The sequence below is a fragment of the Notamacropus eugenii genome, chromosome 4 (assembly GCF_028372415.1).
Source record: "Notamacropus eugenii isolate mMacEug1 chromosome 4, mMacEug1.pri_v2, whole genome shotgun sequence".
Lineage (NCBI taxonomy): Eukaryota > Metazoa > Chordata > Mammalia > Diprotodontia > Macropodidae > Notamacropus > Notamacropus eugenii.
In genome coordinates this window covers 19806869-19949452 of record NC_092875.1, presented here as the reverse complement: position 1 = coordinate 19949452, position 142584 = coordinate 19806869, and the positions used below count along the sequence as shown (strand labels likewise).

At 44.8% G+C, this 142584-nt stretch overlaps 5 protein-coding genes across 12 annotated transcripts in view; 3 read left to right on the top strand and 2 right to left on the bottom strand.

Moving 5' to 3' along the window:
• Positions 1-28605, top strand: part of SEZ6L (seizure related 6 homolog like) — a 239932-nt gene extending 211327 nt beyond the window's left edge. Inside the window, exons 13-17 of the mRNA XM_072600100.1 lie at positions 6025-6219; positions 12634-12666; positions 17025-17139; positions 18309-18411; positions 20142-28605. Of these exons, the coding sequence (XP_072456201.1) occupies positions 6025-6219; positions 12634-12666; positions 17025-17139; positions 18309-18411; positions 20142-20171 (476 nt within the window). The 3' untranslated portion in view covers positions 20172-28605. The remainder of the gene's footprint in view (positions 1-6024; positions 6220-12633; positions 12667-17024; positions 17140-18308; positions 18412-20141) is intronic.
• Positions 28606-56945: 28340 nt separating this feature from the next.
• Positions 56946-74219, top strand: ASPHD2 (aspartate beta-hydroxylase domain containing 2). The gene is made up of 4 exons (XM_072600096.1): positions 56946-57166; positions 63292-64418; positions 71350-71463; positions 72348-74219. Exons 2-4 carry the CDS (start codon positions 63533-63535, stop codon positions 72455-72457), a joined length of 1110 nt encoding a protein of 369 aa, XP_072456197.1. The 5' UTR covers positions 56946-57166; positions 63292-63532; the 3' UTR covers positions 72458-74219.
• Positions 74220-76985: 2766 nt separating this feature from the next.
• HPS4 (HPS4 biogenesis of lysosomal organelles complex 3 subunit 2) lies at positions 76986-110430 on the bottom strand. Of its 6 annotated transcripts, XR_011965276.1 has the most exons (15): positions 109945-110314; positions 108067-108594; positions 105114-105204; positions 104237-104380; positions 102717-102824; positions 102139-102255; positions 99998-100092; positions 90618-90690; positions 88481-88517; positions 87687-87783; positions 86138-87020; positions 82431-82563; positions 81835-81943; positions 79705-79852; positions 76986-78394 (listed from the first exon to the last, which is right to left on the bottom strand). XR_011965276.1 is itself a non-coding variant. In XM_072600092.1 (14 exons), exons 2-14 carry the CDS (start codon positions 108105-108107, stop codon positions 78223-78225), a joined length of 2100 nt encoding a protein of 699 aa, XP_072456193.1. In that variant the 5' UTR covers positions 108108-108594; positions 110357-110430; the 3' UTR covers positions 76986-78222. The 6 variants fall into 6 exon arrangements, 5 of the variants coding, with proteins under 5 accessions (XP_072456193.1, XP_072456192.1, XP_072456194.1 ...); XM_072600092.1 differs by lacking the exons at positions 79705-79852; positions 109945-110314 and adding an exon at positions 110357-110430; XM_072600091.1 differs by lacking the exon at positions 79705-79852 and having other exon boundaries at positions 109945-110308.
• A 37-nt stretch (positions 110431-110467) lies between these two features.
• Positions 110468-119851, top strand: SRRD (SRR1 domain containing). Of its 3 annotated transcripts, none has more exons than XM_072600099.1 (7): positions 110468-110647; positions 111880-111920; positions 114116-114372; positions 114460-114558; positions 115116-115270; positions 116069-116114; positions 116667-117192. In XM_072600099.1, the coding sequence occupies exons 1-7, from the start codon at positions 110502-110504 to the stop codon at positions 116787-116789; spliced, it is 867 nt and encodes a 288-aa protein (XP_072456200.1). In that variant the 5' UTR covers positions 110468-110501; the 3' UTR covers positions 116790-117192. The 3 variants fall into 3 exon arrangements, 2 of the variants coding, with proteins under 2 accessions (XP_072456200.1, XP_072456199.1); XR_011965277.1 differs by adding an exon at positions 119194-119851 and having other exon boundaries at positions 110469-110647; positions 114116-114558; positions 116571-117067; XM_072600098.1 differs by having other exon boundaries at positions 110471-110647; positions 116571-117192.
• Positions 113434-136623, bottom strand: TFIP11 (tuftelin interacting protein 11). The gene is made up of 13 exons (XM_072600090.1): positions 136479-136623; positions 135170-135388; positions 133658-133808; positions 133164-133320; positions 130712-130839; positions 130045-130197; positions 128435-128956; positions 128177-128283; positions 125899-126067; positions 124587-124830; positions 119959-120101; positions 119466-119631; positions 113434-118078 (listed from the first exon to the last, which is right to left on the bottom strand). Exons 2-13 carry the CDS (start codon positions 135376-135378, stop codon positions 117723-117725), a joined length of 2505 nt encoding a protein of 834 aa, XP_072456191.1. The 5' UTR covers positions 135379-135388; positions 136479-136623; the 3' UTR covers positions 113434-117722.
• Positions 136624-142584: the final 5961 nt, after the last annotated feature.

Here is a 142584-nt window from a genome sequence, read left to right as displayed (position 1 = left end):
AAAACCTGTAAGTGAACTCTGTGGCTGGAGAAGGCCTCTTCCAGGTCCAGTTGTCTGGTCCAAGAAAGGAATCACAGAACTTGAGAGTTGGGAGGGACTCCAATGATCATCTAGCCCAATCCTTTCCCATACTCGGCATATCATCATTCTGGGGCAGCATCAGGCCTGGAGTCAGGAAAACATCTTCCAGAATTCAAATCTGGCCTCAGACATATGCTAGCTATATGACCCCAGGCAAGTCACTTAACCTTGTCTGCCTCAGTTTCCTCATCTTTAAAATGCCAGAGAAGGAAATGGCAAACCACTCTAGAATCTATGCCAAGAAAATGCCAGAAAGGGGTTACAAAGAGTCGGACACAACTGAACAATGAACAATATTGTCATCCACTTTCTTCCTGAAGATCTCTGAGGAGAAGAGATTCCACCTCCTCTCAGGAGAGGCTATTCTGTTTCTGGACAGCCTTCATTCTTAGGAAGACTTTCTTAACATTAATCCCCAACTAGCTTCTTTGGGATTCCTACCCATTGCTCCTTGTTCTTTTCTCCAGAGCCAAACAAATCTAATCCCTCCTCCATGTGACAGCCCTTCATATACTTGAAGAGAGGTTTATCATGCCCCCCTCCAGCTTCTCCTCTCCAAGCTGAGCATGCCCAGTTCTATTCATTGACTCTCATATGATAACAGACTCAAAGCCCTTCGCTGCCCTGGTTGCCTCCTCTGGGCATTTGCTAACTTATCAATATATTTCTTACCCGATGGCACCCACATAAGACACCTGATGAGATCTGATGAGGGCAAAAAGCAATGGTACTCTTGGCACCCTATTCTTAGAACCTCTGACTTTCTGAATGTGGCCCAAAATTGCATTAGCCTAGAGCTCAAAGTTTTTGACAAACTATTAAGTTAGTGATATGCTATGTAGGTGACCATATCACCAAATGACCATCCTGACAAGAGGGAGGGGGACGGGACCCTGAAATGAATCCTAGCTGGCTGAGGACATTTCCCAGATCACTTATCTACTCACTGAGGTTTGTAAACTCCAAAGAGTGCCCCAACCATTCAGCTCCTACTTTATTGATTGATCTCTGCAATTTTCCCTTTCCTAGCATCATGGGGCCTATAGAACCCTCCAGGGGCCAGTTATGAGATATTTCTGACTCCAGGAAACACTATATCCATCAGTCATGAAGTGAATCACAGTGATCATAAGAAATAATGAAAGGGAAAAAGACATTTATTAATAACTTAGTATGCACAAAGCATCGTACTAAGTGCTGGCTAAACAGTTTGAAAAATCAGACAGTTGCTGCTTCCAAGGAGCTCACATTCTAATGGAGGAGACAGCACATACAAGAGGCTTTAGCTCCAGGACAGATGGAAAGGTTGAGCTGTCCACAGAGTAAAGCAGCAGGGCAGAGAATAATATCATGATCCTAATGGCAATCACAGAGAGAGCGAGCCTGATGCTTCAGATTTCGCTCTCTGTCCTCTTTCCACTCCTTCCTTGGTTGCCTATGGGGTTTGTACCCATAGGGAATCTAAGGAAATCTGTCTCAGATAAATGCATGTCTGCTCTAATTCTGGCAGGAAACTAGACATCCCAACAACAAACACTGGCAGAAAAATGGAGGCATCCCATCAATGACACATATTTGAATATTAATATCCAGAATAATTCATATTAACCTTTATATGATTGTGTAGAATTTTCATTGTACATTTTGACATTATGTGGTCTCATTTACCTGACCATACACACACACACACACACACACACACACACACACACACATGCACATGCATATGCACACACACATGCACGTACACAAACATACAATGTTAGAGTTAGAAGAGGCTTTAGAAATTATGCAGGTCAAGTCCATTATTTTACAAATGAGCAAATTTGAAATCAGAGAAAAGATTTCTTTCCCCAGTTCACACAGCTAATGCATTAGTTGCTGCAGAACTTGAGCACCAGACTGGTATAATTCTCACTATACAATACTGGTCTTTTTGACAAATAAACGCTTAATGTGTAGAGTATGTGTGTATGGATGTCTATATGTATGTATGGCATAGAGATTACAAAAGAGATAAAAACCCCAAGCCTGCCCTCTGGAACTTCCTAGTCCAATTGGAAAATCACAGAATTGCAAAGTTGGAAGGGATGTCAGAAGCCATGGAGACCAGCATATGTGAAAAGCAATCCCACCTCCAAGGTGCTTAGGTAGTCACTAAAACTTTGTTTAACACCTTGGGCAACCCACCAGATCCTCCTGGTGCAATCCAGTCTAATTCTGGATAGCTTTGATTGTTTGGAAATTTTATTTTGTTTTATTCCCTTGTCACCTAGGTTAAACTGACTTACTTGAAATATTCATCCACTGCTCATGGTTTTACCCCTGGATCCCAATAGATGCTTTTACCATCTTACAGCCCTTTAAATACTTGGAGCAGCTCTCACATCCCATCTAAGCTTTTTCATCTTCAGTCTAACCATTCCCATTCCTTCTCCTGATCTTAATCGTGGCAGGCATGAACTCAAGGTCCTTCCTCAACCTACTTGTTCTCCTCTGGCTGCTCTTCAGATTATCAATGTCCTTCCTAGATAACTGTGCAGATAGGAACAGATCTAGGAAGACTCCAGAGGAACTATACCTTAGGATTGCTATACTCACTGCTGTCTCTCTTACTGGAGCCCAATATCACCTTCATTTGAGGGGAGGGGAAACAAGTAAAACAACAAAGTTAATAGTTCAGCCTGAACACAATCAGACTCCGTTGAGAAAGCAGAACTCTTATGCCAAGGGCCATGTTACTGGCATAGACAATAAGTTTTGTAAGGGTTAGGAGTGAGCAGAGATGAATGTGGCAAGCCATGACCAAAAAAGCAGTGTAACCAAGGAAAGGGTATGATAGGCAGAAGGAAGAGAAAACAGCATTTGTGGAGGGTCAGGGACAAGAACGATGTCTACAAAGAGACATGGAGCAATGAACTGTAAAAGGGAACAATTAATAAAGAGGCTTGCTCAGCTAAAGCAGGGGGATTATTTTAAGTAGGATAAAAACGTGAAAGATTGGTGGAACAGTACTTTACAGCTTTCAAATAATTTTCATAACAACCATAGTGTATCCTAATTTAAAGGGATTCCAGAGATCATCTAGCCCAATATATGTCTGAACAAGAATTTTCTCTACTAGACACAGCTGGTGGCACAATGGATAGAGTGCTGGGATTGACTTCAGGAAGACCCAAGTTCAAATATGGCCTTAGATACTGGCTGTATGACCTTGTGCAAGTCACTTAACCTTTTTTTGCCTCATTTGTCTTACCTGTAAAATGAGGATAATAACAGCACCTGCCTCCCAGGGCTGTTGTGAGGATTCAATAAGCTAATATTGGTAAAAAGCTCTTAGCTTAATGCATGGCACATGGTAGGTTTTGTTCCCTCCAGGAAGAAGGCACATACATCATCTCATTTGTTCTTCATAACACCACTGTTTGAAAGAGAAGAAAAAGAGTATTGTCTTTGTGGGCCAGAGAGATGAAATCAATTGCCCAAGGTCAAACAGTCAGTACATATTAGAACCAGAACAAAAACTCAGGTCTCTTACTAATAAATCCAATACTCTTTCTGCCACAGTTCAATTCAATAAGCTATTAATGACTTACTAAGTACCAATATCCATTCTAGATATTAAGGAAATAAAGGGAAAAAATGAAATGAAATCATCCCTACCCAACTCCAGACTCTGACTCTCTCTCTCTCTCTCTCTCTCTCTCTCTCTCTCTCTCTCTCTCTCTCTCTCTCTCTCTCTCTCTTTCTCTCTCTCTCTTTCTCTCTCTCTCTCTCTCTCTCTCTCTCTCTCTCTCTCTCTCTCTCTCTCTCTCTCTCTCCCTCCCCTTCCCTTCTCTGTCTATCTATCTCTCTCCCCCTCCCTCCCTCTATCTATCTATCTATTTCTTTCCCTTCTTGGCTTCTCAAGCTTTCTTCAAGTTATAATTCAAATCCTACCTTCTATAAGAAGCATTTCTTGATCCCCCTTAATGCTAATGCCTTCTCTCTGTTAATCATTTACAGTTTATTCTGAATATATCTTGTCCGTAGATGGCTGTTTACATACTATCTTCTCCATTACAGTGTGAGTTTCTTGAGAGCAGGGACTGTTTTTTTGTCTTTCTTTGTATCCTCAGCACTTAGCACGGTGCCTGGCACTGAGCAGGGGCTTAATAAATACTTGTTGACTTGTCATTCTACTGGAGGGATATAATACGTACACAAGTAAGAAAATGCCAAGTAATTTAAGTAGGGAAAAAGAACTGCTACCTGAGGGTTTCCAGAAAGACCTCAAGGAGGAAGTGGCATACGAGCCATGCTTTGAAGAAAGGTAATACGTTCCAGGCACTGTACAAAAGCATAGAGGTGGGAGGTAAGAAACTGCACTGTTGCCCTCTTCAGTGATCTTCAGTGTTCAGGAGATCAGCATCACCTGTCCATTGTCTGTATTTCTACCTCACGTTGCTACTACCTTAAGGCAGGTACCTGCTACATGCTACAAGATTTGCTGTGTGACCCTGAGCAAGTCACTTAAACCTGTTTGCCTCAATTCCTCATCTGTAAAAATTGAATTGGAGGAGAAAATGGCAAGCCACTGCATTATCTTTGCCAAGAAAACCTCAAAAGAAGTCACAAAGAGTAGGACATGACTGAAACCTGAAACAATGGAACACAAAAACAATGTTTGTTAGAATGTAAGTTCCTTATGGTCAGGGGATGTTGTGGTTTTCTTCTCTGTATCCCCCATACCTATAGCAGTTCTTGGCATACGGTAGGTGCTTAATAAAAGCTTATTGAGTGGCTGAATGGTTGATTTCGTGCTTTGGAGTTGATCTTTTATACAGCTAAAGTAAGGGCTGACAAGAACTCATGTGCCTGTTTGAAGCTCATTCATCCTTGGTGCAGAGAGGTCTTTGCTAGCTATTAGGTTTGGTTGTTATTTTTAGCTTAGTTTGGAGTGAGGCTTCCCTGTTGCAGCAGCAAGCACCCTGACATACAGAGAAACACCTGCTGTGCAGGTTCTTAGATCTGCTTTTCTAAAAGGAAAGCAACTTTTGAGGGGTTAACAATACACTTTAATTACATTCACTAACAGAGAAAATACAAGCAGAGAAATTAAAACCAACAGACAGGGCTTCTAACTGTCTGATCATAACAACCGAAAGATCCAACTGTCTGACCATTACATACACACTTCCATAGTTACCAGAGAGAGATGCACCAACATCTGGGTTTTCAAAGTGGGGAAGGGAGGGGGGTCAGCTCCTTAATGACTACCCAAAATCTCATCTGGCACATGAACCTTCTTTCAAGCCCCCAAAGCAAAACCTCATCTCAGAGTATGTATACACTTTTCAGAGGTAGAGGGCATCATGACCCTCCTGACTCAGCGCCTCCTTGAAATTAACAAAAGCTTCCCTTAATGGTTTTCAGGTGAGGCCTATTCATGGGTAGGGAAGATCTTTAACTCTAATTAACATTATACCTGTATAGAGTCCCAGATCTGACATTTATTCACTTTGTGACCTTGAGTAAGTCACTTCCCCTTTCTAAGCCTGTTCTTCTCATCTGTAAAATATGGATAAAAGGCAATCGATAACAATTACTTACCCTTGCTTCTTCAAAAGGCTACTCCAAGGAAAGTACATCACTAATTTTTTCTTCCCTCCAGATCCTCCCCACCCATTGAGAAGGCAAGGAATATGGTACCCCACGTACATGTGAAGTCAGGCAATACATAGTTTAAGGAGAGTTCTTCATAAATTATAAGATCCTGTATAAATGGGCAGGCATTTCAGTCTGAAAGTGTCTTGTTCTGAGGTTGTATAGACCTTGGGTCTACTGTCAAGGTTAATTGCCACCAGCCATAGGTTGTCTCCTCAGGATGACAAGTCTCTAGGTCCCTGAACCCTATCTCTACAATGTTACTTAATCAACTGTCACATTCTACTTTCATTGCAGCCGAAGAGACTCTCGCATGTGATAACCCTGGGCTGCCTGAAAATGGCTACCAGATATTATACAAACGGCTCTACCTGCCAGGTGAATCCCTCACATTCATGTGCTATGAAGGTTTTGAGCTGATGGGAGAAGTGACTATCAAATGTATCTTGGGTCAGCCTTCCCACTGGAGTGGACCACTGCCTGTCTGTAAAGGTAAAGATCCATCTCATCATTCATCATGGCCACACTGAAGGGACACTCATACATGAAAAAGACATGTACTTCTCAGCTTCCTCAGACAATATTGGTTATGATTGTTATTACAGAAATGCCAAAGCCGGGAAGGAACCAAGAATGAATGAATGAAACACATTTACAATGCCTACTGTGTACCAAGAACAATATTAACCTGCTGATCATACACAGTAGTAGCTTAATAAATGCTTATTGACTGTCTAGCTAACTGCTGGATTATAAATAGGAAAGTAAGCCCATTTCTACCTCAAAGAGCTTCTATTAGGGGAAGACACATATAAGGAGTATGACCAGAGAGGAATTTTGGTGTGGGAGATCAAAAAGATGGTGAACATTACAATAAAGTGGTCCATTGCCATATCCTTTTCCAAACACCACAGTTGCTGGTTTAATGGTAGTTGATTTAATTATAATTCTGAGAAAAAGTCAAAAGGAGAGTGTTGAGGGTGGGAAGGAATGATGTGAAGCATCAGGGTGGCAAATGTGACACATAGTACCAGGGAGCCCAGAATTGAGCAGCAGAACATAGAACACATACTATGGCAGCAGACTGATACCTTAGAACACAGAACAGAGAATTTTTAAAGCCAGATAAAGCCTTGGAACATAGATTGTCAGTGATCTTAGAAACTGTCTAGTCTTAACTCCTCATTTTACAGGGGAAGGAAATAAGGCCCAGAAAGGGAAAATAATTTCCCTGAGGTTACACAGCAAATCAGCGGCAGAGCTAGGGCTTAAACTTAGGTCTTCTGACTCTGCCCCCAATACTTTTTCCCCACACAATGCCACCTCTGCATGAAGGTATTCTGAACTTGATTCTAAAAAGGCAGGGTATACTTTGTTGTAATTCCTAGAACAGGAAGGGACCCCAGAGGTCCTCTAGTCCAACCCCCTCAAAAAAACTGAGACCCATGGAAATTGTGACATGCCCAAGGGTTATTCAGGTAGCAGGCTCCAGAAGCTGGATTTAAAATTAGGTCCTCTTGATTCCAGAGCTATATGACTCTTTCTCATATACCACACAATATTCCTTTAAGTAAAGACACACAAATATAAAAAGGATGTGCATGGGTGGAGTAATCCAAGAGGTGGTGGATAAGTCGCTCTCTAGCCCCCATCCCTGAAAGAAAGTATTTACTCCTGCTGCATATTGATTCTCAGAATTACACTATTAGAAACTCATTTGTTTGGCTATAAAAGGCAAGTATCTTCAGGAAAGTAATGAAGGCATACTTATCAAGTCATTTATGACTTGATGTCGATGATTTTTTTCTAATCCCCTTATCTGAATACCATCTTTCATAGAGGCAGAAAGTAGGGGTAGAGAACATATAAAAGGTAGGCTGAGAAACATTGCAAACCTCTCAGTTTTGTTGAAGGAAGGCCAACCCTAATGTGCGTGTTTCTCCTTAATGGTTTGAAGATTCTAATTCTCAGGATGAAAAGGGTTGAGTTTCAAAGACAAAAGTAACCTGTATCTTCTATATTGTTACAAAGTATCCTGTGAGTACCTTTGTTATCAATGAGATTTCAATGTAACTTTTCCTCTTGCAAAGTATCTATCTATAATTTTATATACATAAAAAACCATATATTTTAACAAAGTAGCCTATGATTCCTACACTATTGCAACTATCCTCTAAGGGCCTTTATTTAGAAGAAGCATCGTCTCTAACCCTTGCTATTATAAAATATCTTCTAACTCCCATGTTGTTACTATGATACATAGTGCTTTACTGATATAAAGTATCCCCTTATGTCATTACAAACCTGGCTCTATCACATATATTGTTACAAAGTATTCTATTATTCCTCAAAGATCACTGAACTCCACCTTGGTAGAACTTAATCTATGACTCAGTCTTCTTAGAAAATATTTTATCATAGGAAGGGTTGATCTCTAAAAAATAAAATTAACTGTTAAGAGGAATGTCCTGGGAGAAAGAGAAAAGGAGAGATAGAATGTCATAAATCATCTCACATAAAAGAGGCAAGAAAGAGCTTTTATGGAGAGGAAGAGGGGGGAAAGTGAGAGGGAATAAGTGAGCCTTACTCTCATTGGATTTGGCTTAAGGAGGGAATAACATACACATTCAACTGGGTATGGAAATCTATCTTACCCTACAGGAAAACAGGAGGGAAAGGGATAGGAAGGAGGGATAATAGAAAGGATGGCAGATGAGGGGAAAGGGTAATCAGAAGCAAATACTTTTGTGGAGGAACAGGTCAAAGGAGAGAACAATAAATGGAGGGCAGGACAGGATACAGGGAAATATAACTAATCTTTCACAACATGACTGTTATGTGTTTTGCATGACTACACATGTATAACTTATATCGAATTCCTTGTCTTCTCAATGAGGGTGATTGGAGAAGGAGAAAGGGAAAGAATGTGGAATTCAAAGCTTTACAAATGAATGTTAAAAATTGTTTTTACATGCAACTGGGAAATAAGATATATGGGTAATAGGATATAGAAATCTATCTTGCCCTACAAGAAAATAGAAAAGAAGGGGACAAGGGGGGGGGGGTGTGATAGAAGGGAGGGCAGATTGGAGGAAGGGATAATGAGAATGCACACTGTCCTGGAGGTAGGGAGAGGGGAGAAAATTTAAAATTCAAAATGTTAAAAACTGAAAATAAATAAATTTAAAGATGAAAAAAGAAAGACAATATTTTATCATTCACAAAGGGATACATTTACCCTAGAGTCTTAAGATGAATCCTATAACTCCCCTACTTAGAGGGCAAATAGTTAAGTTTTAATATTAAATTCACTGTAAGGAGAAAATTAATAGAGTCTTTTCTGGATACAAGAGACACTACAAGAAAAGATATTGATTTTGACCTTTTGCTAGACTCATGGTTCTTGAACTGTTAGGGCTGAAAGGGGCATTTTGAGTCTTCCAGTCCAGTAAAAAAAAAAAATGAATTGATCAGTTAAGGGTCACTTAAACTGCCAAGCTGGCCCAGTCTTGAATTCTAGCCTTTTTGCCCCACATCCTGTGCCCTCTCCACTCCATCAAGCTTCAAGGAGTCTGGCTTAGAATCACATCACACCATGAATATTCTTTGGTCTCTGACCACTAACCCATAGGTCTCCAGAGGATGCCATCTGATCTCTTAGGTAGCTCTTCCTGTGGTTTTTGATAAACAGTCAGTTCTATCATAGTGATTTTGGAAATAGACTGTTTAAATCCCTGTCCACTTCCTGGCAATTACTGTGAACTGGGGGGAAGGAACTGGTTATTGATGCACAAGAAAATGTGTGCCCTCACTTTATGTCTCTTGGTTCTCCAAAAATGGGTAAATAAAAATAGCTTTCCAATGAATGAGCTAAAAATAAAAAAAAATTTAGGAGAGAAGGTTAAATCAGAAAAAGCCAATCCACATGGATTCTACAACAGAGAAACACTTAGCAAGTTTCACAGAGCAGTTCTACATGACACTGAACAACACTGCCTTCTAATACCTTAATACAATGAACAATGAGTGGCTCTGGTCCCTCTCATGACTAGCTCATCTCCCTAGTATAAGCCACTCACACTCAGCTTCAATTGTCTTCAAACAACATGCATTAAACATCTACTGTGTGTAGAGTTCTTTATTTATTTCTTAGGGGGACAGAGAGAGGGAGATGAAAAGATTAATAGAGTGTCTGTACCCTGAGCCTGAGACTTGAGATGAGCTCTCCTGGCCTGAATATAAGCCACCCTCCAAAGTCAATTTCTTTGAAAGAAGGAAATGAAGCAAAAGGAGAAAGGAGAGAAGAGGAGAGGAGAGGGGAAGAGAGGAGGGAAGAGAAGGGGAGGGGAGGGAAGAGAGGGGAGGACAGTAGAGAAGAGGAAAAGGGAGGGAAGGGGAGGATGGGAGAGGAGATGAGTAAGGAGAGAAACAGAGAAGAAAGGAGGGAAGGGGAAGGAAGGGGTGGAGAGGAGAGCAGAGGAATGTGAGGAGAGGAGAGACAAGGATGGGAGAGGAAGAAAGGCGAAGAAAGGAAAAGAGATGAATAAAGGAAAAAAACATAAAGTCCATATCTGTGAGATCCCCAATCCATTTCAGTATAAAAGTCCTTGTAAGAACTATGCTGAATTACCTCCCTTTTACCTGATCATTTAAGCTTATCTAAATAGGTGTATTTTCAAATATGAATGTGCATACTCATATATGTATGTATACAATATGTGTGTCATATACATGCATATATACATATATGTGTATATACATGTGTGTATATGTATAGAGAGAGAGAGTCTCTAAGGTTTCTATCACTATAGGAAACTCTCTCTGCCAATGCAGATGTACACATGCTCAGTGATTTATAGTTTTAGAGAATTATCAGGGAACATTTAGAGTTTCACATAGCTAGTATTTGCCCAAGTTCAGGTCTTGAAGCCATGTCTCCCTGACCCTAAAACTGAGAGAGACAGAGAGAGAGAGACAGACAGAGACAGACAGAGACAGAGACAGAGAGACAGAGAGAGAGAGAGACAGAAAGAGACAGAGAGACAGAGAGAGATGTGTGCATGCATGTACGTACATAGAATATATAGCACACATATATAGTACTACTAATACAGGGTGCTGCTATACTATATGTGTATATGCACATGCATATACATATATATGCTTATACACATGTCTGTATACATACATATGTGTTGTGTAATATGTGCATACATATACACACATTAATTAGGGACTGGACCTTTTATTTCATTGATAGAGGGAACGCCTAGGACAGAAAGTTTCTGCTACTATCCACCTATCTATATCTATAGATAGTATCAAGGTTAGATAAAATATTGTTCAGGCTCTATCTGTTCATGCTCTTGTTGGGGGCACTGAAGTAAGGATTTCTTTATTCATTGGTCAGACTGGATGACTTTTGGGTCCCTTCCAGTTCACAAATTCTGTGGATCTGTAGTCATTGAATCCTTAAGAAAATGTGTGTTTTCCATAACTTGTGGTACATATGACAGACATTATTGTATAAAGAAGGGGGAGAGAGAGGGAGGAATGGGGAGTTGGAGGCTGCTCAAAATCAGGAACACCTGAGTCCAGATCTGTCTTCTGGCACATACTGGCTAAGCATACTTTAAGCACTAGACAGATAATGCTGGCAAATCACTTAAACTCTCAGCGCCCCTAGGCATTTTTAGATCCAAAGGAGACTCAATAGGCAGGGTGCCCAGGAAGCTTGTCCTCATGGACAGGGCACTGTTCTCCTCTCCCCCCTTCCCCTCCTCTCTCCTGTCCTATCCTCCCCTCTCCATTTCAATTCCCCCTTGGCCTGTTTTCACCTAGATGACCTTAACCTCCCTCAGCCTCAAGCAACTTCCTAGGATTTGTCATAGATGCTTTGGTGGCCCTCCCTTTGCTGACAAAATCCCCAATAATTCTCATTTGCTATTTATATATGTACCAGGCTCTGTGCTAAGCACAAAAGTGAAAAATCAGGCCCTTCCTTCACAGAGCTTGAATTCTACCGGGAGGGAGGCACAGGGATGGAAGTAGGAGCTACATCATGGAAACTGATTCTTTAATACAAAGTAATTTGAAGAGAGAGAGAACCCTGACAATTAAAGGGGAATCAGAACCAGCTTCCTGAAGGAGGCGGCACCTTAGTAAGTGTTCAAGAAAGACAGTCAATCAGGGTGCATGTATTAAGCACATTAATGTCACATTAAGTGACATTCCTGTCACTGTGAAAAGTGCTGAGAATATGAAGATTACAGGGAAAAACAGTCCCTCAGCTCAAGGAATTTACATGCTAATGAGCATGATGACTTGTACGCAGCTAAGTCTGCACAAAATCCAAGCCAAGTCCATACAAGGTAATTTTGAGGGAGGAGACACCAGAGGAGAGGAGGCGGGAGGACATTCCAGGTATGGGCTATGGTTTATGCCATTATGTATCATGATGGGAGATAGAAGGTAGCTTCAGAGAAAGCCTAGCAGTATGATTTTGGCTGGAAGGGAAATAATATGAAATAAAACTGACATGAATGATTGGGGCCATTCCAGGCTGAGAAATTTCTACTTTATCCTAGAGGTAATAGGTAGCCCCTGAAGATTTTTGAGCAGGTGACGGGCATAGTCAGACCTGTGCTTCAAGACAATGATTTGGGTGGCTTTGGGGAATTTCCCTTCATTGAAGTATAGAGGAGGAAAATTGTTTCCTTTAATGGAAAGACTTCATGTCTTTGCTGCCATGGGGCACATTGTATTGGGATCAGATACCCAGCAAAATGGCTGGCTCTGTGAAGGTGCCTGGTAGGAAGGGTTTTGACTGTTATTTTCTTTTCATGTTTTACCAGACTAGGATGAATGCATTTTCCAAGTCCCAATATTTTCCACTTTCTCTTTCAGTTAATCAAGACAGCTTCGAGCATGCTTTAGAAGGTGAGTTGCACAATGAAAATTCCCCCAACACAACTTAACAATGGGAAAGATGGGGCAGGTCACTGAGCATCTTTATCAAACTATTGCAAAGCCCATTTCTTTCTCTGCCAACAGCTGCATGGGCAGTGCCATTGTGAAAAATAATTGGATATTCACTTCAGATACCTAAATACACCAGGATAGCAATGGCACCAATTCCCTGCACAGGAAGATATAAAAGAAACTGACATTTCATATGTTGGAGAAGCAGTTTATTCAAATAAGCCAGTTGTAAGATTTTTCAGCCAATTAAGCAATTTGCCTCAGCACATCAGGGACTGCATTAAGCTTCCTGATGATAAGTAGCACACCTGGAAATGGGGACTAGGTTAAGTCAACTCCATCTGATGTAATTGATAGCACTTTTATATGGACCCAGGGACAGAGCCAGTTAAGGAGGAGGAAGGGAAAGGTAGCAGCAGGGGGCAGCCATTTTTTACTCCATTTGATAAGTTGGAGGAGGATGCTCTCTTGGTAGGCCATATGGTGAAGGTGAAAGGGTACCAAATTGGGTATATTAGACTTAGAGTGATGGAACCTTCGCCCAATCCATGTACTTGCTGCGTACCCTTGGTCAAGCACTTCCCCTACTCAAGGCTCAGTTTCCTTGTCTGCAAAGGGTTGAATTAGATGACCTCACAGGTCCCTTCCTGCTCTAGCTCTATGGTCCATGATTGTTTTCCTGCTAAAACTCCCCCTTTTTGTGCCTTTATTGGGGGGGAGGGGTGAACTATGGGAACTTCCGACGTGCCTTAGCTGCTTGGTAACAGTGAAAATCACAAAGGCACGTTAGGCATTTATCATGAACACTTGATAGAAGGGTTCTTTTCAAATGGCTCTTTACAAGTGATCCCTCTACCTAGTTCCTGTTCTTAGCTTCACAGAAATAATGCCATACTGGGGACCTTGGAGTCATCCAAGGGACAAAGTCTGGTTTTGCCAGCTCTGGGAAGTGGCTTGGAAAGATGACCTTCAGAATCTCCAATGCCTGGAGATATAAAAGACCAAAAACACATTCAGCACACAAATCACCCTGCCTGGAACCATAACTAAGATGGGGCAATCAGAGCTTTGTCCCAAGGCAAGAGACAGAGCATGCAAACAACACTTACCAGCCTTTTGCAGTACAAACCAGCAAAAGTTAGTAGCTCTTCATCAAGAACAGTCAGCCAAGATGGCTGGAGTGAGACCTCTGCCACTTCTGCACACTACCTTTCCCTCTCCCCCAGTGTACCATCCTTGTGTCAGAGACCCAGAATGTCACTCTCTATCCTTACCATGGAATAGCATTCTCCCCTCAATAGAGGTAATACTTTATTCGGCCTGGACTAGGTAAGTGGTTCCTTCTCTGAGTCCGGAATTGACCCCCATCCTTCGTTCCCTTCACCTTTCCCTAAAACAAAACCCTTTCCCTTCCTTTCACGTCAAGGAGGTAGTCTGGTACAGTGGAAATGATGTTTCATTTTGAGTCAGAGAGCTGTGCTTCAAATGTCTAACTGCTATGCCTTGTTTTAGCTTTTGAGTCATTCAGTCATGCCTGACTCTTCGTGACCCCATGGTCTTATCCATAGGGTTTTCTAGGCAAAGACGCTGGAGTGGTTAGTCATTTCTTTTTCCAGTGTGTTCCCATTTTGCAGATAAAAAACTGAGGTAAATGTGGTGAAGTGATTTGTCAGAATCACACAGCTAGTGTCTGAAACTGAATTTGAATTTAGATCTTCCTGACTCCAGATCTGGTGCTCGATTCACTGCACCACCTAGCTGCCCCCACTTGCTAAGTCTGTGGCCTTGGACAAATCATCCCATTTTTCTGGGCCTCAGTTTTCTCATCTGTAAAAATGATGAGATTGGACTAGATGGCCTCCAACATTCTTTCCAGCTCTAATGCTATTATCCTATGACCTTTTCTGATTTCAGAGCTGGCACAGAATCTTGAAGGTCTGTGGCATCTGAAAAATCATTGAGTCCCACCCAGTGGTAGGAAACTGAGGTAGCTTGATGAAATACGATTTGCCCAAGGTCACACTGAAAGTTAATGATAAAACCAAAACTAGAACTCACAGTTCCCACTGCCTAGTCCTGGGCCTCTTCTGCTGTCACATTAATTTTATATATGGTTATGGTATTTTTTACCCACATTCCCTCCTCTGGGCCCTGCCTCATCTTCCTCTTCGAGATGATCATCTGGCACTTAAGACATTCAGGTCTTTCTACTTCTGAGGGAATATTGATTGGCTGGGTTTCTAGAGTCCCTAGGGTGGGCAGAGGAATCAATAACTAAGTTGTAGAGTTGGAAGGGACCTTAGAAGCCACTTAACCCAGCCTTATCAGAATGAAAGCCCCTAGCAAGAGGTCACCCCAAGAAACATCTCCGGGGAGGTGTCAGATTTCTTGAGACAGTCCATTCAATTTTGGGGCAGTCCTACTTGTTGGAAGGTTTGTTATTGTTACTGATGTCTCCCCATGAAATCAGGCCTGGCTATCACTCTAAGAACACGGTCACTGCTCCTGATAGGACCTTCTGGGGTCAAGACTCCTCCCTCTTCCAAGTGATGGCCCTTTGAACAGCCACCATGAGTCACCTGAGGCTGCTTTCCTCCAAGCTAACTCTTTCTAGTTCCTTGGGTTTTGGCATGTTTGCAGGGCAGGAATATCAAGAAGCCAAACGTGAGTTCCTATAAGGATGGAAAACTCTTTTACGTATGTCATAGGAGCATAGACTCAGCGTTGGAAGGAACCTTAGCAGCTATGTAAGCCATGATGTGAGGGGGCACGTAGGTTAGAGGCTATTCAGAAGAAGGTAAGCGGGGTGGTGGGGTGATCGAGCATGTCATATGAGGATCAGGGGAAGGAACTGTATGAGCAGAGGAAGAGAAGACAGAGTGGGGAAGGTGAGGAGCGTGAAGGACTCTCCTAGAGAAGAGGGATTGTATTTAGTCCATCTGACCCCAGAAGGCAGAGCCGGGAGCCCCTGGAAGTTTGTGGAAGTTGCAACGAGGCAAATTTGGGCTTAAGATCAGGAAAATGTTCCTAATAATGAGTTCTGTCCAAAGCAAGATGGCCTGCCTCAAGGGTAATGGGTTCTTCTCCTCGTAAGTCTTCAAGCAGAGGCTGAATGACCATGGGTCAGGTATATTGCAGTGGGGTTTCCTTTCAGGTACATGTTGCACTAGATGGCCATTGGGCTGTCTTCCAGTTCTCTGGTGTTCTGTGAACCCCTTCATTTTACATAAAAGGAAACTAAGGCCCATGGAAGTCAAACATCTTTTCTAGGCTCATGTAAGGTATAAGTGATTGAGTCAGTATTCAAATTCAGGTCTTCTGACTCTAAATCAATTGGGGAGCAATCATGTGAAATGCCTTCTATATGCCAAGCCATGCTCTAAACGTTAGAGGTGAAAAAGAAGTTAGTCCTTGGCCTCACAAAGTCAGGGGCAAGTAATGTCTACTGTGTGGGAGGGAAAAAGCAAAGGGAGGGGAAGGGAAGAGAAGGGAGTGGAAGGGAAGGGAAGGGAAGAGAAGGGAATGGAAAGGAAGGGAAGGGAAGAGAAGGGAATGGAAAGGAAGGGAAGGGAAGGGAAGGGAAGGGAAGGGAAGGGAAGGGAAGGGAAGGGAAAGGAAGGGAACAGAAGGGAAGGGAAGGGAAGGGAATGGAAAGAAAGGGAAGGGAAGGGAATGGAAGGGAAGGGAATGGAAGGGAAGGGAATGGAAGAGAAGGGAAGGGAAGAGAAGGGAATGGAAAGGAAGGGAAGGGAAGGGAAGGGAAGGGAAGGGAAGGGAAGGGAAGGGAAAGGAAAGGAAAGGAAGGGAAGGGAAGACAAGCAATGGGATGGGATGGGATGGGATGGGATGGGATGGGATGGGATGGGATGGGGAGTCAAAGCAAGGCAAAGAAAGGGATGAGAAGGAAAGGGAAGGAAACGTCTCATGTAGCAAGTGGCAGTTGAGCTCTGGAAGAAACTAGAGATTCCATGAAGCAGAAGTAAGGAGGAGGTACTTCCAGGCATTGTGAACAGCCTTGGAAAAGGCACAGAAATGGAAGATCAAGAGCATGTAGAAAAGCCATAAAGCCACTTTGCCTGGCCCAAAGAGTTCATGAAAGGATATCACGTATAATAAGGTTATATGAGTAGGTTAGAACAAATTATGAAAGGCTTGAAATGCCAAACAGAAGAGATTATATTTTATCTGAGAGGTTAATAGGGAGCCATTAAAATACATTGAGCAGGAGGGGTGACATGGTCAGACTTGCCACAGCTCAACTGTGCCCCCCTTGAAACCTCTAAGAAACAAGTTCCTAACAAATGTTGCCTTTTTAGTAGCAGAAGCGGCAGCAGAGACCTCCTTGGAAGGGGGAAACATGGCATTGGCCATCTTCATCCCAGTGCTCATCATTTCCCTACTGCTGGGTGGTGCCTACATCTACATCACCAGGTAAGAGCCAGCCACCATGCCAGTACATTGCATAAATCCTTTAGCCAAATGCCTCCAATCATCCTTCCAGATTTCAATTAAGCCACACAGGCCCAGGTAGAATGAGGCAGAGGTGGGTATATCCATTCTTACTGTCTCTGAGTTCTGCTTCCTGCCACTGCTGTTAGTAAATAATGATGATTAGAGTTCCTGTTAGCTAAGGGAAAAGATATTATAAGTGTCACTGGATGCTTGTCAAGATTTGTGAATTATTCAATCAATCAACAAGCATTTATTAAACTCTATGTGTTAGACACAGTGCTAAGTGCTGGGAACAAAAATGCAAAAGTGAACTTGTCCCTGCCTTCAAGGATCTTACATTCTATTAGCAGGAACAAAATCAATCCATCAGCAAACAATGATTTATTTTATAGCCTAATTATAAAAGCAATAATAGATACCATGTCTATAGTACTTTCGAATTTGCCAAGTGCTTTATAAATATTATCTTACTGTATCCTTACAACAACTCTGAGAGAGGTGATGTTATCGCTTTTTTATACATGAGAAAACTGAGGCAGCTAGAGGTTGAGTGACTTGCCCACAGTCACACAACTAATACGTATCTGAGGCTAGATTTGAACTCAGGTCTTTCTGACTTCAATCCCGTGCTCAGTCCCACTGAGTGATCTTGCTGCTTCCTTACCAAGTTTAATACTGAGAGGAAAGAGTCTCAGAATGGGACCGGATGAGATATAAAGGTGCAAGCAATTGTAAGGGTGAGGGGTGATCTGTTTGCCAATAACACTACCTTAATTCAGTCATCTGTAGTCCTCTTCAGTACCTTTCTTAAGCTCCTACTATGTGCCAGGCCCTATACTAAATTCTGGTAATATGAAAGCAAAAACAAAATCATCCTGAAAGAACTTGTAATCTAGCTAGGGCGGACAATATGTGCACAGAGAGATACCAAAAAAAATCACACAAGATAGAGCCAGGATAATTTGGGGAGAAGAAACTCAAAGCAATGGGGATCAAGAAAGGCACCATGTAGAAGGTGATGCTTTTAAGCCAAGCCCTGAAGAAAATGAGGGATTCCAAGGGCATGGGAACAAACCTGCATTCCTTCAGCGCTGTAAGATGTTTCCGTGGGAAGGTAACTTTTTTGTCCCTTTCATGTTCTCCTCCAGGTGTCGATATTACTCCAACTTGCGCCTGCCTCTAATGTACTCTCACCCATACAGTCAGATCACAGTGGAGACGGAATTTGACAACCCAATTTACGAAACGGGGGTGAGTTGATCTGTATTCTCATTCTTGTGCCTTCATTTTCTTGGTGTTGAAATGATGGAATGTTGAAACTGAAGGCTTAATTCCCCATAATTCCCGGGGTAGTTGTCAAAGGGAAGCAGCCATCAGGGCTCTCTGCATCTCCCACTGCAGGCAGTCAGGGAGACAACCATTTTGTTCTTTTGTATCTCCATTGAAAAAGACACTAGGAGAGCTTAGGAGGAGATAAGCACTTGGTTCCTTTACATCAACAGAGAGTGACCAACTGGTAGGAAGGGCTGACCCTGTAGGCTCCCCAGGAGAGGAGATTTAAATAAGCTAGAATTGTGAGAGTGGTCAACTTGAATCTAGAGGGTGAAGGAGGATAGAATCCTCTCAGGGAATGGACTAAATAAATGACAGTAACCAATGGTGTTTCAATTGTGCTTTACATACAGTTACAAAGAGCTTCAACTCCTTTGGGCAGTGAGAAGTAGTGAGGAGGGAGTCAACCTTAGAGACTCCTAAGAGGAGAAATAGTTGGCAGGCCCAAGGTCTTTATCCTTAACATAATGATGACAGATGAGATGATCTCTAAGTTCCTCCCCCAGCTCTAAATCCTATGGTGTTATATTTCAAGGAGTAAGAAAATATGTCAGAGGATGGCCAACAGACATCAATAAATACAGGGAAGTATTTTAACCCAGTTTATATAGGGTTGATTGTAAAACTGGGCATATTTAGTCTGGAGAAAAGAAAACTGGAGCAAGGAAAGAAAGCTGGAGGTGTGTGTGTGTCTTTGGGGATTTGAAGGGCTGCCACATGGAAGATGGATGCAACTGGTTCTGCCTGGAGCAGAGGACAAAACTAAGAATGATGAGGGGAAGTTGCCAAGAAGAAAATGGAAGTTTGGTGTAGAGAAAAGTTTCCCAATAAACAATTAGAGCTATCCTGAAATGAAATGAGCTGCCTCTGGATGTGGAGACAACTCTTCCATTGGAGTGAGAATTCTGGATGGCCACTCATATAGAAAATAAGAGGCTTAGAGCCATAGAGATAAGAGAGAGAGACAAGATCTGAAACTAGACCCCCAAGATTATGGATTGGGAACCAAAGGGGGATTCTGAGGTCCACAGAGTTTGAGTGATTTGCCCATGGTTACAAAGATAGTGGGCCACTAGGTGGCGCCATAGTGCAGAGTGCTGGGTCTTGAATTCACATACTAGCTGTGAGACCCTGGGCAAGTCACTGAACCCTGTTTGCCTCAGTTTCCTCATTTGTAAAGTGATATGGAGAAGGAAATGACAAAACCACTCCAATATCTTTGCCAAAAAATTCATATAGGGTCACGAAGAGTCAGAAATGGTTGAAAACAATTGAACAGTGCAAATAGAAACAGTGAGAAGTAGAACATTGGAGAAAAGATTTTGATTCCGGGATGGGTTGCACTAGATGATCTCTAAGCTCCCTCCAATTTAAATTCTGTGACTGAGATACTACTACCAGGTTACCTTTATTTAGTACTTTGCAATATATAAAAGGTTTTGCCTGCATTCACTCCTTTCATATTGTAGCTTCTTAACTCTGAAACAGGAAGTATAGGTTACGATGTCCCCATTACCATGGAAGAAACTAGTTCAGAGAAATAAAGGAGTTTGTTCCAAGGCATGAAGCCACTTCTAAAACTAAGGGCCCCAATCTTGGCACCTTGCAAAATTTAAATTACATACATTCTTTTCTTCTCTCTGTCACAGGAAACAAGAGAATATGAAGTTTCAATATAAAGACAGTTCTGCTCGAGATGTGACCTGTGATGTGAATGACAATAGGACTTCCTCAGTAACTCATCCGGAGACCACGTGGCATTCGATTGAAACCCTGGCTCTTCCATTGTCTTTCCTTTAGACTCCTTATTGAAGATTTTCTGTTTTCTTCACTGTATTTATTAAATTTAAATGGAAATAGGTGTGCACGACTGTTTGGGGTGGCTGTCCAGGCCAGGCACTTGGCACAGCTTCAGTCCCAAGGGCAGATGTGTTTGTGTGTTTGGTCGTTCAAGTTAAAGGGAAGAAGGTGGGCCATGATCTGCTGGTGAAGTCTCTCTGGATGATGGCACAAAAGAAAATGGTGCATTGGCAAGGTTGCTGCAATGTCCAGACTTGGGCCACCAGGAGTGAGGCTTTGAAGGTTTGAGGGGGAGGGGAGGTGTCTCTAGGCAGCTAGAGATATTATAGGCCAGATGGCTCAGGCTCCACAGGACCATGGTTTGGCCCTTGGAGATGACCCAGGGACTTTGGCCAGTTTGATCTCAAATATGATGCTGTGTTCTCATGCTTATCCTTTAGGTTTTAATGATACTTTGTACAGGGTACCAAATCTGGTCAGTCCCTACTCATTTCTTGCCATTTCTCTCCCTCCCTCAGGGGATATCCAAGTAGCAAAAGCTATCCTCCTCACTGTCCAACCTTTTCTGCTTTACCTGTTCATATCATTAGCTGTCTGTGGGGGTAGATGCTTATTTTCAAGGTCTCTGAAGTGAGAGATATCTTCTCTCTCCAGCTTCATGCTTGACTCAGGAAATTGGCAGAAAAGGGTCAGTGACTTCTCTGGGTCTCAGCAGGAAGAGGGAAACTTGACCCCAGGCTCACCATCTGCCTGTGTGACTTCTTTCCCTGGTGGCTGCTCAGTAAGGACAAAGAGAGAGGTGACATTTATTGTAGCTGCCAGAAATTAGCTTGCATTTAGGTAGCAAAGTCTTTCCAACTCTGCCTCCTTAGGAGCCCTGGGGGATGCTTAACTTTTTTTTTTCTTGTTGTCTGAAAACAACACCAATCTATGGATTTCAATTAGGGGAACGGTATCTTAAACTGAAAGGTTACCTGAATTGTGCTTGACCTCTCTCCCTAATCCTACCCCTGCCATATAATCCCCAAATACTCCTCCCAAATACTCAATACTCCTTCCCAAATTGAGAATACAATTAATCAACAAGCATTTTTATAAACACTCACTATATCCTGGGAAAACAACTACAAAAAAAGAAACCATCTCTGCCCTCAAGGAACTTAAAATTCCACTGAAGGAGGTGTTGACCTGAAAACTCGATTAGAGAAAAGGCAACAGGCTAAATGCATACATTTTATGATTTAATTAATTAATTAATCAATTCCCTATTAAAGAAAACGGTAACATAATGCATTATGGAGCCAGAAATGTTCTGGCTACCCAGTGCAGAAATCTTCTGGCTTATATACATTTTGCTGAGAGAAAGGAACTCTCCTAGTTGAACAAATCATAAATTTAGTAAGACAAGACAATTAACAAAGTAATGTTGGTCAGGCCTTGTGATTCCAGGCTGGGTAAACATATGTCTGGGTGATAAGGAAGGAAATCCTGCCACTAGTGAGTGGCAGGCTTCCTGCCCTAAACAGATAACTGACATAGGAAAGGGTAAACAAAGTTCAATAGAAATTACCACCTAAGATATCTATATTTTCTTTACCATTAATATGCCATAACATAGTATGTGTCTATAGATAACAAGACACAAAGGAAAGTCCCATCGCTCGAGACAGCATCCCAGGTCAAAGGTCTCCCAAGGAATGCAAAGTCAGCCTTGGCTGGCCCCCGCCGACATAGGAAGAGGCACTCTCTGAGTTTGCTTCAGAGAGAACAAAGAGATTATTCCAAAATTTTATATTAAACATTATCAGAGGATAGACTGAATCAATCCTTTAGCATTTTTAGAAAGCAGCTCTTGTGTTCAAAGACTGTGAGAAATGCTAGAGAAACAGAGATAAAAATGTTCCTGCCCTCAAGAACCTTTTAGTCTATCAGGAGAGACAACGTGCAGATATAGAAGTAGGGGTAAGATAGGGCTGAAGCAGACAGGAAGTAATATAGATAGGAAGGCCTGACCAGAAGGAGCTTCCCCAACTGATTTTTTGCAAAGCACATTCCAAGGTCTAAAGCTACAGTCCCCTTTTCTCTGAAGGCCTAAATGGACTGTGAGTGCAAAGAAATGACTGTAAAGGGCAGAATGGAAGCCAACCATGCTTCTTTCCCTTATGGGCAGTATAGTGTATGAAGCAGGGGGTGGAACCTTGATCAACTACCAGGGACAGAGTAAAGACTCAGTAAGACTGAGAATATAATGGGCTATAAGCAACCTGCTATATGTCTCCCAGGTGAGACATAGTAGATAGTGATCTGCTGTAGTTTAGGGACCCCAGCAGTCAAAGTGACAATGAATCCAACTACCATCTCTTTGTATTTTCCCCTTTTTGCTTCTCAATGCTTCTTATATTAATTGCTGTCACAGAAGAGGCCTGCATTGTCCTCCTCTCCCTTCTTGTACCTCAGGGTAATGGGAAGAATGCAGAAAGAATCATGATAGTGCATGTGTGGAAGACCAGGGGTGAAGAAAAAAAGGCATATCTCTAGGACTTCAGTCAAGTTGGTAATATTAAGTTGAGAGAAGGGAAGAAACCCCAGGACACAGAGATTAGGTGGTCATCTTCTGGCAATTAGGGCAGTCACAAATCCCCTTTAGCCACATAGTACCAGGGCCTTTTCACCATTCCCCCAACCCAAACACATAAGATGGTTATATGTGATAGAAATCAGGCCAATGTGGAACTTCTTCTCCTTTGGGGAAGTCATTCAAATAACACTGGAGGTACAGTGGAGGTTAGGGGTAGGATGGAGGGGTGGAAAAGCCCTATGCTAAACCCATTGTTCTTCTCCATCCCTAAACTAGTGCATACCTAGATCAGTGGGACCTGTACTTACAACTCCCACTTGATGTTCTCTGGCATATTGCCCCATGTCAGGGCATAGGATGATCTAGGAACTTTAGTCATCCCTTGCCTCAGAATCCAAGAATTCCAGAGTAGAAAGAGATCTCAGTAATCATTTAGTCCAAGAATGACCTCTATAACACCTCCAACCATTCCTTGAAAACTCCCAGTTAGAAGGAACCCATTGCCTCTCAAAGTAGTTGGTCTCCATTTTGGATAACTCAATTTTAGGAAATATTTTCTTGCCTCCAGTTTAAATTTATGTCTTTCCAGCTTCCCCCACCATTGTTCTTAGTTCTGTTCTGTGGGGCCAAGCAGAAACAATTCTCCCCTGCAGCAGCATCAAGATTTTATACTATTAGCTGACTCACAGTGTTAAAAGCACCTCTTTCCATATGCAGTACCCCTTGGGAATCTCAGATTGACTGATTCAAAAATCTTAGGATGAATGGGATGGCAGGTTTGTCACTTCCTCTCTGGAAATCTAGACTTATTTCTGAATGGTCTGAGGCTCAGGATTGCCCCTTCATGGGAGAAAGCCATTCCATACCCATGTCAATCAAGTTCAACTCCCCTATAACTATCAGAGAGAAACCCAAGATTTGCTATGTGAGAGCCATGTTTTTGATGGCGTTCCTCACCCCCTTTAAATATAGTCAAAATGCTTCCTGGAGATGAATGGCTGGCAGGATGTTTGGAGAAGAAAAGGTCAACTGTAAAGGAAAGTCAAGGGTTTTTTAAGGGCAAAATTCCATCTTTTATTTATATTTGATGCTTCATCTAAGACTACGCCAATTGAAATGATGGCACTCTATAAATATCCCATGATTCTGAAACATAGTGTATTGACGTGGAAAAACTAAACATTTTCCTCTTATAAAGTCTAAACTCTAACCTTGCTTCCCTAAACATATCCAGGTTGGGATGGACTTGGGCATTCCTTCAATGTTCTGATGGATGAAAAATCTGGTGGTATTTTTGGGGCCATGCCAATGTCTTTTTTTTCCAGTCTTCCTAGTGCAACATCTGTAACCACAATGGTGTTTTTAAAATCTGTTCTAGTATAGAGAAAGGTAATATGGATCCCTGGAATGTAAAATACTTTGAAGAACATAACTTTTTTCTTTTCACATATCTGATTGTATTTGTAATTTGTAAAGGCAAAACAAAACAAAAAACCAGTGCCAAGAATGCACCAGGCGTGTCATTTCAGTTTCATATACGTCTGTTTTTATAAGGATGATACTAAAATCATTGGGATTAAATATTTTTGGACATGAGACTTCCTTGGAGGAATCTGAGAACTGAGTGGACCTTTCTACCAACCATAACATGTTTAAAGAGTTGAAACTAAATTTACAATGATTGGAACTTCAGAAAAATGTTGATTCCAGCTTCTCTCTCACCAAATCTCCATCCCTTAGAAATTTGTCTGCTTAGTATTTCCCTCTTTGAATTCATGGTAATGTTGAATCAATTTATTAGCATGCTTCCCCTCCCCCCTGCCCCAACTATACCTATGATTTCACTGGCATTAGGAGCTCCCAATCAGGAAATTCCTTCTCCTAATATGGATCATCTGTCACTTTGCATCTTATAGTCTTAGAGTATTGCTTGAGACAGAGGAAGGCAAGAGACTTGCCCAGGATCACACAGCCATCAGCAGAACCATCTTCCCAACTCCAAGATGATCTCTTCATCCACTGTGTTGTGTTGCCACACAACATAAGTATTCTGATAGAAGCTAGATGGATAACCGTATGATACCTGGAAAGGAGCCTTGGATTTGGGGTTAGATAACTTGAGTCTGAATGCAGTATGACAGTATGAACAAATCACTTCCTATCTCTGGGCCTCAGTTCTCTCATATGTAAAATGATGAGAGATTGCACCCAGTGATCTCCAGGGTCCATTATATTTCTAAATCTATGACATTTGTTTACATATGTATCTATCTATTCTTGGACAGCTCCCTAAGGCTAAAATTTGCAGAGCAGATGCCTTTCTGCATGGGCTAAGAGTGCCTCACTGGGAATTCCCTACACTGATGAAATCATGTAAATGTACCTAGATGTCTACACTTGCTGCAAATAGTAGTCCTTTTGTATCAGCCTGAAGACAAAAAAAGCCCAGATTATTCTTTGAAGTGTCGGATCAACATCTTTGGACACCTCCTAACAACCTGAAAGACCCATGTTGCAGAGTAAACATGAAGTCCTGTGGAATGCTATGTCTGAAGGTTACAGACAGCAGACTTGGTCCTTCCTGGAGACTTCTCCATAGGACACAAAGAAGAGATTGGCTAGAGATAAGTGGCTTCCAGTATCTCATGGTGGACAATATCTTCTCAGGAATGACTGAGCCAGGTTTTGCCCCATGGATTTTCATCTTCCTTTTCTTCTCCAAATGAATGTGTTCTAGATTTTTAAATCCAGATTTGGGCCTCTAGAATTGGTACCTTAGAACTCTAAAATGGTGAGACTGGGCCATTGTTTCCACATCGGTCAAGTGAGGGTGCAGGACTCAAATCCTATGAGTGTCAGTTGTCCACCAGTCATTTCCTACACAATCTCTTCAGAAAAGTCCTGAATAAAATGATAATACTCTAACTTCCTTTTGTTTTTTTGGTTTTTGTTTTATTTTTTGAGCAGTGGTGGAAAGAGCATTAGATTTGGAGTCAGAGGCTTTAACTATGCTACTTAGTACCTGTGGGGCCTTGGGCAAGATCATTTAACATCTCTTGACATCAAATCGCCATCTGCAAAATGAAGGTGTTGGACTAGCTGATTTCTGGGGTCCCTTCTAGCCATAAGCCTATGATCCCCAAAATGTTGTCATTCTCCCATTTGTAAATGTCAACTCCAGTAATGTAAATGAAGTGCAGTAGGTTGTACAGGTCACCTTTATCATGTGACAGGGTAGATCATGGCCAAGTGGCAAATTCCAAAGTCTCTCTGATCTGTGATTCAATGGATCTAATGTTTATGGCAATTGGCCCTTCAAGGACATGAGGTGTACCAGGACTGGGCTATAAGATTTAATGTGATTCTAGGGCCATCTGAGAGTGCAAGTTTGGACAAGGTGGATCTGGAAGAATTGCTGTGATCCAGAGTCACCACCTCATCATGGCCCAGAAAATACAGAGGAGCAGCTGAACAGGCAGGTTTTTTCTGAGGTCCAGGCTTATGAGGTGGGTAGGGGACAGATTTCCTGTTCCCTTGGAATACTACATTGAGTATTTGCACTTTTTTGGCCTGCCTAAGTTATTTCCAGAGGTCAATCAATCAAATAATCTTGTTTACCTCCTATGTGTCCAGCACTATGCTGTCCTCATGCAATTTTATCACCTGGACAATACCCAGATAGGACACAGAACAAAACAAGGATCATGGAATCACAGGATGTCAGAGTTGGCAGGGACTCTAGAGGCCATCTCATCCAATCTTTACCTGAATAAGAGTCTCTTCTGCAATGCTTTTGCTGTCGATCCTTCATTCTCTAAGAGAACCAATGACATCATGAGGGTGATATCTTGACTTGTAAGTGAATTGGATTTAAGTGAGGCAGAGCTGTGCCTCCCTTTCTCCTCTAGAGTCATTGAAGTCAGTGGCAAAACAAAAGTCAAGAAGACTGGTGATGGCCTGGGATGCAGTGGATGACCTTGACCTTTCTAAGTTTGTCTGAGGCTACGTCCATTCAATGACTGAGGGCTAAGGAAGAATTGAAACCAGATATGGAAGAATTTCCAGTCACAAAAGTATCAGCCTATCAAGAAAGGGGCCCCCAACCTCTCTTTGAAGGATTCCAGTGAGAAGGAAATCCCTAACTTCTAGGCTGACACAGTACAAAGTGAGTCTACTTTAACCAAAACTTCCCAAATCGGTGAGATCAGTAACATTACCGATTCAGGCAATTGTACCACCACCACCACCAAGATCAACCGAGCAGTTTCACAGGTAAATAACAGTACTCAAACAGCACTATGATCTCTTTGATTCCAGAGCTCTCTTAGATAATACTAATAGTATAAGATCTTTCAACTTCACTGATCTAGTTCCAATACACGTGGCTTGAGCAATGCCAAATTTCCCCATGCCAAACAACAATCAACATCACCTTTTAAAGAAAGCTATTCACTCCTGGAGACAATGAGGTCCTGGCTTCTGATCTTGTAGACTGACTGAATCCTGCATGGTCGCACTGTTACAGCTTAAAACTTCGATGTCTGATGAGGAAGAAGTCACAGAATCACAGAATGTCAAAGTTGGAATCAACCTCAGAAGGCAACTAGTTCAACCCATACCTTCAAAACAACCCCCCCAAAACACACACATAACATACCTGACAGTCATCTGGTCTCTGCTTGAAGACCTCCAATGAAGGGGGACCTACTACCTCGTAAGGCAGCTCCTTCTACTTTTGGAGAGCTGTGCTTGATGGGAAGTGTTTCCTTAGTCAAATGCTCCAAGGAATCTGTGATTTTATGAATGTGGATACTCCCTCCAGTGATACAAATCACAATCATCCATGCCTTCTCATCCCATGTGGCACTTGTCCATGTCCTCCCATGGATTTGCCACAGGGGCTCTCCACCCAACATTCCAGGAAACCTACCTCCCTTTCTCTTGACAACATGAAATTTTCCTTCTATTGAGCCTAAATGTGCCTCTTTGCAACATCCACCCAATAAGATCATCTGGAGAAGAAATCTTCAGGATGCAAAATTAAGCCAATAGAAGTAGGAATGAAGAACCAAACTTGGACCTAAGTGTTTCTCCCAACTTAGATGAGTGTCAGCAAAAGCTGTGGGGAAAAGTTGGCAATTTTATGGACTCCATCCCATTCCAAGTTTCAGAAAATAACCTGCTAAAGAATGAATTCACCGCTACCTATAAGTCACATCTCTTGCCTGGGGGGTCATAACAAAGGACCAGTGAAATAATAGAGAAGAAATCATAGCCAACGCAAATTATCATGGCTCAAAAATCTCTCCATTTGGGAAGGGAGAATGTGTCCTGTGCCACCATTTTTCTTATGACTCAGTTTGTGACTTTTTATAAGTGGTTTGTATGTAGTATAGGGGTTTCACAGCAGCCTGATTATATAAACTACTTCCTATTTTGTTCCTGAAGTTAGGAGTTTTCTCCTTCACATGAACTAGAACCGATTTGTAGAGTAACAGAAATGTCTATTTTCATGCAGCTTTTTTTTTTCCTGAACGTACACTACGGTTTCCTATTTGCTTTTTAAATTGTCATACAACTTGAATCTTTAATCTCAATCCAGATGAACTGACTGTCCGCAGCAAAGCTTTTCCAGCCTTGATTCCCATCCCTGAAAATTAGAGTAGAGCTCATTCCCTGGCGCTCTCCATGGTACTGAACCCCTGAGTGCAATAAATCTCTCATTTTTCATCACATCTGAAGTGTGGTCATTTATCTTCACTGTCCAGTAGTGGAATTTCCAGGACATTTGGTGCAAAATAATCACATCCTCTTTTCTATCACTTATTTGAATTTCTTTGGCTATTTGATAAATGAAATAGTCATCCTAGATGTCCCCCAAAAAAGACCAGTGAAAGAATAGTGTGGGGTAGTGGAAAGAGTTTTGAACTAGGAGTATGGGAAGATTTGTGTATGAAGCCCAGATCTACATTAACTCTGTATGTTACCTTAGTTGGGTCCCTTCCCTTCCCCCATCCTCTCACCTGTAAAATGAGAGGGAGCTAACCTAGCTTTTCTAAGGTCTTTCCAGCTCTCACAGTCTATAACGAGAAAAAAAAGAACCAAATTATATGCGTCAAATAAAATTGCTGCTCTAAGGTTGCTGTAATTGAATATTTCAAGTATGGAATGTTCCGGTATAACAGGCATAAAAAAGAGACTTGGACAGGATTCTGTTCAGTGTAAACAATCCCCACCAAGGAACCAGGAACACCACAATATATCTAAAGGCCAATCTGGAGGAAGTTATCTAGAGCATCTTTTATCACTAAATCTCTTATTGTGCCTCCAATCGAGTCCTCATCCTAGGTGTCATCATATTGTGGAAGTGACTTGGAGTCCTCATAGGCTATGACAGCAAGGTATGAATTCTATCAGGGCTCAAAAAATGGGCTGCTGATGAACAGAATCCCAGAAATTTGGAGCCTTAAAGGTACCTGAGCAGCCACTGAGAATAACCCATATCCCCCCAAAAGAGTCCCCCACTATAACATCCCTGACAGGTAGATGTCTGGCCTAAGTTTGAAAGGAGGAGAAAACCATTATTTCTCCCAGCTGCCAATTCCACCTTTGGCCAGCCTCATTGGAAGAAGGTTTTCCCTGACATCAAGCTTAAATTGGCCAACCCATTACTCTGAGTTCTGTCCCTTAGAGGCAAACTGAGCAAGTCTTATCTCTTTTCCATATAACAGCCCTTCAGAAACTGGAAGACAGCAAACATGCCCTTCCCCCAACCCTCCAACCTGCATTTTGCCAGAACAAATATCCCTATTTCTATCTATGTGTCTGTTGCCTGAGGCCTGCTTAGTTAAGCTTAGACAGACAGATCACAAAGTTGGCCATAGGGAAATAGGTTTCTTAGGGCACAGCAACTCTCAAATATCATCTGAGTCATTAAAGGGAGTGTCTACCCCATTGAATTAGCAGCTCTTTCAAGGTCAGATGCTGATAATGTGAAGTACTGGATAAAAGGAAAGAAAAGAAAAAACACTTTTAAAATGCTATATCAGAGGTCCCTCCATTTGGGCAAGGCTAGGTGGCAGAGGAGATAGAGCAGATGAAGTCCTGAGTTAAAATCCAGTCTCAAACACTTCCTAGCTATATTATCCTGGACAAGTCACAACTTCTGTTTGCCTGTTTCTTTATCTGTAAAATGGGATAATAATAGCACCTGCCTCCCAGGATTGTTGTGAGGATAAAATGAGACAATATTTTTAAGTGCTTTACAAATTTAAAAATGCTAATTAGTGTTATTATTTTATTATCACCGACAATAACTATTAAGTTGATTTTATCATTATAAATTTTTTGTGATAATTATTAATAATAACAATGGTAATAATTAGATGACTTTTTAAGTCCTTCCCAGTTTCAGCATGTTCCACCTCTACATCCCTCTGGCTTGCATAACAGTCTCCTTCTCTGTGGTAAGATTCTGGTCCTGGGGACTAATTCACAAGGAGTGTGCAGAGGGCTCAAAACTCGACTCACCCTGAGATGGAAACAGGGGAAGTACCTCCCTCCACCCTTCTCCCTGATTTCCCAAGGAGTGAGACCAAGATAAACCATTGAGCCACCATGTTCCTAACTGCCTCACTGTAAAGCTTCTCTCCCCACAGAAGATGACTTACATGTGAAAAATCTAGGATCTGACAGGGGAACCAAGGATGGCAGCAGCCCAAATACTCTAGGTCTGTATCCTCCTAGATGACAGTGATGGTGGTGGCAGTGATACTAACAATAGTAATAGCCAAGCAATGCAACCAATAGAAAGCTACACCTGGAGTCAGGAAGACCTGAATTCAAATCCAGCCTCAGACACTTACTAGCTGTGTGTCTCAGTGTTATCCTGTTTGCCTCAGTCTCCTCATCTATAAAATGAGCTGGAGAAGGAAATGGCAAACCACTCCAGTACATTTGCCAAGAAAACATCAAATGGGGTGACAGAGAGTCAGATATGACTAAAATGACTAAGCAATAATTATAATATAATAATGATTAAATACAATTAAAAACCCACAGAAATATTTTAGAAACCAACAGTTATCACTTCACAGAGCCTGCTCCAGTGGGTATAGAATGTGAGGGCCCTGTTCCAAATCCTAGCTCTGCTCCTTACTAGCTGTGTGGCTATAGGTAAGTTACTTAGCCTCTCTGGTCTCATCTATAAAAATGAGATGGTTGGAGTTGATGTCCTCTAAGATCTAAATATTAATCATAAAAGAATGGTATTAATGGACTGACCTGTCCCAAGACTATTGCTGTCTGAGCTCCATTGTGTAAGATGAGAAGAATAAGATTATAATTCTCATTTAAGAGCTAGTAAGTATTGGAACTGAGGCTGAAACCTAGGTCTTCTGACATCAAAGCTAACACCAAGTCTATTACACCATGCTGCCTTCAAGGAACTTGCAGCTGACCTGGGGAAAATGATATATAGGTAACAAAATGTGGCATAAGACACCCTACAAATGGAGAATGATTGGATCACAGTTTGCAAAGTAGGTAGCACTTTAGCTGAGACTTAGGGGAAAATAAGGATTCTGAGAGGCAGAGATGAGGAAGGAGTGCCCCAGACATGAGGAATGGATTGTGAGGATGCATAGAAGTAGGAAAGAATCTTTTGGGAAGATGTATGGAGTTGGGGAATGGTCCAAAGTCTAGTTTGGCTGAAATACAGGGTTTATAAAAGGAGTTCTATAAACTAAGGCTGAAATGGGAGGTGGGAGCCAGAAAAGAGGGGCCCTTAAATGTCAGGCTAAGGAGTTTGTATTTTGTCCTGGGTGTGATGAGAGTTCATTCAGTTTAACATTCTAGTTTGTCCCATAATTCTCTGCCATGTTGCACCTTTGTAAACAATTCAACTGGCATAATTGGCCACACAATGAAGGTATCTCTTGATGAAATTCTCTGCTTTCAAGCTTTCAAGAATCTCTTTTTGCATCTCTAGAGGCAATTCCTCCCTTTTTCCCTCCCGACAGATTACAAACCTTTCACACCTGAGAAGATGGTCACCCTAAATTGCTGCAGCCAAAAAAATATCCTCTAAGGGAGTTAGTTTGATTCAGTGGAAAAATCGTTGAATTGTGAGTAGGAGGAATTGTTTTTGTGTCCTGGCTTTGCTACTTACTGTCTGTATGACACTGGGCAACTCACAAATCAGGTTAAGTTAGATGACCTCTAAGGTCCATTCCAGCTTTAAATCTACAATGCTGTCATGTGCTCGTTCACACTTTTAGGAAGCTATAATCCCCAGGAAAAGAAAATGAAGAAAATAAGCTATTTTCTTCACCCTTCCTTACTCGGCATTAAATTCTCCTTTGCCCTAGACTAAGGAAACAAAGATCAGCTATGATTTGTACTGCTGGCTGAAGAATATTAACCACACCAAGAATTCCTTTTAATAGTTAAATATAACTCAAGTCAAATGAGTGTGGTGTCCCCTCAAACCACCAGATGTCAGCCAGTGACAGCTCAGCTTCTTTCCATTCTTTTTGAAATCTAAAAGGAACATACGATTTCCTTATCTACGCTATTTTGAATATGAAAAAATCATTAGGGTATCCACTACAAGGTCAGACACTGAAGCTGAAGTTTAAATACTTTGGCCATATCATGAGAAGACAAGACTCCCTGCAAAATATCTTGATGTTGGGAAAGATTGAAGGCAAAAGGAGAAGGGGATGACAGAGGATGAGATGTAGAGGTAGCATCACAGAAACAATGAACATGAGCTTGGACAGACTTTGAGAGATAGGGGAGGATAGAAGAGCCTGGTGTGCTATATGGTCCATGGCATCATGAAGAGTCAGACACAACTGAACAACTGAGGCAACAGTATGTCATGACTAGGATAATTGGGTATAACATGCCATTACAGAATCTCAGAGATAGGACAGAACCTTGGGTTCAACCCAGACCTGAACAAGATTCCCCTCTAAACATCCCCCAAAGCAGTCATCTAGTCTTTGCTAGAAACTTCCAATGAGGGTGTCCTAACTCCTTCCCAAGGCAACTCATCATACTTTTGGACCAATCTGATTGTTCAGAAATTTATCTTGACTTTAGATCTAAATCTACCTCTTTGTAACTGCAAATTCTCTCCTCTGGGGCCAAACAGGAATGTATTCCATCTTTCACATGACAGTCCTTCAAATGCTTGAAGCTGTCATCCACCCACACCTCTGCACCACTGATCAAAGTCACCTCCAAGATGAACATGCCCACTGCGTCCTCTCGTCAGTGTACAGCTTGACTTAAAGCTTCTTTCTGAATTCTCTCCAGATAATGGTCACTGAAATATGGGCACAATACTCCAAATATGGCCTAATTAAGTGACTGAAACCAGCAACTCTCTCCTCTTCTCTCTCTCTTTCTTGCCTCTCTCTCTCTGTCTCCTCCACTTTGTCATGTACTTTCTGTACATTCTGTGGAGGTAGCCTAAAATCATATTAAGTTTTTATAGGCTGTATTATATTCCTGGTTCTAATCAAATTCACTAAAATAATTCACTAAAACTCCATGATTTTTAAAACAGGAATTGTTTTCTAGCCATGTCTCCACCATCTAATCCATGAGAAGCTGACTTTTTGAACCCAAATGTCCAACTTTCTATTTTTTCCTATTGGATTTCTTCTGACTCAACTCAATCCAATGTTTTTGCCAACCAGTTTTTGGTCAGCTCTTTCACTGAACCCTCTCCACTTCGTGCCAGCTGACAATTTAGTAAGAACACTATCTATTAAATTTCATTCAATTAAATAATCCTTTTTCAGTACTTACTGCATAGAATTCACTGACCTAGGTCCTGAAATATATAAAGACCAAATGAAAAGGAAAAAATATCTCTGCATCCAAGGAGCTCACATTCTCTTGGGGGTTGGGGGAGATACAACATTTAGGTTGATTAATAAACACAGTAAGTTTTGAGGAAGCAGACAGTGCTAAGAAGAAAGGCTTCGCAGACAAAGTGATGCCTGGATTGAGTCTTGATGGAATCTGCATCACAATGGAAGTTCATCAAAGAGATGACCATGAAGAGTGTCCCTTTACACATGTTCCAGGCACATGTTATCCTGCTGTCTATGCCTTTCATGCATGATCTCTATCAAAGTCCACTCTGCCCACTGACAATGTGTGCATTTGTGGGAAAATGTGCCCTGGATTTATGGTGAGTGAAGTTGTTCTGTTGCAACTTTTTAATGTTTGTTTCATTCTATTTAATTCAATGCTTTAGTTTTGACTTAGTACTAGCTAACTAGTATAAATTGGGGGGGGGGGGGAATGAACAATGGCTTGAAGTAAGATATGAACTAGTAGAATACCTTGAACCTATGGTACCCTTTTTGCTAATGGTTGAAAGTATCCCAGATGTTTGAATAACTAAAATCTGAGAACTAGTTCATATTCAGATGCTGATTTTTGATTCCCATGCCCACCATTTGTCTAGCGGCTCCATGAGATCAGAGGTTATATCTTATTGGTCTTTCCATCATTACCCATCTTCTCTGTCATCTCTAGGAACTAAGAGCAAGAGAATGTACAACAATCTAGGAAGAAGAGAATATACAAAAATCTGACTGTTTCCAAATGAAAGTAGATTTTGAACCTACCACTTGCAATTTTCCATTTCCTTCTCCCAAAAATAAGGAGCACTTCTAGCTCTAGACTGTTCTGTCTTAATGAGACATGAAAGGAAAACTTCATCTCATATCTCAAGGCCAGTATTGAGGCAGAGAATCAGGTCTTCCAGGTTCACAGGCTGCTAAGGACTGAGCCTGTAGGAGGAGAAAGAGTCTTACTAGAAAGAGAAGCTGCTGGTCAGTCCACCGTGACACAGATGTGGTGCACTGCGCACTGCAGGCAAAGCCAGATTTCTTCTTTCTTCTCAACAACCTCCAACTTATTCTGCATTCTCTCTCTCTCTCTCTCTCCCCCCCCCCACTTTGTCTTTCCATCCCAGCACACACACACACACACACACACACACACACACACACACACACACACACACCATAGCTTCTGTGACTTTCTCTTTCATTCTTGGTCTCCTTTTTCAATCTGTCCCTTCTCCTACTGTGATCCTCCTTCTCCTCTTTCTGTCTCCTCTTTCTCTGTCTCCCAGAGGAGGGAGGGGGCTCTCCTCCTGTGTGTGTCTTCCCTGTCTCTTTCTCTGTCTCCCCTTCTCACCTTCATTTCCTCTTCCTCTCTCACAACTCTGTCTCTCCCCCCCATACCACAGCTCTCCTCATTGTCCTCCCCACACACACTCTCCCCACCCCCAGTATCTCTGCATGATCAGGCTATCATGCAGCTCACAGTGTTGACTGCCTCATTAGACCTCAGAGTTCTGAATCTGCTAAGATGGATTCACACTCTGATAATAAGCAGAAAGTTTATATTGGCAGAGGTGCTGTTGTACTTTCTTTGCAGAGGTTCAGGTGAGTCAAAAGAAAGGACTAATATATTTAATTCTCAGTTTTACTCTGCAAGTAGCACCAAAAAGGCCCAGCCACACTCTGAATGTGGGAAGTTGCCAGGCTCTGTTTTTCTAACTGGCCATGTTCCCCAGAGGCAAGCACCCAAGAAGGACCATGTTGATTTACAGTTTGTTTGTACTCTGAGAGCCTCTCAATGCAGGCCACAGATGTGTGGGGCCAGAAAGCCTGGACAAGGCTCTTGTACTTATCCTGCCAGATGGTTTTACATAAATCTCTTGTCAGGCACTAAGTGATCTGAAACTGAGAAGTCAGTAGTGCTGACTCCAAGACAGCTGGGATGGAATCCTCTAGTCATCTGGGTCACTTACAGAAGGTGGAGCAAACCCTGAAGCCCACCCTCCTCTCAGTTTTTTTTTCTAGGCTTCAGTAGAGTCATTATGAAGATGGATGGAGGTAAATATTTGAGATATTTCTCCCTCACATTCAGTGGTGTGCTTGTAAATATTTAACAACTGGCTCTCAAAAATAAGTACGCATAGCACACTTTTAAGTTTAATCTGTACCATTATCATTTTTCCATCAATTTCGTGAGTCTAGAATGACCATCAACAAAATAATATCCTGCCCTGATTTGCAGTGTTTGCTGATTTTTGAGGTATAAATATTCACACTGAAATTTTCACAATATATTCTCACTAGCCAACACATGTGCTCACATTATTCAATTTTGCAAAAAAAAGGGGGGGGGCTATACCCTTATAGACAGAATTCTCTGATGTGACTTCCATAGATCTTTGAGAGGCAGTGTGGTACAGTGGGTAGAATACTAACCTAGAGTCAGTAAGACCTACATTTATATCTCACTTCTTGACCTTACTACACTGCAGAAGTCATTTCAACTCTTGGGCCTCAGTTTCCTTATCTATAGCAATATCCAGTTGGACTGGACACTGCTAAAGACAGTTCTGACTCTATAGCTGTGATACTATGCCTGAGTTGCAATTCCATCTCTAACATTCATTGTAGAAGCATAAATGAGTACCTTAGCTCAGGAAACCTCATTTTTGTCATTTGTAAAATGGGGGAGATGATCCTTGTGTGGTATTACCTCGTTTATAGGATTATTGTGAGGAAATCATTATATGAATGTGTTGTTATTATTACTGGAAGTGCTTGCAACAATTTCCTTCTTATTTTTGGCATTCTGATTTCCAGCCCCTGGGAGGGAAACCTTGTCAATGTGCTAGAAAAACATCTAAGATGATAACTCAGACCAGAATAAATCGTTCAGGAATATTCCACCCACAGCTGCAATCATGTTTAAATGCCTTTCACTGAATTGAGATAGATGACTAGGACATTTTCAGATATAAAATAATGCAGCAGGGATAACTGTAGAGGAGCAAATATTTTTCAACAAAACTTGTTGAACATAAGTATAAAAGAGACCTTGAAACAGAAGTGTCAAACAGGGCCTGGGCCTGGGCACTCCCCAGGGTGCACTTGAACTAGATTACAATATAATTGGGAAATAGTTAACAAAATAGAGAAACGTGATAAAACGTCGATAGTGATACATTTTAAAACTAAGTCAATAGGCAACCTGCAGATATCATTTTGTACAGATTAATACCCCCATCTTACCTCTATTTCTGTTTGAGTTTTATACCACTGGCCTGGAGAGCCATAGCTGACCACAAATTGGAGAACTGGGGTATCTCAGAGATGAAAAGCACCTCAGGGTTAGAGAAGGGATTAGGTTATCCTACAAATCCCCAATATTTAGCAGTAAATGCTTTCTAAATGAATAGCTACATGGTAAATATTGTCTCCATGTTACTTAAAGGTGAAAGCATGACCCAACAAATGCTCATGAATGTTTTGGCTAAGTTTATTAAAAGCTATCAAGTATTACAAGAGATGAATTACAGATAGTTATATTTCAGAAGAATGTTGAGTATAAGGAGCATGAATGCTACCAAATATCTCTTCATCAGGTGCTTCCAGATGGGGAAAGTGATCCATAGGACCTTTGTAAGTTTCCATTTGTCCACCAACCTTATCCACACCAGTATAAGGACCAATATCCATGACAGTCACAGGATGAGTCTACAGTAGCAATATGAATTCCTACATTATTGTTCATTTAGAGAACATTTGCTACCAAATGTTTGCAACAATAACTCCGTTATGTTTAGTAACAGTTTGTAATCCAGCAAGCCACTCTAGCTTTTTAGTTCTTCTATATTAGGGGCAGCTAGGTGGAACCTAGAGTCCTAGAGTCAGGAAGACTCATCTTCCTGAGTTCAAATCTGACCTCAGACACTTACTAGCTGTGTGACCCTGGGCAAGTCACTTCACTGTTTGCCTCAATTTCCTCATCTGTAAAATGAGCTTCAAAAGGAAATGACCAACCACTCCAGTATCTTTGACAAGAAAACCCCAAATAGGGACACAGAGAGTCAGGCACAACTGAAATGTCCAGGCAACATCTACTAGCTGGAAAGCACTCCTAGGAGGAAGCTCACTAAACCAACAGAGGTTTTTTCTATAAGAAAGATCAGGTTAGGCTGAAGAAAATACTTTCATGTGTGAGGAGAGTTTGCAGACCCTTACATGCAAACAGGTTTAGTTAATTTGTAATTGTATAATTGGGTTTTTAAAAAGTCAGAATTATAGGTTGAATTCCTTTAGGTGCCAAGTAGGTTTACAAGTAGGCAGCTAGGTGGCACAATGAATGGAGTACCAGGCATGGAGTCAAGAGAACAGGAGCTCAAATCCAGCCTCAGATACTTACTACCTGTATGACCCTGGGTAAGTCACTTAACCTTGTTTGCCTCAGTTTCCTCATTTGTAAAAGGAGCTGGGAAAAGAAATGGCAAACCATTTCAGTATCTTTGCCAAGAAAACCCCAAATGGGGTCAAGAAGAGTCAGACATGACTGAAAAACTAATGAACAACAAAAAGTCTACTTAAGTGAAAACTGACCTAAGATGCCTGATGGCAGCAATTATCTCAATTACCTCATACATGCATGTTATTGATCAAAGTTCCTCCAGTTCTCCGCTAAAACTCCACTTTCTGTAAGAAGTCATTAGTGTTTTGTGATTATCTCCAATTGACCCTATTTATATCTTATTTGTGCCTAGCTGTTTGCATCTTGTCTCCCTCATTAGACTATGAGCTCCTCAAGAGAAGAGACTTTTCTAATTTTTTTTTTTTTGCTTTTCTTTGTATCCTCAGTATTTGGCACAATGCCTGGCACATGTTGGTGTTGTTCAATCATGCCTGGCTCTAAGTGACTCCGTGGACTTTTGTCCATGGGTTTTTCTTGGCAAAGGTACAGGAGTGGTTTACCATTCCTTCTGCAGTGTGTTCCCATTTTATAGATGAGAAACTAAAGTAAATAAAGGTTAAGTGACTTGCCCAGGGTCACATAGCTAGTAAGTGTGTTAGGCCAGATTTGAACTCAGCTCTTTCTGACTTCAGGATCTATCCACTATCTGGCACATAGTAAGCATTTAATAAATGCTTAATGACTTGATGAGGAGGGCCAAGAATGTGGACACCTGTGTCTGTACAACCCACAACTGCCAGGAACTTGACATGATGGTATACAACCTTCACAGGGCGGAAACCTAACAGTCCTTTTAACGTCTTAGAAATTTCTGGTAAAATGAATCTAAGAAATGTTTTACTGCGATCTTTTATGAGGAGGGGGGATCTAAAGTACCTAGCAGCCACAGGACATGATCAAGATCGTGCAGGCAGAAAGTACCAGAATTGGGATCTAAATTCAGATCCTCAGAATGCAAACCCATTGCTCTTCCCACAATTTAACACTGCCTCAGTGAGGGTGAAGGGGCTGAACTCTATTTCCCTTTGTGAAATGGGACTAAGGCATCTAATTGTTCATTCAGTGACTGTGGATAAAGTCAATAAAGAATAATATTAAATATAGTGATACTTAATAATGCTTATTAATTTAACTAATTTATTAAGTGCCTATATTCCAGACCCTGTGTTTTATTTCATTAGAAAATAATTTCAGAATTCAAGGTATAAAGTACAACATGGTACCAGGTGACCAAGAAGATGTTGTGGTATCTTAGAGCTGAAAAGAACTTTAAGGAAATCATTTAGGGCAGAAGCAATGCTGTATAGTTAAGAGAGTACAAAGCGGGGCAGATAGAGGGAGGAACAGTGCACAGAGAACAGGGCCTGGAATCAGGAAGATTCATCTTCCTGAGTTCAAATCTGACCTCAGACACTTACTAGCTGGGAGACCCCAGGCAAGTCATTTAACCCTGTTGGTCTCAATTCCCTCATCTGTGAAATGAACTGGAGAAGGAAATGGCAAACCACTCCAGTATCTTTGCCAAGAAAACCCCAGATGGGGTCACAAAGAATTAGACATGACTGAAAATGATCCAACAGAAATAAACTGAATAATCAGGAGACCTATGTTAGGGCCTCAGCTCTGCCACTAAATACCTGTGTGACCTCAGACCAGGAAGACGCTGATAAATATTTAACAACTGGCTTTCTGTAGGCGCTACATACTTTAAAGTTTAATCTGCATTTTTACCATTTTTTCTATTGCTTCATTAAGTCTAGAAATCCACAAAATAATGTAATAAACTCTGATTTGTAGGGTTCACCAATTTTTATGTGTAAATATTCACACTGAAAATTTAAATATCTACTCTTATGAACTGGTTCAAGATGACTCCACCACATTGCCGCCTTGAGAACTTTACATATCTTCACTAAGCAGCACTTACCTTACATATAAAAGAAGTCTGTTGGATTAGTTGCTCTCTTAATGACCTTCCACATGTGCCATGCTTTCTTAAAGGTCTCTTTGAGTTCTAAAATTCTATATGCTAAGGCCCCTCCCAGCCCTGACATCCCATTCTAAGGGTTCTCCAAGCTCTAGCATTTAGTGGTCGATGGTCTCTTTGAGTTCTAACATCCATTCTAAATAGAAGATCCTTCTCTGTTCCAGTGCTCATCCTCATCCAACCCTCTCCCTGATCTGATGAGGAAACAGAGGCCACAAGCCAAAGCAAGCAAACAAACAAGCCATTAGCCAGCATAATTCTGGGCTGAGACCATATCAGGAAACAAGGCTAAGAGGCCTTGTTTTTCCAGATCAAACACCCAGCCTCCAAACCCCAGTCAAAGCAAAATCAACAGTTCCTCCTCTTACATCCTTGAAAATAACACAATGCTTTGCCGCATGTTCACAGGAGACTATCTTTTTTCACAGATGTCACACACTTCATTAGGGAGCCAAAGAGAAGGAAGGTCACTAATGGTCTCCCACTGACAGTGACTCATCATTTGTGAGTCATGTGAATAAAAGGCTTACAGATAGCAGAGAATGGGGGATCTAATCGTGAATGTTTCCAAATACCAGCAGGTGTTCACTAAAGTAGTTTCTCTGTCTCTGTCTCTGTCTCCCTCCCTCCGTCCCTCCCTCCCTCCCTCTCTCTGTCTCTCTCTCTCTCTCTTCTCTCTCTCTCTCTCTCTCTCTCTCTCTCTCTCTCTCTCTCTCTCTCTCTCTCTCTCTCTCTCTTTCTCCCCTCCCTCTCCCTCTTTCTTTCTCTCTTGTTTTCTGTCCCTTGCTTTCTGTTTATGTATATTTTCTCTTTCTTCTCCTTATGTCTTTTTTTGTGTCTCTGTATGTCTCTACCTCTGTCTCTTTCACCTACACACAAACACCATACCAGTGTGAACCCTAAATATAGGAATCAAGAAAGTAAGCAACCAGCAAGTATTTTTAAGTACCCACTATGTGCCAGGCCCTATGATAGGTACCAGGGACACAGACAAAACCAAAAATGAAATCGTCCCTACCCTCAAGGGCCTCACTTCCACTGCTGGAAACACCATGTAAATACAAAATACACGTGGGTTAAATGGGGTTGGGTGGAGGTGAGGAGTAGGGACTAAGGACTGAGAGAACTAGAACAGAACTCAAGTAGGAGGAGCCAACCGATCAACACCAAATCTTGTAGAAACTACAACATGGAGTTATTTGGTAGACCTGAAAGTCTTGGCTCTTCTGTTGATGAGCTATATACCTATCTATCTATATCATTTAATTCTCTAAGCCTCCATTTCCTCATCCATAAAATGGGTATAATTATGTTACTTCCTGTTCAGGCTCTATGAATGCTATCTGCTACTAGATTTTCTTTTCTCCTGGAGAAGCTGCAGAGTGCAATACAAAGAGCCTTGTATAGGATAGTAGCACCTGGATTTGGGTCTTGGCTCCCTCATCTGGTGTCCATATGACCTTAACCAAGTCACTTGAACTTCTTTGTGCCTCAATTTCTTCATCTGTAAAATAGATCCCCAATGGGCTTCATGAGGAAGGGATGAGTTGTTGCACAGGGAGCAGAGGAGAGAGTACTACTGATCTTGCGGCGGGAAGACTTCAGTCCAAATCCTGCCTCAGCTGGTTTGTTGGTTAATTGATTGGTTGTTATCCTTCATTCTCAAAGAGGACCAAAACAACATCGTTATGTTGGAGTCAAGGTATACTGTGTCTGAATGTGATTGACCAGACCAGTACAAGCTCAGAAGGCTCTACCATAGGTCAGGCATAAATAGTCCATGGAAACATTTGGGGTGGATATGTCTCCAAATTTGCCTTGGCTACTGACAACCTACCATTGGCACAAGTCATTTTACTACGGCTCATTTTCCTCATCTGTGAAATGGGGCATCGTTATATCTATAGCACGCTTCACAGAACTGCTGAGAGGCTCCAATGAATTAATGTGCATAAAGGAAAAAGGTTTACTAACGTAAAAGCAATCTACAAATAAATGTTTGAGAATAAGGCAGAAAGGCTTTCCCTGACCTGTGATTTTATGAGAAGACTCAGTTCCCTGGGTAGAAATTCCATCTACTTATACAAATTAGCAATTCAACAACTCATATTGTTTTCAAGAGTTTCCCAGGCTCCAGAGAGATTACTTGTCCAGTTTAATATAGCCAGTGTGTTTCAGAGGCAGGTTTCGAACTCAGGGCTTCCTGACTGCAAGATTAACTCCTGTTTCCACTAGGGCACAATGTCTCTAATAAATATAAGGCTTTTTCTATAATATTTCTATAATTTTTTTCCTATAATGTTTCCCATAAGTGCTCAGAAAACAATAAAATATCAGATAAGTATGGAATTTTTTTTCACTGTGGGGACAATGGTCTCTGGCCCCAGAGTTCAGTTTCTGTTACTCCTGAACTTAGTTAGCTAGCTTATATTAAGCTCCTGTTGTGTGCTAGACACCATAGTGAGTAGTAGGGACACAAAGAAAGGCAAAAGAAGTCCCTGACCTCAAGGAGTTTACGGGGAAGATAAATAACCATGTACAAATAAGATACGGACAAGATTAATTCAGGGGAATCTCAGAGGGAAGACGGTGAAGCGGAGGACTTGGAAAGACTTGTTGCAGAAGGTGATACATGAGCTCCAGAGGAGAAAGTGAGGCCGGACCTGGCACAGCCCTTCCTCACTTAAATCCAATTCACTTGCATGTCATGCATCATCTACCCGATGTCATGGTCTTCTTTCAGAACCAAGGATAAACAGCAGCAGAGTATTTGAGCTGAGCCTTGAAGAAAGCCAGGGAAGGCAGGCAAGGACAAGGAAAGGTGGGGTTGTAAGAACCTCCTGTAGAAGAAGACAAGCCCAGCCAACATCGGATCACCCGTCAACAGCCATTCTCACCACACCAGAGTCTTCTTTGCAAAAGCAGGTGGGCAAACCACCATGTGAGTGTGTGGAAACCACCATGACATCTGCTCTCCTCTATCTGGAACAGTGGGAGTCGGCAGGGTCTTGGCATGCAGGTGACACCATTTCACAGCTTGATGCTGAGCAGGAGGGCATTGATCTCTTGCCATTTATTTTGCTTCCCAGAGCAAGAATGGCCTTGGCTGAGAGGGACTCTGAAGTGGGCACCTTCGGCATTGACTTTAAAGGGGATGCTGATATCAACCACCAGGAGCGGCTGCTTTACACTGCACCTGTCATTGGCTCTCCAAAGCACATCTGGTTTCTATGGCAATGCAAAGTACAGACCCCTTTTTCTTTTCCTGAAAGAGGTGCTTAAAGATTCAACTCGAGATGTCTAAAATTGCCTATGAAATACTTTACAACATGGTCAGGCTATTAACTGTATCCTATTAATAATGAGTATAATATATAATGTGCTGTTGGGGTTGGGCCACTGTGCTTTGGGGGTGCAAATAAATTGAAAAGGGTCCATTTGCTCCTTCCTTCCATACATTTTTATACCCCTATTATGTATGAGTCACTGTTGAAGATTTTCAAAAAAATAATTAAGAAAGTCCCTGCCCTCAAGAGGCTAATGACCTAGTATCTTGGCCCTTGTTGAAAAATAGGGCAACCCCTAAAATAGGATTGTAGGAAAGAGGAAAAGGGAAGATGAGGGAAAATGAGGGAAGGGAAGGGAAGGGAAGGGCAGGGAAGGGAAGGGAAGGGCAAGGAAGGGAAGGGAAGGGAAGGGAAGGGAAGGGAAGGGAAGGGAAGGGAAGGGAAGGGAAGGCAAGGCAAGGCAAGGCAAGGCAAGGCAAGGCAAGGCAAGAGAGAAATAAAGAAAGGAGGATTCTTAGATCCCAATTTCTTGCTAGTCCCCTCCTTTCTTGAAAGTCAGTTCATAGGAGACACCAGGCAAGACAGATTTGCGGATTGCTGGGCTCCTGACTTCAGAGAGGCCATTGTTCCCAGACAACGAGATTGGGTTGGGGCCTCAAAGATTTTAAATCATGATATAACAACAGTAATCTGATAGTTAATAAGCTTGCTAAATGAACCCAAAATCTCTTGCATACCAATTTACCTCCTACACGCAGTTCTAAAAAGGATAAGCTCAACTTGTAAGACATGCATTTCATGGGGGAGAAAGGGAGGGCAGGAATCCTTTCCAAGGCAGTAATGTGAAATGAAAGATAACAGCTTTAGCTAACAGCTGTCAGATTCATATGGCAGAAGGTGAGATGGAAGACTCTGAAGAAAGGGAGATTTGGATTATTTTTATACACAGGTTTAAAAAATAATTCAAAGGAAATATGTATTTTTATCACTTTTCATTCATGCCACATTATAAACTTGTCATTGCTGTCCTTTTGTTCTGTTATAGAAATCTGAGCACTTCCTTGATGGATTTTTTCTCTGTTTGATAGAAAAAGTACAAAAACTCAAAATCGCTTGTTCCTGAAAAAAAATCTAATATTTGCCACTCTTAGAAGTGTCTCAAATGATAGAATTTAGACCTGGAAGGGCAACAATCAATCACAAACTTATAGGATGGAAACTCACCCTCCTTATTTTCCAAATGACAAAATGGAGACACAAGGAGAGAGAAAGGGCTTGTCAGGGGTTACGTGACAAAGCTGTGGGTCAGACTCATGTCTTGGGGCTCCCAGTCTAGCACTTTTTAGTTTCTTTGTATCCTGCTTAATTTACCAATTGCAATGAATGTCCAGAGCATAAAGGTGATGGGCACTGTCTCCTCCTTTCCCTCTTCCACACTTGATCTTATTATCAATACCAAGAGCTGAGACAAGATAGTGACCAAATTCACAAGGCAAGAGTCATCTACTCGAGACTGTACTTAAGCATAAAGAGATTCAGTCTAACAGAAGATGCAGCTCCTGAATTTTCTGGCTTGGCAAAAGTCTTCTCTTATCTTGTCCAACACAAATCTGGATAATTAAAACTGGGATGGTCCTCAGAGAGATAACTTTGTCCAACTTCCCCCACCATTTTTCACCTAGGGAGACTGAGGCTCAATGAGTTTAAGTGACTTGCCCTAGGTCACACAGGGAGTGAGTAGAGGTAGACAGATTTAGGACCCAGAGCCTCTGACTCCTGTTTTTCCCACTTCTCCATGCTATATATGACTGGACTGTCATGGAACAAGTTCATTCTTCCCCAGATTGAAATATGACATTGAGGTATAGGGAGAACAAGGAAAAGGGAGAGGGAGGAGGGAGGAAAAAGGAGCAATAAGAAAAAGTTGTAAAGGGACAAATTTGGGTTCATTGTCAGGAAAAATGTCCCACAGGTTAATGGTCTCCCCTGAGAAGTGGAAGATTTCTTCTCTTTGCAAGTTTTTAAGAAAAGGTTGGAAGGGGGGCAGCTTCCAGTGCATAGAGCATCAGTCCTTGAGTCAGAAGGACCTAAGTTCAAATCCAGCCTCAGACACTCACTAGCTGTGTGACCCTGGGCAAGTCACTGAACTCCAATTGCCTAAAAAAAGGCAAGGTTGGATGTCCACTTAGTGGGTACATTACAATGAGCCTTCCTTAAACTAGACGGCCATAGAAAATGTTTCTATGATGCATCTGTGAAAGGTGAAGGTTAATGATGTTAGATGAGCCTTGTGGTGTTTGGGCAAGTCACATCATTCATTTCTCTATGCCTCAGTTTCCTTATTTATATAAGGAAGATATCAGACTAGATGGCCTAGATACCACCTACCTTCCTAGATAAAAATTATGTAATATTTGTAAAGTATTTTATGCTATATAAATGCTTATTGGTACTAGTAGTAAAAGAAGTAGTAGTAGTAATAATAGTAGTAGTAGCAGTAGTAGAAGTAGTAGTAGTAGTAGTAGCAGCAGCAGCAGCAGTAGTAGTAGTAGTAGTAGTAGTAGTAGTAGTAGTAGTAGTAGTAGTAGTAGTATCTCTTCCCAGCTCTAAACCTTTTTGAAGACAAATGACTGTCTCAAAGTCACACAGACATAAGGGGCAAACTTGGAACTTGGAGGCAGGCTCTCTGACTCCATACTGCCACAGAGTAGAGTGAGGAGGGCTGAACATCTTATCTTGTCTGACAGCTTATGAAGAAGAAGAAGGAGGAGGAGGAGAAGGAGGTTTCTAATGCTTCAAGAGTGTATGAAAGAGTGGAAAGAACACCAGGCAGGGAGTTGAGCCCTGGATCTGAGTTCCAACTCTGTCACTAGCTTAACTATGGGACCTGGAACTAGTCCCTCCCCTCCTTTTGACCCCTTTTTTCTCCACTATAGAATAAAGGACCTGAATGAGATTCCAGTCCAGTGCGGCCAAGTGACCTTTCTCCAATGTGCTGATCATGACTGGTCAGTCAGCTCACAGCTCAGTGAGTCTCAGAGCAGAGCAGTGTTTCATTTTTAGCTAGGTCATTTATGAAATCTGCAGGCAGCCGTTTTCCAAAGAGTGAACCCTGAACTTCCTATATCAGTGGAGAGCCTGGACAGGACTCTGAGGAATTCTCAGCCTCAAGTGGCTCAGGGGTGGGAGGGGAATGAGGATGAAATAATGTGATGTTGGCACAGTTGAAATCTTGCAAAAACAATTTTCCAAAAAACCTGAAACAGGATATATCTCATCTCAATCTCATTCCCCACCCCCATCCCCCACCCTTGCAATAAATCCAAAGGGAAACTCACTCTATGTAGGTTAGCACTCCATTGTAAATTACTGCCATGTGCCTGTTTGTCAAAATGGTTCCTGAGACCAACAGATCTGGCTCGTTAGTATTGACCTTGGTACCTCTAGGAATGTTACTAAAGAGGAGCCCCGGAAGGAACAGACAAATGCTTACTCAGCGAGGCTCTTCCAGGTGATCCAGGAAACGCTGGCTACCTGCAACGCACAGAGGCAGCTGGCCAGAGCCTGGTATCAGAGAGAGAGCAGTGTGCATTTTCCTTGGGGTGACCCAGACGCTGCTCTGGTGGTAGCAGCAGAAGGAGAACGAAGTGGGAAGCTTTCGGTTCCAGGGTGATGGGCTGCAGAGGCAGCAGCATTCCCCGCCTTCCCCCACCCCCATGCCCCACTCAGTGACTCATGTCTGGAGGCAGTAGGTATTTTACAGGAGTTGCATCTGCTTGTAACAGGAGATCAGGAACTTCTCCCGTTGGGAGCTTCAATTGCTGGGTATGGCCCCCTCGTGGGCAACTCTAAGAGCAGAATCAATCCGACTGGTGTAGCACAGGCTCTGGACTTACTTCCCAACCCATACTGGCAACAGCAGGTTGGGGCTCTGGGGCTCAACTAGTATTTCACCCTCCAGGGCTCTAGAGGTATCTCCAAAGCTAGCTCCCCACCCCCACTGGTGTGTTTCTCCCAAGATTATTGGCTGATATAAATCAGTTAGCCACACTTCATTCACACTTCTGATGGAGGGAGTCAATTAGCTTACAAACAGCAAATATTTGTTAGGGTGTTATGCTTGGTACCAAACATCCCTACCCCAAAAAGTCTGTGACACACTCTCCCACAAGGACCTACATAGTCCAGAGGAAAGTCAGCTCAAGCTCAAATGGCACATGTGCCAGAACGGTAACTCATAATTCCTGGAAGTCTTATTGTTAGAGTCCTCAAGATATTCCCCTTAGGGATGATGTAGTTTTTTGTTCTGTTATGTTTTTTGTTTTTGGTTTTTGGGGGTTTTTTTGTTTGTTTGTTTGTTTTGCTGAGTGCCTTGTAGTTTTGAATTTGCCTTTCCTAATATTCATCCAGTTTGTCCTTGGCTCCCAATACAGACACTACCATCAGCCCTTGCTGTCTCATGGAAACAGAAAAGATGATGACGAGAACATTTCATATCTCAATCCTCTTTGGTCATGAGACAAAGTAGGGAGGGAGGGAAGAGAAATAGAAGGAAGAGACCCAGGTTAAGGCTAGGACTGAAGTACTTCTCCCTCCTCCCACCACCCACATTCCCCAGCGATTCCTCTTCAGGGGGTTTACTGAAGGCATCTCTCCACTGCCAGCTGTTGGAATCCTGATTCCAAACTGACTTCGCACTGAATGCACATGCTCCAAAGGGTGTAATCAAATCCCAAAGCCAACCCAAACTGACTTCCCATCACACCTAGGGAAATGATCAGGACTGCTTCACACCTAGTTCAAACCTCAGATGGATTGATTCAATCAATATGTGCTCTCATCTGATAAAAGTAGCAGGGTCTAGGCAGTTCTGGGTAAAAACAATACACGAACACACACACAAAAAACCAATCCTAACTTGTTCATCCTTCATTTTCGAAGGTAACCAGTGACATCAGGGGGTGATGTGTTGATGTGTGCATGAACTAGATTTAAGTCAGCTTCCTCTCGCCTCCAGGGTCATCAAAGCTCAGTGGTAAGACAAAAGTTGAGAGAGCTGGCAATAGTATCTTTCATATCTGACCAAGTGCTCCACAAACTAAGGTCAGGCTACCTAAATACTTAGGATAGAAATGGTGAAAAAGCTATGGCAGTTCTAAGAGTCAATGTGGTATAGGGGGAATCGTGTTGGTCTGAACTCATATTCTGGTTCTACCATTCATTACACTGGCCCCACATTAGCCCAGTGTCAATACCAGATGCCTTTCAACCTCCCCCAATCTTGATCTTTCAGATCATTGGAACAGGATTCAACCCTGTTTTGAAGCTGCATAAATGTTTGGACCCAGCAAACATTTAAGAAGCGCCTTCTATGTGCCATGGTCTGGGGATACAAAAATAAAATGAAAACCCACCCCTGCCCTCCTCCAAAACCTTACATTCCATTGTAGGGGTGGTAGGAATACAGCATGTAAACATGTGTCAGTATAGACATTGACATTTGAGAATGAAATGAACCTATTGTCAGACAACAGCTGTTCAGCACCCACTGTATGAACACATAAGCACAGGGTAAATAGCAGAGGGGAAGGGAATGTACATTGGCTCAGAAGCCAGAGAAGGTAGGTTTGAATCCCTGCTCTGTCCCAGACTCCCTAAGTGACCTTTGCTCTCTATGGTTCCTCATTGGTAAAATGAAGGAGTCGAACTCAATGGGCACTGGAACCCCTTCTAACTCTGAATCTTTCATTGATAGCAGCTCCCACCCAGGAAGATAAAAGGAAAGAGAATACCTAGTGTGCATGTGCTTAGGGGTGAGCAGGTTGTTTTCTCTGGTAGAATTCAAGTTCCTGAGGGCACATTCTGCTTTACCTTTGCATTTGTATCCCCTGTGCCAGGCACAGAGCAGGTGCTTAACAAACGCTTATGGACTGGTTTGAAAATGGGGAGAGTTTTGCTGACTGGGTCAATATGGAAAACCTTCCCATAGGAGGTGGTACTTTCTTTGAGGAAAGCTAAGGAATCCTAAGAAGGAGGTATAAGCATGGATGCCTAGGGTAAGCCACCAATTTTGTGGGAGTGTTGTTTTATGCCTTTGGCCACCTTGGTTCACAGGAGAAGGAAGGAAGGAAGGAAGGAAGGAAGGAAGGAAGGAAGGAAGGAAGGAAGGAAGGAAGGAAGGAAGGAAGGAAGGGAAGACAGAAACAAGTATTAAATGCCTCCTATGTGTCAGGCATAGTGTTAAATAATTTACACATATATCACATTAGACCCATACAACAACCCTGGGAGGTAGGTGCTATTATTCTCCCCATTTTACAAATGAGATAATTGAGGCAAATAAAGGTTAAGTGATTTTTTTTTTATTACAAGGCTTTCTCTCTCTCTCTCTCTCTTTTTACAATGGTGGGGAGAACATGAGGAAATAAAATAAAAGCTTATTAATTGGGGAAAAGAAACATTAAAAAAGATGCAAGAAAAGAAGTCATTTGTAGCATTTCCCTTCCACCAAAACAGAGGTAGTTCCAGAGACTGCCATATCAAGAGCTGCTGTATTATATTAACTTGCCCAGATCTACACAGTAGAGGGAGCTCCTGATCTGCTTAAGGATGATCAATACTGGACAGTTAACTGTAGAACACCTAAGAGCTCAGTTCTAGGGGCTCTAATCTTTAGTGAGATTCCCCCCCCCCCCCACTTGTCATGTCAAAGAGAATCTCTTCTATGGATACAGAGAAGAGTTAAATAGTAATCTCTCCCAAAGGGTATAAAGAATCTTTTCTTCCCCAATTGATAAATGGTCAAAGGATAAGAACAGGCAATTTTCAGAGGAAGAAATTAAAGATATCTATAATCATATGAAAAAATGCTCTAAATCACTATTGATTAGAGAGATGCAAATCAAAACAACTCTGAGGTACCACATCACAGCTACAAGATTGGCAAACATGACAGAACAAGAAAATGATAAATGCTGGAGAGGATGTGGGAGAGTTGGAACACTAATTCATTGTTGGTGAAGCTGCGAGCGCATCCAACCATTCTGGAGAGCAATTGGGAACTATGCCCAAAGGGCTACAAAAATGTGCATACCCTTTGACCCAGCAATATCGCTACTAGGACTATATCCCCAAGAGATCAAAAAAATGGGAAAGGGTCCCACATGTACAAAAATATTTATAGCAGCACTCTATGTAGTTGCCAAAAACTGGAAGTCAAGGGGATGTCCATCAATTGGGGAATGGCTGAATAAATTATGGTATATGAATGTAATGGAGTACTATTGTGCCATAAGAAATGATGAACAAGAAGACTTCAGAGAGGCCTGGAAGGACTTATATGACCTGATGCTGAGTGAAAGGAGCAGAACCAGGAGAACTTTGTGCACAGCAACGACCACAGTGTGCGAGAGTTTTTTCTGGTAGACTTGGAATTTTGTAATAACGCAAAAACTTCTTATAAAAAAAAAAAATCCCTATGGTGGTTCTCTAAGGCAAAATGCCTTCCACACTCAGAGAAAGAAATATGGAAGTCATTCGCAGAATGTAGCAGATCATGTTTGTGTATGTGTATGTGTTTGTGTATCATGTTCTGATTTGTTATATGATTTCTTTCATCTATTTTAGTCCGACTACATAGCATGACTGTAGTGAAAATGTACTCAATAGGAAAGTATATGTAGAACCTATACAGAATTGTATGCAGTCGTGGGGAGGGAGGGAGGGAGGTGTGGGGGGGATAAAATCTCAATTGTATGGCAGTGATTGTTAAACATTAAAAAATGATAAAAAAATAAATAAATAAAATGACATTCAAAAAAAAAAAAAAAAGAATCTTTTCCAGGGGCACAAGGTAGCTTTCAAGTGGATCTTTTCTCTGTCCCATGAGGGAAAACACAAATGTGGCCACATTGGTCTCAGTCATATATGACTCAAGTCTGAACCATCCACCTGAAAAATCCTATTGTCTCCCATGGCCAGGATGGGGCCCCAGAAAATGAGATCCTTCTTGGTGTGGACTCACATGAACCAGGCTCCATCTCAAGGGAGCCTGATCTCAAAAGGAAGGTTTGGTTTGGTTTTGAGACTTGGTCTCCCTATTTTGTCTAGGCTGGAAGTACTATGTCCATTCATGGCTGATCTCATTACTAAATGGCATGAAAGTTTTAACCTGCTCCGTTTTTCCTCCCTAAGCCGGTTCTCCCTTGGAGGTCCTGGGAGTTTCAGGTTTTTCTCAGAACTCTCTCCAGTTCATTATATTCTCATCCTGGGATTCCACGGAAGATCTCCACAGCAAAGCTTAGACATGGCTCATGTTTAGGGCTCCCCTCAAAAGGGTTAACCGGGCCCCCTCTATAAAAAGTATACATGGTACAGAGTAGATATCAGGTAAGGGGGAGTCATGTATTTCTTCTGCCACAAAAGCAATGCTTAAAACACCAAAGACCTGTTAAAACATAAAAACATTATCCCATAATCAATTATATTCTTCCAGGAGGTAAAGACAGTTTTGTGGGACTGACAACAGATACTGAGCCTTCACCTCAGCTCTGCGCTGTCCAAAAAACCTTCAAGGTCCATAACTATTGGACATCCATGGCACTGCTTGGGTTCTTTTAGTTTTTTCAGCTGAGTAACCTCCTGGCCATGGTTGTCTCTTGCTCCAAGAAGTATAGTAAGCAGAAAACATCTCCCACTGGGCAGCCTACACAGAATTAGGAATGCCAGACTCCTTAAACTCATGAGGTCACCTCTAAGGCTAGAAACAGAAGAGGTAGGCAGGAAGCTGAGGTCCAGACTTGAGATCTCCTAAGCAAGCATATATTGTTACTCCATGTGCATTCAGATTTTAGCTTACATCAGTGGAAGGAAAGAGGAGAGAAATCCTCATCTTCCCCCTTGATACATGTGCAAAAGAGAGTTGGTAAAGCCTCCAAGCAGTGTGCTTCCAAAAGAGGTGGGAAAAGCATTTCTATAGATCTCCACGGGAAGGGAGGGTTGGATGGGAGGAGAGTGTTCTTCCTGGATCAGTTATCAAGCATCGTTGACATTCTGTTTCTGACATTCGCTTATGTAATTGTGAGCAAGTCACAAGCTCCCTGGGTCTCAGTTTTCTCATCTGCAAAATACTGACTTTGGAAGAGAAAGCCTGCGAGGTTAGCTCTAGCCTGAGGATACCATGATCCAAGAAATCATTCCCAAGAGAAACAAAAGATTCAGTCCTGAGTCTGCCTTCTTGTTGCCAGGAAAGACCCAGAAAGAATGCAAGGTAGTCTAAAGAAAGATCAGCTGGACTCAGGAGCTGAGTGTGAATTCAAATTTTGCAGAAGGCTGATACATTTTTCAGTAAACATTTTAAATTTATAGAGATCAACCCAATTATTAGGATAAGTCACCAGGACTCATTAATTGGCAGAACTACTAGAGAAACTGGAAAGCAGCCTGACAGAAAACAGGTATAAACCACCATCTCATATTATACACTAAAATCAAATCCAAATGAATGTGTGACTTAGCCACCAAAAGTGACATCAAAAGCTAATGCCAAGAGCAAGGAGAAATGTTTTGCTAACCTGAGGATAAGGGAAAAGTTCATGACCAAAGAGAAGTTCACAAAAGATAAAACAGGAAGATAAGATTTTAAGTTTTTATACAAATAAAAACAATGCAGTTAAAATTGGGAAGAAAATGGGCAATTGGGGGAAAATAATCTTTGCAGCCAGTTTTTCTGATAAAAGTCTTATATCCATGATATCTAAGAAACTGATTCAAATTTATAAAAATAATAGCCATTTGTTGATTGATAAATGACCAAAAGATATAAAAGGACAGCTTTCAAGGGAAGAAATCCAAGTTAACAGCTGAATTTTTTAAAAGTTCCAATTCACTAATAGAGATATACAAATTAAATCAACTCTGGGCTTCCATGTCAGTCAATAAGCAGTTAGTAAGGACCTACTATGTGTCAGGCACTGTACTAACAAAAAGTGATGCAAAGGAAATGAAAATAAAAACACAAAAGGAAACCAAACGAGTCCCTATTTTCAAGGACTCATAGTCTAATGGAAAGACAAACAAAAGACTAAGTACAAACAAGTTATATATGAGATAAATTAGGGGTAATCAATAGAATAGAGGCACCAACTCCCATTAAGGGTAATTGGCAAAGGCTTCTTGTAGAAGGCAGGATTTTATCTGGGACTTGAAAGCCAGAGAAACCAGAAAGACAAGAAAAGAGAAAAATAACAAATGTTGGTGGAGCGGTGGGGAAAGAAACTAATGCACTGTTGGCGGAGCTGTGAATTGGTACGACTGTTCTGGAAAGTAATTAGGAACTGTGCCTCAAAGGCCAGTAAGCTGCGGCTTTGATCCAGATTTTATGTGGGCATAAAATTTCCCAAAGGGATCAAAGAAAAAAAAAGGACTGATACATACACAAAGTGTTATAGTAGCTGTTTTCATAGTCGCAAATAATCGTTGAGGAACGGCTAAACAAATGACAGTATATGAATGTAATAGAATATTATTACAACCTAAGAAACAATTTCAGAGGAAACTGAAAAGACCTCTCTGAACTGATACAGAGGCAAGTAAGACTAGGGGAACAATGTATTCAGTGACAGCAACATTAGAAAGAAAAACCAACTTTGAAAGACTTTGAAATGCTGATCAATGAAATGACAAACCATTATTCCAGAGGACCGAAGATAAAACACATTACTCACCTCCTGCCAGAAGATGGATGGACTTAAGATGCAGAATGAGACATGTTTTGGGATGTGGCCAATGAAGGGATTTGTTATGGTTTATTTAGGAAAGGGTTTCTGTTGTCCAAATGGGAATAGGGGAATGGGGGAGAGGAAGGGAGAGAAAGTAAGCGATTGTTTTAAAAACACACAGAGGCTAAGGGGAAAAAAGTTGGAGGGGAGCTGGGGGTAGTGTGGGGAGAGGAATGCCATGCTGTATTAACTTTTTGCATGACCTTGGGTAGGTTCCATAACCCCTCAGAGTCTATTTCCTCCTCCTGCAAATAACAGGGTGGCACTAAATGGTCTTAAGCTCTTAGGATACTATAAAATGATAGAATGTGGCAACTCCCACAGTATTAGGAGTGACTGCTTTGGAGGAGTGGGTCTCTTTAGAGCACCAAAGGTACAGCGACAGCAGACGAGTCTCATTCTCATCTATTAATGTAGTGAGTCCTCCCTCACCTGTCCCTTCACTTCCATAGGACAGTCCCAGAAGTCTCAGAACAGGGAATTTACCTGACTCTTAGGTAAAGCCTTTGTCAAGAGAGGGTTCGTATTGTACACTAAACTGCAATGGCTGCCTGTGCCCATCTGGGCAAAGCCACAGTGGGTTTTGATCTGTGGTTTGTGGGCTATAACAAAGTATGAACACTGCTTCTTCCCCTATCCATGTATATCTTTTATTAGAGGAGGAAACTGAGGCAATAGGATTAGAACTGAGAAGTGACAATCAGGTAGTCAATAGGCATTTACTAAGTGCTTACTGCATGTCAGGCACTGTGCTAAGCACTGGGGATACAAAGAAAGGCAAAAAATGGACAGTGCTGGAACATGGGACTTCTAATGAAGAGCCTACGTCAGGCAGCAGATAGATTAGCAATAAAAAGACCTGAGCTCTCCCCCTAACTAGCCACATAATCTAAGGCTAGTCAATTATTTCACAGACTGTCAGAGTTCATATAGTCCAAACCCAATCAGTATGAGAATGCTCTGGGTAGCATGCAAGGAGACTCACCCAGCCTCCATCTGGAGAGCTGCAAGGAGCTGTAGGCTCAAATTCTGTCTCTTGTTATTTACTAACTTACTTTGGGTCAGAGCAACCTCCTTAGACTTCAGTTTCCTCAAGTGTAAAATGATGGGGCTGGATAAATGAATGAATAAAAAAATATATTGTCAACTTTGTGCAAAGGAGGTACAGAAGATTCAGATACCAAAAAGCAAAGATACTGTCTGCCGTTAAAGAGGTTATATTCTAATGGGAGAAACACCCCACATCCTAGAGGGGTGGCCAGGGAGATACACCTCAACCAGGAACAATGGCAGGGTTGATTTCATAGCAGGTCAAGGTTCCAGAAACTGGGGCGGGGGTGGGGGGGAAGGGAAGAAAGAAAAGGGCCCCCTTGAAGAGTCAATGTCAAGGTCAAGTCAGTTAAAAAGGTCATGGAGGAGACATCCAGAAATGATCTCTAAGGGTCCAGCTCTCAATTGAATATCTTCTCACTCAACTCATTCCGCTTCTGGACAGTTTTCATTTCAAGAAAGCTTCTGATGGTCCAACCTAAATCTGCCTCTTTGTGACTTCACCCATCACTCCCAAGTCAAGCAAGCATACTTCCTCTCCCAAAAGGCAGCCCTTCAAATTCATGAGGACAGTGATGCTTCTCCACATTCCTACCCCTGAGTCTTTTCTCCTTTTGCTCAATTAAAGGATGGACTCAGTAATCTCTGAGGTCTCATCAAGCTCCCATGCTCCAAGTCCATGGTCTATGATTCATCTAACAAAAGGTTAGGACAAGAGGCTGACTGAGAGGTCCATCCTACTTAATTCACCCTTGCTTGCTAGATCTCACTCCCCCATTTATGTATAGGACTGGATGTCAGGTCTCCTATTTAGGATCCTATGGGGAGGCAGCTGGAGAAGGAAATGGCAAACCACCCCAGCATCTTTGCCAAGAAAACTGGAAGGACTGTATCGGAGTCCTGTGGTCCAAGGGGTCCCTACTGCAGGAACGAACAGGGAGGCAGCTAAGGGGTACAGAGTCCATCACCCTTCTGTTAGGGGATGGGTAGCGTGTTTTCCTCTGTCCTCTGGAATAGAGTTCCAAAGCCTTTCAAATATTTTTTTGGATTTTTTTTCTTTATAATGTTGATGGATCTGGAATCAGGAAGTCCAGGGTTCAAATCTTCGCTCAGACACTTACTAGCTGGGTGACTCTAGGCAAATTACTTCGCCTCTGTCTGCCTCAGTTTCCTCCACTGTAAAATGGGGGTAATAGCACCTGGTTGGCAGGGTTGTGATAAGGCCCAAGCGGTAAGCCTGGGGGGCATGGAAGAAGGAGGTTGGGCCTGTTCTTTCGGCCCCAGGGCAATGGGCAGGCGCTGCCAAGGTCTGGGAAAAGGTCCTCCGCTCCTTCTTCTTCCCTAAGTGGGAGGTCATGAGCTTCCCATGCTTGGAGGTATCCAAGCTGGGGGTCTGCTTGCAAGATGGTCCTGGATCTGCGATCAAGGGCGAGACCGAGGTGACCCCCGCCCACGTCCTCGAGCCCGCGGACCGAAGTGCAGCCCCACGTGCCCCTGCGCGCCCCCGCGCCTCGCAGTGAGCGCCCCCTCCCCTCACCTCCTTCCTCGGCCCCGCCCTCCGTCACCGCCTCTCCAATCGCTGTCCGGGGCCGGCGCGGCGCATTGTGGGAGTTGTGGTCCCTCCCCCGCCCGGCTCCGCGGAGCCAGCGCAGCGGCAGCAGCGGGGTCGGGGCCGGGGAGGCGGCGGCAGCGGCAGCAGCGGAGGCATCCCAGTGTAGCGGCGGAGGGGGCAGGAGGAGGAGGAGGAGGAGGAGGCGGAGGAAGAGGAGGAGGAGGGGGCGGCCAGTCACCCCCCTCCCCCAGGCTGGGCGGGCCGAGGGCGGAGGCAGCCCCCGGCCCGGGGCGCGGCCGGAGCCAGGTAAGGGAGAGAGGAGCGCCTGGGGGATGGAGCTGGGGGAGGAGGAGGAGAGGAGGGGGAGGAGGGAGAGGAGAGGAGGGGGAGGAGGAAGAGGACCCCCCCAGCCCGGCCCGAGGGGTCAGCGGCCCCCCCGCCCTCCGCTCCTCTCCCCACAGTCCTTCTCCCCATCCCTCACTATCCTTCCTCCCCATCACTATCCCTTCTCCCCATCTCCCTCCCCTTTCCCATCATCCTCCTTCCTCCCCCTCCCCATCTTCTGCCTCCCCCTCCCAACTGCCCCTCCTCTCTCCTTTCTCCCCACTCCCTTGACTCCTCATTCCCTCTTCCTCCCCTGCCCCTTCTCACTTCTCCCTTTCCCTCTCTCCTCCTTTCCCCCTTCCGCTCTTTCTTGGTTTCATTTCACCCCCTTCCCTATCTCCCCCCTTTCCCGCCTCCTCCCCTCCCACCTACTCTCTTTTCTCTATCTCTCCCTCTCTCTGCCTCCAAATGCTAGGAATGGGGGAGGGGAAAGTCGCTTTCCTCTGGAAGGGCCTCTTCTGTCCTGCCCCAGCCCTGACCGCCCCCGCCTAGGCTGCCCCTTTTGGTTAGAGCTCTCAAATGGTAGGCTTTATCACGAGATGAGAAATTAGACCTGCGCTTAAAGCCCCCACGTCCTCGAGCCTCGGAACAGCACCTAGATTTGGGGGTCTTTGGATGGGAGAAGTAAAGCAGGGGGAGACTTCAGAAGGGAGTCAGAAGGCTTGGTGTCAGATCTTGACTCCTCTTACTATCTCTGTGACCTGAGGCAAGTCACTCACCCTCTCTGGGCCTTTTTCCCATCAATAAAAATGGGAAAATGGCTTAGAGCATGACAGACCACATTGGGCTGAATCTAATACAGTGAAATTTTGTGAAGACAGATGTTCATGTTTCACTTGGGTCCAAAGAATGGATGTCGCAAGTACAAGAAGGGGGATGTAGGCAAGGTTAGGTGACAGCTTGTATTAAAAGAAAGAAACAAAGAGAAAGAAAGAAACCTGGAGATTCGACAGCTCTGCAAACTTAACTTGAGTCAGTGGTGTGATGTGGTAGCCAAAAACAAGCCAATGCAGCCTTCATCTGTATGTCATAGTCTCACTCTATTCTGTTCTGGTCTGGAAACATCAGGAATAGTGTGCTCCATTCTGGGCATCACTTTTTAGGAAGGGCATTGAAAAGCTCCCCAGTGTCCAAAGGAAGGCAACCAGCATGGCCAATGGCCTTGGATCCAAACCCTTGCAGAATCATTGGAAGGAACTGGGGATGCCTTGCCTGTAGAAGCCTTAGGGCTGTGATGCAGATGAGCTTCCATTTGTTTGGTTTGGTCCCAGAAGCCGGAACCTCGAGCAGTGATTGGAAGTTCCAGGAGACAGTTTTAGGCTTGATGGAAGGTCCAACTTCCTTACCACTGGAGTTATCCCAAAGTGTAATAGGCTGCCTCAGGAGATAGGGAGTGCTCCTTCATTGGCTAGCTTCAGGCAGAGGCTAGTTGGCCACATCTGGTATGTTATAGAGATTTCTGTTCAGATGTGAGTTAGACTGGAAGGCTACTGAGACTCCTTCCAGTCCTGAAATTCTGTGCTTCCATGACTGGATGATCTTCCTCCAGATTCTACAGTTTCTCCCCAGATGGGTCATGTAGGAGTTTCTGGTAGACACAGTATATCTACTACATCGCATCCTCTCCAAGTGCCAAATCTTTCCAGTTATTTTAGTGCCAGGCTCTGCGCATAGTAGGTGCTCAAAGAGTAGGTATATATCCCCAAGGCCTGACCCATAGGAGGCACCTCATCCATGCTTCTGGAGTAAAGCTTGCTGGTTTTAGGGGAAGACCACCCATTTCACTGAAAGCTATCCAAGTGTGTATTGGAAGGGAGGGGGTGATGGCTACAGACAGAGTGAACAAAGGTTGAAAGGGTCCAGGACTGCCACCCTGGTTAGTAGGCTTGTCTCGGCCACAAGGTGCCAGTTAGCCTCAATGGTAACCAAGCATTTATCCACACTACAAGCCTTTATTAAGCACAGAGATGCAGTGATTTGACATCAGAAACCCAGCCCTGTCCCTTGCCAGCTGGGACACTGTGGTCAAGTCCCTTAACTTTTCTGAACCTCTTTTTCTTTGTCTGTCAAAGCAGGTTAATGATCTTGTCACTCTGCCTCACAGGTTGCCAAGAACCAAGTGCTTTGTAAACCGTGAAATGCTGTGTGAATGTGAGGTGATGTTGTTGTCATGCCCAAAACACTGTAGCCCTCAGAGAGACACAGAGATTCTCCAAAGGCTCCAGGAGAGGCAGCCACGAGATTGGGTCAAACTGCAGCCTCTCTGCAGGCCTGGGCCAATGATGTTGGACTTTTTTTCCCCCAGTCTAGACTAGACAGACCAGGCCGAGACTTGATCATGGTTTGGCACTGTCAGGAAGGCTTGGGTTTGAGTGTGGGTCAAGCCGTGTGACCTTGGACAAATTATCAAATCCACTTTAAATCTAGGCTCTAGGACTCCTGTAGCTATGTGGTCTTGGGAAAATCATAACCTTCCCAACCCTCAGTTTCTCCATCTATAAAATGGGTACAGTAATAGTGCTTACCTCCCAGGACTGTTGTAAGGATCAAATGAAATACATATTTGTTTTTTGTTTTGGGTGGATTTTTTTTGCTTGTTGATTAATTTTGTTCTCAGATTTAATAAAACTCTGGCATGTTGTAAGCACTCGACCGATTCACATCTGTGAGACAGTGGAAAGAGCGCCAGAATTACAGTCAAGATGCTTGGCTTCTAGCTCTGGCACTGTCACTGATGGGATATGCTCCCAGGAAAGTGGCAAACTTTCAGGCCTCAGTTTCCTCATCAGTCCCATGAGGAGACCAGTCTAGATAATGAAATACATATTCGTAAAAATGCATAGCATCATGACTGGCACAGAGCAGATAGCTGCTTAATCCACGCTTGTTTCCTTCCAAAGGAAGGTTGGATTCTGATACTTACTTACCTACTTTCCACTCTCAAAGTCACTTGTATGGTTGCTTCTTCTGCCCAATGGCCCTAGCTATTACTTGTGGGCACAGTGAATTAAGAAGCAGCAGGGCATGGTGGCAAGAACCCCAGGCTTAGTGTGACCAACTCCAGGACTTGAGAATCATGCTCAGTTCTTGCCTAGACATCGACACCGTGTTCTCAGGCAAATCTGTTGACATTCTGAGCCTCAGTTTCCTCCTTTACATGATGAGAATAATAGCAGCTCTCCTCACTATTATGTAGCGAGTAATGACCAGATGAGATAATTTATGTACTGAGAGTGCTATGGGAAGGTCAACTATTGACAGCATAAGTTGGCCAGTCACCCAGAACAACTGACAGCTACAGAAAGTCCTCATTTCACTCTTACCGTTCATGATCTTATGGGCAGAGAATTGGAGATCTTGGCCTTTTGTTCCCTCCAGTCATTTATTTACCATTTCAGCCTTTCTCTGTATATCTAAGATACTGCTTCTTGGGGGGAGAAATGGACCACTTTTGTAGATGCAACCCCTCTGTTCTCCTGTTAATGTGTGGAAATCAGATCAACCTCTATGATGATGTGTTTCTGTATCATGTTTGACTGAAACATTTGTGATTTGTTCAGTTGTGCCTGACTCTCCATGACCGCATTTTGGGGTTCTCTTGGTAAAGATACTGGAGTGAATTGTCATTTCCTTCTCCAGTTCATTTGACAGATGAGGAAACTGAGGCAAACAGGGTAAAGTGACTTGTGCAGGGTAGTCAAATTTGAACTCACTGCACCACCTAGCTGGGAAATATTTATGATTAGAGATCCTAACCTGGACTTCTACTTCATAGATGTTTACCTGTTAAATAATTTTTTTTTCCAAAAATAATAGTCTTTTAGATGGTTACTTCCCTTTCCCCACAAAAGAGACTGAAAATCCAAATTGAAGCAGGTCATTATGGTTCAGCCAAATGATCCCTCCTTGATAAATGTGTCCTTTTACCATTCAGGTAGGCCACACACAGTTTCCAGGAATCCTTAGTTCCAGGAAAGGAATTCATAAATTTGAAGGCCTCACCATTATTTGTCTTCCTTGCCCTAAAGGAGAAACAAACAGCACCTGAGAAGTGGGGGGAGGACTGGGGTAAGGAGAGTTATGGGGACAATAGTAGAAGCCCACAAAAACCTTTGTTTGCCCCCAATAATTATATAGCATGCCTCCCCTCCCCCTTTCCTTTTCAATAACCTGAGAAAGAACCTATTTAAGCGTAGAAGGATTCCCTGGAACAAAACTCTCTGCCCACTGGTTTTTAGGGGAAGAAGGTATTTTCTTTCTGTACTTGATACTCAGATTTCCTATATTTACTTTTCTCTATTTTCTCTACTCAGATTTCCCAGATCAGATATGTCAGATGAAAGGGTTGGACAGGAAAATCTCCAATGCCCCTCTAACTCCAGATCTTTGGTCCAGGGCCATAAGAGAGCTTCTGCTTTCTTCCAACCTCCCTGATTTTACAGCTCCTAGAAAGTGCTTAATAAATATTTTTGACTGCTGATGCCCTTGTGTTTAGCTCCTTGTTTATCCATCCCAAACATGGAAGAAACCAGAATGTGATCAAGGAACTTTTTCCACTTTGTTTTCTGTAAAGCTAAAAAAAAAATGCACATTTGGAGGCTAACCCATTGGTAGATCAGTGGGGATTCATTCAGTGCTGGCTTGTGGTCTCAACCAGTCTCTAATCAAGTCTTTATTAAGCACCTACTGTGTGCCAGGACCTGTACTATATAGGCACAAAAGATGAAATAGTCCATACCCTCAAGGAACTTACATTCCAAGGGAAAGCCCCTTGCTCTGCTTCTAAAATAAACCAAGTTCCTGCCCAGATAGTTTCAGTTTTCAGAAGTCCCTTGTTTACACAGGCAGCTTTCTGGGCCCAAGGATCCATTCCCTCTGACAGGATTTGTTTTGTCTCCAAGTTTGTTACTCACATATACATGTCATCATTAGGATCTAGCCAACAGGGTAGGCCCCTTGGGGTTCAGGAAAAGAGCCCTGGGGAACAGAGCAAGAGCTTTATAGACTTATTCGGCAATAGAAATGTCTTCTGATGACTACTTACCATTTATTGAGAGTGTATGTGTGTGTACGTGTGTGTGCGTGCGTGCATGCATGCTAGACACTACTGCCAGCAGCCCTGAAAGGAGGGGGAGGGTTTAATTTGCATTGTGAAAGGGAGAGAATCCCTGGCAAGGAACAAGTCTGCGGTCCTGGTTGATAGAGACTTTATATTTCATCTTGTATATTTTTCTCACCTTCACAGCCTCTGAAGGTGAGGGAATGCTGGGATACATACATGCATACACACGTGTATACATGTATATATTGTATATGCATGTGTATGTTATGTGTGCGCACGTATGTGTATATATCTGTATGTATATACACATGTGTATATGTGCATAATGTGTGCATACATATTGATATGCATGTATATATATGTCTGTATATATACACATCTGTGTATGTGTATACATCTTTCTATATGTGTGTGTGTATTTCAAATCAAGGGCTTGGCTGTTCTCTCAGAGATACCAAAGAAACATGATCATGGTCTATGTCAGACAGAGCACTGAGGGTAAAATAAAAATGGGAATAATAGTGACCCTTCTGCGTCACCAGGTTTTCGTGAGGCTCAGACGTAGCAGTGTAGATAAAGTGACTTGCAAACCTCCCAGTACTAAGCCAATCCCCACTCTCCCCCTTGGTGGCAGGCCAAACTTAGGTGAGTCTCCTTGCTCGTCTTGTTCTGTTTCTTTCTCTGGTTTGGAGCAGACGGCCTCTGGGGTCCCTTCCAGCTCTGGGATCCTATAATTTATCTTAGAAAGCAAAACCTGGGCTCCCTTTAAATAGCCCCCTCTGCTCTTGGTCTGAGAAACTTTGGAATCCAGGCCTGTCATATAAAGCACATAACAAATACACTCTGTCACACCGTGCTTAATATAGACTAAACATTTATGAAATAGAAATTAGTCCTTCCCAGCAATACCTCATCTAACTGAGGAGTGTATGTTTTCAGACATTCATGAGAATCTATCCTACTTCTGGGTCTTTATTTTTTCCAGATTGGGACAGCTTCAGGGATATTTCAGAATGACTTGTCCCACCTAAGAAGACCTGGAACCCAACTCTTTGCCTGGCATAGACCAATTCCTTCCCACCCACCTGGCAATGACTTTTGCCAGAAACGAAGATGTGATCTCCAATAACAGGGTTTGTTCATGAAGCCCATACCAGCATCCAGGGAGCAGCTGCCGTCATGCCTTCCCCATCCTAGACCACCCCTCCTCATCCGTACTGACCTGCATGGTGTGGGTGCCCTTGGGATCTCCGAGGACAAATCGCTTGAGCATCCTACATACATCTAATAACAACTGCACAAAAATGTCTGTGGCCTGGCTGCTGGATTGGAGCTGGTCCTTGGATGGACTCCGGGACTGTATTGCTACTGGCATCCAGTCTGTGCGGGACTGTGACACCACGGCGCTAACAACTGTGGCCTGCCTGCTGGTGTTGTTTGTCTGGTACTGTTACCACGTAGGCCGGGAACAACCTCGGCCCTATGTCACTGTGAACTCTCTCATGCAGAGTGCCGAGGTCAATGGGCTGCAGAACGGATATGTGTACTGCCACTCACCTGAGTGTGTTCGTTGTACCCACAATGACGGACTTAACCAGAAACTCTATCACAATTTGCAAGAATATGCAAAACGTTATTCCTGGTCTGGCATGGGCAGGATCCACAAGGGCATCCGGGAGCAAGGTCGCTACCTGAATAGCCGGCCATCCATCCAGAAGCCAGAAGTCTTCTTCTTACCAGACTTACCCACCACTCCTTATTTCTCCCGAGATGCACAGAAGCATGATGTGGAACTGTTGGAACGCAACTTCCAGACCATTCTGTGTGAATTTGAGACTCTGTACAAAGCTTTCTCCAACTGCAGCCTTCCCCAAGGATGGAAAATGAACAGCACCCCTAGCGGGGAGTGGTTCACCTTTTATTTGGTGAATCAGGGGGTGTGTGTTCCCAGGAACTGCAGAAAATGCCCACGGACGTACCGTTTGCTTGGAAGCCTTCGCACCTGCATTGGTAACAATGTCTTTGGGAATGCGTGTATCTCAGTACTGAGCCCTGGCACGGTTATCACAGAGCACTATGGACCTACCAACATCCGCATTCGATGCCACTTAGGTACGTAAATTGTTGGGAGAGGAGGGACGCACGTTTGTAAGTACAGTCAACTTATGTTGATCAGAAATCCAAATTAGAGAGCTCAAGTCACAGACATGTAGTTATTCTAATTCCCATTCTGTCCCATGCTGCTCTGGGAAAGAGCAGATGACAAGGAAGCAAGCCGAGAACAGGAATGTCAGATCATCTCTGGCGGATACACCTGAGATGCAGTGTGACGTGAGGCCTTTTAGCCACGCCTCTACCTTACTCTCGTACTAGTAGGATGAACAGCTACGATGAGGAGTGTTTGAAATTATCCAATTAAATCCTCAGCAACTCTAGGAAGTGAGGGCACTATTGCCATATTTTGTAGGTGAGGAAAGTGCAGTTCAGCAAAGTGAGCAAACATGGCCAGCCATGCAGCTCATGCCCGAGGCAGGATTTGAACCCAAACCTATCCACTAATCCATCCTGGACATGGATAATTGGTGTTTGCCATAACCCTGAGGCCCTGAAAAGCCATTCTCACTCATTAAGGAAAGATCCAGTTATGAGCAGCATAGCTTAGGGTCCTGGTGAAGTACTGTCTGTATGTTGTCCAAGAATCAGCCCAGCTAAGGTGGGAAAAACTAATGGACTATCGGGTCTTTGGGGCCACAGCCATTCTTGGAGATTCTAAGGCAGGTATGGGGAACCTGCAGCCTGCTAGGTCCTTGGGTACAGCCTTATAACTGAGTCCAAGTTTTTCACAACAAATTTTTTATTAAGGGGATTTGTTCTATGAAGTTTGGATTCAGTCAAAGGGCCCTACTTGAGGACCTCGAGATATGGCCTCAAGGCCACTGGTTCCCCACTCCTGCTTTAAGGCATGGGAAGAGCATCATCTGCATCCATGAGAGGGGTGCATGCACATACAGATGAAATCACTGCTCACTGATGTACTGAATCAGGACTATGGCTTCATCAGTAAACATTGATTAAGTACCTGTTGGAAGCGAGACACTGTGCTAAGGGGCTGAGGATACAAAAAGAGGTAAAAGAGAGTCCTGCCTTCAAGGAGCTTACATTTTAATGGGGAAGACTAAGGGTAAAGCATATCTCATTCTTATTCTCTGAAAATTGCTATTCAAAGTGTGATAAACTGAGAATAACCAGAAATAGTCATTAATCAGAACACCCCATTCCTCAACCAGCTGGGTGAGAAGGAGTTTACTGTCTCTTGACAATGTGGCTTCTTAACATTCCTGGAAAGGGGCACATACTAAGGAAGCCTCAGCAAGGGGAAGCTTCTATCAGGAGTCAACAGCTTCTACTCTATCAGCTTTAGGAAAGCGAGGAAAAAGGAACAGCTCAGAGGAAATGTTGAAAATTAACTTCTTAAACTTATGGGAGACCCAAGAGAAGATACAAATTTATCGTTGTTAGTAAATTGTTTTTCAGTTGTGTCTGATTCTTCATGATCCCATTTGAGGTTTTCTTGGCAGAGATACTGGAGTGGTTGGCCATTTCCTTCTCCATCTCATTTTATAGATGAGGAAACTAAGGCTAACAGGGTGAAGTGACTTGCCTGGGGTCACACAGCTAGTGAGTGTCTGAGGCTAGATTTGAACTCAGGAAGATAAGTTTTTGGGACTCCTAACTGGTGCTCTATCCACTATGACGCCACCTGGCTGCCCCACATCAGTCAAATACTGAGTATCTATTACATGGCTTCCAAGTTAATGCAGGGTACCATCTTGGGCAGAGGAAGAAGGGGAGGAAGCCAGGGAAGATGTGAACAGATCTGTGGCCTCAGAAAGCTTATGGGGAGATGAGGGGATGAGCCTCATAGAAAGTGAAACCTTATGGAATTTTAAAAGGTAGTCTATGCTGTTCTGTGTGAGTGAGTGGTACAGATCATAAGTATTATGTGAAGGCTGGACTGGTCAGGGATGGCTTCATGGATAAAAAGCAAGCCTTGGGTTAGAGCCTGAAAATTCAGGAGGATACAGAGCAGTAGAAAGTGGGGGGAGGGGGCAAGAAGTTGTTTCCAGGTAGGAGAGAAAGGCATGAGGTGGGAATGCTGAAGGTCCACTGAGGGCAAGGTAGAGGCACTGAGTGGGACAGAAGTATGAGATAAGATTAGCAAAGACTTGTGAGGGGCCTTGAATACCAGGCTAAGGACTTTGGACCACAGTCAATGGGAAAACATTATTTTTGAAGAGCGATGTGATATGATTCAATTAAGTTCAGTAAACATTAAACATCTATGTACAAGGTCCTGGGTTTGCACAGTACTGAGGAAACAGAAAAGCCTTCCTGTTTCATTTGGGTTAGGACAAGAATACAAATCACTTTGATACAAGCGTATTAAAGGCAAAGATAGAGGCTGAGTGTTGGACCTGAGGAAAGAAGGATCATCTGCAAGGGGCTGGGGGGCAGGGCACAGGGAGCCAGGGAAGGCTCTAGAAGGAATGTGGCACCTGAGTGAGGCCATGAAGGAAAGGCCAATTTCAAGAGTCAGAGTACCTTCCAGGTAGGAGGGATGCAAAAGCACAGACATGAGACTGGGCAGGATGAGAAAGGTGGGGAGAGAGCAGTTCAGTTTGGCTGAAACATAAACTATATAAAAGGGAATAATGAGTTAAGGCCAGGTCAGTAGGTTGGCACTTTATGGCAGAGGGCTTTGAATGCCAGAGTTAAGATGGAAGCAGTAGTCGAGGAAAGTCTGTCTGGTGGCCCTGGGAAAATGGACTGGAGTTAGGAGAAGCCTGAGGCAGAGATACTCAATAGAAGGTAAAAGGTGTGTGTGTGTGTGTGTGTGTGTGTGTGTGTGTGTGTGTGTGTGTGTGGGTGGGTGGGTGTGTGTGTGGGTGTGTGTGTGTGTGTGTGTGTGTGTGTGCTGTGTATGTCCTCAGTTAAAGTGCTCTATGGATGCCTGTGACATGGAGGTTAGTCTACTCTCTGGAAGAGTTATTCCAGTAGTAGGGCCCAGTGCCTGGTGGGTCCTACTCTGCCATAAAGCTTCTAAGTAGCAGTTCTGTGGCGACTGTCTTGTCATCAGAACAGCCTAAATAAGCAAGAAGAGGCTTATTACGAGGTTAACCACAACGTGAGGATTCTTCTCAATTAAAGTAACTCTTGAAGACCATTAAGGTGCAGAAGGACTGCAGGGAAGTCTACACACAGATGTAAAGTAACTGATCTCTGAAGTGTGTGTGTGTGTGTGTGTGTGTGTGTGTGTGTGTGTGTGTGTGTGTGTGTGTGTGTGTGTAGGTGTGGGGGGGTAGGTGTGTGTAGGTACGTGTGTGTGTGTGTGTGTGTAAAACACACAAGCACATATTAACTCATTATGGCCCATTAAACAATCTCTTCTCAGTCATCTTTTTCAGAGTTGCTGCTAGAAAACTAAATTAGGCATTAGGCCCATTTCAAGTCCCCTACAGATCAGCCACTGCGTTTCTGCCTTGTAACAGGGACTTGCTGCTATTTTCAAAAGGTTTTAAAGCCAGAAGAGACCTCAGGGGTCAGTTAGCCCAAGACTCTCATTTTGTAGCTGAGGAAAGAAGGATCTCTGAGAAGTTCTGTGACTTTCCCAGGATCCTACAGGTAGTAGACAGTAAAGGCAAGGTTGGATCTAAGACCACTGATTCCAAATTCAGTGGTCTTTCCACAAATCCAGTCTCCTCTGTAGCCAGCTGAGCTTGAGCTTTCTTCAGGAATTCATTCCTTGGATTAATTTTCTATTTCTTGCTTTAGGCTGTCTCAGAAACCAAGTGTGTTGAATCCTAGAGAGCATGCTTGCTCTTGACAGGAGTCTCTAGGGACAGACTTCAGCTCAAAAACTCACAGAATGAGCCACAAAGGCACCTGCTTCCTCTGCACCTTTGCCACACCCTATCACATGTAAGCCACCTAGTATTAAAAAAGGGGCAGGACCTTGACAGCAGGGCTGAGGGACTTGTGGCTCCCTTAAAGGGTTCCGCCCAAAGCCAAGGCTTTACCTGTCTTTTCTCACTGAGTGTGGACTCTTCCCATCCCAGACTCCAGAAGAGATGATAATGGATGAGATCACAGGCTTATGCCCCATATATTACCTAGCATTCCTGACTGAGACACTCCCCTAGATGTGCCAACTGCATTGCTGCAAATCTCCAAAGTGAGTCAGGTCCTTCCAAACAGCCTTTGAGCCCAAAGAGCCAGATGTCAGAATGGCTAAGCCTTAGCAAAGGCCAGAGAACAATATGAGCTGGCTTCAGCTAACAATACATAATACACAATTTTGTTCAGCAAGCTTAAGTTAAACACAATTAAAACTTATTTTTCTCTTTGTATGATCTTATCAGAATAGCCCACCCTGAGTCCTGAGAAAGACCTGTACTTTCCCAGACCAATGAAAGACCAACAGCTAGTACACACATAGCTTCCTCTTTCCCTCTTGACTGCATTCTCATCCACTGTTGGTGGAGAAAACCTGTTCTTTTGAAAGAGTATTTCAGACAAAACAGCACAGTCCTAAACCACAAAGACCCTGAGAAAAAACTGTCTTTGGCAGCCAGGAGTTGCTCCCCAGCTTCCAAAACACCTACTGCTAGCACATGGACGTTACCCAATCATAGAGTGAGATATGGGGCAAGGATCATTTCTGCCAGCTAAGCTAATCTCGTTGGCAACAGAAAGAAGTGGTACACAGCTAAGAAAGCAAGCATAGAAAAGAAATATCAAGATGGAGATACAAAGCCAGGAATGTTTTTCTGCTCTAATGTGGTGAGTGGTGATGACTCATTTAGAGGCCATGAGAAGGGGGAGCATCCTTCCTTTCCACTCCAGTGGGAAGGCAGGACAATTACTGTATAAAAGACTATCCCACCCGATCCCGCCATATTCCTGGAACTCCATCCAGTGTATCAGGCCTAACAGACTGCTAGAACTGATGGTTGTCCATGGGCCCTGAGGAGTCCCCTTCTGTTTGGTCAGGAAGTAGTGGGCTGGGTTGTCTTAGAACCATAGAATGGAAGAACCTTCAAGATCACTAAGCCCAACCCTGTGCTCTGATTAGGAGGAAACTGGAGGCTCAAAAAGGATAGAGACTGGTCCAGTATCACCCACATCATGTTTCTTGCTTCCACACCCACTGAACTTGCCCTTTCCCCATGTGGCTTATCTCTTCTCCTGTGGGGGCATCCATTGGGCAGGGAGCTTCAGTCCTGCTGTCATCATCAGTGGGCGGTATCTGCTCATTCGATGAAATGCACTATCTTCCCAAATAAGAGTAGCCTTAATTGGAGTAATTACTATGTATGAACTTGCTGGGTTCCATCCATTTTTGTGCCAGTGTTTGCTGTCAGCAAAATGAGGCTGAAAGCAAGGAAGCGTTATCTGGGCTCCAGTAGAGTCCTGGGCTTGGAGCTGGAAAGACCTGAGCCCTCATCTTGGCTCTATAATCTACTGGCTGTGTGATGGCAGAGAAGCTCCTTTGCTTCCGAGGGAGCAATGCCTGTGATGCCTTCCTCACCGAGCTGTTCTGAGTACGGCAGTTTGTATGGTACGACGTGCCATATAAATGGGGGCTCTTATCATTATTGGGGAAATGAAATCATTGAAAGGAATTGAAACAATTTAGTCAGTCATAGTTGCCATCGTGAGTCAGTGAGGCCAGAAATAGAGCTGAGTTGTGCCAGATCCATGTCTGTGGCTCCCTTCTGTGTGATCTGGTGAGTATTCAAAGAAAGGTTTCCTTCCGGGTAAACCCTTCCGGAAAGGGCTAGCCTGTTCACTTATAATTAAAGATATTAAAAGGCTGAACCGAAAAGGTTTCATTTATAAATGACAAAGAGGCAAGGGGTTGGACTCCATCAATGTTTACCAGATACCAGCTCAAGGCAGTTTGCAAAATCTTTATTACCAAAAATCATAATAACTTAACTTAAAAACTGTCCTCACCATGAATCCTGGCCTTACCATCCCCCCAACTTTCTTTTCACCAGGTCGCTGCCTCCACAGAAAACCAACAAGCTGAGGCTGTGAAGGCTAGAGTAGCCTAAGGAAGGGAAACTGAGTACTATCCTTGTCTGTAGTATAGTTTGAGTGGAGAAATACTGGATCATACAACCTCAGATTTCCTTTCTAGCAAACATTCTAGAGCTTTTATTTTCCCCCATCGATTAGTCATTTCTTTGTGACTCCATTTGGTTTTCTTGGCAAAGATACTAGAATGGTTTGCCATTTCCTTCTCTAGCTCATTTTACAGAGGAGGAAACTGAGGCAAACAGGGTGAAGTGACTTGCCCAGGGTAACACAGCTAGTAAGTATCTGAGGCCAGATTTGAACACAGGTCCTCCTGATTACAGAGTCATAGCAATTCTAAAGTCCCTTTCATCTGAGTTACAAAGCTACTAGGATTCCTTCAAATTCAGATGAGAAATACTAGAAAAAGGGAAATTCCACGACCTAATTTCATCATCTCCCTCCTGGTGTTTTAGTAGGCATCCTGGTCTTGTTCATCATCACTTGTGTTTGATTCCTATAGATTTGAATGATTAATCTGCTTGTCTTTTATGTATCTCCCAGACCTTCAGCCATCCTGATTTGTCGCTCCTATGAAAGGCCACAGTTTTAGGTTTTCCTTCAAGGTCTCTGTAGTGGGTGACAAAGGAAACTCTTCCGGTTGAGACAACAAACAGAATTGCCCATTGGAGAGACTTGGTTTAACGATACTGAGCACCTTGGGGCTGGGAGGTACAGGGCCAAACACAACCCACTGTCTGCCCTCCGTGAGCTTCTAGTTCAGTGGGGATGAATGAGTTTTTGTCACAGCAGGTGTTGCCTTCTGGGATCTGCCATTTTCATCCCCACCCTTTGTTTGGTTGTGGTTTTTAAACTTTCTTTGTTGAAGCAGAGTACCCTCTGACCTCTCGGTTGTTCCCAAGTCATGCCCACCCTTGTTGTCTCTTCCGTTTTGAACTCAAAGGTCTGAAGACTCCCAGTGGCTGTGAGCTGGTGGTGGGAGGAGAGCCCCAGTGCTGGGCAGAAGGCCGGTGCCTCCTGTTTGACGACTCATTTCTGCATACTGCATTCCATGAAGGCAAGTGTCTTCCCTGCCACCAAACTCTGACCCCCTAGAGATCAGCCCCACAAGGAGTGTAACAGATCAGGAAAACTGGGTACCACATGACTGGGGTTTAGAAGCAATGGATTTAGTTTTACCTTCCCCGTGTTCCAGCTCTAAAAGTCTCAGAAGTAAAATCCTTCCTGGCTCCACGCTATACTTTCTAGGGCTCCATACTTCCCACCATGGGTTCAGGTTACTTTGGGAAACTGGAAATGATTCAAGAGCATTTTCTTCTTGGGGATGGTGTTCTGCAAATTTGACTGACGGGCTTAGATGTGATTTGTTTTCAGTCATACTTGTAAACAGACTCACATAAATATACGGGTGTGCGTGTATATATGTATATACACATACGTATATAAGTGAGTATGTAGTAGGGGCCATTCCTAGGCCTCCTGATTGCTATCTGGTCACTGGACCCAGACAGCTCTGGAAGAGAAAGTGAGGCTGGTGACGGCACAGCCCTGCCTCACTCAAATCCAATTCACTTGGATCATCTTCCTGATGTCCTGACCCTCTTCGAGAAAAAGGACAAAACCACACTAGCTGTCATCCATCCATCCATCCATCCATCCATCCATCCATCCATCCATCCATCCATCTATCTCCTGGTCTATAAACAGGCCTGTCTTTGAAGGCCTTCCATGTGCTGACTTTATTGGCCGTATGTCTTGACAGGGAAACTTAACGAGTTAGTGTCTACAATGGAAGCCCTTTAAGCAGTGTTGAGAAACAAGACTAACACATCTTCTGCCCAGAGGCAAGCCAAGGAACAGCACAACATGGGTGGAGGAACGTGATTTGACCACTGATATCTGCGATGGTCCATGTTCTCTTACATCCTATTTTCTCCTCAGGTTCAGCAGAAGAGGGACCACGAGTGGTTTTCATGGTCGACTTGTGGCACCCGAATGTGGCAGCAGCTGAACGCCAGGCCCTCGATTTTATCTTTGCTCCAGGACGATGAGTCCATGTCTATGCTGGCATGGGTCGGAAGGACAGAGGCCTGGCCTGGGAAGGGCTGTGGCCCAGTGTGCCCCTGGCTGAGGTGGCATTACCACAGACACAAACCTGCCTCAGTAGGAAGCTTTCCTTTGGGATCAATGCCATGTTGGATTTCTCTCCTTGGTTATTGTAGATGGGAGTTTCCAGCTTGTATTTTCTTAGATTTGTTTTTTTCCTGTCATCTGCTTCAGGGGATTCTTTTGGACACAACCATGCATTATTTTCATTCCATGGCTCCAGGTGCAGTCCCCCTGTTGTGTTATGTTGCTCCTGTGTTTAGCAGTGTTAAGATTCAGAGTAACCACAAGGTTGTTTGTTGAATGTCATCATGTGAAAATTCTTGTGGTCATCTTAAAAAACAAAAACAAAAAAGGGACGAGAAACAAAACTGAAGGGCTGCCAAGCTCAGCTCAGTACCTGCTGCTGTTCTGATCATGACCACAGTGGACCCTCTGCCTGCCTGGGGACTAGCCCCAGCCCCATTCTGACTTCATTCCCCGGGTTCAGGGGCTGCTGGACACAGTGCCTAGGCAGCTTTAGGACCTGAGCAAACAGCACTCCTGTGCACCACTCCTAAACCACTGTTTGGCTGGTGATGGCAAAGGACATTTAGACTGGTGGACCTGGAGACTTTTTAAACATCCCTTTCCTACAGAGCTAAAGCTGGTCCCCTTGGGTCCACTCCTAGTTTCCCAAGGCCCAGGCCCAGAGGGCGTGATTCTCTTACCTCACTGCCTACAGAAGCCCCACTGCCAAATCGGGCACAAAGCATTTCCAGAGTGAGTTTTTTTCAGCCAACTCTTGATAAAGTTAGATAAAAGGTTAGTTGAAAGGCTCTATGAGGAAAAGGAATCACTTGGTCACTAAAATTCTAAGAAAGTCCTTCTGCAGCAAAACTGGAATCTGACATTTGACTGAAGTCTCTGTTCTGCTTTGGGGTTTGGTTGCCTATGCTTCTCCTTCCTTATCTGTTGCATAAATGTTTGCTCTCTGGATGTGGCGTGGCCTCTGTGAACAGCCCAGACCCAGGCCAGGCTGCTCAGATACGTCATTGCTAACTGATTTGGACATGGTGTAGATTAACCTCCAAAGCACTCCTGGCCTCCTCTCAGAAGCCCCAGCCTTCTCTGAAGGATGTCCATTCCTGCATCCAGAAAGGACTGGAGGCTGCTATGGCAGGACAGAGTTATTTCATTTGGTAGCTCAGTGATGAGGAAACAGTCTCCTGTTGGCCTTTTGAGGGAAGCTTTGGTCACCAGCCACACTAAATGCCTTTATTAAAGAGTGTGTCCTAGTCGGAATAGACAGGGAAGGAGCTAAGGTCCAGTACAGAACAGCAAGGCACATTATCCACTAGAAAAAATATGCCAGGGTCCAGATACCAGTGAGAACATTGTGAGCAGGAAGCTGTTGGGAAGAACACACAAAGAACAGGGAACAGACTCTTAAAGACCCTTGCATTAATCACTAGCCATGTGCAAAGAAGGTGTTTGAATTGAAGAAAAATTTCTATGCTTTTTTTCAATTATTAGATGATGGGAAAAGGCAGAAATTTCAAATACACCTTAAATATTTTTACACCTAAGAACAGAGGTGCATGATTTCTACACATACTGACTACTCTGAGATGAGTGGACAAGGCCAACAGTATTTATAGGTACCTGGTTACCTAGTCACGTGGAGTGGATGTGAAACAGGAGATTAATAAAGGACTTTGCTGAAAACCAGAATAAAGTGGTTTTCTTGGAAGGGATTTTTGGCTTAATCATGCAGGCCTTGGACTTGGAGAACATGAAAGGTAAGCCACTAAAACTGCTATTTTTGAACAGAGGCAAAATTTGATTTTAAAAGAGAGGCAGGGAAAAGTCCATCGGACGATGAATCATTTCAGAACCCCTAACGATGGCTATAATCTAAATTAATTACACAGAGAGGCTCATCTAGCAGCGGTGATGGAAACAAGCTTCCAGATGAAGCCAAGCTCAGACAGAGGTAGTGGGCTTCAGTGGGGGAGGTAGTTAGCCTTCTGCCTCCTCGAACTCACTGCCCCACGTAGGGGGGGGCCAGGAGAGGCGAAGTATCAAGCATCATCAATATATGGAGTTTTTACTCTTGGCTTTTTATTCTTAGAGAAAGAAAATAGTAATGGGTCTGCAGAAGAGCAGACACTTCTTCTTAGAGAAAGAAAATAGTAATGGGTCTGCAGAAGAGCAGACACTTCACCGGCAATTTAGATTTAGTGTGAATTAATTTACCATCAGCATACAGAAAAGGAATAAGAGCTCCAGCCTCGGGGCTGTGAGGTTTCTCACCATTTGAAGGTGTGTGATACCAACAAGGCAATTGCTAAAGTCATTTTTGTGTTGCTGCTAGAAATGTGCAAAGTGCTAAGAAGGAAGCAAACCGAACAGCCTAGCCTAGATCAAGTTGCTCCTGGCACCGTGGCCTCTAACCTCACACCAGGGTCAGGGCCCAAAGGGACCCTGGAGCAAGTCCGGACTAGCCAAGGTGCACGGCCAAGGGTGCAACAGTGAGTCCTCAATGGCAGAAGCAGGACTAGAGGCTGAAGCTTTGGAATCCATGGGCAGTTTTAAGTCTAGGCCAGAAACCCCTGCTCACATAATCACCCAAGTTTGGGGCCAGGCTCATCTCCTGAGAATATAATGGACTCCCATGGAAGCACTCTCTCCAGAGAGGTGACCTTCTCCATGAACACTTGCTCCCTGGTGGATGTACAACTGGGAGCAGGACAAGCTATGGCTATAAATTCCCTTCTATGACAGATGGTAATAGAACACTCGAGCAGATTGGTGAATCGCTGGCAGAAGGCATCAGACAAAAGGATTATTCACTTTATGCTCCATTAATAAGTACACCCAGATCACTGATCCTAATCTCTTATTACCCACCCCCTTGCCAGTTTACTTCTCTAGATACTTGGATAATCCTCACATCTTAAAACCATTGTCCTGGAACGCATTAGCTCATGTCCACATCCTAGTCACTGATGTGCAGCTGGGCCCATGGCTGGCACAGTCTGCCTTTTTGGGGTATCATTCAGAGCATGATCCCCAGCAAGGTTGGCTGGGTGGCAGATCATTGATGGGAGCTGAGCCTCATGCCCCAAACCCCATAAGTCATTGCCTTTCTCACTCTCGGACCCCTCACTGCTCCCTATGGCTGGGGCCTCTCCTCTCATCTGAAGATCCGCCCCAAGATCTTGACATACATCTAACCTCGGAGGCAGGCCACTGCAAGGCAACATTCCTTTGATTTCTGATAGACTCAGGCTTTAGTCCCCTAGGATAGGCTGATCAGAAGTTCTGTCAAAGACAGAAAGGGGTTTTTCAGTTCTCCCAGGAGCTTCTCATGTGCAAAGATTTGACAGAATGACCTGCTGTGACCTGAAATCCTAGTCTTGGGAACTACAAGGCACCATAAATCAGGACTCTCTGCTCTACCCTTAACTGACTCCCAGATTATTTTTTGAACCAGCGCCTGGCTATGCTGTGAGGTGGATGACTTACACTGCTGTCACAGTGTAAGTCAGAACCAGGGGCAGGGAGTGGAGAGGTCAAAGGGACAGATTCAGGATGGATATGAGGAAATGCCTCCTAATAATCAAAATGTCCCAAAGTGGCACAATCTGTCCAGGGAGGGAGTTCCCCACGCCACTGAGGTCCCCAAGCGGAGGCTGGAAACCTCACCTACTTGTCTGCAGGATGTGTTCTCAATCACCCTGGATATTCTGTGAAGTCAGTCAGTTGTGGCCTTATTCACCTTACTTCTCAGTTTTATATCGATTAGGAAGATTCAAGTGTGTAAGGCCAAGCTGCTGGTTCCCTTGTGAGATGTCTCTCAGGCATCAAAGCAGTTTGCATTTAAGGTTTCTATGGAAGCAAATGCCCCCTCGCCAAGCAGCAGAGGGCAGGGTTTGCAAGATCAGATGAAGGACAGACTGCTTTCCCCAGGTCAGGCACCCACCAGCACACCGAGTCACCATCTTGTGCACTGGGCCCTATTTTGGAAGCAGTCTTCAGACATTAATCAGCATGCCATGAGGCACAGAGCTGAGATGAGGGACCCTATTCCAAAAGGTCCACTGAGGTTGTAATATGAAAAAACCCAAGAACAAACATATTGGAATTTCATTAGACTCTTGCACAGGGCACATTTAACCACAAAGAGGAATCTTCAAAAAGCATTCTTTTTGGATACAAAATGTTTTTCTAGGTGCCCTGGGTTAAAGTTCTGACTCCAATACTTAGTAGCTCTGTGACCATAGACAAGGACATCATTTCACTTTTCTGAACCTCAGTTTTCCCATCTGTCAAACAGGGATAGTACCAGCACTGCCTATCTCAGTGAGCCAGCCTCCCAGCCACAGGAAGCAGGAGGGCACAATGTGATATGATTGAAGCCAGGGCTCTGCTGTTTTTTGAAGGACACATGGTTTGAGTAGTAAACCAATCCATACAACGACGAAGAAAAAGTGTGCACGAAACACGTTTACTGACATGTCGATTCATAAACTTTGTTAATTAGAACGTTATTGTTTAGGGTTAGGAATATAGTAACATGTTAAACTGCCTACTACGAAGAGGTGTAGAAATCTGTTTATAAATAAGAACAATGACATCCTCAAGATTAACACATCAGTTTACTGCCCCAAGTAACAAAGAGGAATTCCAAGTATTGCTGGAGGAGACTGAGCTGTGGCTTTGTTCCTCTGACAAGACATCTGACACTGGAAAGGACTGGGGATGATCCTCTAACAGATGCCCCTCATTAGAACATCTGGATGAATCCTGGCCCCTTCATGAAGGCAAGGCTCCATACTTAACAATACTGCCTTGTGCTAAACGTTTAGGGCTTTGGGGGATGGGGGTAGGGGATGGAGAAGGAAAGCTTTCAGAACCTGTCTGTAACACAGGCACCGGAGAAAACCAGCAGGATCACTGACTTCACGGTCCTAGCTCACAGCCCTTTTCTACCAGAAGTGGCACTACCCAGTTTGATTGCGCACTTTACTTTTCAGTGGTGGCTCCGTGTGGCTTACATAGTTGTTTCCAAAAATCAAATCTGTGTCCCCATAACACAAGAAGTTGCCCCTACTGAGGAGCCTCAAAAGAATGTGCTGCAGACTCTGAAAGCTATTCCACACAAAGTCCCCCAAATATTCTAAGCAATGGCAACTTCTCTGAAACAAGCGTGCAGTCTCCCAAGGGGACAACCTGGAAGTGGAAAAGCCTATCTGGAGGTGTATAGATTGGCCCAACTGTTAAAAATAAATCACTGTCTCCTGCTCTGATGATCACACCCAGTAGGTGAGATGAAGTTTTCGACTGATAGTGGGGCACAAAGAAGAGGCTTAACCTACACCTGCAGCAGAAGAATTAAAAGCAGACCGGGCGCAGTAGCAGCAGCTGGCAGGACAGGCAGCCTCCTGGTGTGGTTCTTTGGTAAGCAACTCTGTCCTGACCAATACAGGAAAGCACCACCCAATGCTCTGGACCTGCTGGTTTCCAAGGGAACGTTCCCACCACCACCCCGGCCCCCTGAAAAATGTGCTCAGCAAAAACAAAGGTTTATCTCTCACATCTCCCACGAACCCTAAAAACCTCCATATTTCCTAAGGACAAGGCAGGGCAGGGCAGGACAAAACCATCTGGGAAGATGCTTGGAGCTCAGCCTCTCTGGCCCTGGTAGGTCCCACGTCCATTCTGCTCAGAGTAAGTTCACCCCATGCTTCAGCAGCTTCTGCTTGGCCTTGCCTGGGAGGGTGAAGGCACCATCCTGGGGGCTGGGGAAACCGGAGCTCCGAGTGGAAGAGGCTGTCTGCTGGAAATAGGTTTCTTGGACAGGACTGCAACAGGCATACACTGCTGTGGAGGCATTCCTAGTGGAGAGAGAAAGAGTCAAGGACAGTTACAACACATCCCTGCCTCAAAATGGAAACCCCAACCACAACAGAGAATTTGAGTGATGGTCACTGTTAGATTGGAGAGTAAGCTTCAGGGTTTGAAGGAAACTTGGGGCTTATCTGGGCCATGTCTCCTACTTTACAGATGGGGAATAGGCCCAGCGAGGGGGAAATGACTTGCCCAGTCACACGTGAAAACCTTGGTGACAACAGAGCAGCAAACAGTTGAGTGTTCACAGGTAAATGGACTGCAGAACTATGGGGTTGAGGGGGCCACAGCGCCTCTTACCCACTCCCTCCCAGAAAGGAGAAGTCATTTAAAAGTCTGGTAAGGCACAGGGCTAAGCTTGAAACCCAAGGCCAGGCAACACAGCAGTCTGCTTCTCCAACAATAATTTACAAATTGCCATGATTTGAGTTTTCTGCTCTAAAAAAGCAGATGCTGCTGAAGCATGGGGTGAACTTACTCTGAGCAGAAGGACGTGAGACCTACCAGGGCCAGAGAGGCCGAGCTCCGGGCATCTTCTCTAAAATCTGGCCGTTTCTGCCCTACCCTGCCCTGTCTTTAGGAAATATGCAGGTTTTTAGGGTTCAGCAAGCATTTGTTGTAGGCCTATGCTGCACCAGCACTGTTAGGTGATGAAGACAGAAGAACAAAATGAAAGGGTCCCATTCCTCGGAAACCTTACATTCTGCTGCAGGGGGTGGGTGATGTTCAGGAATGATGATGGTCACTGACGGTCTGGGTGCCAAGGAGAGTCCTGCTCCCTTGAGTACTGTCAAGGTGGCAGGGGACAGAAGGCCTACGCTCTAAATAAGCTACTCACTAGTACTGAGAGAAGAAAAGGAAAGTGGTTGGGGACCCTTTACTGCCCCAGGAGCATCTGGGGAGTATGGAAGGGCACTAGGCCTATCGAGGTCTGAAAGAACCATAATAACTCCCCTTATAGGGCAGTTTAAGATTTGCCAAATATTTCCACACAATAATCCTGAGACAGATGATTTACCAGCATTATCTTCATGTTATAGATGAGGAAATGGAGGCTCTGCAACATGAATGACTGGCCCATGGGCACACAGACAAGAAGCATCTAAGGGTAGATTCAAACCCAGGTCTCACTCCAAATCCGATGCACTACCAACTCCCCCCCATCATGCTGCGTCCTGGGACAGCAGCCCACATTAAACTAGGCAGCGCTCTTCAAGTCTTCATGAGCTTTCCTTATGCCAACCTTGTATGTTAGTGTTTGAGGGGTAAGGAAACACAATCAGATAGCATGCCTTACTTCTCGGTCCCTGCTCCCCAATATCAGTCAGGACTCCCTCCTCAGGCTTCACTCCTGATCTGCGTTCTTTCCACATCCAAGGAGTTAAAGCAATGAAGGCATCATGACAGGCCAGCTCAGCCTAGGAGAGTGGCCTTCCAGGGCAGCACTGCAGAAAAGAGAGGGGAGGCCCCCAGAGGCCCCTCACTGTCTAATCATGGTCCCACAAAGCTGCCAGCCACTCCTCTCCCCTTCATCCTGAAGCGGAGCTCTTGCAGACGGTAGAGCTTTGGCTCCCACCAGAGCCTTGGGGGAGGTTTTTACACTTTCCTGGGCTTGTTAATTGGATTAATGGTATAAATGCTACCCAGCATCACCTTGGATGCCAAATGCCAGAGGCTGCTAGCTTCTGCAATCAAGGTCTCTCACCAGACCCCAGTGTTTTGCCCCAAGGAGTTCAAATAGTGAAGGGCCCAGAGAGAGCCAATAATGACCTTCTGAGTTTGGCATATAAGGTGCCAGAGGTTTCATTTTTATGCCTAGCCTGCCAAGGTGTACATACACATACATGCAAATGTGATATGCCAAAGCACACACAGGCACTGCACACATGTATATGCACACACATGCACCCCACACAAAGGAGCGTGCGTACGTGCGTACACACATGCACCCCACACACAAGTGCACAACTGCACATGTACACACACACACACACACACACACACACACACACACACACACACACACACACACACACACACACACACAAAACCAGTTTCTAACCCAGCAAAACAAATTTCTGTTGCCAGCTTCGGGGAACCTTGACTGAAAGCCTAAAAAGACACATTTATTATGGTAAGTTCTGTTTAAATGCTGGATAAACCGTCTGGTCCTGGGAGGCAACAAATACCCTGCCACAGGCCTCGAACACTCATTGTGAGAGCCTGACTTCTCTCTCCACTGAGTTTCAGCTGCTCCAGTGGCTCTGACAGACAAAAGCCCCATTTCTAATGATGCAACAAATTCTCTGTCATCTGGTGAAAGGAGGGGATGGCAACCAATGGCAGGACTCGGCTGCAAAAGGAGCAGAGGAAGGCCTGGAGGGAGGGGAGGCATTAAAACAGACTAAACCATTCTCATTCCTTTTTTAATAAACGGCACTGACAGCGTCCTTGCTGCTGAACAAAGAAATGCCAGGTCCTCTGGGGACTCAGTTTCCTCATCTGAACAACATGGAGAGGAAACTAGAAGGTAAGACCTCATGGCCCACCTGACCCAAAGCTTGAGATGAACACCCATGTCGTGAGGAGGCTGGGGTTGGACCGTCACCGTAAAGGTGAAGAAATGAAACTCAGAGATATGGAATGGAGGCCCAGATCTCACGCTCTCTCCCCTCATCCCTTCCTTCCTCTTTCTTCTCCTTTTCTTTCTCTTTATTTCTTCCTTCCTTTTCCTTTTCTTTCTCTCTCCTTCCTTCCTCCCTCCTTCCTCTTTTTTCTTTCTCTTTCCTTCCTCCTATCTTCTTCCTTCCTCTTTATTTTCCTTTTCTTTCTTTCTCTCTCCTTCCTTCCTTCCCTAACAGGCTATCCAACAAGTGCTAATTCAATACCTACTATGCACAAAGAACTGCACTAGACTCTGGAAGACAAAAATAGAGAATATATATGAGACAGTCCAGGTAGCTGGTGGCACCATAGTGCACAGAGCTCCAGGCCAAGAGTCAGGAAGATCTGAGCTTAAATCTGGCCTCAGACACTAGCTGAGTGACCCCGGCTAAGTCATTTAACCCTGTTTGCTTCAGTTTCCTCATCTGTTAAATGAGTTTGAAAAGAAAATGGCAAATCACTCCAGTATGTTTGCCAAGAAAACCCCCAATGGGGTCAGAAAGGTCAGAAATAACTAAAAAGACTAAATGGTAAGACCGTGCTGCTCTCTGGGAGTTACTGTTCTAGAGGGGGACAACACATCAAACACACATCACCTTCACAGTTTGGCACCTACATGGCATTTTTAAAAAGGAGAGAGCGCTAACAGTTCAGGAGGACAGGATACGCTGTCCTTAAGAAGCGGCTCTGAGCTGAGTCCTGAAGATTCATGGGAAGAAGGCATAGGAATGAGCAGAGCGTGTGTCCTTGGCAGAAATCTTACCTGACTGTCATCTCATACAAAGGTGGCATCTGAGTGAAGTCCGAATGAATCAGACGGACTGCTCGGAGGAGGTGTCGGTCCTGGGAAGTGGGTGCTTGTGGCAGGTTGGCTTTTGAGAGTTAAAAGAGAATTTGTAAATATCAAAATCATCCTCCCTGCCCCCATCCTCCTCCAACCCTCCACTCCTGGGAGAGACTATGGCACAGCAGTGACTCTCTGGGGAGAGATGAATAACTGCATGCCTTAATCCAAATCAGAGGATAAAAGGAAGCTGACTGACAACCCCTAAGAGAGCCCAGTGCCAGTCATCTGCTTCCCTGAATGCCAAGAAAGGGAGAGTGCCCTTTCAACTATCACTCTGCAAGGGAGCGCCACCCTCCTCTCTCATTTCAAAACATCTGTGATCCTTGGCTATTGGGAAGGCAATCTGGAAGACCAACAAGGGAAGCTTTCGCAAATTCAGCGGGTGCCAGGCTCCAAATGAGTCTTCATTCACATTTCAGGCACATCTAGGATGAGGAAAGGCTGCTGGAACAGGGACCTCCGTAGCTCTGGCCTCTCCCAGACCCTGGTCTGATGACCCAGCAGAGCCTTACCAGTGAGCACATTTTGAATGCTGTCATAGTGCAGAAAGTTGTATGCAGCTCGTGCCGGGGCAGGCTCCTCCTCAGGCAGTGTCTCCTTCAAGTGAACCTCCAAGCCATTCAATGATGCCAGGCTACTGTGATACTGGGATAAGCCAATGGAAAGAATCGCTTGAATGGGCTGGTTAACCTCATTTTCAGCAGAGTCACTTAAAAGTTTCATTTTTTTGCAGTACTGATTTGGTTCATAGCCTGCAAATATCTGACTCTCTCTGTGGGAGTTAAGACATAACTCCAAAGAGGTTTTCAGAAGTAGAGTGAGTTTGAAAGCCCCCTTCTGAGCCAATTACTACCTACAGATGTTTACATAAGGAGTCTCTTAATAGCTCTTTGACAATGGAGGAATTCTAATGTGGGTTTCTAACAACCTTGATCAGGAGTATTGGAATAAATACTAGGCCCAAATGCTTGACAGCAAGTGTGACAGATGTGTACAGAATGGGAGCAGTGGCTTTGGGTGAGTTCTATCTGAAAACAGATGCTCCGGAGGGCTCCTCCAGTGAATGAGCCCCAACGAATGCTGGTCACAGTAGCACAGCCAGTGTGGTTGTGCAAACAGTCACTTCCCAGAGTCAGTGAGATGTGTGCCTTTAATGCGCATGCAGAGCTTATGTAGCCTGACTGTTCACTGGACTGTTCTAACAGCTGTGTGAGAGAATTCAACACACAGTGTGCAGTGACTTGGGTGGAATGATTATGGAGGTGGATGGGAAGATTCTTCAGTCTTATTTTTCTTAGTGTCTTGGGGGGGGTCACCATTTTTTCCCTGTAATAACATCTCTCATGGAGATCAACAGCTCAAGAATTGCTACAGACAAGCCTTTTTGTGTGTATCTTTTTTATTAATGTATCGGTGATAGCCCTACCTCATAAAAAGACAGTTTCTACACTGCAGCCCTAAACACTACCAGGAGGGACCAACAAATAGCCTGCTGCTGGAACCAATTTTGAGACATGTTGTTGGCATGAAAAACTAAATCCATAGTAAATGCCTTACTGGGAGTTTCTGAACTACATGGTACATGGCAACTCTCAAATCAAAGGACAGTGCCTACATGGAAGAGCACAGGAGAACATTTGCATGCATCTATGTGGGAGTGCTTTAAGATACACAGAGCACTTGCATCACACCCCTGGGAGGTAGTTAAAGCAAGTATTTTTATCCCCATTTTACAGGCTCAAAGAGATTCAGTGATTTGCCCAGTACCCAGCTAGTAAATGCTGGAAGTGGCATTTAACCCCAGAAATGCTGACTCCCAGTCAAGATCTCTTTCTGCTCCAGCAGGCAGAGATGATGCCATTGTACCAGTGGCCTGTACCACTGACCAGGACCTCTGGCCTCCAGCTTTTGGTCTGGGTGCCTCCGAACAGAAAGAGACCATGAGAACTCAGGGCTGTGGATTCCAAGTCCAATCTTCTTTCCCCATAACATATATGAACTCTATACACGCTTGTTTAAAGAAATATAAACCAATTCCAAGAAAGGATCCGTTTCCTCAAACACTCTGATCTCACATGGAAATTCTCGACTGGCAGGAGCTTGGGGCTTGTGCTGCGGTTCAGTTAGGGCAGCTCCACGCTGCCCCCTGGTGCTGTCCTTGCTCCACTGCACCCTTCTCCCTAAACCCCACCCTGGCCACCTCCAGCATTTGTTAGGAGATCTTCACACTCAAAAGAGGAGAAAGCACAGCCACCTAAAGCCTGAACAACTAAATGAACAGAGCTCCAGGGTGGCAGGCGAAATCATCAGTGGCAGGGAATGATGGCAGTCTCATCTCCTCTTGTTACTTAACATTCTGCCTAAGAACAGGGGTTCCCAGCCACAAGTCTGGGGGAATGAGTGGGAGCACTTCCAATGCAGGTCCCAACCCAGGGGGCATCAACGGAGCCTCCCTTTACAGGCTCAGACTCTGCAGAGCTCGCTGGCTGTGACCACCCCCTCAACCAGTAGGATGAATAAGGGGGCTCCTTCTCCACCATTCTTAGCAACTGACTAGCCCATGTCACCAAATTCCCACATTCCAAGGAACACCCAACGCCATAAAACAAGGCTCTTGCCCCAGGGGCAGCCAGAACTGGGTGTGCCTTTACATGCTGGGCCTTCGTTTTTTGTTTTGATAGCTAGCACACAAGGCCCTGGCTGCCATGACAAGGCACAGATAGATCCTAAAAATTCAGATGCAAAACAGAATTATGCTCTTTCTCTGTCTTCCATTGACATTGACATTCTCCTCAGGGATTTAATTTCTATCATTCTAGGGATTTAATCTGTTCCACAAAGCTGTTCTCTATAATCAGAAGGATGACTGCTGTTCCACGTTGGTGGGCAGATAGTCTGCATTCCAACCATACCTTGGGCCCTAGCTTTTAACGTCCCCACACAAGTCCAAAAGCCAAATGCTCTTCAGGAAGATTCACACAACTGTCGTCAGGCCTTCAAGAGTTTATCCATGCCCAGAGCCACTGCTACCCACCAAGAGGGAACTAGTGAGGAGAAAAGGAGGATTGCATCTGTGTTAGCTTGTGCCTGGAGGCGAGCAGAGCAGGAGGAGGGATGTGCAGGGAAGGGCCCTGCAGCCTCCCCTCCATTTATGCAGCAAGGTGACTTGCCTGTTTCCAAAGGGCCACAAGCTTTACATGCTAATGAGCAAGGTTTAGAATAATATAGATTTAAGAACAAAAACAAGGCTGGCCCCAGGACACCACCCACCCTGCAGCGATCTCGACTTGCAGTTGCTTGATAACAACATACTCTCTGCCAGTTAAAGGAGGCTGTTACCATAGCAACTGACATCTTCCACATAATCCTACCCTCCAGAGGCCTCAAGGATGCAAGAGCCCCATGGGTCAATGCATCACCCGAGCTATACAACACAAATGGTGACCAGCCTGGCCAGGTTGCTACCAAGACAGGCAGACCATCACCACTTATCCCACAGTTTACAAGGTCGGAGGCCACTGGACCTGCCAAGACCCAGTGCTGAGGCAGTGGGAGGGAGGTGCCAGCTCCACATGGCAAATGTTTCAGAGGAGCCAATGACAAATGACCTAAAGCTGCCTGAGAAGCCAGGAAAATCGGCCTGTGTCAAGGGACTTCCTCCCACCTGCAGTGCCTGGCCACAGCTGCCCCTAGGGACATGAGATACCACTGGGTGGGCAGTAGCCTAGCCTGAGTGCTAGATTCCCAGTGAGAACCTTCAGAACCAAACCCCAGCTCTGTCACTTCCTGTCTTCATGAGGTTGGGCAGGTCAAGTCTTTGGACTCATCCCTTCCTCCTGTATCATGAGAACACAGAAGAGAGAATTTCAGAGGTTCCTGGCTAACAGTGATTCCCACAATTCTAACCCTAAAGAGAAACAGTAATACTGGGATCACTGGGGCAGCTGAACAGCACAGAGGACAGTGCTCTGAGCCTGTAGTACAGGAGACCTGAGTTCAAATCCAGTCTCAGTTTATTAACTGTTTGATCTCGGTCAAGTTGCTTAACTTTTATTTGCCTCAATTTCCTCATCTGTAAAATAGCAGCAAAACAGCACCTAACTCTCACAGCGTTGTTGTGAGAATTCAAGAGATGACATCTGTAGCGTGCTTAGCACAGTGCGGGGCACGTAGTAGGCGCTCTCTAAATGCTTACGTCTCTCCCCTTCCTCCCACTTACCACATCCTCGATGACCACCCCATTCTTGAGGAGTGCTTCTTCAGCCAGCAGGGACAGAACCAGTCCCTTCACACGGTGCGTGTACAGGTGCATCTTCACCAGCATGGACTGAGAGTCTGTCCAAGGAAAGCTCAAGCTGGTTCCATCTACAGGGATGTCACTGCCCTGAGGCCCCCATGAGCCTGAATGGCCTTCCAGACCATGGGCTGACTTCTGTGGACTGCCCTCTACCACAGACTGGCCAGAAGCCTGTGCTCCAGCAGAGCCTGAGAGAGGTGACAACAACGGGCAGCTTGGTCCATCAGAGAGATGGCCTCCTCCAAGAAGGCAGACCTGGCTGTGACTCCCTGAAACATCCTCACAGAGGTCTTCCACAGGGGTCTCTGGGAGACCCTCAGGAGGGCAGCACACGAGACTGCCAGGGGATCTGGCTAGGGACCAGGGTTCTGCTGGTGCTGAGTTGAGACTACCAGCATTCTCCTGGCCTGGATTCCCACCATCAGAGGCACAAACAGATGGGAAGTTGAAATGCACTGAAGATGTCTCTGCTTCCTTACCTCCCAGAATGGGGAGTACAGAGGGGGAGCGCAGAGTGTGCTCTTTGCTTGGTCTAGTGCCGAGTCCCAGTCCTGGGCTTTTAGCAGGGCTTTGTAATCCTGATGGTCTCACATTCTCTGAGCTATGGCCAAGCAAATGTCCTTCCTCCTCACATGCTTCTATAGGGCCATTTGGACAAACTGAGTCACTCCCCAGGGTTGCTGCCAGTTTCCAGGCCAGGCAATCCTCATTCACACGGCAGACTTCTTCAGAGTCTGAGGAGCTCCGGCACCTTGGAGTGAGTGGCTCTGATTTCTCTTTGCATTTGGCTGAAAATGTGGGAGACCTGGCAAACAGAAAAATGTCAGGGAAGTTAGCAGATAACTACCAGTTTCAGACAGCAGGCCACTAGTTAAGAAAGCAAAGGCATCATTGTCCTACATTACTAATGAAAAGGCAGTCGGGCACTAATGCCCTGGGCAGGCTCCCACAGGCGATGGGGATAAGGAGAAGCAAGGTTATTTAACCCATGTGGGTGAAAACAGGGTAGTGCCTTACTAAGGGGGGCCACATGAAGAGATATGGGCACTCTTATAACAAAGACCTATTTTTAAAAAAAGTAGAAGTGGTATGAGGGGATTTAAAAGCTAAAGCTTGAGTACTCCCTTGCCCCATCTGCCTCATCTTCCTCACCTGTAGAATGAGAATGCTATCAGTACTTGCTGTCACAGGGTTTCTGTGAAGAAAGCACTTGGTCAACCTTAAAACCACTGTGCAAATGTTTTTTCACTTTATTGTGGTGATTACAGAATGGCCTCTGTCTGTGGTATCAGAAATTAACAGAAGGGCTTTGAAGGTCAGCATTGTACGTCTGGCTACAAAATCCAGTGCTCGCCTTCCTGGAAGGCCAGGTGCCAGGCGGTCCTCGCGGGGCTGGATGTCTATCTGGAGAAATCTGAACGTCTATCTGGACAGCAGATGGAGATTTTCTAGACTGTTCTGAATTTCCCACCTGGTCATCCACTCTATTGGGAAATCGCGGAGGCTAACAGCTTCATCTTCTGTGAGGAAAACTGGGGTAATCTGGACATTTGCTGGCAGCGCAGATCCTAGAGTTGCAAAGTAAATAAAGAATGGCCACACCTGTTTGGGGAGAAGGGTGTATTCTACCCACACAATAAACCCTTAAGAGCCAAACTTGGAATGAGCTCCGAGACCATGCTGTACAGTACAAGTCAGCAGCCACAGAAGTGCTGCGTCCAGTAACGTCCAGGGGACCAAAGAGCAGAGGGGAAATCAGCAAGCAGCAGCTTGGGAGGAGACAGATGAACAAGGACAGGTTATGGGTAGATGGAAGTCTCCCTTCATGGAAGAAGAGGTAGTGGGGAGTTGTGCCAACTCTAGCTCCTAAGCTAGCTTAGAAACCTTAGTTTGGAGGCAGAAACAGGCCCCTCCCAGCAGCATGCCTGGCCTTTGCTCTCAGGCACAGCCTGAAGGTATGGAAGCAGAGCCGCTTCTGAAAGCTGCCTTGATACTGTCATAACAACTGAGTTAAGGAGGATCAAAGACAGGGATTTAAAAGTCCCGACTTGAAAACCAAGCTTCGAAACCAGGATTTAGAGAAAAACTTTTCTTTAGGAGGCCTTCCTTCTTTTGCTTCCCCCACCATGCAACCAGATGAAGTGGGCATACGGGAATGCAGAGAGAATCACTTACAGCACTCAGCCTTTTAAGCCAAACAGGATTCTTGGGGCTACCAGAAGAGCCTCTCATTTTCAAGATGCTATAATGGATCAGAGCACTTACCATCTTCCTGAAGGGTGGTCCCTCCTGCAGGGAGAATCTGAAAAGAAACACACATTGGCTGGCTCTCGGGCCATTTCTCTCTCCCTCTAAGCTGGGGTCTGACCTAAGCATGAGAAATTCACTGCACCATCTGTTCACAAAATTCAACTGTGCACACAGAGTCTATCCTTTGTCAAAACCAAGAGCAAAGCAGATGGGGCAGAAGCTTGGCCAAGCTGCTCAGCCAGCAGCATGACAGGTGCTGGAGAAGAAGAGCCACCACAGGCCAGGGAGCAGCTCCCACTATCAGCCTCCTTGGACAGCTAAATCCTGGCCCGAAGAGATGGGGAGTCTGATTTCAGACTCTGGGAGCTGCTATCAGAACTCGATGTTCTCTGTTATGTCTGAAAACCCCTCACCTAGAAACTCTGCTCTTGGACACAGGCCCCAGGCCTGGCACAGGTAAGCATCCCAACAAAGAAGGACTTGGGGGCTCCAGGGTCCCAGAGCTTCCTCACCTGAGTGACCAATGATCTAGCCTAACAACCACTCTCTCGACTGAAAGATCCAAAGTATGTCAGAGCTAAAAGGGACCTGGGAAACCATTCAGCCTACTCCTGTCAGTGTGCAGGTAGGAAAACCAAGGCCTGCAGAGACCAGAACAAGGCCACAGCAGCCAAGTCAATGGCAGAGGCTCAAGTGGCCCGAGTACAGGTTGGCACTCGGCCCACTATACCACCCTGCCCCGAACTACTTTTGTAAAGAGTAAGACTGTCTCACATGTGGATTCTTTCACAAACCCCACTATTTACCTTTGTGTATATTAACTCTAAGAAGCTAGTTAATAAAAACGTCCCTCTTACTTCCATATCTGTTTCTGTGGGGTGTGTGTGTGTGCGCATCTGTGTGTGTCTGTGTCTGTGTGTGTCTCTGTGTGTGTGTGTGCGTGTGCATCTGTGTGTGTCTGTGTGTGTGTGTCTCTGTCTGTGTGTGTGTCTGTGTTTGTGTTTCAAATTGTATTATTTATTACAAGTTACAGGCAGGGTGGTCAGACAGACTGACTGCTTCCTCCTCTCACTCAGGCCCCTGTGGGTTTCCTGGATATCTCCCTATCTGTTGTTTCACAGGATGCCATAACCTTATACTCCATTCCCACACCATGAAGGGCTCAGCCAGGCTGCCATTGCTGGACAGCTGAGTTATTTTGAGTGTTTGGCTATTCTACGTTCTGTTGTTACCTACATGCTCATTTTCACGATGAAAGCTAGAACAAGAAGAAAAAGAAATACAGATGAATTGTGCTCTTGTCTTCAGAACCTGCCCTTCAGCTCTCTTCATCCTCTGCTACCTCAAACAACCCAAACACCAAAGTGGGTGCAAGCGATCCAGGTCTCCCTCCAAACTGCAGAGGCTCTTCTATTGAAGATGAACTCTTCCCTCATGGGAGAGGGCTATCTCCAGTCATCCTGATCTCTATCTGGTCACTGTGCCCAGATGTCTCCAGAGGAGAAAGTGAGGCCAGCAAGGGCTCTGCACAGCCCTCCCTCCTTAAGGTCAATTCACAGGGTTTCGCCTCCCTGATGTCATCTTCAAGAACGAAGGTCACATCACAATCCTCATGGGAAATCAAACTCCTAAGTCCTGCTTGATGTGAAGAACTAACCAACCTGGGCCACCACACAGTTTGGTGACATGGAAAAATCACTCAACCCAAGAGTTGATAAAATTCAGCTCAAATTCCAGCTGTAACAAATACCAGTTGGGGCCTGCCATCAGGCAAATTACTTTGCTCCTTGGAGCCTCAGATGTTTCATCTGTAAAATGAGGGTGCCAGGTTAATGGCACATTTTATTGGCACTTTCCAGTCCTACAGAACTTTGAGTTAGTAAGACTGCTTTTCAGCTGCTCTAGTGACTTTAATCCTGAGAAACAAAAGGTGGAGAGAGTATGGGAATGGGGGAGGAGTGGGTGCCTGCACTGTGTGAAATGTTACAGGGAACAACCTTTAGAGTCCCCTCCAACTCAAGCAAATGAAGCAGATTATCCAACTATGGCTTGTGGGTAAATATATCATTTTAGCATTAGTCCCTCTAGTGATTACCATATTCAAGGGGAAAAGAGAAGGCCTAGGAGGCTCAAACTCCACACTTTACTGTACCTTGTTAGGAGACGATGCTTGATGGAGAAGGACCTTGGCAGTGAGGGAAGGTGGCAGCTGGGTACTAACAATCCTAGGAGGTGCAACACACAGAGACAATAATGAGTAACTACCATGGCTGTGACGAGTTCAACAGGGTATGCAAGATCACTTACAATCCCCCCCAAAAGAGGCAGGAATGGATAGCAGAAATCTCCACCTATTCAAGTACTTAGGAAACCAGGAGGCTTGAGGCACAGCCCTGTCTCCAAGATGGCACAATCCAAAATCCTCTCTCCAACTAAGGGGAGGATGAACTTAGAACATTTAGTTAGGCCAAAGGAACATACCATAGTAAGCCATCTCTAGCTGTATAAGCTACTCCTTCCCAGGCCCCAGGCTCACTGCCTAAAGCATAGAAGGTACACTCCTACTCCCTCCACCCAAACAAAAACTCATCCTACAAATGCTTCAATCCTACCAATCACCAATAAGATACCCAGATTCCACTCCACCCCAGTTTACCCGTCACAAAGGCTATTCGACTCTACTTTTTGGAATCCTTTCACTCTCATCTACACATTTTCCTACAATCTGTTGTGGTTCAGTTGCTTAGGCGTGACTAACTCTTCATGAGCCCATGGACCAAAGCACACTAGGTTTTTCTATCCTCAACAATCTCTTGAAGTCTGTACATGTTTGTTTCCATGACACTACCTCTCCATCTCATCTCTGTTGTCCCCTTCTCCTTTTGCCTTCAATCTTTCCCAACAGCAGGGTCTTTTCCCATGAGTCCCATCTTCTCATTAGGTGGCCAAAGTATTTCTGCTTCAGCAACTGACCTTTTAGTGGATAGCCTGAATTAATTTCTTTCAGTATTTGTTGGGATTGGAAGCTCAATTCCGTGTGGACGGTCTCGGGCGGGTAAAAGTGGGACTTCTAAATCTTAGAGTCTTACGAGGCCCTCCATGAACAGCGGGGATTCGAGAAGGTTAGACTGAGCTAGCTCGGCTAGCTCGGGTATTTCCGCCTCTCCCCAGGAGATACGTGATGGGTGGAGTCTCCCTGCCCTCGAGGTCATCCCGGATTGGAGCACACCTAGTTACCTAACAGCATGGTATTGAGATGCAAACTGTGTGGCTGAAGATTAAGTAGGATTGAGGAAGCCAGAAAGCTCTCTCTTAGCACGTGTGGAGCCAAGAGGACAGTAGGCTCCGCTCCTCTTCTTTCCTCTCTCCCCTCCCCCTCTCTCCCCGCTTGTACTTCTACTTCCAATCCCTTAAGCTTAGCCTCCTTAGGAAATCTCCCCCTCTTCCTCCTAAGGAAGACCCCCCTGCATTTGTAACCCACACCCTGTAATAAAGCTCAACCCCTGTTCGACTCTGGAACGTCCTTTCTCTCATACGTGCATCCGGCGTGGCCAGCCGAAGACCTGGGACAGGTAAGAAAGACTCGGGTAGCCCAATACAGGCCTCTAGACTTGGCAAGTATTGATTAATTTGACCTCTCTGCTGTCCAAAGGACTCTCGAAAGTCTTCTCCAGCACCACAATTCAAAAGTGTCTATTCAACAGTGCTCAGCTTTCCTCATAATCTGACTCTCACAGCCATACACTGCTACTAAAAAACCATGGCTTTGACTATACAGACCTTTGTGGGCAAGGTGATGTCTCCACTTTTCAGTCTGCTGTCCAGATTTGCCACAGCTTTCCTTCCATGGAGCATCGGCTCCTCTGCATGATCTTTGAGCCCAAGAATGTAAAATTTGTCCCTGCTTTCATCTCTCCTCCCTCTATTCACCTTCTTTCCCCATCCCTCAGTGATCTTTCCCCTGGCAAGGTCCCCTGAGTCCCTTGTGGGCAGCCTCTCCCTATTCCCGTTGGTATTTGCCACTCCGCCCCTGCCCATCCCACCAACAACCTGAACCCTTAGTTCCTCAATCTTTGTAAATCCAATTACTTTCTCTCTCCATCCCACTCTGGATATTCACTGACTACAATGCAGAATCTCTCAGAAACAGACCACCTCCAAAATCTACAACCTTGGAATTCTACTTCTGGATCACAATTTCCTATCCTTCCAATCTTCTCATTTTCCCACACGTTCAACCTCCATTAGCCCTCATCATGATGTCCTGTCCTAGGAACCTTAGGCCCCCAAAATGGAAGATTCCAGGGGAGGAGCCAAGATGTCAGAGTAGAAAGATACACATATGCTAGCTCCAAACCCACAGCTCATAAAATACCTGTAAAGAAGAACGCCCAACAAATTCTGGAGCAGCAGAAGCCACAGAACAACGGAGTGGAGGAGATTTTTGTTCCAGAGAGACATGAAAAACTGACCCGAAAGGTCCTTCATGCACCGGACCCAGAGCAGACCCCAGCCCTGCCTCGGCCTGGGGCACTGAGAGGAGCAGATCTGAGCAGGCTTCAGATACAGAATCTCCAGCGGCCGTGCAGGGCCCTCCACCCACAGGTGCCAAAGGTCAGTGAGAGGGTCTTTTTGGCTCCCCAAGAGGGGAGCGGGGTATCCCCATAACTCAGGTCCCCTCAGGAGGCAGCAGCAGAGGTGGCAGCAGACAAGGGCTCCCAAAGCAGGCAGGAACTTGGATCCATTGTTGAAGATCTCCACATAAACCCCCTGAGGGAACTAAGCCCCCCAGTGGTGGCCCTGCCTGGACCTGAGCAGCTGAACTTAATCCCACACTGAATAGCAGCCCGGCCCCGCCAAAATCCCTGAGGCTGGGAAGCAGCATTTGAATCTCAGACCCCAATTGATGGCTGGGCGGATCTGGAGGCGAGTTGGGTGTGGAAAGGAAACTCAGAAGTCAAGTAACTGGCTGGGAGAATGCCCAGAAAAGTGGGGAAAAAAAGTAAGACCATAGAAGGTTACTTTCTTGGTGAACAGATATCTCCTCCCACCCTTTCTGATGAGGAAGAACAATGCTTACCATCAGGGAAAGACAGAATTCAAGGCTTCTGTATCCCAAACATCCAAAACAAATATTCAATGGGCTCAGGCCATGGAAGAGCTCAAAAACGATTTTGAAAATCAAGTTAGAGACGTGGAGGAAAAACTGGGAAGAGAAATGAGAGAGATGCAAGAAAAGCATGAAAAGCAGGTCAACACCCTGCTAAAGGAGACCCAAAAAAATGCTGAAGAGAATAACACCTTGAAAAATAGGCTAACTCAATTGGCAAAAGAGGTTCAAAAAGCCAATGAGGAGAAGAATGCTTTCAAAAGCAGAATTAGCCAAATGGAAAAGGAGGTTCAAAAGCTCACTGAAGAAAACAGTTCTTTCAAAATTAGAATGGAACAGATGGAGGCTAATGACTTTATGAGAAAGCAAGAAATCACAGAACAAAACCAAAAGAATGAAAAAAATGGAAGATAATGTGAAATATCTCATTGGAAAAACAACTGACCTGGAAAATAAATCCAGGAGAGACAATTTAAAAATTATGGGCCTACCTGAAAGCCATGATCAAAAAAAGAGCCTAGACATCATCTTTCATGACATTATCAAGGAAAACTGCCCTGAGATTCTAGAACCAGAGGGCAAAATAAACATTGAAAGAATCCACAGATCACCACCTGAAAGAGATCCAAAAAGAGAAATTCCTAGAAACATTGTGGCCAAATCCCAGAGTTCCCAGGTCAAGGAGAAAATACTGCAAGCAGCTAGAAAGAAACAATTCAAGTATTGTGGAAATACAATCAGGATAACACAAGATCTAGCAGCTTCCACATTAAGGGATCGAAGGGCGTGAAATACAATATTCCAGAAGTCAAAGGAACTAGGACTAAAACCAAGAATCACCTACCCAGCAAAACTGAGTATAATACTTCAGGGGAATAAATGGTCTTTCAGTGAAACAGAGGACTTTCAAGCATTCTTGATGAAAAGACCAGAGCTGAAAAGAAAATTTGACTTTCAAACACAAGAATGAAGAGAAGCATGAAAAGGTAAACAGCAAAGAGAAGTCATAAGGGACTTACTAAAGTTGAACTGTTTACATTCTTACATGGAAAGACAATATTTGTAACTCAAAAACTTTTCAGTATCTGGGTACTGGGTGGGATTACATACATACACATGCACACACAGAGACAGAGAGCACAAAGTGAATGAAATAGGATGGAATCATATCTTAAAAAAATGAAATTAAGTGGTGAGAGAAATATATTGGGAGGAGAAAAGAAGAAATGGAATGGGGCAAATTATCTCTCATAAAAGAGGCAAAGCAAAAGACTTTTAAGTGGAGGGAAAAAGAGGGGAGGTGAGAGAAAAACATGAAGTTTAATCTCATCACATTCTACTAAAGGAAGGAATAAAATGCACACTCATTTTGGTATGAAAACCTATCTTACAATACAGGAAAGTGGGGGAGAAGGGGATAAGCAGGGTGGGGGGGATGATGGAAGGGAGGGCAATGGGAGAAGGGAGCAATTAGAAGTCAACACTCCTGGGGAGGGACAGGATCAAAAGAGAAAATAGAAGCAATGGAGGGCAGGATAGGATGGAGGGAAATATAGTTAGTCTTACACAACACAACTATTATGGAAGTTATTTGCAAAACTACACAGATATGGCCTATATTGAATTGCTTGCCTTCCAAAGGAAATAGGTGGGGAGGGAGGAATGAAGAGAAGTTGGAACTCAAAGTTTTAGGAACAACTGTTGAGTACTGTCCTTGCTACTAGGAAATAAGAAATACAGGTAATGGGGTATAGAAAGTTATCTTGCCCTACAGGACAAAAGAGAAGATGGGGATAAGGGAAGGGAGGGATGTTAGAAGAGAGGGCAGATTGGTGATAGGGGCAATTAGAATGCTCAGGGTTTTGGGGTGGGGGGAGGGAAGAAATGGGGAGAAAATTTGGAACCTAAAATTTTGTGGAAATGAATGTTAAAAAAGTTAAATAAATAATAAATTTTAAAAAAATAAAGAAGCCATAAAAGATAAAAAAAAAAAAGAAACTCTGAATTAGATAAAATCATGAGTTTACATTATAATGAAGCATTATAATAAATTATTTTACTACAAAAAAAAAAAAATGGAAGATACCACCCCAGAAGAGGTGCAGGAGCAATCCAGTGGGGCAGTAGAAACCTTGGGTGCAATTAGGGGACATTGAATAAAAATAAGTGAATGGTAGAAGCATAAGAAAAAAAAATTTTTTGAAAAACCATTTGTACATGTTTTATCTGTTGTGTAACAGAGTTAGTCATAGCAATTACATCATTTTCCAAATAAACACACAAAATACAAGTTATAACCAATCAGTAGTCAAGTCCATCGATAGATCTTAACAAGCAAGTGTTGGCAGGCCAACATGTTCCACGTTGTCAGGAAGTTCAATGCATTAGCAGGAGTATGTGTGTATAATGACTTATTTACAATATAATACTATCGGTTACATGACACAATACTGTGTTATCAAAATTTCATTGCAGGAAAAACCCCACAAATTTATAATAAATTATTAAATTTAAATCCCCTTCTTTAAAAAAAAAACATTATATTTTTTTGAAATGATGCAAATTTCAAGAAACTGTTAAAGGGTTAAAGAAAGTAGATTTCCAGGGGAGTACTGAGTAATTATGTTTTTGAAAAGGGGGCAAAAGGCCAAATCAGTTTGGGAACCTCTACTAGGAACTAACTCCTTGAGAGAGTTCAAGTTGTTAACAAGTTTTCCTGAACAACAGAACAAGACCCCTCCCTCTTCCAGAGGGCAGCTCCACATTAAATACTTGAAAACAAGGATCACGCCCATCTCAAGGATAAAGAGCCCACTCCTGGAAGTGTTCTTCCTATGCTGGGATCTCTCTTCTCTTCATTCTGGTACCTTCTTCTGGATAAAGTCCAGCTTGTCAGGATGTTTCCCAAAACATGCTGCTCAGCATGTGAGAAACATGCTCCCCTTAAACAAAGAACACGAGTTGTGGTGAAATCGGGAAAGCCTCTGTTAATTTTTACGTTCACTCCCCGCTGAATGAACGGGGAGCTCTTAAGGGGCTGCTCCATGTGCGCAGAACAATGCAGGCCTTCTACTGCTCCAAATTAGAATCTCCTGCCTCACTCTTCATTGGCTAGAGGCAGACACCGCCCCCCCCCCCCCCCCAACATTCTCCTCTCTGACAGGCTGCCCCTCAAACTGCTCATGGAGCCTGACTGACAAGAAGATGACTTCTGCTGGTTAGACTCTGATTAGCTGCTATCATTCAAAGTGGGGAGGAGTTTTAATCCTGTGGAAATCGAATTCCTTCTTTTGTTTCAGATGTGGTTGGACCGAGGCAGGACAGAGTAGGCTTGGTACCTCCTTAGCCTGGACCCTGCCCCTCTACATGCAGCCTAAAAGAGCATTAGCTCCCTTTGGCTGCCAAGTCACACAGTGTCTCATAGTGAGCTGGCCATCCACTAAAGACCGCATATCTTTCAGATGAACTGCTGCCTACCCATATCTACCTCACCTTGAACTCATGAAGTAAGCAGTGGTACACAAGTATGACAACTGAGTCCCCTACAAATTCACATTCTCCAGTCTGAACTGGACTCCCCTGACTGCAGGACCAGCCTATTATTTCTTTCCTGACTATCATATTAGTGTTCCACCCTTTGCTCTCCTCAAACTTTTCAAACACCCTCTCCCCTACTCTGAGGAGAAGACTTCACATCCTACTTCAGGAGAAAACAGAAGCCACTCATCTCATGCCCCCTTCTTCATCCCAGTTCTACAATTCCCACTCTTTCTATACCATTCCCCATTCTCACCTTTACTTCAGGTCTCCTTGAACGCTTGTTCCACTCCCTGCTGTCAATGCTTGCACTCTACAAAGACTGCCCTTTCATCATCCCTCCTCTCTCATTTTCTTTCTCTCCATTTCAACTAGCTGTTTCCCTGCTGTCTCCAAGTACATCAAGGCATCCCTGATCCTTCAAGAACTCATTACTGTCATGCATCTATGCAACCAGCCCGTATCTTGTCCCCTTTCATAGACTAATACGTAGAAAATATTGTCTACCAGCACTTCTTAAAGTGGGGTCACAACCCACAGTTTAAGAAGGGCTGAAGTGAGTGGAAAAAGTTTAAGAAGTCCTAGATCAATTACCTCCATTTTCATTCACTGATTCCTCAACCTGTTGCAATTTGGCTTCTGACCCCAACACTCAGCTGAAATGACTCCCTCCGAGGTGACCAATAACCTGTTAACTACTAAATGCAACACTTTTCATTCTACCTGACCCCTGCAGGCTCTAGCCAGGGGCAGGCGGTGCTCCTAAGCAAGAAGAGGGCCCATACCCATGCCAGGAATCCCATGCAGAGTACAGGAACGGGGGCCAGTTGTGGCTTTGCTGCTCACTGCCCAATTCCAGATAAAAGGTGCAGAAGAGACTGAGGAGGGGACCTGGCTAAGCACTGGCAGCAAACCCAAGGCTGCGGAGGAGCAAATGCAGAAGCACACAACAGTAATGTGTCTTTAATCCCAGGAGCAGAAGAGGGTTTCAGTTCTAGCTTTAGTCAAACCTGAAGCTTGCAGAGGAATAGCCAGGGCAGGAATTCTAGTTCCAAGGAAAGCCTATAGTTCTTTTACTCTGAACCAGCAGCACTTTCCAGTTGGCAGATGAGGGCTGAGTCTAGCAGTGGTCTACTGTTGTTCAGATCCAAATCCAGGTCTGGAACTTGCAAAGCTCAGACTAGAGGGGCAGCAATCAGACTTCGGCCTGAATCAGACCACTCTGGGAGCACTGAAAGCTCAAAGGTCTCCAGATTGAGCTGCCCTTGATATCCTGAATAAGGCAAGATTCAATACTCCCAAAAAAGCAGCAACAGAATCAGCCTAGACCTTTCTTCCAGAAGCATGGCAAAGCCCAGACCTAACAATAAATCTAAAAATAGGAAGTAGCTTGGAAGACTAAGAAAACAAAAAGAGAATCCCACCACTCAAAGCCATTATGGTGTCAGGGACGCTGAGGACACAAACACAGAAGGAAAGAATAATTCCAAAATGTCAATAAGCAAAGCCTCAAAGCAAAACAAGCTTGGGCATGAATTCAACTAGAATTCCTAGAAAAAACTAAGCAAGCATTTAAAATACGTTTTAATCAATGAAATGAGAGCACTAGAGGAAATATTTGGGAAATGAGTTACAATCATGGAAGAAAGAGTTGGAATGGGAATTAACAGCATGACACAAAAGGTACAAAACTCCCTGAAAATTAGAATGGACCACAGAAGCCTATGACTTTTAAAACAGAGTTAAAAGATTGATAAAATAGACGTGAATGTAAGGCATCTCATGGCAAAAATGACTGATCTGGAAACTGAGTGAAAATATTTAACAATCACTGGACTATCTGAATGCCATGGCGAAAAAAAAAAAGAGAGAGCCTGGACATACTGTTTCAGGAAATCTTTAAAGAAAACTGCCCAGATCTCATAGAGCCAGAGAGCAAAGAGGAACAGAAAGAATCCACTGGTCACCTTCTGGAAGAAACCCCAAAATGAAAACTCTTAGGAACATTACAGCCCAAATCCAAAGCTTTCAGGTTAAAGAAAAAAGACTTCAAGTAGTCAGAAAGAAAGAATTCAAGGGCTAAGAAGTCAGTTACGATTCTACGCAATTTAGCCACTAATACTATAAAGGAGCAAGAGTTTGAAAAACAATGTTCCAGAAGGTAAAGGGTATGTGTGGGCTTACAGCCAAGAATAACTTACCCAACAAAACTGACTCTAACGCTACAAGGGTTAACAAAGGACCATGAATAAAACAAGACTTCCATAAACAGAGTTTAGGGGAATGACTAAAAATTGGGGAATGGCTGAACAACCTATGGCATACCTACAACATGGTAAAGACAAACAGCTCTGAAAGAATTGGGACCTCTGATCGCTGTAGCGACCGCCTACAATTTCAGAGGACTAACGATGCAACATGCTGCGTGCCTCCAGAGCGATGAAGGATCCAAAGGGACAGAATAAGACATTTTTCGGACATGGCCAACACAGACATTTGTTGGGCTTGACATTGTATGTCTGCATCAGAGATTTTGTCTTTCTTTCCTTCTCAGTTGGGGGAAGAGGAGAGTTGGAGTAGGAGGGAAAAAAGATTTTTACTGACTGAAAAAAAATCAGCATTAAAAAATAAATTCATCTCTCTTCACTGAGCCCTCCCTTCCCCCAATCCCTTCTGGCTTTACTGAACAGGATCCACACCCCCCAAAACGAACCTAGGGCATCTTTTGCTTGCAACACATGCCAGAACACAGAGGACCAGAGACTTGGCTCCCCCTTACAACAAGAGCACAGCCAAGAGGGAGTTATGGACAAAGTGGCCAGTGCCAGGCTGAGCTCTGAAGCATGACCACTGCAATAAACAAGACAGGGTGCTAGGGTACTCACAGGCCCCGATAGAGAACGCAGCCGGCCAGAATGTGAGGGTATCGCTGGCAGGTCTGCAGAATGAGAGCGGCTTTTAGTAAAAGGAGGGGCTCCACCTGTGAGAAAAAAGAAGGCAGACAACAGCTTAACAAAGGCCTGGTAAAGGAAGGAAGAGAGTTTTGGGCAAGGCATGGACAAGTCCTAAGCCTAACTAGAAAAGTTGAGCGTACTCCATGGTGAGATCAAGTCAATGCCCTGACCTGGCCTATCTTTCCATCCTCAAAAGTGCTGATGTCACAAAACCCAGCAGGAAAGACAGGCCTGGGAGTTGGGAGGAATGACAGGACACAGCCCTCCATGCTGTCCCCAGCACAGAGTAAATGAGGGCATCTGGAGGGGGGCCTCTCAGCTCTGCTTCCCTGCCAAGGTACTTAGAAGTGCCCATCAGCAGAAGTGGAAGGAAGTGGTTTCTGATGCTAGCACTGGGGACAAAAAGGGCCTAAGGCCTCCTGTACAATTAGCAACATCAAAGATCCACCCACCAAGCAACACCACCTCCTTCCCTCCAGCTGCACTCACTCAAGGTCTGGCTTTCCTAAGTTCTGCCCCTTACGACTCCAGGTAACAGCACAAGAAGAGAAAGCGCCAGGCCCCCACCTTGCCTGCCCTTAGATGAGGATGTGACACCCATCAGAATCCTCCTGTGACACCTGACAAGTTTCCTGCTGACCACTTTCCTTTTGACTAAATGTCCTAAAAATGTCATTAATTTGTCAGCACCGTATAAATGAAACCAAAACCTTGGGTCTGGTCTTGACATGGTTCCTTTTTCACTCAGACACAGACTGAAGCATCTCCTGAGCCCATGCAGACATTTTGTGTAAAAAGAGGAGGTGGGTTTGTGAGGTGGGCAATGTGTAAACCCACCCTCAGAGCTGGAAATCGTCTGAAATGAAACCAGTCGGGAAGGTTTGTTCAGTACCTACATGCCAGGAGAGGTGAGAGGTGTTGGAAGCCATGGATGGGCACCTCAACCTGGAGAAGCACAGAAGCCAATAACAGAGGGAAGAGCCATGGACACATCGATCATACCTTCTGGTGACCATCAATAAGCCCCTTTGTTTCCCTTGGGTGCCTTTCTAAAGGACATAACGTTCACCATATCAAAAATGCCAAGAAGCAGCAGCATAGGAGCCCAGGCCAGCTGTCTGCCCAGCCCACATCTTACCCATTCCCATGGCAAAGAGACTATCTCCTAATCGAAAGCAGGGGTTTGCAACCTCTCTCTCTCACCTCACCTCAGGCTTGCCTTCTCACTTCCAATTGTGGACAAACGCTTATAATCAGTTCTAAGCAGTACAAAAGTGGATAATACTGGCAGAGGAAAGGACCCTACTGATCTCCAAACCCAACACACCTAATGCCACAGGAACAGAGAAAACAGATGCAGCCCTTGCATCTCACCCTCAAGAACGTGTGGGAGTGGGAGAGGCATTGACAGCTTTATACTAAAGGTCTTAAGATGTCGCTGGTAGGGAAAACTTCTGTCACAGGAACCTCTGCCCCGATGCAGAGCATAACATGTCTGTAAACAGGTCGAAGGACGTCAAGGACGAAGCATTCAACTGGACTTAGGAGTCACAAAGACCTGGGTTCACACCCAGCATGAGATAACTTACTGGCTTTGTGACCCTGGACAAGTCACTCCCCACCCCACCTGCCTCAGTTTCCTCCTCTATAAAATGGATACGATAACAGCAGGGCGCTGTGAGGATCGGATGAAATAACGTCTGTAAAACGCCTGGACTACCTCACAGAACCATGTAAATGCAGGCCATTATTATTGTTAAAAAGAGAAGAGTCAGACGTGGCAGGCCCGAAGTTCCCTTCTGGTTCTAAATCCAGAATCCTATGAAAGCAGAGTCTGAGGAAGCTGCCCAAGGCTTGAATCACAGAGAGCAGGTGCCAAGGACAGATTAGAGCCCAGACCTTCCTGCTTCAGAGACCAGGACTCTATCCCACACTGCTTCTCTAGAGTGTCTACTGCAATATCACATACATGTAGGGGGGTGTCCATACATGTACACATACATGTACACACACATTTCACTTTTAAAATAGGCTGGAGAAGCAATACGGGGGAAGGGAAGAGGTCAGGTTACCTTAGTTTTGTCCAGATTCCAAAGGGAATTGAATATTTTGTGCAGCTCACTGGTGTTTTTCAGAATATAGTCGATGGAACTGTCCCACTCTCTGTTTAGCTCTTCTGGAGGACGAGTCTAAAACAGATAAATCCAGGACACCTGCAGACCTGAGGAAAGCCAACACTGCCCTCTGGGGAGGGGGAAGGGTCCTTTGCGGTATACTCTCTCTAGACCCAGAGGACCCCAGGGGAACAGAGAGGCGATGCTCCCCTCTCAGCCCTGAAGCTGGCTGCCACCTCCAGCTGCACAAACCTGGGAACCAGGAGCTGAATATGAACAACTGCTGTCGAACCCTCAGGATGAGAGGATGGGGGAGACAAGGGGACAGTCATCACAGCTAATGACTGCAGACAGGGTGCTAAGGGAGGATGAGGTTACTCAGTGGGATGGCAGGTACTAACAGCTCCAGGAGAGAGAGGACTGTCCTATAAACATGATCAGAGTAGCCCTCAGTATTATGGAGTGATCTGGTAACAGCCACCTTCCAAAAGTGGTCCTGTAGATGAAGCGGGGTCAACTAATCTGCCTCTACATACCTTGTAAGCCAGAGAAACAGGTCCATTATAAAAACGAAAGAATCCAATCAGCTGATCCAGGAATTCCTTGCATCTGACATCAGGGAGCTCTACTGTGCAGCCCAGCACCTTTGGACACAGAGGGACCCCACAAAACTATACCTAGGGTCACAGTCCCCTTCACAAGTCTCTGGGGTCTGGTCTCCCCCACCATCCAGACTCCCCAACACAAGCTTCTGCTCCAGGCTGGCATCCTCAGCATCCCTCCTCATCACCACTCCTGCGGAGGCCTTCCTGGGTGTCTTCTCTCTCAGTTCAATCCTCATCCTAAGGGCCAGGTTCAATGCCTCTCCTCTCACTTCCACCCACCTTCCTTTCTTTGTTCAAGGCCCATCACACTAACTGATATCATACATCACACTGGACTGAATTCCATCAGGGCAGGGACCGTTTTTTCCTTTTTTTTGTATCCCTGGGCTTACCATGACACCCAACACACAGTAGGTGCTTAATAAATGTTTACTGGATGATTGACAGTTTGGCACCCAATTATATTCTATTTAACCCTTTATTATAACAGTATCTAGAATAGTTCTAATTCTTCCATGTGTGAATTTCTCATGTCCCCAACTAGATCATGGACTTCCTGCAGACAAGGCCTGAGTGGTCAGCACGATCCTGGTCCCAGGGCAGCTATTCAATAAATACTTGTTGAACCGAATAATTGCCCTGTCCCACTTCTACAGAAACAGTTTCAAGAAGCGATACTGCTCTAACATGGAGGCTGCCCTTCAAATGAGAGACAGATAAGAACAGATGGCTGAGCGACCTGGCCCAGCTGTTTGACCTCGGAGCCTTCGGTATCTTCATCCCTGCCATGAGGGAACTGAACTAGCTGCTGTCCAAGGTTCCCTTCAGCTTGAGAAGGATTTGATTCCAGAATCTATATTAGACTGGCTACAGAAGGTGCACACACACAGACTGCTTATTAGAAAAGAAAATTGCTTCAATACTCATGTGCTTGCCAAAAAATCAAGGCATTATGCCCCTAAATATGTCGCAGTTTCTAGGTCACCCAGTCCATCCTCCTGATGAACCAAGGTAACCATGAGGGTGGAACTCAATTTGTAAATCAGAGTAAATGGAGCTCCCAGATCCTGGGCAAATGAGTCCCAAAGACCTCTGGTTAGAAAAAAACTGCAGAGAAGACCAGAGAGTGACTGTCCTCACCAGCAGTGAATGACACCATGGACTCCTGGGCTCTCTGACTAAAACAGTGACAGTCTAAATGCGCTCACTAAATCAAACCACAATCATCATTTTTAAATTGCTTTCTACTGAGAACCAGATTCACATCCTGCCTCCGACAATACCAAGCATGGGATTCTCAGCAAGTCAATTCAGCCATCTCCCAAAGACTCCAAATTCAGAAAGGGGGCTGACCTCCACTGGCAGAGGGACTTTCCTCACTGGAAATTCCCTACCCCAATGAAATCCACTGCCTATTCTACTTCCCACAATCAATGGAGAGTTTTACTTACCCAAAGGTAATCTCCATCCACCCTGATGGCAAATTTCAAATTCCTCAGACGAACAAGAGTGGGAGGAGAGCCAGAAATCTCAGAAATACAGTGGACAACTCCAGCAATCTGTCCACAAAGGAACTCCTGCTGGTCAAGTGCGGTCTGTGGGGAAAGGAGTGGACGCCAGAGAGGAGACTGAAACCCTTCACCTCTTGCCTGGACACAGAAGGGACACTCACTGCGTGGACAGCTGAACGATAGAGAAGGTTAACTGGGGAGTAGACGCTGGCACAGACCATTCTGTGCCAAGCAAGGGGAAAGGGATGAAGTATTTATACAACACTAAATGTGTGTCTGGCACCAACCATGGATACATACACAAATATCCTCACCTCTCAGAGCTAACACAATCTTAACTAGGGACCAAGAGGCCAGAGAGGCACAAATTAAGGGGTTTACTTCTAGGACAAAATGAGGACTTTGTCCAGGTCACTGTCATCACACTGGCAGACACCAACATCTACTTTGCCAAGGGGAGGCTCATAAGGAGCATAAAGGTAATGGGGGAAGCAGTGATGGCTGCAGAAGGGCAAAAAATCCAGAAATTTCAGGACCAGAACCACTGATCTGATGACTGAGAACTGGGGGTAAGCTATAAGCTTAATGCGGACAAGGACTAGGTTTCATCTGAATTGTGGGTCCTCCCCAGGACACAGAGTAGCGCCAGGCACATGGGAGGCACCTCGGAGACTTCTGAAGCCACGCCCATGCATGTTCCAAATCAAATAAAACCTCCTTCCCAGATTACACACATAGCTAAGGGTCCCAATTCTTAAAAACTGCCATGTGGGAGCAGTCGGTGCTGGACTCCTGAGCAAAATGCCATGCGGCTTACCTGGGAAGGATAGAAATAGCAAATGCCTGCTCTTGTTGGGTCACCTTCTCCCTTCACCTTCGAGCCATCGTAAAGAAAAAAATAATTCCACCTGGAGAGACAGAAAGGCAGGGTGACCGTGCGCTTCTTAGCCTCCTGTGACGCTGCCATCTTTAACCTGGCATCCCACCTCCATCTGGTCCCAGAAAGGCTCATGACTCAATGTCAGCAAATCCTTCTGGATTCTGAACCACAAAGGCTAGAACCACTGCCCAAGGGCAGGAGCATCCACCTAGAAGTATGCTTCTATGCACTCAGGACCATCTGTCCAGAAGAAAGAGGAGAAATGAAGCTCCCACGATGACAAGTTGAATTTGAACAATGAGCCTTCACTTTTCAACCACACCACTCACCACTTTCTTTTGATAACTAAGTTCCTGTAGCATTAAGAGGAAGTTGAGGGCAGCCAACGATGTTGGCACAGTGGAAGTTGGGAAAGTACAAAGGGCACCAAAGGGAGTCAAAGAGCCCTGGGATCCCCAGCTCATGGATCTGCAGCTAGAAGGGCCTTCAGAGTCCTGAGTCCAGAGCCCTCCTTTTACAGATGTGGAGGCTAGGGTCCAGAGTGATGAGGGTTACACACGAGAGGTGACAAGAGGCAGGATGTGGACCTGGATGATCTCACTCCAAGGCCAGACTTCTTTAAATTCCCCTTCTGAAGATGACTTGGTGCATAACCGCAAGAAAGTCACTTCAAGCTCTCTAAGTGTCAGATCCCTCCTAGGTAAAAATGAAGAGGATAATGACTGCCGTCTGAGGGCTGCTGAGAGGAAAGCTTTTTACACCTTTGAACACTCTGGGCATGGGAGGAGCTAGTGAAGAGCCTTCGGGAGCCTCAGGGCTCCTGCCACAGACAGAATAGGGAGTGGCACAGACCCTCCCTTCCTCATGTTCTGCATGTTACCAAAAGCTCTGCCGGTCAGGCAACTGAGACCCAAGCAGGCCTGGTGGCTTGGCAGATGTCACAGAGCTGGGATGCTCCTGGGGCTCAACTAAAAGTTCCATGGAGCCAGGTGGTGGCAGGCCCAGCCTCCCACAGGGCTCTCTCCATCCCCAGTTCCACCTAATCTTCTTGTCACGCTCAAGGTCTGTCCAACTGGAGAATTCCCTGAGCCTTATGTTTTCCATTCATTCCTAACTGGGAATTGCCAGTACTTATCAGTGTTATGAGGATAACATGGGCAAACATTCATCTCCCCTCTTTCCCCAAGAGACCACAAGCTACCTGAGGACAGCTGCTTGGTCATTTTTCATCTTTCTTTCCTCAGACCTGACCACAATTCCATGCCCATAGTAGCAGCATTTCTGGAGTGTGTTAAGATTCACAAACCACTTTACAAATAGTAGCTCATTCGATTATCACAACCCTGGGACACAGGTGCTAGTATTATCTCTACTTTACAGATAAGGAAATTGAGGTAGCTGGCATGTAAGTGCCTTGCCCAGTGTTACACAGCTAGTTAAGTATCTGAGGCAGATTTCAAACTTGGGTCTTCCTGACTCCATGAAGGCATTTAAATGTGTGATGAATTAACCCTGATTATGGAATTGGATTGTTTTAAGTTAAAACATCTTGGAATGAATCAGGGAACTTTGTTTCAGGCAGATGACTGTTAAGATTCTTTAAGAGGCATCCTGACCAGACCTCCATGGATAGGAAAATTCAGCACATCCCAAACATCTGTCATTCATCTATAATGATGAAAATTACTTAATTATAAATAACAATGGCTGCCAGAACACTTCCAAAAGAATGAATCTATCCAAGCCCCACAAAACTCTGTGAGGCTGAGTTAAGTCCTCTCATTGGTCCTCAAGGTAATCTACTAAAGGTGACATTCTTACTACGACCACAGTGACAACTTTCACGTTCTAACAGCTTTAAAAGGCATTAACTTGCTTGGGAAGTGGCTCACATGGTGGTCCAAAGTGTGTAAGGTTAAGAGCCCTGGCTGGCACTGGACTCCCAAAGCCTGGACTGGCATTTAATGCTGCCAGTCATGAGGAATGTGACTTCGGACATGGCATTTCATCTAAGGCCATGCCCTCGTTGATTAAACAGCCACAGTAGGACCTGACAGGGTTATCATGAGGAAGAAATGAAATAAAAGATGGGAAAACCTGCCAAGAATCAGTTGGGAAGGCAGGGTCAGACAGTAGTTCATCTAATAAAAGATCATGGGGTCTGAGTAGACTGAAGGTTCAATTCCCATCAACAGAGACAGGATCCAAAAACAACAGGCCCTTGGGGTACATCAACACAGAGAGCCCAGGAAGAAGGTGGTGATGTTTCTAGAGGCCTGGGCTTTGCGTTGGATATCACAATTTAGGAAGGAGGCCATTAATCTGGAGCATGTCCACTGGGAGGCAGTGAGAATGGTGAGGGAGACTTAAGAGGGAGGCAACAGCTGTCTTCAAATACCAGCAGCCCACCATCTGGAAAAGGGGTGAGCTCTGTTCTGACTGGGCCCCCAAGGGCAGAACCAAGGGCCAAGAGTGGAGGGAGGTTAAGGCTTGACCTAAGGAAAGACTTCCTGATGATTAGAGCCCTCCCAAAGTGGAATGGGATGCCCCAAAGGGAAGGGAATGGGTTTCCCTTCCTGCAAGTCTTCAAGCAGTGAATGAGCACATGCCAGCAATGCTATTCAGGGACAGCTCAGACTAGGCCTTCCTGGGTCCCTCCAACACTGACATTCTGTGACTTTATGGAAGCACTTTGGAAACCATAAAGTGTCTACTACATGCAAGGTTCAATACATGTCTGTTGAAATGAAGCTCTATTAATGAATTAGAACCTTCACAAAATGCATTTTAAAAACTAAGCAATATAATAGTAACATGGAATGAATAAATGTGCAGCAGAGCTGTTCCACAGCGAACTTCATATAGGTCATATGGCTGATGGGCTACTCACCAAGAGACTGCCTTGGCTCCTGCTGAGACAGAGGTGGCCATTTACTTCAGGTTGCCTTAAATCTGCCTCATGTTTCTCATACGAGTTTTCCTCTCCACTAAAAACTGTTCAGCCATCTCTCTTCCCAGTAGCAATAGCAGATTCTCCCTCCCTTGATGTCACCAATCCAATGGCAAGAGGCGTGGCAGCCTTTATTTCAGGTGTTTGCAACAGGCATTCTCTGAGCTTGAGGAAAGGTGCCAGATGCTTTCTTTTCAGGTCTAGGGGTGTCTTGAATGTCTTAAGCAGAAGAGGTAACAGCTTTAAATTTCCTTATAACAGAAAAGAGATGTTCAACAAAGCAAAGCTTCCACCAAGAAGTCCAAGCAGACCAGACAGCCTCTACAGGCTCCTGCCCTGAAGCATTCCTTCCTAGGAAATCTCCAAGTCCTGTTGGAGGGATGCAGTCACCCCTCTCCTCCGGTTCAAAGGTGTCCAGATACTTCTATTTTCAGCCTGGTGCTTCCAGCTCAAACTAGTATTTTAGCCCTAGAATGAATATAATGAATAAATTATTTCAAAGTCCACATTCCCATCATGTGACCTGAGAGGTACTAGCAGATGCAAATATTTCTAAAGAGTTTTCTTTGAGGCTTAAATACTATGATTAAGGAAAGAAATAGGACACTATTGGGGGACACATGGGCAGAACAAGTCTCTCTGATCCTGAGGGGTCCTGAAGGGTGCCCCTCACAGCCTCGGCCTGCACGAGTAACTGCGTGTCTGCTCCTGCAGGGACCCAAGACTCCATGAAGATGGGTCTCAAGTTTGGGAACCTGAGACACGTCATCTCCTACAGCCGGTCCCTGTTGGAGCAGAGAGCCTGGCCCAACTACTTCACCAAGGGCACCCCAAAAATGTTCTGCAGGATGGAGGACTCCATTCTGCAGGTCAACCCCCCCACCCCATTTACAGCCTTTCACTTCATCTACACCTGGGGACCCATGAGTTTGAGAAATCTGAGTGGAAGAGGCCAGCCGACTTAGAAGACGGTAAATAAGTCAAACAGAGGGAAGTGCCACAGTCCTGGCTCCCTGCGACTTGGGGCACCCATAGAAGACTGTATAAAGATAGTCTGGAGATGTAATAAACTTCACCTTTTACAAACTGTAAAAAGTAAAAGCAGTGAGTTATCTTATTTGCCCTCTCACACCCTTGTAAGAGAAGTGTCCCCACTTCATCTGTGGGAAAACCAAGGGCTCAAAGGGCACACAGCGGGTAAGCCAGGGAGCAAAATCTGAATCCAGGCTTTCTCCCCTCCTCACGGACTTACTACCCACCAACAGGGCTGGCAAGAGAACATCCTGCCAGCCACCAACGTTAACTGGGGAGCTCTATCCCCCCCCGACCACCGGAAACTGCAGTGAAGGAGGAGGGGGAATTCCCCAGGAGGGAGCATGTTCTGGTACCTTGCCAGCCTCAGAGCCCGGTGGGCACCATGGTAAGGCGCCATGCCAAGCCCTAGAGGAGACGCCTCGGGGGCATGTGCCCTCTGAGAACGCGGGCCTCAGGGGAGAATGAGGTCACTCCTTTCCCCAGAGCCCAAGGCAGGTGGAAGCGGGCAGCGCGGACGACCAGGGTGTCCAGCAGCCGGCCCTGGGCACGGTGAGGGGGCACGCCCGCTCTGCCCCTCCTCTGGGACAGCAGAATGGGTTCTGCGCCCTGGCCTTGGCCGCGGTGGGTGCCGAGGGCCCGGTGCCCGGAGGGCCCCCGCTCCCCAGGGAGCCTCTGCCACCGCCTCCCCCTTCCCCTCCCCCTCCTCTGCGTCCCCAGAGCTTGGCACACAGTAGGCACTCATCAGGCGCTCTGCATAGCGCCCGGTACTCAGCAGGAGCTTACTAAATGCTTTCTGGCTTTTCTCCCCGGCCTTTGCACAGCGCCCGGTCCCCAGCAGGAGCTCACTAAATGTTTATTGACTCGTGTGGGTGCCCGGCACACGGTAGGAGCTTAATAAACGCCCGCTGAGAAAAGCGCAGTGAGGCTCCTTCCCCGCCGCTCACTCGCCGCCGCCTCCGGGCCTCAGTTTCCCCCAAAGCCCGCGGCCACGTGAGCCGCGGCGCAGGTTCCCGGCGGCCTCCCCGGTCTGCGCGTGCGCAATGAGCCCGACGGAGGGGGTCGGGACGTCAGCCGCGGCCCCCACCTCCGACCTAGAGGCCGAGGGGCGCGCGCAGGCTTGGGCTTGGGGGGAGTGGGGGAGGGGTCCTCCTCCCCAGCCCACCATCCTCCCCACCCTGGTCCCTTCCCGGGCTACCTGACTCGGCGCGAGCGCAGGCCCTCCGGGTCACGCGCAGGGCCCGCCCCGCCCCCTCACGTCCCCCTCCCAGCCCCGCCCAGCTCGGTCACGTGGGACTCCGGGAGCGGCGTGGGCGCGCGGGGATGACGTCAGTGGCAGCGCCATGGCGGCGGCCGCAGCCGGCGACTGGAAGACAGTGCCGAAGCGCAGGGGGAGGCGCCCGAAGCCGGCCGGGGCGGGCGCGGCCCCCGTAGCCCCGGAGGCGGGAGGGGACGGCGGCGTGGTGCGGAGGCGGGTGTGCGAGGCCCGGTGAGCGCGGAAGGAGCCCCGGCGCGCGGAGGGGAAACTGAGGGCCTGGGGGCCCGGGACGGCGCAGGCGCAGGCGCGCGGCAGGACTTGAACCCGAAGCCCGCGCCCGCCCGAGCTGCCGCAAATGGGAAAAGAGGGGCCTGAGTTGGAGTGCGGCCCCGGACCCCAGCGTGGGCCCGTTGGCCTCAGGCCCCTCCTCTCTAAAGTGGGATAACCGTTTACCTCCCGGGGTCGCTGCGAGGCTCGGTGAGGTGCACCGTTCCTGGCACACAGTAGGCGCTTAATCAGTGCTTATTCCTCCCACCCCCTCGGAGCCCCTCCCAGCTCTCCCTTTTTTGTGCCACGACCCCCGTGTCAGCGCGTGAAATAAAACTCATGGGGCGCAGAGGAAGCCCATTATATGTGGACAAGGTCCCGATCCCCGTCCAGAAGCCGGCGGGGGCATCCCCCCGAAACTGGAGGGGAACCCCGACTCTGGTCTGCTGATCTCCCAGGGACTCTACTGGTCCTGTGGACTCTGGGCTGAGGAAAAGGAAATAGACAGCTCCATGCCCAGCTCAAGCCCTTATTAAGTGCCTGCGGGGTGCCGGTGCTGGGCAGCCACGGGGAGGGGGAAGGCCTGGGCATGGACTAGGCATGGAATGGCAGCTGGGCCTCGAGGCAGCCAGCTGGGGAGCGCTCCCACCCCAGGAAGTGGCCCCGGTCTGCAGCTCAGCCTCCATCTCAAAGTAAAGACCCCAGGCTCGCTCTTGCACAGCCACACCAGGCCTCCCTTGCTGCCCGTCCTCTGTGTCCACAAGCCGCTCAGGCCTGGCCTTCCCAAGCGGGTCTCTTGTTATAGGCCAACAGGGGTTGTGGTCTCAGCTTCTTACCCACATTTTCCAAACTTTAAATCTCCCCCCAGACAGCCTGGATCCCTCTTCTTCCTATAGTCCAGGAGAATCCTGATAAAAGTTCCCACTCCTGGCAACTTAAGGTGATGGTGAGCAAGTGTGCACACCCACAGTGAGGAGAGCTGATGCTGCAGCTCCTGAGAGCCAGCCTCCCTGCCGGCCCTGGGGGGGAAGTGACTTCTCAGACCTCTCCTGAGAGAATAGGCCCTAACGGGAAGGAATAGGGTGGAAAGAAGTGTTGGGGTGCTTGTCTTGGGCTCTGCTCTCCAGCCAGACAAGATGGGGGATTCATGCAGCATTGAAAAGGAAGGAGCAATAATGACTATTTATATTTAACAGGGACGACCTGCTAATTTCTGATCTCTGGCATCTGACAGAGGGTGAGTAATATGCCATTCATCCCTGAGTACAGAAGGAAAGCAAACCAAGGCATCGCTGGGCCTGGATGAAAACAGTTGTTAAGGCTTCTCTTTGTCTGTGTCCTTATCCTTAAGAAAATAACATTTCATGAACTTAGTACTGATTAAACATAAGCCCATAGTCATTCAAAGGTCAGTCTAGCTATCCACAATGGAAAAAGAAAGTCTAAGAAATCATTCGTTTCTCAGATACATGGGCCAACCAAATGATTCTGTCCATCAGTGCCTATATCTTCAGTAGGTGCAGCATAGAAAATTAACTGTGTAGTTCATAATTGAACAGATCTGGCTGAATCAACAATCAGGAAATTATACATGACTTCTTTTTTACCATTCCCCCAATGGTGCTAAATTGGTGTCAGGAACATTATTTGGGAAGAATAATGCATGGTAGGTGCGTGGTTTGTTATACTTTTAGCAACTACTTATGTGCAAGAAGCGGCGTTAAGACATTATTCATGATGTGATCAGAGAGCTGGCCATGTCATGAGTCAAAGGGTATTAGATGCCTGCATAGTCTTCAGTAAATATGAAAGAATAAGAGAAGGGCCAAAGACACCATATTAGGTGACTCCTATGGAAGATGTATAGAAAGAAGGGGGCAAAAGAAAACTATTCAACTGTATAGTCCCCTTGACTCAGTGATAGAGGTCCACATGTATAAAAATATTTACAGCAGCTCCTTTTGTGGTAGCAAAAAATTGGAAACTGAGGGAATGCCTATCAACTGGGGAGTAGCTGAACAAGTTATCATATGTAAAGGGGATGGAGTACTATTGTGCTGTAAGAAATGAGGAAGGGGATGGTTTCAGGGGAACCTGGAAAGACTGGTATGAACTGACGCAGAATCAGAACAATTTCTACAATAACGACAATACTGTAAAGAGAATCAGTTATGAAAGACTTAATAACTCTGCTGAAGGCAGTGACCAACCACAGTCACAAAGTACTCATAATGAAGCACACTAGTTACCTCCACATGGAGAGCTAATGGACTCAAAGCATATTTTCTCTTTCTTTTTCTTGCTTTTTAAAAAATAGCAGTAATACAAAAATTTGTTTTGCACCTATACATATTTGTAATGGATTTTATTTTTCTTGCCTTCTCAACAGGTAGGGGAGGGGAAGGGAAGAAGAGGGAGAAAATCTGAAACTGAAAGTAATACAATTGAATTCTTAAGAAACAAAATTAAAAATTTTAAAAAGAAAGCTATGGGCAAGAATCACCAAAGAGAACAAGGCATGGAGGATGATGGGATTTAGAGCTGGAAGAAGCCTCAGAAGCCATCTAGTCCAGCTCTCACGTCTGGAATAGGGAAAGGGGTAGCTCGAGGTCACAGGCAGTAGGGATCAGAGGTGGGCTTTGCCACCTGATGTTCCGACTCTTGAGCAGAGAAGCTGAGCTGCACCAGTAGAGGGAGCATCCACAGAGATTGCGGATAGATTGGCATGGCCAGCGAACAGAGACGACATGCAAATTCACAAAAGATTTAATGTAGACAAAAGCATCATCATTTGTTAAAAGTAAAAATGAAAGAATGACGGGCTTCACGTGTTCGTTTTCCGTAAATCAAGAGATAAGGTTGGAAATTCATTCTTGGAGACCTGGGGGCACCTTGTTCCTCAGGAGTGGGCTGCTTTCCAAGATCCCCCTTCCTAGCCTGTTCCACGCTCCTGCTACCTACCCTGAAACTGACCATTCCACTTACAGAAGTGATCCATCTTTTGCCCAAGCTAAAGAACACTGATGTTAAAACTCCGTAGAGTAGTTAGGCACAGTCGTTTACTTATTAATAGTCTTGATTTCTGAGAAGTGGTATGTGCATGTCTCTTTTTTCATCACTGTATCCACATACAAAGTGTAGGCACTAAATGTTGCTTTAACTGAATTGCATTCTTTTAGAAGGAAGCCTCCCAACAGAAGTAGGATAGGGTTTTTGCCAGTACAGAGCCATTCACTGTAACAACTCATTAGGTGTTTATACTGCTTGTAGGCTCTGTTAGGTGTGGAAGAGGGGAACCTGGTGACGGTTATCCAGGAAAACCTTTTAAGCAGAAATCAGTCTTAATACGTTTCTTCCTTTCAAACCCTTGATAATCTGACTTGTGATATCAAACTACCTCTCCTATTGGAATTTTGTCTTTTGATATGCAAGGAATCATCCAGAAGCATCTTACTAAACCTCTGGAACAACTACAGGACGTTAGGGAGCCCATTTCGGAAGCTCTTGACCACCTCCACCTTGAACCATCACAGCACCCAGCTGAGGCACCCAATTCCAACTTGAGGGAAGACTCATTGAAAAGGACAAGCCATTTTAAGTGTGTTTGCTATGGAATTGGGAAGTTTGCTTCATGTGTAATAGCCCGCAATCAACTAGCATTTTTACTTCTCTTTTTGGAGAAGTTAGAGGTAAGGACAATAAGGATACTAGAAAAGGAAATCAAAATGGAAAGGCCTGGCGAGCTCCAAAGCATTGCATTTTTCTTTCTTGTGCAGATTCCCAGAAATCACTGCTGTATATTTGATCCTCTCTTTAATGAAATTGAAATTTCAGTTCTTAATACCCTTGGTCTGACTGTTCTCAGTGAGAATGAGGTAAGATTTTAAGAGTTAAAATGTGCCAGGAGCTTAGCATAGATCCTGTCACTTGTGAAGGGATGACTTTGAAACACCCTGGTGGAGCTCTCTACACTCAGTCTCCCAGAGTCTTTGACCAGTCGTATTGGACTGGTAGGATGTGTCAGGTTCTATCATGCTAGCATGGCCTTCACAGACCCAAGGTCCCCTCTACACCACCAGAATTCAGAGGACCATAGTGGAGGGTGGGATGCTTCTCAGTCTTCTAGGTACTTTGTATGTACCCATTCGAAGGTGTTAGACATATGGATGACTTCCCAGAGGGTGGGATGCTTCTCAGTCTTCTAGGTACTTTGTATGTACCCATTCGAAGGTGTTAGACATATGGATGACTTCCCAGTGCCCCCACCAGTGGTTTAGTGGCCCGAGTTTCAATATAAGTTTGACCCCACTGAACTAATGACATCCATGATGGACTCAGGTCAAATTCCTATATTGATCTGGATTGGAGCAGTTTCTCTGGAGCCTATCAATCTGCATTCTGCCAGTTACATCATTGCCAAATTTGTCCATAGGAAGGAAAACGGAGTATTTGTGATGAAGCCACCATTTTTTACATGATCCACTGTGGAACAGCTCTGTATAACAATCTGCTATGGAGTAACTGGTCAGTCGACTCCCTTTCCAAGATGATGATCATTGGAAATAGTTTCAAAGGAATTGAAGGAAAGTAAGTGCCTGAAATAATCCATGTAAGATTTTTGTTAAAGTTCACTTTCAGCCTTTTCAGATTACCCTGGATTGATTTAGAGCATTTCCATCTTCCCACCCCAGGCCTTCTGTTACTTTTCTCTTAGAATGTGTGTTAAAAAGGCAAACCAAGAAAACAAGCCCCAGATATTTGGTTAAGATGAGATAAAACATGAGGAAACTGGAGAATCCACACCAAGTAAAATGGTTGTTGTTACAGGGAGTGCATCTGTTTGGTTAATTTGTAAAAGGTTTAAACAGTTGCTGCAGTCAGGCTCTGATGTTACAGCCACATACATTGGATCAGTACCTTCCCGGTACCACCATCCACCCGGGCTCAGCATTGGCTCATGAAGACTCTCCTTCCTAAGCCATAACGTCCTGAAACATTAGAACAGGAAGGGTGGAAGCTGCAGAGGCAAATATAGGCTTGACTAAAGGAAAACCAATAAAGAGCCATTCCAGAGCAGAATGGACTACCTGGGAAGAGGGTGCATGTTCCCAACCTCCCTGGAAGTCTTCAGGTAGAAGCTGGAGGAACAGCCACTGGGTGACGATGTTGTAGAAGGAATTCCATCAGGTCTGGGTCAGCCCACTTGGCCTCTGATGCTCTTTCTGGTCTGAGATTTTTTTGGCTTTGAGATCTCCTGACTTCCCTCCTTCCCAGACAAGTTTGAAGGTGTTCCGGCTAGGCATTTTAGTGAGTTCTGCCTTCAGTGTAGATATTCTTCTTGTCCATTTATTCTGCCTCGCTTCTTAATCATTGTTTTATTTCTAGGTTATTAACAAGGATTCTGCAGAAAGATTACCCTTATGTGGCAAAGGTATGTATGCTGTGTGGTGAGGCTGGGGGAACAATCTTCCTCAGTGTTTAAAAAAAATTTACATTCAAATTGTGCAGGAGAAAATAAATTAGTCTGTATTTGAAACAAGAATTAAGTAAATATATGGCTATTTTCTTAAGAAGTGATTCAGTAAATGTGATTACAATAATGGATCTATTTTAAGTCCAGTGACTCTTAGGTTGCCTCAATATCTGTTAAATTGTTTCTAATTTTTTCTCCACTCATTAAAATTATGGTCAAACATTTCCACTGTTCTTTCGACTCTTAAGGCAGGGGCAACAAAGGTTTTTGTTTTTTTTTTAATTGGAAGCAAATATCCCTTGTTTAAGTTAGAATAGAGGATTAACACTAAAAGACTAAATCCAGTATTCACCCAGAAGGGAGGGAATAAAGTTTGAGGGGCTAATTGGGTTTTTACCTCTGGATTCTTTCTAGATTTTAAAAGGAATAGAGGAAATTGAATTTCCTCAGACATTGCACTACATGGACATATTTAACGATACTGCCATCCATTGGTTTCCTTTACAAAAGTTGAAAGAGCTCCCCAGTGAAATTTGGACAATCCAAGAAGAGCCAGACTATTCAGAAGGTGAGGAGTTGGAAATCATCAGGAACCAGAGGAAGTTGACTCAGCCCTTCCCTGGACAACATTAATTCACTGTTACTGCACAATGCATAGAAGCAAAGAACCAGGAAGACCTGGGCTCGAGTTTGACCTTGGACTCGAGTTTGAACTTGGACTCACACTGAAGGACGCTGGCCAAGTTATCACCTCTCAGTTCCCCAGCAGCATCTGCAAGCTCCAGAGGCCATACGCTCTATAACCAAGGCCGAACTGGGCAGACTACAGCAGAACATCTGTGTCACTGGAAATGAAAAAAGCAGCTGATATCTTGGATAATTTCAAAGAATTCCTTGTTTCTCTTACCCAGGTAGGACTCGGGCTGGGAGAATTTAAAAGGAGGAACCATATGGCATGCCAAGTCTTCCCAACTGGGAACATATTGTCGATGTTTTATAAACTGCTCGTGGAAATAAATGCTTATGTTTCCTTTAACTGTGATGTCCTGTGTGATAGAAAGTAGCTCTTGGTTTCATGTGGACAAGAGACAATTGGGAAGGAAAGCCTGTGATTAAATTCCATCGTGGAAATGCTGGGCTGTATCCTTGTAGGTAGAAGAGGTTCATTTTTTTCCCCTCACACCATGGATGGGGAGAAGCCTGGGTAGGCAAACTCTTAGAAGGAGGAGGGCAGGAGGCTGGATTCATCTGGGCTGTAGTCTGGTGAAGATGATACCTTCAGTCCACAGTTCATGCCCACCCTCAGATGGGTTCTGGTTTAGATTAGGAAGCTTAGCCAATTCTCCTGATCACTTAACTAGATGAGTGTGGTGTGACCTTGGGCCACTAGGGCTGTCACACCTGAAGAATTATAGGACAGGAAGGAGACATCTATTCCCCTAAGACCTGGTATGGATGTGATCTGAGTCTCTCAGCCTACTGTGGGTTCAGTAGGGTTCCATAAGTTCATTTTGTAAAAGTCTTTAATACATCCTTTTTACACTCTTCCTGCTCAGGAGCCACACCCTATTTTGCCATATCAATCAGACTTTGGAGGGATGTCGGCACCCAAGTCTTCTCCCCTTGCACAAATACAACACCCCGGTCAATGTAGACTACAATCCGCCCAAAAGTATATAGTTGTTTCCCCTCATGCCTTTTTCCAATAACAGGCATGAAAACAATGTTATGTTCTTCAGCCTTTGTTTGAATGAGGTCTTTGAAGTTCATGGGCACAGTGCTGGCCGCCACCCCTATGCCTCTCTGGGCCATATTCTCTGCTTCTCGGCGCTCTTGCATGGCCTCATACTGGAAATCCTTCCTCCGCTCTGTGTGAGTCAGATATGCAATGTTTTCCCGAGCTCCAGGCTGCATGTAGGCCCCTGTGAAGAGCAGAAAAAAGTAGATATGAGGACAAGGGAGTGCTTAAGAGAAGGAGCAAACACAAAGTAATGTTTTAACCAAAGCCTGGGATTAATAAAAACATCTTAATAAACTCCATCTGTCAGTTGTTTGCAGTTCAGCTCCAAACCAAAGTCCTAAAATAAAATGCAGCCTGTACCTTTGGAAGAAATTTAAACAAATAGCCTGGAAGGTTCATATCCAATCCAAAACAAAGTCCACATGCCTAAGGGACAATCACACATGGAAGACCAAGTCGAGAGTCAGCACTCAGTAAATAATTGCTGATGGCCCTGTGCACTTCCTGAGCGGCCTAATCGGAAATGAAACTGTTGGCACTGACAGGCAGCAACACAAAGTAGAAAAGACCTGGGTTACAAAGGCTCTGACCCTCCTTGGCTGGGTGACCAGAAGCAAGTCCCCCAAAGCCCATTTCTTTAGCTACAAAACAAGGACTGCAGGTTTTATTGTGACTGTTCAGCACCATGCTTTGCAATCCAACATGCTAAGTGCCAGTTACTAATATTACAAAGAAGGTTAATCTGTGTGCTCTTATTTAACAAGTGTTAGCTTAAGGGGGGCTTTATATGTAACAAAAATTGCTTTAATATTAAGCTGCTTAATAACAAGAGCACTGAATATGGTTCAGTCAAACATGTATATGCATATGTGTACACAGGTGTGTGTGTATTTTAAAAGCAGCAGACAGGTAAAAGCCTCAGTGGGTATTCTGAGCTAGAGTCCTTCTCTTCAGAGATCTCTACAGTCAACTCCAGCTAGGACCCACTTGTAACAGCCATGTGTTTTAAGCAGCACTTTATAAAGGTTTACAAATCCAGGTGGCATACTGGTAAGCATGCCAGGCTAATTCCAGCCTCAGATACATTAGCTATATGAGTGGGAAGCCAATCCCTTAGCCTCAGTTTGCTCACCTTTAAAATGGGGAAAATAAAAGTACTTCCCTCCGAGGACTGAGGATCAAGTGAGATAATGTATATAAGCACTTTGCAAACAAAGCACTGTATTAATGATGGCTATTTTTTATCATCTTTGATCCTCACTACAACCTACATGTATCATCATGTCCCGTTTACAGACTTGCCCAAGGTTGCTCAGCCAGTGACAAGAGACAGGATTCTGAACCACGAGTCCAGTGTGACCCAAGACAGCAGAGCACAGACCAATTAAGAGAACTGGTGCAAGCTATTGAGCAGGGAAGGTCCCTGTCTCCCAGCCCATATGGCTGTCCTACGTCTCTCCACATCAAAAATCGACGCGGCTCCAGCTTGGGGACCTTCAGGCAGTGCTAAAGGTGTTCCTTAATGCTCCCTCTCCCCAGCCTTGGAGAAAAAGGGCTGATCCACTCACCAACATTGGAAGACACAGCTCTGTTCATGATGTCCAGTGCTTCATTAAATTTGTCCTTGATGGATGGATGTGCCAAAACTTGGTCTGAGAACATGGACTTCCACCCCAGGTACCATTTGGTGATTTCCTCATAATTTGGACTATTACTGAGCCAGGAGCAGAGAACCTAGCAAGGAACCAAAAATATCACCAGCATGGCCACAGACATAGACAGAACTTTCAGGCAGTACATTTCATCTCCAATCACAGCTGTACAAATAAAAGGTCAACTGAGTGACTTCAACATCTACTACTTGTCGCTAACCAAATTTCATTTTGCATCTATTCCAGACCCCTAGCCTCTAGGGTATTTTTAATTTTTCAATTAAAATGTTATTCGACATTTACTGACTCCAGGACACTTCATTCTCAGTCCTATGATCAGGTTCTTGACATTCTTTTCTGATTTTCTCTTTTTGCAGAAAATTAGGTCTTTAGTATGCTATAAACATACCTGAAGCCATTTAGGAAAGAAATGTTTCTCAAGGAGTCCTACTAGGCTGGAGACAGAGATCATCCCTTCCCAGTCAATCACCCAATAAAAAGCATCCATGTGCTGCTGGTGAGGGTTAATGATTAATTCATTAAGACACATCCCTGAAAGAGAGCAAAGAAAAATGGTGGGATGACATTAATGAAGGCTCCAATCTGACTTTGTCTGTGGGGTTCTCCAAGAAAAAGAATTAGGACTTTCAAAGACTTCCGAAGTCCATTTCTGTTAGGAGTAAAAGTCTGCTTTAAAGATCAGCTGTAAGCTCTAGATGCATCACAGTATAAACCAATTTTCTTTCAATCTAGGAATAAACAATTTCAAGATTTTTTTAAAAGTAAACAAGAAGAGGCCATAAAGTTTAAGAACTGTGATGGGTGTCCCATCCTAAGAACATTCAGAGGGAATTTGTAGGAAAAGCAAAGCAGGTGCCATTACAAGTGCAGCAGTTAGGTGGTTCATAAATGCGTGCTGGAATGAGCTGCTCTTTGGGACAAGGCCTTTGGAGCCAATTTCAGACACTGCTGCCTTCCATACTTAACAGAGATCATTTTTTCATTGGGCAGGGAACTGCACTACATGCCCCTCAGGAAGACTCCAGGATTTGGCAAAGTACCAGTTAGAAGTAGACCTTTGTGACTGATTTATGGGCAGCCTCAGCATGGAGGCAGCAGCACTGTGGGAGAAGCACTGGCTGTGAAATCCACCAGGGACCAAGTCCTATTTGCCACTGAAGCTCTGTGACTTTTGGCAAGTCACTTGAGCATTAGGAGCCTCAGTTTCCTGACTTGTAAAATCAGGTTGTCAAATCAGATGAAACATTAAATTCCCTTCCGGTTCTAATTCTACAATCCTATGAATAAGATGCAGCATCCTAGAAAATTAAGAATGAAAATCATTACAACAGTTGGCATTTATTGAATGCCTACTGTGTATCAAGCATTGTGCTAAGCACTTTGTAAACATCTCACTTGATCCTCACCACCTCGGGAGGTAGAAGTGCTACTATGATCTCTAGTTTACAACTGAGGAAATTGAAGCAAATAGGTTAAGTGACTCGTCCAATGTCACACAGCTAGTGAGTATCTGTGGTAGAATTTGAATTCAGGTCTTTCTGACTCCAGGCCCAGGCCCATATCCCCTGAGCCTCCTAGCTGCCTCTGATCTTGGAGGATGATGACAAGATGGCAGAGTAGAAGGACGGACCTGCTGTAGCTTTCCCCCCAAAGCCCATAAAATACCTGTAAAAATAACTCTAAACAAATTCTAGAGCAGTAGAAGCCACAAAATGACAGACTGAAAGTCATTTCCAGCCCAAGGCAGCCTGGTAGGCTAAGAGGAAAGGTCTATTGCACAGGGCTCAAGAGCAGAGTGCAGCCCAGTCCATGGAGCACAATCCAGCCTTGGCAGCACAGCATGGCTCAGAAAGGACTGGAGCAGGGTTCAGGGCACGGAATCATGGGTAGCAGCTGCGGCTCCCAGATTCCTCAACCCACAAACGTCAGAGACAGCTTCAAAGGTCAGTGAGAAAGCTCTTCACCTGGGTGAGAAGAGAGCAGGGTCCTGCCCTCGCCCCAGGCAGCTGCAGCATCCATTTTTGGAGCCTTTGGCCTAAAGACCCTGGGGGAATCAAGCAGCTGATCTGAATCTCAGCCCTGAGTGGCAATCCTGGAACTGCAGGTGATTGTGAAGTGGGAACCCTACTCACAGATCCTGGGCAGAAAAGCTTGTGGTTGCTCCCAGACCAGAGCGCAGGTGAGGAGAGGAGTAAACTCCTCTCCCTTCATTGTGCCACCTTGGAGGAACTGAGAACTTACAGGTCCTTAAAGTATACCCTCCACTTGACAAAGGACTCAAAAACCAAGTGACTGCCTGGGAAAATGCCCAAAAAGGTTAAAAATAAGACTATGGAAGGTTACTTTCTTGGTGAACAGGTATTTTCCTCCATCCTTTTGGATGAGGAAGAACAAAGCATACCATTAGAGGAAGACATCAAAGTCAAGGCTTCTGCATCCAAAACCTCCAAAAGGCAATGGTCCTAGGCCATGGAAGAGCTCAAAAGAGATTTTGAAAATCAAAGAGATTCTGAAAATCAAGTAAGAGAAGCAGAACAAAATTGGGAAGAGAAATGAGGGTGATGCAAGAAAATCATGCAAGAAAAGTGAGTCCAACAGCTTGCTAAAGGACACTCAAAAAAATGCTGAAGAAAATAACACCTTTAAAAATAGACTAACTCAAATGGCAAAAGAGGCCCAAAAAGCCAATGAGGAGAAGAATGTTTTAAAAAGCAGAATTAGCCAAATGGAAAAAGAGGTTCAAAAGCTCACTTAAGAAAATAGTTCTTTAAAAATGAGAATGGAGCAGATGGAAGCTAATGACTTTACGAGAAACCAAGAAATTACAAAACAAAACCAAAAGAATGAAAAAATTGAAGACAATGTGAAACATCTCATTGGAAAAACAACTCACCTGGAAAATAGGTCCAGAAGAGACAATTTAAAAATTATGGGGCTACCTGAAAGCCATGATGAAAAAAAGAGCCTAGACATCATCTTTCATGAAATTATCAAGGAAAACTTCCCTGATATTCTAGAACCAGAGGGTAAAATAAATACTGAAAGAGTTCATCAATCACCTCTTGAAAGACATCCAAAAATAAAAACTCCTAGGAATATTGTAGCCAGATTCCAGAGTTCCCAGGTCAAGAAGAAAATATTGCAAGTAGCCAGAAAGAAACAATTCTAGTAATGTGGAAATACAATCAGCATAAAACAAGATCTAGCAGCTTCTACATTAAGGGGTCAAAGGGCTTACAATATATAATATTCCAGAAGTCAAAGGAGCTAGGATTAAAACCAAGAATCAACTCCCCTGCAAAACTGAGTATAATACTTCAGGGAAAAAAATGGTCATTCAATGAAATAGAGGACGTTCAAGCATTCTTGATGAAAAGACCAGAGCTGAATAAAAAATCTGACTTTCAAACACAAGAATCAAGAGAAGCATGAAAAGGTAAACAGGAAAGAGAAATCATAAGGGACTTACTAAAGTTGAACTGCTTACATTCCTACATGGAAAGATAATATTTGTAACTCTTGAGACTTTTCTCAGTATTTGGGTAATTGGAGGGATTATATACATATGGACAGAGCGCACAGGGTGAGTTCAATAGGAAGTGATAATATCTAAAAAAATAAAATTAAAGGGTGAGAGAGGAATATATTGGGAAAAGAAAGGGAGAAATGGAATAGAGCAAATTATAAAAGAGGCAAGACAAAGCTTTTTCAATGGAGGGGGAAATAAGGGAGGTAAGAGGGAAAAAGTGAAGCTTACTCTCATCACATTTAGCTTAAGGAGGGAATAACATGCACATTCAATTTGGTATGAAAAGCTATCTTACACTACAGGAAAGTAGGGGAGAAGGGGATAAATGGGCTGTGTGGGGGATGATAGAAGGGAGGACAAATGGAAGGAGGGAGTAATTAGAAGTAAACACTTTTGGGGAGGGACAAGGACAAAAGAGAGAACAGAATAAATGTGGGACAGGATAGGATGGAGGGAAATATACTTAGTCTTTCACAACATGACTATTATGGAAGTCTTTTGCATAACTACACAGGTATAGCCTATATTAAATTGCTTGCCTTCACAGTGGGGATGTGTGGGGAGGGAGGAAGGGAGAGAAGTTGGAACTCAAAAGATTTAGGAACAAATGTTGAGAATTGATTTTGCATGCAACTGGGAAATAAGAAATACAGGTAATGGGGTATAGAAATCTATCTTGCCCAACAAGAAAAGAGAGAAGATGGGGATAAAGGGAGGTGTGTGAAAGAAGAGGACAGACTGGGGGAAGGGGCAATCAAAATGCACGGTGTCTTGGGGTGAGGGGAGGGGAGAGATGGGAAGAAAATTTGGAACTCAAAATCTTGTGGAAATGAATGCTGAAAAGTAAAAATAAATAAATAAAATACATCAAAAAGCTGCAAACAAAATATATGCCCAATTACTGGGGAATGGCTAAACAAACTAAAGCACAGAAATGTAATGTCTGACTAAAACTATGCCATAAGAGAGAATAAAGAATATTAAAAATACAGAGAAACCTAGTAAGACTTGTACAGTGATAGGGAAGAAGCCAGAACCAACATATATGATGATTACTACAATGTCAATAATGTTAGCATGTTGAGGCAGTCAATCTCGGGTCCAGGACAGTCATCAATAATAGTCATTGGCTAGAAATACCAAAGGACCCAAACTCCTGTCTAGCAGCTGATAAATTAATATGGAAAAGTGTACTAAGGCCAGGGCTTAGCATATCATCCAGCACCTAGCAGGTATTTCCTGAAGGTCAGCTGAGTGACAGTTACTACATGTACAAGGAAATGCATGTGTATTTACTAGGAAGTGTCTTTTGCGTCAGAACAAAAGACATTATTAGATTTTTTAAGGGTAAACAGTTATAACAGATGACAAGGATATCAATTCTATCATAAGCAGCAAAAATGTGGGTCAGAATACTTCCAGCTGGCCCTCTGGATCCCCTGAACAGAAGCTGTCCAAGCCAGGCCCCACCCTTCAGATCACCTCACCTAATTTGGGCACAATGTTTTTGACCATAAAAGCCTCCCACGAGCCGGGGGTAAACACATCCTTCCAGGGCTGCAGGATAAGCTTAGCTGAGGAGTCGCTGGGATGCCATTTCTGCAGAGCACTGGATAGCTTGTTCCGGATTGGGGAATACAAAGGTTCTAAGCGTGACTGCATGAGTGGAAGCCAGGGATGTATCCACGAGTGGATGGGAACTGTGTCTGTCAGAGGGTTCCAGTTCTCAACCTAGAAAACGAGCGAGACAGAACATTAACTGGAGGGGAAATTGCCCCTGTATTTAAAAGGGCCATTTCGCCATCACTCCAAGAAGGGAAGGCCGGGCACTCCTGTCACACAAGTGTGGGTGGAGGGGAACGGCACTGCTTCTGTTTTTGGGCAAGCTGGGGGCCACCATGAACTTGCCTTTTTCCCCTCCATCAAAAATTTCTGCCCTGTACTCACAGTAATCCTTACAATCATACCAAAAAGCACACCATCATTCTACAGGTCACATCATGGGGAAAGGGCAAGGCTGGATATTTCAACAAGTCCTTCCACACCCCCACCTAAGGCCAGCCATGGATAAGGCCCTGCCCCAAGTGCCAGAGGAGACAAAGATGAATAAGACACAGCCCCTGTTGCCCCTTCTTGGTCCTAGATAATAAGACTACAGTTCCTGTTACCTGCCCTGCCTCCTCTGCTCCCAGGGCAATCTGGGGGCCCAGATAAGGAAGCTCAGATCATAGAGAAGGGCTAACCAGGCGCACTCTAAGAGTCCAAGGGATAGAGAGGTCACCATGGCCTGTTGAAGGACAGGGAAGCCTCAAGGAAGAGAGAGAGGAGGAAGGGACATTCGAGGCCTGGGACCAGCATGAGTAGACAATGAGGAGGTAGAAGACTACAAGACAGACAGTCACTCAGAAGAGTGGCCCAAGGGCTGGGAAAAGGCCCTGAATGCAGGATTGAGGTCTGTGAACTGTTTCTGTCTGCCAGTGGGGAGTGACAGAAAATTTCCCCATGGAACAATGACAGAATCACCATGCTTTAGAAAGAGGAATCTTGTGGTATGTGTGGGATGAGTGAAAGGGGAGAGCGCCTGAGGGAGAAGCCAATGAGGAGGTTATCCTAACAACCTAAACATGCAAGATTTAGGGCATGCAATAGGTGGGGGCAGTGAGCACACCAGGAGATGAATGACATGAGAGATCCCCAGCCACAATTGGCAGTGTTCTCAGTGCTGCCAGACAGGCATCCTCCAGGTGAGGAGCAGGCAAGCCTGTCCTGAAGGTCCCTGTGGATGCCCAATCACTGTACCTCCTTCTGCAGTTTGGGAAAAATGAGCTGGTCCAGTATGTTATCCAGGATCCACACAGGAATGATATGGACCCAACTATCCAAAAAGTCCACCATTGGGTCACAGTTCCTCGGCTGCCACTGAGTTACGATATTTCGAACAAAAGGCATCCACATTTCCCAGATGAGCCTAGAAAGTCAGAAAGGGGAGTAAATTACACAGAATTAGGAGAAAGCCCATGGCCGCCTCTCTGAAAACAGATGGCCATCAATAGCAGCAATCTTTCACCTTTAGGGAATGTCAACAGCTCGCATACACACAGCACATGGCAGTTCATGAAATGGGGCTATGGGAGGGCAATAGATTTATGCTAATTTTACTCCTGGTACCAACTAAGTGCTAGACACTGGGCCAGAAAGGCAAATACAAAGAATGGGACAGTCCCTGCTCACAAGCATCTGAACTAAAGAGAAGACAAGTTTGTATAAAATGACAGACAGTATAAACATAAAGTTTATGCAAGGTGGTTTGGAAGATCGCCCTTATGGGAATCAGAAGAGGATTTATGCAGATGGACTAGAGATCCATCTTACAGGGCATTCCAGGTCCAGGGCATGGAGACAGGAGGTGGAAAGTCACACTTGTGAAGAACACAGAGAAGCTGCTTGGCAGGATCCCAGAGTACAGGAAGTGGAGTCATGCCCAATGAGGCTAGAGCCAGGTTGGACAGGGCTTTAAAAGCTAAGCAGAAGAATTCCTTCTGAGTTGATTTAGGCAATGGGAAGTCACTGGAGGTGATTGAGGAGGGCTCAGGTAGCCAGGTCTGCATTTACAGGGAAGATTACATTGGCAGTCATGTATAGGTGGACGAGCACAGGGAGAAACTTGATGCAGTGAGATCAACGAAGAGGCCACTGCAGTAGGTGATAATGACTACATGAATTAAGGCAAAAGTTCTGAGAATGGAGGGGAGTCAGAGGTGAGAGATGTAGAAATAGCAAGATGTGGCAAAAGTGCAGGGAGGGAGAGTGGGAAGTCCAGGATAAGTCTGAGGCTAAGAATCGAGGAGTCTAGAAGAATAATATGACCCTCAACAGAGACAGGGAAGTTTGAAGAAGAGGAGGAGGGGGAACCTGCGGCCTTGAGGCCACATGTGCCCTTTTAGGTCCTCAAGTGCAGCCCTTTGACTGAAAGCCCTTTGAGACTTGTACTGTGAACTTAGGAATCAGTCAAAGGCCCACACTCGAGGACTTAGAGGGTCATATTTGGTCTTGAAACTGCAGGTTCCCAGTCCCTGATGGAAAGATAATGGGTTGAGTTCTGGAAATGGTGAACTTTGGATCTCTGGAACATCTAGTTTGGAATATAAAATGAGCCACAGGTGATGGGCCTGGGGCCGCACAGAGGTAACAGTTAATCCCATGGCAGATGATGAGGTTCTTAGGAGAGTACAGATCAAGGATTCCTAACCTGGGCCCATGGATGGATTTTAAGGGATTTGTGGATTTTTTTAAAAAATACGGTGATTTCTTCATTATAATTGTTTTCCTTTTTAATCCTATATATTTTATTTTGTGATTTTTAAAAAACTTAAAAAATATTCTTCTGAGATGTTTATTGTTGTTGATTTAAGAATACGCCAGGGGTTTTACCTGAGTGCCAAAGGGGTCATGAGACTGAACAGAGGGAGGGCAAGAAGTCCCTGTGCAGCAGGACTGACCCTTGGGGAACACCTGGAGTTAGGGAGCATGAGACAGATGCTGACCCAGCAAAGGAGAATGAGAAAAGGCAGTGAGGAGACAGGGAGGAGGCAAACCAGGAGAGGCCCAGAGAGGAGAGAGGATTCAGGAGGAAAGATTGATCAACAAGGTCAAAAGCAGGAGAGAGGTCGAGAAGGATGAGTAATGAGAGAAGACAGGGGTTTGGCGATCCAGACATCACTAGTAACTCTGGAGAGCACTTTCAGGTGAGCAATGACATCCAAAACCAAGTGAGTAAAGGCTGTGGATTGAAGATAAGGACAGGAGTGAAGGCAGTGAATGAAGACTGCTTCTCAAGCGGTTTGGCAGAGCCAGGACTACAGCCAGCCTTCTGACTACATGCTGAGGGTCCTTTCCATAATACAACAAGCATTCTTGTCCACTATCCCCAGCCCAATTCTGATCTCTAAAAGCACAGCTGCAAGGGAAACTGGTGCTTGCACCTGCCCCATCACAGGACAGCTGGACTAGGATGCAGAGCTCAGTATCCTGAGCATTCCCAAGAGGCTGCCAGGAAGCAGTGCCGTGCCAGTGTCACCTGTGGAAAGCATCAGCTGCGAGGTCTTGACCCCCATGGGACAGGATCTGATCGTTCTCCAAAAGGCTCTTCCACTTGGCAATGATGCCAGTGCCATAGGTGCAGTCCTAAACACAAAAACACACATGGTCACTTCTGAGAACTCAGGACATCTGCTGCCCCTGCAGCCCCTTCTGAATCAAATCAAACCTCTTCCCCAGCAAGGGCACCCCTACAGCTGCTTAAGTCTCCGAGCCCTCTCCCTTGAATAGCACTGACCTTCAGGGGATCCCAGTCCTTGAAGTAGTCCTTCATGAGCGGGTAGACAATAGCCACGGCCAGGTCCACACGGTCAGACATGCGGTACTCCTCGTAGTACTTATCCTGGAGAGTCTCAAATATCTTGGCACACTCATCCAGTGTGAGTGGATCACTGCAGTCAGGCTGCATCCTTCGCTCACACTCTTCCACCATCTCCAAGACTTTGCTGAGGTTGGTGATCACTGTCTCCTCATGGGACAGCACCTCTGACATCTTCTCCAGCTCATGAGTCAGGTTGACGACCATGTCTCTCTCATACTGCAGCTGCCGGTCATTCTGGATGATCTCCTGCTCTGTGATGTCGATGAGGAGCTGGAGGTTGTGCTCCAGCTCAGGGAGGGCAAAGGCCTGTGGCTTGGCATCTTTGCCAGGCAGTGGCAGCTGCTGCTGCTGGACACCATCCTCAGGGATGTTATGCTTGTGGCTGATCTGGCTGTAGCTGTAATAGACCTTCTGCTCCCGGCCTGTCATGTCAATCACCTGGTAGGCCACAAGAAGAAAGGAGGGGATTAGCGACAAAGCCCCTCCAAGTGGGATGACACTCCATCCCCCTGCTGCCCCAGGGTGCTTGTCTCCTGAATATCTTCTGAGGCACAGAGAGGACAGCTACAAATGGAGGAGGGGAGTATGCTGGAAAGACATTTGGACTAGAAAATAGGAGACCTAGGTGCTAATCCTAGCTGGCTCAGTCCTTCACAACCATGACTGGGGCCAACCCTTAGCATCTTCATGTGTGAAATGGAGAGGACCCCATTTGGACCATCTATCCTGTAGTAATGCTGCGTAAACGTGTGTCTTCATGTCTCAGATTTAGGACTGGAGAAGACCTGGGCCAAACCCTCATTGGACATATGAGGTGCCAGCTGTGCAGAAGGGAGGTAACCTGCTTGGTGATGAGCTAGGGACATGCCAGGCACTGTCTCAGACATGAGGTCTGGCTTCTGCTATGAAGTCCAGCATGGATCCCAGCTATGGGCACCGGCCAAAGCTTCTCAGCTACACAGCTTGATTAGCAGGTCTCTCTGGGAATATATATCTGGTTAATACCCACTGAGCTCTGTGAAGCCCTGGAGGACTCCGCAGACATAGCCCCTGGTCTTCTGATGCCTCTGAGAGAGAATCCAGCAGACAGCCTACTGGGGCCAGGACTGAAGTCGGGCATGCTGGGAAATTTCTCCACTATTTTATCATTCTTCAGAAGGAACAACAGCCCAAATCCAAGACTCCTTCCGAATGAAACAGCCAGTTTTCCATTTTAAAAAGTTACCTGCTTTCTGTTAAATAACAATCTCCAATTTCAAGTGGGAATATGCTATGAATTGTCACTGCTGTGTACAAATCTATGGATTGATGAATCACAGAGACCACCTGACTGCTGGACAGCTCCACTCAATCTCTTGCTGCTGCCAGAAGAACAAGGCTCATCTTGATTCCAAAGGGCAGACTCCTGAAGGTAGCTCTCATGCCCCTCCCCCAATCCACTCTTCTCTAGGCTAAAGCCCCACAATGAGACACAGAGCTCGTTCTAAACAATCTCAGGAGGTGCCAAGTTTCAGAATTCACTGTACCTTAACCTGGGAAAGCTCCTTCTGAGGAGCAGAGAGTTTCTTGCCAACCCTGCCTTTTGCCTTCAATTCTTCAACTGTCTTGTAGGAATATTTGGGTTTCTTCTTGCCCCCACTGGGATCTTTCCGCCACTGGCTGAGCTCCTTCTGGAACTCCTGAGAAAAGTGATAAGGTCAATCCAGAAAAGGAAAGGACCGATTCATAACATGATATTTATTGTCAGAGTCTGCTAGAAAAGATTCAGCCTCCATTAGTAACATTCCCTGACCTACTGTATCCTAAAAAACAAACCAGGAAATGCTGGCAGTGTATGCCCCAGAGGAGCAGAAATCATCCTCACACAGCCACTTGTATCACATGCCATCAAATCCAACAAGAATCAGGGAACAGCATGTTATGCTGACAGCTTTTTTAGAAAGGAAACTGAGACAAAGACAGTTTGCAGACAAATCCTGGCAAGCCAAGATTTTGTTGACAATCAAGTCTTGCTCACTGTTCAGCAGAAGCCAAAAGGTTTACAACCTAATGACTAAACTCACAGAATCAGGGAAATCCACGGTTCCTTTCCCTGGTGGCACGGCAGATAAAGCCAAGATACTCAGGGCCAGCTCCACGGAAGGGCCAACTGCCTCCCTCCTGCCCCAGGGCAAGCCAGTCCTCCCAAGTTACCTCCTCGGCCTCTTCTTCTGAGTCAACCACAGGGAAATCTTGCACTGACTGAGTGGTCCGTTCTGAGCCATATGCACCAACAGCACCTTTTCCTTTTCTCTGCTTGGCTTCGATTGGATTAATGATACCTACCAAAAAGCACACAGGATGTTGGCTTGGTGACATGGTTAAGCACAGGGCCCTACTTATTCATGAATGCCAAATCCTGGAGCCCTCTAACTTTAAAGAAGAAAAGGGGCAGCTAGGTGACTCAGTGGATAGAACACCAGCCCTGGAGTCAGGAAGAACTGAATTCAAATCCAGCCTCAGATACTTACTAGCTGTGTGACCCTAGAGAAGTTACTATACCCCAACTGCAAAGAAGAGGAGAAAGGAGGGAGGAGGAGGAGGAAAATGAGGCAGAGGAAGGGAAAGGAGGGGAAGGGGAAGGAAGAGTGATTCAGAGTTCTCAGAATGCTGGGATTGAAAGGGACCTCCCAGACCACCCAATCCCAGGAGCACAGGCCCAGGAGGTACCAGGCAGCATCATTTTAAAGAAGAAACTAAAGCCCAACGAGAGAAAGTGAATGACAGTGGGGAACAGAAGCTAGGTTTCCTGGCTCCCAACTCAATGGAGTTTATATTCCCAGGGTCAGAGAACAGAGGAAGAAATGGAGCAGTGGGGACAGAAAGTTAGTCTAAGGTAGGAAGATGTGGGTTCAAGTCACAACTCACTCACCCTCTCACACCTTCAGGCAACTCTCTATGACTCAGTTTTAGAGAAGCTGCCAACCTGCGTTCATGAAAACAATAGCTAGCAATTATATCGTGCTTAAGATTTGTAAAAAGCTTTACATGTTTTTTTCTTTTTCTCCTTACAACGTCCTTGTAAAGTAGGTGTGATTATCATCCCCATTTTACAGATGAGGAAAATAAGGCTAAGAGAAAGGTTAAGTGACTTGCCCAGGGCCCATGTCATTGTTATGTGTCTGAGACAAGATCTGAACTCAAGTCTTCCTGACTGTGCCTCCTTGCTGCTGGGAGAGGGCGTTCCTACCCAAAGCTCTCTATATAAACAACACAACAATCCAGTCCAAAAACAAAACAGAATAAAACAATTTTACCACAGCAACCTCGGACAAAAAGAGTGCTTCCAAGTTCGGACACAGTAAGGAGATCCCTATGAGGTCACAAAGCCCTGCCCCTCCTCATCTGGAAGTGCTCTTTCTCCTCCCCAAGATGTCCTCTCCCTATTTCACCAATCACAGCCTAACTTGTATTTGAGCTTCTCCTCCAAGCAGATGGCAAGCTCCCTGGAGGCAGGCACTTTGGTGTTTCTCACCTCTGTGTCCCCAGGACACTGGTAAGAGGAGGTGCTTAATGAACGTCTACTGAACTAAGAAACCTCCGTAAAGATAGGAATTTCCATATGAATTAATAGTGGGAGAATGTTAGCTGCTAAAGCAGTTTCTGCGATAGCAAATTCTATAACTTCCCGCATGTGGCCTAACTCAGCATTTGCAATAATTCAGACAGAATATGTACTAGATTAAAGCAAACAAACCAACCTATGGCCCAGACAGTGAACTTTCATGTTGCTAATGCCCCATGCAACTGCTCTCATAAAATAATTCAGGCAGTTCAGCGCAGTGGCCTGAAGACCAGCCTTGGGACCTGCAGGTCCTGGCTCCCAGTCTTGCGTTGACACATCCTGGCTGGGCACTGTGGGCAAGCTGCTGAACCTCTCAGTGCATGAGGCAATTGTACCATGCAGATAAGTGGTGAATGGCCACCAGTGGAGGGCATTTCCCTCCTGGAGATTCCTACACTGAAGAAATCGCAAATCAGGACCCAGCCAAAAAGATTTTTACCACAGTTCATTGCAATTACAATGAAGAAAATTTTTCATTGACTTTGTTTCACTTATAAGTACCCATAATGGGGGGAGTTAGGTGGTACAGTGGACAGAGCACCAGGTCTGGAGTTAGGAAGACCTGAGTTCAAACCCAGCCTCAGACACTTACTAGTTGGGTGACCCTGGGCAAGTCACTTCACCCTGTTTGCCTCAGTTTCCTCATCTGTCAAATGAACTGGAAAAGGAAATGGCAAAATGCTCCAACATCCATGCTAAGGACACCCCAAATGGGGTCACAGAGAGTAGGATACAACTGAAAAATGACTGAACAACAACAAGATACAGTAACAATTTAATCTTTTATACAATCAATACTTAGAAGTAATCAAAGTGGCTTTTTTTAAACCTAGGATTTCCATAATACAGATAGGTTTCTCTCCTGGCCTTATTCTAAATTAACAATGTCACAATATTTATTCTATAAATACATTCACCTAATTCTCTTTCTAGAGTCTCCATCTCCAAACATATTTCAATGCCGCATTCCAGTAAAAATTAAAAAGGGAAAGAAAAAACTATTGATTTCCAAATGCACTCCCCAATTGACTTATTTCATACCTTGTGCATTTTTCCCAAGGCCCTTTCCTGGGACATAACCCATCTTCTGCAAAAGCTTCTGTCCTATGCCTTTGGTGTGCCTCTCCCAGCTGCCGAAGTCTGTAAAAGATTTGGCTCCACCTACAAATCCTTTCTGGCTAGGTTTAAAATTGCCACCCTGATGAGAGAATAAAGAACATAAGAAAATTGAAAGGTCTAGCAGTGACTGAACATTCAGAGAAGTTCTGCTTGAACCAAAAATTTATTTGCAATATATAATGGAGAATTAGGGAGAAATGTAGTTGGATTCCTTAAAACTCCACAAACTGTAAGGGACCTCATAGGAATAAAACCTGGTGCATCTTTATCCCAACCTCCTCTGCCCTCCAGGTTTGATGATGAGCACCTAGATAACCTGGAAGCCTGAGCTGAGGGGCTCTTAGCTCGAAGTTGTGTTATGTGCATGCGCCCTCTGAGAGTGTGCGAACCTTCCCAACTCTCAGGCAAAACCTTACTGTTTTTAACTTCTTTGGTCCAAAATCTTTAGGAAAGTCTTCCTGCTTAACAGGCTTTTCCTCTTCATCTGAATCCTCCTCATCTGCTTCCTCGGCAGCTTTCTTCAGTCCAGCACTAATGAAATTCACGGGCGCAGAAAAGTCTCGGGAGCTGTAAACACCAACACACCACAAAGGAGGAGATTGTAAAGACAGCTCTCAGAGAAGCCTCTTCAGCTGACAGGTGCCACTGCTATCATAGATGAGGAAAAGTTGTGCAGGAAATGTACCAACACAGTGCTACAAGGGATTCACTTTAAAAGATCATTAACTGATATGAATCCAAGGATATGAACCCAAGGACTGTCAAATGTAACTCAGACATCTGCAGTCTGGAAAATAGACATCTGAAGCACAACGAGCACAGCTCAAGTTCAAAAAACTCTAAGTCTCTGCCCCAGATGCAAATGCAAGCCTCACAAATTATAATTTTAGTTAAAAGAATCAAAGATCCAAAGGATTTGTGTTCATTTAATCTTCTTTACTAAACATTCCACTTTACCAAGTCATTCCACTGGCTACTGTTACACTCAAAAAAACCAAAACACAACATATATTTAAATGGCCATGGCAGCAAGAGTAGTCAAATGAAAAGAATCTTCTGGAACAAAACCACTGACAAAGAAAGCAGAGCCATATCTAACAAGTCATATGGGGAAATGATTATGCCAATAATATATATTATGTGGAAAATGCTAGAAAACGGCATGTCCATGAAATCAATAACATGATAACTCAAGGGTTTAAGAAATTAATGCATTAAAAATATGATAGTGATTTTAAAATAGTCTACTTCAGGGATACTTTAGAAGATGTCATTTCTGACTCACTGCCAGGAGAATCCTTAGCCCTCTGGAAGTCATTCTCCAAACCCTCACCTTGTTACCATTTATAACTAATTACACACATCGGTGAGAAAGTCAATTAATACTTTCTCCCCTTCCTCAAATTACACTTCTCTATCTGTATGTACTTGTTGCATGCGCCCACAGAACTTATGTTCCCTAATGGAAGGAACTACCTCCCCTGCCACTTTTCTTGGCATCTCCAGCACCTCACACAATTCCTTGAATAGCTGGTCCTTAATAGAAGCTGAATGAATGAATGAATGCTGCTCAGGATCTGTAAGATGATGGTATTTAGTCTGGGTCTCTACGGACCCTTCTAGTTTAAATGGTCTATATACCTACTGATAGATTCATAATCTATGGTTACAGGACTGAGTACACACCAAGTCTTTACCGCAACATGAACATGCTCTTTTCAGCAGAGCCCAATGACCAATGATGATAATGTATACATTAGGGAATGATGACCTGCCCAGAGCTGAAAGGCTGTCCTCAAGTGGTACAACACATTCTCTCCTGAAGGAAAAACTGAATGCCCAGAGGTGACAGAAGTACACGTGGCTACATCTAATTCCCTCCTGGCTGCACCCAGAAGCAGCCAGCCCTGTCCGGTGAATCCCACTACCGTTTGCCTCCAAAGCTGGGTCGCTCATCTTCAAGGTCGCGCTCGGCCCACACTCCATATGTGGCCTCCTCTTTGGTTTGCCAATGACGCTGACGGTTCGGATTGAATTCATTCTGGAGGTCCCAGTCCGTGATCTCAAAGTTCTCCATCTCATCTTCTTCTTCATCAATGGCTCCTTCGCCCTCTCGGTAGAGATGAGACAGCGACATGGTGGCAACTCTGGTGGAGAAAGGGAGACAGGGATGAAAAGGGCAAGATCTCACTACAAACCTCCAGCCCGAATCCTGTCTACCGGGCCAACAACAAATGACCATCTGGCTGCCTGTGAAGAAAGATCCTGATAAAAAAACTATTGATCTCCTACTGCCAGACAGTTCTCATTAGTAGGAAGTGCTTTCTATGTCCAGCTGAAGCCTGCCTTCTCATACCTCCCGTTCACTGGAAATAGCTGTGCCCTCAAAGGCCAAAAGAGAAATAAAATTTAAGTCTGATGTCTCTTCCCCTGTAAGAGAAGGTAAAATATTTGGAGATACCAACCACGCTCCCTTTCCACCCGGATAATCAAATACTTCAGTCTTGCCCAACCTTAGGACCTCAATAAACCGGAGGCCCGTTAGTGAGCTCGCTGTTCTGAAAAGTTACTAACACCGGCCACAAACGAAGCAGGAGGCACTTGGGGAGCCCCATCCAGGGACGAGGCTCCCCGAAGAGCTGGGGGACGGCGGGTACAGCGGGGAAAGCGCCGGAGTTAGGGGGAAGGAACACGCCTCGTTCTGCGAAGGGGACACCGAGGAATAAAGCGCGGACCCCGGCCCGGCTCGGCGGGGACGGTGATCGGGCCACTCCAGGAAGGCCCCCGGGAAGCCGGGCTAAGGAGCCGGGGAGCGCTGCCCTCGCCCGCTGCTCGTGCGGCTACGGAGGGTCTAATGAAGCGGGGAGGCCTCCGCCTCCGGCAGCCTCCGCTCCCGGGCTCGTCCTCCGTAACGGGCAGGAGGCCCGGCCGGCTGGGTGACCCTGGCCGAGTCCCTCGCCGACCGCCTCGGCACCGCCGCGAGCGTTCTAAGGGGTCTCCCGGCTCTGACACCCGCGCCGGGCGCCTCCAAGGCGCCTTCATCCAGGACCCCGGCCGGATGACCCGGGGCCGGGTGGGGGGTCGGGCCTGCGGCCTTCGGCTGCTCCGACACCCCCGTTCTGGGCTCCCTCCCAGCTCTGACGGGCCGGCCGCGGGGTCCCGAGGGCACAGCGCCGGCGATGCCCCCCCCAGGGCCCCTTCCTTCCCTCTCCGGGCGGGGTTTGGGGTCGCCCTCACCTCTCGGGGACCCGGGTCGGGCCTCGGAGCGTCCTCGCCGCGCTGTCACCGCCGCCGGCGCCTCCCGAGCCGCCTCTCACCTCGAGCAGCGCCTAGGGGTCCGCGCGAGCCCGCCGGCGGCCAAACGAAGCCGAGCCTGGCGCGCCGGAAGTGACGCAAGAAGCCCGCCCTCACGCGGAAGCGGAGGGGGGGGTTGTCTTGGGGATGAGCGACGCCGGTCCTAGAGCGGCCTCGTCTCTATGGCTTTGGAGGTCCTCCCGTGGGAAACCACGCCTGCGGATGGGAGGGGGAGGAGCAGATCAGCCTCCTCTTCACCCTCCCCCTCCCCGTTTCTCCTCTTCCTTCCTCTCGTCCCCTCCCCCGCCTTCTTCTTCTTTTTTTTTTTTGCATTTTAAAAAATCCCACCCCCAGAGCAGAGAACAGTCTATGGACCCGAGGGACGCCTTGCATCTTCACTTCACACGATGGCTTTTTTCCACACTTTGTCACAAAACTTCGCTTCGCTTTCAAACTATCCGGCTTGTCCGGCTTCCTCCTGAGCTGTGTCTGCTCTGGGCGGCTTTTAAATGTTACAGTGGTCTACACTGGGGAGGGGGGACCGCCATTGTTAACTCCCATGCCCCCCCACAGTCAGAGACAGAGACAGACGGACAGACAGACAGAGAGACAGAGAAAGAGAGAAAGACAGACAGAGAGAGAGACAGAGAGAGAGAGACAGAGACAGAGAGAGAAGGAAAGGAGACAGACAGACACGGAGAGACAGAGAAAGACAGAGAGACAGACACAGACACGGAGAGAAAGATAGAGAGACAGAGACAGAGACAGACAGACAGAGACAAAGACAGAGAAAGACAGAGACAGAGAGAAAGAGACAGAAAGACAGACACAGAGAGAGAAAGATAGAGACAGAGAGAGAAGGAAAGAGAGACAGACAGACACGGAGAGACAGAGAAAGACAGAGAGACAGAGACAGAGACCCCTGTAAGAAGTAGGCACAGTGAGACAAGAAGCATTAATTTTGCACCTACTGTGTGCAGTACTGTACGTACTAAGCCCAGGATTTACACGTATAACAGTAACTCAATCATGACTACCAGAAGATCAGCTGTATTACATTTCACCTGCTTTGCCCAGGGTTCTATAATACCCTTAAAAGGGTTTGGGGAGGGGTCTAAATCCCTCTGCCTTTGGTGTCAGCCTCCATAAATGATGTTCCCTCAATTTTAGGGGTCCCCTGTGCCTCAGTTCCATTTTATCACTTAATGGAGGGAATAACTTTTAAAAAGGAATATTTACTTTAAAGGTATAATAAGAATAAATACACAAACTTTCCCACCTCAGCCCCAACACCTGAGGGGCATACTCACCTCTCACCCCCCTCACCTACACACACGTGCACACACACACACACACACACACACACACACACACACACACACACACACACACACACACCCTCTCTCAGCTATGGAGAGATGAAGGTGATAAGGATTGGAAAGGGAGGGGATGGATTCTGAGACATCCTGCCAAAAAGCAGGATGAGCACAGGGGCAGGTCATCTGGAATGAATTCATGGACTCAAGCATTTTTGAAGTCAAGGTGGTAAAAATTTATGGTTACGCTTTTCAGCAGACAGGAGTTCTTAAGGCACCTGCGATTTGAAAAGGGTACAGGTAAAATTTATTTAGGATATTTCATAGTATAACATGTGCCAAATATGCTAACTAGGTGATTGGGGGGATTAGGAAGTGGTCAGTACTTAAAGGAACATGCATTTTTAGAAGCTGCTGAGCAGGTATTTTTACCCAGAGTTCACTGGGAAATAGCCTAAGGAGGGGCTACATGGAAGTGTGTTTTTAGGCCTGAGACATCACTAATGGTCTGGGCTGATTGAGAAATACCCAGGCTGCCCCTATCAATGTCTTGTTGGACAAGATAAACATGAGGGAGTATCCATACGTCTAAGTCTAGGATACATATGATAGGTCATTGAGCAGTGAATATCTTTATGACCCAGTATACAGCCAGTTCAACCAGTCCACAGCTGGTTCAAACTAATAAATTCTACAGGTGCAGCCGGTTACTGTATCAAGAAGAGAGATAAAGGTTTTGCTAGGGCAGGCTATCTTCGGGCTGGGGAGAAATATGATTTTTAGAGAGAAATGTGATTTTAGAATTGGGGTCCAAGCAATGCACCCAAGCACCCAATCAAAGGAAGAGATTAGGTCTGCAACCTAGCTCAGATCCTAAATAGCACAGAACCCCCAAGTTCCAAGTTAAAAGCCCATGTTGGGCTCCAGTCCCACCACCCTCCCCTGCCTTCTCAGGGCTTTCCTGCTTGGTTGGCTGGCAGGAGGTCACTGGATCTGAACTTTGGAAAACAGGGATTCCACCTGTGCCTAGTACTGAAAAGGACAAATGAACCAGTCAGAAAACAAAACCCATGCCCATTTCTCAGGGCCACAGGGTAAAAAGTAGAAAGAAGGTAGAATGTAACCCCTCTTCCTACCTAGTTAGTTCACAGACCTCATGATGTGGGTAGACAGGATCTTTACCCCTTCCTGATATGAAATGAAAAAGAGAGACTTTTCCAGTAGTTTTAAAAGACTCAGTCTGTTCTAGTACACAGTCAATCTATCCATGCAGTAGGGGAACACAAAGTGCCTTCCCCTAGAAGCTACTCTCAGACCTCTGTCACAAGGGAGTTGATGCTGGCATTAGAAAGACCTGGTTACATAAGGGAGTCAAAACCAGCTCCTTCCCTCAAGCTCATTCTAATGGGGAAGACAATATGCAAGCAACCGTATGCAAAAAAAAATGGGGTATAGACAGGAAAAACTGGAAACAACCAATAGAAACAAGGCACTAGTATTAAGCAAAACTAATCCAAACGATGGCTATGTTTCCAAAACATGGTTCTTTCTGCACCTTGTGAATATTACCGCTTTGACTTCCTTCAAGGCTCAGCTAAAAGTCAATCTTCTGTAAGAATTCTTTCCCAGTCCTCCTTAATCTTAGCTCTTTCCCTCTGAGGTTATCTCCAATTTATCCCATCTATAACTTGTCTAGACATAATTAATTACTTGTTCTTCCATTAGACTGTGAGCCACTTGAGAGCAAGGACTGTTTTTCCTTTTCTTTGTAACCCAACCTTGACACATTGCCTGGCACATAGTAGGTGCTTAATAAATGCTAGTAGACTGACTGGCAGTGGGGAACATGCTTCATCACAGGTCCTCTGTACATGTGATTGGCCATCGCATTGATCAGAATTGATAAGCATTCAATTATTTTCTTAACAATATTCTTGTCCTTGTATATTCTCCTGGTTCTGTTCATTGCACTCTGTATCAGTTCATACCACCTAGGATTCTCTAAGGTGTTTCTTTTATAATTTCTGACAGTGCAATAATATTCCATTATACCCCACTTGGTTCAGTCATTCCCTAACTGGCTAAAAGGCAGTCTAAGATGCTCCTTCAGATTCTAGGTCTTGGATTTTCTTCCTTCACTCCCTTTTAATCCTTCTTTCTCTGATAGATTTTCTCTGATAATATATTTCTCTGATGTCGTGGTCCTCTTTGAAAACGAAGGACAAACACCACCACAACAAAAATCCTTCTTTCCAGTGTATGGGGTATTCAGGGAGGACTAGCACCTCTAGTGAGCTGGCTAAGCCCTCTTCAGGGTTGCTCATTCACATTTGGTGCCTACGGGTCAACCAAGAAGCTGTAGCATGTGCAGTGGTCACTTCCTGGTAAACCATCTGGGCAGACAGTTTAAACCAGATAACAAACCAGCAGTGAATTAGAGGTGTGTCTACTCCACACATGTGAAAACTTGCCCCATTGGAATGGGTGGATGAGAACAATTTGTTCCAGTGACCATGAAGGCAGTTGAAGCAGGCACTGTGGAGCATTTAGAGCTTGGTCAGGTATCGAAGATGCCAAGGTCATCCACTGCATCCTAGGCCATTGCCAGTCTTCTTAACTTTTTGCTGCCACTAGGCTTTCATGACCCTGGAAGAGAGATGACGACTGTGTAATTCTGCCTCACTTAAATCCATCTCACTCAAGTCTAGAATTTGGAAGGCATCCATTAAGGATTTTAAGAAGTGAGTGGAGGAGGGGAGAACACTCCACATGTGAGGGACCAGTGAATGTAGAGTCACAGAGATGGGAGAGGGAGTGTCTGTAAGGCCAGGCAAAGTAGGATCTTTTGCTGTTTTCATAGTATAATGCCTCTATTTGAATGTGATTAAAGAAGATCTTCCCTACCCATGGAGGGAAGCTTGATTAGGGGAGTTGTTTTGTAGGAGGGTCCCAAGTACCATTTGTTTTTTCTATTGAGGCATTGGGTCAGAAGGTCATGTCCTCTGGCTCTGAAAAGTACATATATCTATATCTAGATAGATAGATAGATAGATAGATAGATAGATAGATAGATAGATAGATAGATAGACAGACAGACAGACAGACTGATAGATAGATAGATAGACAGACAGACAGACAGACAGACAGACAGACAGACAGACAGACAGACAGATAGATAGATAGATAGATAGATAGATAGATAGATAGATAGATAGATAGATAGATAGATAGATAGATAGATAGTCTGAGGGTGAGGTTTTACTTTGGGGCTTATTTTTTGGAAGAAGCTTTGTGTTTCAGATGAGATTCTGGGAAGGTACTAAGGAGACCCCTGGCTTTGAAAACCCAGATGTTGGTGCTTCCCTTTCTGTTAAAGATGTACGTATGTTAATGGTCAAGCAGTTTGGAAGCGCTGGCTGTTGATTTTTGATTTCTCTAAAATTTTGATTTTGCTTTTCTCCGATACCTGTGCTTGATTGAAGTTATTGTTAACACCGCAAAAGTTCCCTTTCCTTTTAGAGAAGCAGATCATTGTTGTAGAAGGCCCCTCTGTGTATGTTGGGGTGCTTACTGATACAGTGTCATATGTAACAATGTCTTTCACAGAGCATGTGGAATGGAAAGTAAAGGTAGGAAGAGCCTTCAATGCCAAAGAGAGCTTATTTTTGATTCTAGAGCTAAGAGGGAGCTCTTTGGTTTATTGAAAGGGGAGGTGTGTGTGTATTTCATTTGGCAGCTGAGTGGAGCATAGATCAGTCAGGGAAAGACAAGGCATGGAGACCAATTAGAAGGTGATTGTAGTAGGAAGGTGTGAGAGAATGAGGATCTATGTGCATAGCGAAAAGGGGATGTACATAAGAGATGTGAAGATGGAAACATTTGGCAAGGAACAACATAGGGGTAAGCAAAAAGGAGAAAGCAGGGATGACTCCTAGCTTATGGCCCTGGCTGACTGAGAAGATGATACTGCCTTCTTCAGTAACAGAAAAGCTCAGAAGACAGAAGGATTTGGGGGAAAGGCCATTTCTGTTGCTTCCTCCCTGCCTTTTAGTCTTCTTACACCATATCCCTCCCCACTCCCCTACCCACACATCCCTTTGATCCAGTGACACTGGACTCTTCCATTGAGAACTTCCATCCAAAAAAGTTTTTTTCAAATAAGACACTCCATCTCTAGATCCCAGGTATTTTCACTGGCTGCCCCTGATGGCTAGAATTCCTTTCCTCTTCAAAATCCCCACCTTCTGGCTCACCTGACTTCCTTCAAATCTCGGCTAAAGCACAAATTTCTGTTTGTTTACTGGTTCATTGCTGAGGCCAATGTCATTCTGGGTACTATGGTCCAATTAGTTTCAATTAGCACAATTAAACTTAGAGGTCAATGCATACTGATAATGCATATTCTAGGCCACAGTGAGACCAAACGGTCCTCCTTGACACTCCAAGCAACAAGAAAGCCTCATTTACTTTTGGGGTCTTCCATCCACAGATGTTTTATAGGTGAGGAAAGAGGCAGGACATCAAGGTTTCCGAGGTCCCCTCTAGCTCTAGACTTGTGATCAAGAACAGACACTGGTTCAATATTATGTTCAGTGTTAGGTATGAAAAAGTATTCTTAATAGTCATGGTGGAGTCATAGACTTAAGATATTAAAGAACATAGGATAACTAGATGGCACCATAGTGCACAGAGTGCCAGGCCTAGAATCAAGAAGACTCATCTTCATGAGTTCA

What these genes read in the sequence shown, in the direction of transcription:
- TFIP11 (XM_072600090.1), bottom strand. Translation starts at nt 135,378, where the DNA reads ATGTCGCTGTCTCATCTCTACCGAGAGGGCGAAGGAGCCATTGATGAA. An exon ending in CCCAGCTTTGGAGGCAAACG is followed by an intron (nt 133,809 to 135,169) that starts GTAGTGGGATTC and finishes TGGTGTTTACAG; the next exon opens with CTCCCGAGACTTTTCTGCGC. An exon ending in TTCCCAAACTGCAGAAGGAG is followed by an intron (nt 124,831 to 125,898) that starts GTACAGTGATTG and finishes CTCGTTTTCTAG; the next exon opens with GTTGAGAACTGGAACCCTCT.
- SRRD (XM_072600098.1), top strand. Translation starts at nt 110,502, where the DNA reads ATGGCGGCGGCCGCAGCCGGCGACTGGAAGACAGTGCCGAAGCGCAGG. An exon ending in CTGTTCTCAGTGAGAATGAG is followed by an intron (nt 114,559 to 115,115) that starts GTAAGATTTTAA and finishes ATTTGTCCATAG; the next exon opens with GAAGGAAAACGGAGTATTTG. An exon ending in ATTACCCTTATGTGGCAAAG is followed by an intron (nt 116,115 to 116,570) that starts GTATGTATGCTG and finishes GATTCTTTCTAG; the next exon opens with ATTTTAAAAGGAATAGAGGA.
- ASPHD2 (XM_072600096.1), top strand. Translation starts at nt 63,533, where the DNA reads ATGGTGTGGGTGCCCTTGGGATCTCCGAGGACAAATCGCTTGAGCATC. An exon ending in CCGCATTCGATGCCACTTAG is followed by an intron (nt 64,419 to 71,349) that starts GTACGTAAATTG and finishes TTGAACTCAAAG; the next exon opens with GTCTGAAGACTCCCAGTGGC. An exon ending in GCATACTGCATTCCATGAAG is followed by an intron (nt 71,464 to 72,347) that starts GCAAGTGTCTTC and finishes TTTTCTCCTCAG; the next exon opens with GTTCAGCAGAAGAGGGACCA.
- HPS4 (XM_072600092.1), bottom strand. Translation starts at nt 108,107, where the DNA reads ATGGCCACCTCTGTCTCAGCAGGAGCCAAGGCAGTCTCTTG. An exon ending in TGCGTTCTCTATCGGGGCCT is followed by an intron (nt 90,691 to 99,997) that starts GTGAGTACCCTA and finishes TGCACCTCCTAG; the next exon opens with GATTGTTAGTACCCAGCTGC. An exon ending in GACCACCCTTCAGGAAGATG is followed by an intron (nt 87,784 to 88,480) that starts GTAAGTGCTCTG and finishes TTGCAACTCTAG; the next exon opens with GATCTGCGCTGCCAGCAAAT.